Here is a 125,964-nt window from a genome sequence, read left to right on the forward strand (position 1 = left end):
ATTTGATTATTTGAAGAGAGTCTTGAAAGCTTAACTAGTTCCAGAGACTTAGCTTCTCTTACACTGTCAGTGGAAAGCAAACACAGTAAATATCATATTAACATGATGTCCAAGTTAATTAAGCAGATGCCTTAGCTATCAGATTCCTGTTTGCAGATCCAACAAACACCAAGCAGCATTAGCATTTGTTCTGGTCTGGATCTTGGTCTGTCCTAGCTTCTGAGTAAACGATCTGTCTCTTTAGCTGCTGATTTCTCTACTTAAAGCTTTGCTTGTTTGAGAGTAGTGGAAGGGACCCAACACTGAAAACCGTAGTAATATTAGTAAAAATACTATGTAGAACTGAGAGCAGATGCAGAGATGGTGATAATTCTGTGTGGTTTGGATATATTTCACTGTTATGCACTTATTTACTCCTATAATTTGGTGAAGTTGATAACATAATAGAGGATTTCACTCACCGTAACATCAGAAGTTGTGGATATCAGGGTTGTACTATTCTGCTCCACTCTGTGTTTTCCATACTGCTGCCCTGCATGGACTGATGTCAACAACATATGAATATTTCAGCTCTATATTAGGACACATTGGTATTTTTATCATTAAATCAGAAAGGTATGAGTTTTCAAGTTCTATTCAAAGTGAAGCAATGTGCACCTGATAAAACACAGCAAAGGCACTTAGCATGTGTTCTCCTAGTTAAGATTCCCTCTCAGCAGTAATACAATGTTTCTGAGTGTCTGCTGGAAAACAAGTGGAAGGTCAAGAACACGAACAATAGATGTTGATTCCAATTATGTGTAAAGCATTGAACAAGATGCACTAATGATGGCGTTGTCGGGAGAAAAAAGGTGTTTATGTGCTACTCTCCCAAAGCCTGTGAAACAGTTTATTAAGCAAAGGCTTTATTTCCATAAAGGCTGATAAGACTTCAAATGATTCAGTGAAAAACAGTCCTGGCATCAGCACAGCAAAGCGGCGTGTGTATTTATCTCTCCCGACGCTGGGAGACAATCAAGACAAAGATGATAGCACATTTTGAAATGCAGCACGGAGACATAATGAGATTGCAGCTACTTCAGGAACAAAACCAGACAAAATGCTTTTTTTCATAAATGGCTCCTTGTTTTATTCACACGCACTAAAAAAGGCCATCGTTTTCAATTAATGAAGCAGGGAATTGAGTCTGAGGTCCTGCGGGATATGGATTAACCATGATGGCTTGAGGGCCCAATCTCACACTGAGTCTGTGCCACGGTCTTCATGGAGGAATTTCTCATTCAAGGCCTCCTCTACCCTCCCTCCCTCCCCACTACCTCCTACCTCCAACTCATCCACCCATTCCTCATCCTAAGGTGAGTTGCTTCAGTGCAGACCGCTATTAGTGGTGAGGGGAGATAAAACTGTAAGTGTTGCTCCCAATTAGTGCATCAGTGACCGCTCTGTGCCTCCACCATGGCGAGGCCTGCGAGGAGGGGAAGGGAAGGGAGGAGGGGGCGACAGAAGGATGGGAGGAAGGATGACAGGAAGAGAGAGAGAACGGTGTGAAGATGACGGGTCTGAAAAAGGAATAAAAGACAGGAGAGGTAGAAAGATAAAGAGAGGACAAGAGATGAAACAGAAGGGGGGTAGAGGGGAGAGTGAGTGGTGGCGTAGGGGGGAGGAGGAGACAGAAAAGTGACTAAAAAATGGCTTAAGCATTCATTTTGAGTGGCGAGACAGGTCCTATTAACATTTAACAGCGTTTGCGCAACTTGGTGTGGAGGTTAGGATGCAAATGAGGAGGAATTAAAACTGGCCAGAGGTTTGTCATTGATGGATTGCAGTCTGGCGGTACTCACCACTTCCTAGTGTCCATCACAGACGATTACTGTATAATTAAACCTTATTTCTGGACTCTCCGACGCATAATTACTTGTGTGGGAATGTAACCATCATCTAAAAGCTCCAGCAAAATGCTTTAGCATTTAGTCTGGCAGGCTGCAGTCATTTCACAGAGCAGCTCGACAGATAGAGGCATCTGATGATCGGCAAAAGAACAGTCACTTTTAATAAGAGGTGGGAAAAAAATATTAGGCGACAGTGTGCTGATTATAGGAAAATTAGGCTTTCAAGTGGTAAAGTCCTTTGTGTTATTTGCATAATTTATTCCAGCTTTACCCCCATGTTCTACCACCTCTGTATTTTTTTTTTCTGTGAGCTGTGGGCAATTTCCTCTCATATTTGAATAGATTGCACATTTAAGGCTACTTAAGGAAAACGATCACTTAGCATATTTTAATTGTAGTGTAAAAGAGTGAACAGAGGTGTGAGGCGAGGCTTATGGAGAGGAGACCCTTCAGAGTGTGGTGTTGTGGCAGATAACCTCGGGGTGCACACACATGCAGACCCGAACCCAGCCAGGGAGAATGTAAACCTTTCAGTTGTGAATAAAGCTAAAGACTTAACACAAAAGTCTGTCTGCCCAACCCCCAATTTGGATAAAAACTCGCGGGTCTTTCCGTCAATATAATTTCCTTTATCACTCCCCCTGCTGAACCGAGCCGAGACCAACTGCAGCAGTTATATACAGACCAAAATCATCTTCTTGCTGCTTGTCACACGGCTCAAAACCTGCTCCAAAAATTGATGTACAACTCCAACAAGAAAAAAAAAAAAAGCTTGCATCATAAATTATTTCTGATCATGGCTATGGCGTGTATTAAAGTGGAAAATACAGAAAACAGCAGCCCTCGGTGCTCTCTAACCTCTGGCGAAGTGTTTGAGTTTTCACAGATAATTATAGAGGCTATACAGCAGCTTCCCACACCTCAGCAGCACATATATAATGATAGCTCGCAAACACAGCCGACAAATGCACATCATTTTCATTAAGAGCGCGCACGTAATCCAAATTCTTTGTGATGGAGAAATATAATTAATGTTTTAATGTTTTGGTCTTGCCACTCTTAGCACAGCAAGAGAAATGAATTGTTACATTTTAATGAGAGAAGCGACAGCTCTGGCTTCCTGCGCAACACGGATGATATTATAATTGCACACAAGGGTGACTAACTCAAGGCTCATTAAGGCAATTTTTCAGCTGGGCTATTTTTTGGCAGGACAATACATTTATTTTCCATTCTACTGATAAATAAATTCTGTTATTAGTCAATTTTTTCCCCCCATTTTATCCCTTAGAGCCTTAATGCAACCAGTGCCAATGAACAAACAAAATTTAAAAAAACGACATGTACAAGATATAATCTTTCAAGAAAATGTCTTTAATGAATCGTTTGTTGCTGCTTGTACCTCAGATTACATGAAAATACATTGACTGCAAGTATGGCAACATATTCACACATATAAACAAGTGGTGCATTTGTATTGTATGTATAGGTATGTACAACAGAAACACGTTACACTCTGGTTTAAAGTTGTGCAAGTGTGTTATATATACTAACAATTTATAAAATTCAACACACTAAATAAAAAAAAGAAGAGTGTGCCCACGTATATACACATTCACACGCGCACAACCACAGTAGTTCACAAAAGATTAAAGCAAATGTATTGGATTATACATTTCCAGGTCACCTTTAGGTCGACCTCAGCTGTTCCCTCCTCACAAAGCGCTTGTGAGCGTGTTTTTGACGTGTTATCTCCTGTGTGTGTGTGTGTTTTTGCCAATAGCTCGGATCTGACACATGGTGACAGACACACACACACACACACACACACACAAACACACACTAGGCTATGCTGCAGCCTGCGGTTGCACCATCAGCTAAATGTTTTAAGTACAGTCATCTGAGGTAGACTGCGCAAAACTTCACGGTGTCGTTCTCTCCTCTTCTTCTTTCACAAAAAAAATCTGATATTTTTTATTTTATTTCCACAAATGTCTGACATTTGGAAAGATGAAAATCAAATACCACGTGTGTTTTGTAGCCATGAGGTAGAAATGCTTTAAAGAAGAACTCCGTTTAAAGAAAGGGTTTCAATTTTTTTCCTTAAAAAAAAAAACAAAACAAAACAAAAAATAGCTAGATTTGCACACCATGTAGAAAAAAAGACACAAAAAAGAGGACCACAAAACAGAGGGAACAAACAAAGCGCAGCATTGAGCGGTGTATTTCTAGCTGGACGGCTGTGGAGAAGGAGAGGAGGAATAAAGAGAGAACGCCTGTGCTGCTGTTGTGTGCTCTGAAGTGCATTAGGAGCTTTTTCTGTCCAAAGGGACTCTCTCTCCAGAGGATTTGCTGACAGAAGGAATTCTGGTACAGATTGTTTTGAGGGTGGTTTTCTGACGGACCACTCTGCTTTCCCCCTTGTGCTGCCGCCACGCTGCCTGCCTGCCTGCCTGCCTGCCTGCCTGCCTGCCTGTCTCTCCTTTCCGTCAGTTTTGCTGATGCTCAGCAGAACTTTTTCCCCCCACATCAGGTGCTGCACTGATGGGGCCTCAGAGATAGCGACACACAGCTCCTGCTTTCACAGCCATGTTTCTTGTTTTGAAAAAGCAGGGAAGCACAACGAAAGAGTAAAACAGATCATCCATTTAGACAAATCTCCTTCAGGTAAAAACACTAAAATAAACAAGTGCCGCCAATGGCATTGAGACACTTTAACAAAACAATGTTACACACAAAAATGCTTCAGTGCACGTGCAATAAAGGATCGTAAGCGCTCCCATGCCACGACAGCAGAGCTAAAGGACTGCTTCACCACGGCGACAAGGAGGAGACAAAAATACATTCTAATAGAATACAATGGGCAACAGATAACCTTCAGCCATGAAGGACTTCAAGACTAGTGCTGAAATTCCCCACTCAGGTTACAAAGTCCAAACCCAGATGCAGTCAGAGGATGTGCTTCACGCCGTCTGTGTAAACACAATCAAAAAACAAGACTGGCATGGGTTTGATTCTGGATTCTGGGTTCTGTTGTGGTCATAATGGATGAAACATCTTTGACTAGAATCACTTTTCTGATTGCGTCCGCCATGATGTGCCCTCTTTGCTAACTCTGTGCTGTGTGCATCCACTGGTTGGACCACACCACAGCCATAAAAATAATAACACTAATTGCATTACCGAGTCGGTCAATCAGAGCTGCTATTCTAAGATGACCCGCGACCTCCGCTTGATTTTCTACTTTTCACACAGATGAGATTTCCAGGACCAACGAGAACGTCTAATTTAAATAAACAGGAGTGGATTCTACAGCCGATCCACTTCAGAGGTAATCACCAGGAGGACCAGGAAAATCTGCATTAACGTTTTCTATAATGTCCTACCTGTTCATTTAAAGTTCAACTGAAATCACTGCTTTGTTCTTTACATGTAAATCTAACATTTGATTTAGTCCATTTTTTACATTACATTCTTGTCTGTCTAGTTTTAATCTGTTAAATTTAGTTAAATTTATGATTGACAGGCAAAATATTTTACCTTTTTTATACCTTTTTTTAAAAATTACGTCCATCACTGTTGTGTGCAGCTATCGGGGTTAGCTTGTGGATGAATCTAAACCTTTAGCCTTAAGGTGAGACACTACTTTGGGATATTTTGCTTCCAAGTTTCCTTTCAGACAAATGGAAAGAAAACACCCCAAACACACATTTACGTGTATATTTTAATATCCTTTGTCTATTTGTGCCTGTAGATTTCAATTATTGTGCCACATTTCCTTTTCCAAAGGCTATTTTTTCTTTTAAAAATTTATGCACAACTATTAACAGTACATTTAACTGCAGAAAAAGGATCCCGACATGTGATTTCAGTTGGACTTGTGACTAGGCAGATATCCAACGTTAGCCTCTGTGATGCTAACTGATGAACAGATTTCAGTAAAGTTGATCAAATAACATCAAACCAAACATTAATTCAAGACCCACAGAAAAAAACACAGTAAACTGCCCTGTGATTTTAAAGGAATACTTTGACATTTTGACAAACGTAGCTATTTGTTTTCTTCCTGACAGTTAGATGAAAAGATTCCACTCTCATGTCTGTCTGTTTAATGCAATGCGACAACCGTTAGCTTAGCAGCGCATAATAGCTTATAACGTCACACGTTGTCATTTTTAAGCTTCTGTTTTCTTATGGATTAAAAATTTTTGTACAGGTTTTGCTACTGTCACAGAGCCACAGTTGTTATGCTACGCTAAGCTAACTTTTTTACTCACTAGCTCAATCTTGTCACGTATCTCTAAGTAAGAAAACCCTTAAGTGTATTCCCAAATATGCAGAACATTCCCTTAAGTTCAGTTAAGTTCATCCACTTCAGAGAATACCTCGCTAACAGTAAGACAAAGCTGATATTTTGCGCAGAAGTTAGCTGATAACTGATGGAGCGTCCATGCAGCCTGAACATATAGCCTAGATTGTGTAATATAAACAATGTTGATTATGGTTGTTTTAATAAATGTACAACTCCCACCTCTCTGAAACCCCCCAAACAACAAAGCTGGGCAACGTGGTTTTACAGTTTTGAAGAGCAAATGGAAATAAGTTTCAGAATTGGTCAAGTAGAAACAGGCAGCTAAAGCACCTGCTGTGAGGGAAAAAAAAGAAAGAAAAAAGACATTATGGTTTTACTCTCACTGTAGATTATGTTCCATCAATCCAGAACACATCTAGTACATTCATTGTCACCTCTTTGCTATTAATCTTAGCCACTTGAGGTACACCTAACACTGCCAGATTCTCCTATCAGATCTTAGTGCTTTTCATCAAGATATCTTGAGGTACTGTACAATTCACAAACGCTTTCCTGAGTGTTGTTTGTTTGTTTGTTACGTTTGTTTGTTTTGCAGACACAAGATCAGAAGAGATGAGTGAGTCAGGGCCCAGACTACTGCCACCCCACAGATTACTGCTCCTAGCAAGACAATAAAGGACAACCGACCGCCACCAACGGCGACCATCAATCAGTGTTTTTCAGTCTCACCGCTGAAGTTTTAAAGCTCTTCATAATCGTCAGCTCATGCCATGAATGTAGATTGTGAGGCAAATCAACAACGAAAATCAGAAAGCACCACTTCAGGCACTTGGATAGCCAACTAAATCTCAAGAACAACAACGTAACAATATATACACAGACACTGGGGCGTCTCTTCTGAAGTCAACTTGCTTGCAATGTGTAAACAATGCCTGGCGTTTCTGGAGCGTCAAGCATTCAAATTAAAACTCTTGCTCATTAACTGCAAAATTGACCGTTGTCTCATCAAATCAGGTCTCTTGGTGCATCTAAACCCTGCTTGTGAGAACTCAGTGGGCTTGTGTTGGCCTTCTCTGTGCCTTTCCCTCCAGCACAATGCTTCTGCCCTGAGGGGAGGAATTGTGGAAGCCTCTTTTTCTCAAGGGCGGAATCTATCTTTTCACTGACTGCAGCCGAACATTTTGTTCCACTCGGTGTACGTGTCAATCTCTTTCTGCGATATACTGGCTTGGAATTTACAAAAGACACTCTCAATGTCCTGGTAGGTGAGGGGCCTGATCTGTCCCCTAGGCATCATACCCGTCATGTCCATGCCCTGTGCAGAGACGTGTAACAGACCTACGAGGGCCTCCTGGCACAGTCTGGCCAGATCCAGTCCAGAGAAACCCTCCGTACGCTGGACCAGCAGCGCCAGCTCTTCCTCACTCAAGCAGTATTTGTGCTGAGACTGGACCAGGAGCTGGTTCATGATCTGGTGTCGGGCTGCGCTGTCCGGTAGGGGCACCAGGACCCTCCGAGCAAAGTACCTGCGCAGCCCTTCGTCCATGTCCTGGGGTCTGCTTGTCGAGCAAACCACCAACACTTGGTTGCCTCCATCCTCCCCTGAGCCCATAAGAAGCGAGTCCAGCTGAGCCAGTAGCTCCCCCTTTAGCCGGTTGATGGGGCTCTCCTCACTGAGGTGGGCCGACAGGAGCATGTCCACCTCACTAATAAACAGTACTGAGGGCTGCCGGCAGCGCGCCACCAGGAATGATGCTCGGATGATTTTTTCTCCATCTGCCACCCACTTGGTGGCCAAAGTGGAACCACTGAGCTGCAGGAACGGTGCACCAAGCTGACTGGCCAGGCAGCGGCCCAGCAACGTCCTGCCACTGCCCCTGGGGCCAAACAGCAACACGCAACGTGAGGCAGGTCCTAAACTGCTAAACATATCTGGACGCAGAATGGGCCACAGGACCTCCTCCTTCAAGGTAGCCTTGGCTAGTTCTAGACCTGCAATGTCACTCCAATCCACCGGTGGGCCCTGCTGAACGATTTCAGAGGTAACCATGTCCAGGAGGTGAGGGTCACTGGTTTTTAGCTGCTCTTCAGCAGGCCGGGAGGAGGAAGTGGATGAGGAGGAGGTAGGCCCTGGTGCTGAGTGGGACAGGTGGAGACGGTGATCATCAGCACCTTGCTCACTGAGGGAAGGGGAGGTGAAGCTGGCCAGAGAGTCCGCTGAGCGGGAACCCACCAGAGTGGAGGAGACGTAGCCGGGTGGAGTCAGCGGCCCACCTGTTGCCTGGCTGCTGTACTTCCTCTGCTGCTGCTGCTCTGATGGCATCGTGGACTGTTTCTGAGGATTAAAAGGTAAAGAGGACTTCTCAGTGCTCCTGTCAAATCCAGCAGTGCTGTTGGAGCCTCCGTTTGCGCTGCTGCTGTCTGCTACCCTGTACATGGGGCTCTCAGCGGAGCTCCGGGCCTGGCTGTAGCCAAAGTTACCATAAGAGGAGTCTATCTCTCCTTGGCCTGTCATGTAGAAAGCTTTCCTCTTCAGAGAGTTGGAGGAGCTACTGTTGAGAGGGGTGGGGGCAATTGGGGTGAGGTTGTGGCTCTGGTACGGGTATCCAGGTAAAGCAGAAGAGGGAGGAAGGGGTGTAGGTGCAGCAATGCCTGAGGGCAGGTATGAGGAGGGAGGGGGTGCTCCCCCAGGGCTGTAGCCTGGCCCGACTGAGCTCTGAGCGGGGTAGCCTGCTGGGGGGTAATTATAACTAGACAAGTTCGGGGAGCCTCCGTTGTAAGCGGGAACTAAAGTGGGGTGGGAGGGCGGAGGAGGGGGCGGCTGCAGAAGCCCAGAGCTGTGCAGTGGGGATGGAAGTGCCGGGGTGGGGGCAGACTGGGAGCTGTAACTGCTGTGCAGGTAGGAGCTGCTGTACGCCGGGCCGTATTCCTGAGAGGCCATGGAGGAGGAGTGGAGCGCCGTGGCCGTGTGGCTCCCACAGCTGCTGCTGGAGTAGCTGGGCTCGCTCAGGGTGCTGGAGGCCAGGCCTGGGGAGCTGCACATGCCAGACACCACCTCTGAAGCCGCCGCCACGCCTCCCTTTCTGATGGAAACCCCCTCTGGGATGCAGCTCATGGGGTAGACGCCATCCTGCCAGGGCTCTGATTCGCCTTTCCGTCCGTTCATCACGCCAGGCGCTTCAGAATAAGAGCCCGGCATCTCCAGGATACCAGAGTACTTCTCAGCGTACTTTTTAAGCAGGTTGGAGGCGGTGAGGGCGGAGATGTCGTCATTGGCCCAGGCGTATTGGTACGTGGCTGAGCGCTGCAGGTGGCCAGGTACCGCCCGGTAGGCCTCAGCCTTGTGGGCCGGCGACCGCGTGGTGGAGGAGATGTCGAAATGCTGTTCGGCCCACTGGCTGTGCTCTGGGGTCCACTGCATCTTTAAGCCTGAGAGGGAAAGAGACAAAGACGCGTTAGCTCATTGACATGCTAAAATCATTTTAACAATAATTAAAATGACAACACCTTCAAATTGCCTGAATCCAAGGGTGGTCAATTAAAAAGGTGACATTTATCTGGAGGCTTGTTTGGTGTGTCGTGAAGGTTTTGTGTGCAACTACACACATCATATTTCTAATTTCTACAGCTCCTAAGGACTCTGAAGGAGCGTCAGCAGGTATAGCGGTACAGAGGGACAGTAGGATGGCTGGTTACGGCAGCCTAATGCACCCTGGGCAGACCAATAAGACAGAGGCATTGAGGGTCACTCTATAATCCCTGGCTCATCTGAGGTGGCTGGAGATGGGTTTGAAAATGCGCCTCGCCGAGTGCCACAAAGCAGCGCACACACATCCACCCCCCTCTGCTCGCAGTGCTTTCATTCAGCACATACACACAGCTCAGACTCACAGGCGTTTAAAAAAACTATCTATGCCGGCACTCATGCGTGCTGACGTGCACACGCTCACACACGAGCTTACATCCACTGACCCAGACGGACAAACACAGGCACGCACACAGGAGCTGTAGCGAGCTATGAATTACAACACATTGTGTCTCAAGCTTAGTTCCTGTCTGCACAGCTCCACCTTGACCTCCTCTCTCTCTACCATTCTCTTTACCTTTCTGTCTGCCTCTCTTTTTCATGCCTCCCTGCCGCCTTGTCTCCCCTCTCAGCCTCTCCCTTCTGCTTTTTTTTTTTTTGGTCGTCCATTTTCCAACTCCCCTCCTGCTAGATCTGTCTTTATTTCTCTTCACCTCCTTTTATTCTGACTCCATCTATTTCGATACATATCTCTTTCTTTCATTCCCTTTCTTCACAGCCACCCCTCCTCTTATTTACTCCCTCTGTGTTCGCTTCGCCTCCTCCCCTTCCCTCTTCCTTGCTCCATCTCATCTCAGACACACTCACCTGGCTTTCCCCTTTATTGCCTCAGGAGGCTGGAGAGCCACTGTTTCCTTTAATCCCAGCCAATGCCATCTGCAAATACTGACAGTCACACAGCGACTCCATCGTTGTCTCACTATCAAAGCCGAGGCGCTATCAAAGGCTGGACAGGGCGTAATCACAGCAGCCGCACGGCAGATTGAACCCCGTTTGATTTGACTTAGTGCACACAAATAAAGGATAATATCGGTGTCATTTAGGCTGCTTCCTCCGACTTATTGACTGGCAGCGGCTGCATGTGGAGACCCACAGCTGGGGGTCTGGTGAGCAATCCCTGCTCCAGAATTGGTTTATGTGTGTGTTTTTGTGCTAGTGTGAGTAAAGCAGGCATGCACAATAAAACCCATTCATGGAGGAGCAAATCTTCCCTTCCATTTATGCGACTACAAACACATACATGTGAAAAAAAACGCACGCCGGCACCAACACACGTTCACACTCCCGTGCTCTCTTCTCCGAGGCCTGTGTTTGTTTGGTAACAACACAGGCAGGGAGGGGGGAATCCCCAGACTCCTATTTCCTCTCTGATTCTCCTCTCTAGCCATCTCTCGGCAGACGCCAGTGGCTAATTAGCAGAATGGCGATCTGCTAATTGTGTTAATTTACAACATTTTAGCCAAGGGGAGTCTTGCAGGGGCTGGCAAGCCCGTCATCCTCCTATTGTACAAGCAGGGAACACCTCAGACAAAAAGCTAAGCCGGAGAAAGTTTTGTATTAGCTGGGAGGCTCTTTTAATATTAAGAATATATTATGTAGAGAAGTGCTATAAAAGGGCAGCATTTCAAGGAGAAAATTAAAGAAATACAGATTACTTTAGGCCAAATACAGATTTCACAGCAGCATAATTTCTGTTGTAAAAGGGTTCAATTGTCTCTCTTAATTTTAATAGAAAATAAAAAATGACTGCATATTTACCAAACTCAAGCATGACTCACATGACTGAATCAAATATCTATAATCTGCACAGACCTAATGCGGCGAAGTCTCTGTACACCTCAGTGATGACTACTTGTGTAATTTCAATCTCAGTAACCTCAGAGCTCATGGAGAAAATTCAATCTGTCTGCAGGGTTCCAAAACAGGATGTAGGTCGTTATTTTGTCAATGAAGCATTACTACCTATCAATACTTCATATCACAGGATCATCAAAAACATCAAGCAATTTAAGACTGCTCTCAGAATCGTGCTCTTGTATGACGCGTAGCCAGAAGCAAAATGTTCTTTTGGTAGTGCACATGCAATCTCTACTGTTTCAACATCAGCTTTTCAGGATTACTAAGTAATACATGGCTGAAGAGGGTGAGGTCAACGTGCTAAAAAAAGACGCTCTAAGCCAGATTCATGCACGTCTTCAACCATCAGTATACACACACACACCTTCTCATGCTACTCCAAAGCCTGCATTCATTACTGCACGTCTTTCCACAGCGACTCTCCTTTCTGCAGCCCAACAGCCTCACTGATCCAAGATTCTGCTGCAGAAATATCCACCTTCACGTCATTTAAAGGGGCATTCAGCAATCTTTCATTGGATAATGTAATTATTGACCTCCTCTGGCGTACCTAGTACAACGTCATCATATAGAAGTTGACCTCGGCCTTAAAGCACACATGATAATTAAATCCACATTTATAGCTCAGGCCACAGTATATTTGGTTAATACTTAGCTAAATCTGAGTTTCTGACGTCTGTATTAGCATATAGAAAACACACAGAACATATCATTTCCATGAACAAGGCATCTTAAATCGGCATCAACTACAAAACAGAACTAATATCCAACTTTGGATCTGCTCTGTATTGCTGCCCAAACTATTTTTTGAACTCTACATCCACTCCAAAACAGCATTTGTTGCAAAACTGACATTTTGGTAATTTGGTGAGCTGTCCCACATAATGAAGATAGTCTACATGAAGAAAAAAAACAATATCTAGTACAAGGTAGCTAACTTAGTTTAAAAAAGTCCCATTTAGATTACATTTATTTGTTGTGGCTACACCTAAATTATGTATTTAATAAGACAGACAAACACCATCTAAACAGAAATACATTTAATTACAGTAAATTATGGACCTAAAATATTAAAAATTAAGTTTATTTTCTTAAATATCTGCACTGTAATGCACTCTTTATACTAGTCAGCTAATGTATAGCTATAGCAGGACACAGCTGGCTGAGATGATAGCCACAGCTAGCCTAAGGTAAAGCTAAAACAACAATTTTCTCCAGCTGTTTTATATAAAACTATGACATTTTGGTAATTTAGGCAGTTATTGCTTTCAACTGAGGTAGTCAAGGAGGAAAAAACTTAAATATATACACTCAACTACACTATTTAAACATTAATTTTATGTCAAGCTGGAGCTAGCTAAGACTAGCATCTCTAAAGCTAAAGGTCAACGTTTTCCTTGCTGTTAGGTGAAATTTTAAAATGTGCCCATTTCCACAGAATTATGTCAATGTTAGTATGTTAATAATAATAAAGTAGTGGCTAAAAATATTTTTTATGAACACATCCAGTAAAGGGTAATTAGCCTAGCTTAGCAAGGTCACGGTGGCATCATTTTGTTGTGCGGCTCTACTTATGAATCAGGTATTTAAATGGAATTTCAGCATAAATATCAGTATTTTTTTCCACAATGAAATACAAAAACATGACATGTTAAGAAGTATGTTGAATATGAAAGAATACGTCAAGATGGGGGGAGGGATGATGATATAGAAGGAGGAAGATGATGGGGGTAAATATCAAAGGAGGAAAGATACCCAGAAAAAACACACACACGCACAAAAACAGCGTTGTAAGTCATCCCTCCACTCCATCAAATCCTGCTATGTGCTCTGTTTAAAGCAACACCAATCTTTCTAATTCCATCATTACTAAAGATAACATATATATAAAAGCGTGTGTCAGGCTCCATCAGGGCTTTCATCTCTTCTATAATGAGGTTAATGCAGAGACGCAGTGATTACCCCAGCAATGCAAATGAAGGCCAAATGAAAACTTGCACTATTTAAATAAGGTAATAGCGATTACTCTACGTTATTCAAATGAGGACAGACGCTTTGAACTGAGCGCTTTGAACTCGCTGCTCCTTCTCCAAAACATATGGAAGAGATGGAGGAGGATCGACTTTGGTAGCATTCAGGGTGTATCCTCTAATTCAATGTGATGTAAACCAGGGGCAATGAGCAAAGCAAAATCGCTTAACGTTGTGGAAAGGGTGGGGCCTCGCTACACCCCTTTACTCACACTTAACAACCTTGAAAGTCATTGAAAAAAGTCAGTGAAATCATTGTCAAAGGATTCAAAGATGTGGATCAAAATCAATACAAATATCTGTCATGGTGTTTTTTCTTTGGGCGTTTTAAAAAAAACATCGCCCTTTCATTTTCAGAAACTGTCAAGGCCCTTTCCTTATTTAAAATATGAAAAGAATTCAGCTACTTGCGGAGCCCAATTTACACGAGCTTTAATTTTGCAATAAGTGTGTTTTGGGCGCAGTGGCCTTCATCAGGGTTACGGGAGGCTTCATCCAAATTTTAGCAGAGGAGCTGAATTCTTTCCATTCATTTTTTTTTGTCTTATTACCGCACTTCGATAGAGCCGCAAGGCTGCAGCATATTTGATTTCCTCTATGTCCAGCATCTTTCAGGGGTTGTAAGGCCTGGGGGGAAACTTGCAAAGCATTTGGTTGGACACATGCAGTAAAGTGTGTGAGCTGAAAAAAAAAAACACTAAGAGATGCGTGCGTGGTGCAGAGAAGGGAGAAAGGGAGGGAGAGAGATCGTGCACTCAGCTGAAACAACATCCAACAGAAATCTTCTCCACCTTCTGAAGCATCAAGTCTGCCAGTTTTTTTCTTTCTCCTCCAGCCTCCACATAGAGAAGCCTAATCATTCTCATTACACTCAGCGTCCATCTGCATCAACAGAGCTGCCTATTACTGTGCGTGTGTGTGTGTGTGCAGTAAACAGCTCTTTAGAGAGAGCTAATGAGCTCTTTTAAGTCTGTCCGCTGTGTGATTCTGCAAGCAGGGTGTCAGAGCAAACTGCCCATTTTGGTAACGTCATAATTAAGCTGTATGTGTGCGGAACAGAGATGCCAGCACACATGTTGCCACCGACATGCCAACACACACACACACACACACACACACACACACACACACACACACACACACACACACACACACAATCTGAGACAAGACGTACAAATGTGTGCATCCTTCTTTGTCCTTCTAACACAAACAGACACTGGAGACCCTCAAAAACAAACGATCGCGTCGTAATTCTGCTTTTAAAAACGTGTTCCGGTGTCTCGGTGCAAAGCGTCTGGAAGAGGAGAAGGAGCTGCATGACAGGCGATAACTTCATCAGGAGAGACCTGTTTCCACACACCACCGGGGAAATCTAAGCAGCAAGTTATTCAAATCCTTATCAAATACACCAGAGGGCATCTTTTAACCTCTAAATCACTGCACGGGAAAAACCTCAATATGTGGCGTACAGTATGTAGGCTTTGTTTAACAATGTGTGTGTGGCACACAGGCCTCGTGTGTGTGTGTGTGTGTGTGTGTGTGTGTGTGTGTGTGTGTGTGACAACCTGTGGACCACCTTGTTAATGAGTCCGGCACACTGTGACTAAGCCACGGGCTACGCTGTATTGGCACACAACCTACAGTAGAGAGTCAAATAATGTGATTAGGTCCTCCAAAAGGCAATTAATTATGAAATTAGTCATGAGCGGTTGTCTCTCTCTCTCTCTCTCTCTCTCTTTTTCTCACACACACTACAATCAAAGCTGAATTCATCTGTCCTCTCAGGAGCAACAGTGTGAGCCAAAACCGTCATTATTAACGACCTTTATTTGTTTAAAACTGAATCAGAACCGCATGCGTTAACTGATAAACTAAATCTCATTTCCATCCTCCGTGACAGGCAGCCAAACTGTCCTCCATGCCAGACTTTTCCTCTGAAAATAGCCCCGAATTCACACACTTTGAAGCCTTTCGATTCAAGCTCAGCCACGACTTACCATTACAACGACTAGTCTGTCGGAAAGCGACGACAATAACAACAACAACAACAACAACCAACAACAGATAAGGGAGTAAACAGAGCGAGTTCAAAGTCTAGACAGCGAGCAGTGACCGGCAGAGATGAGCTGTCACTAACTCAAAGACAGCAAAGGGGGGAAGAGAGATTGCTGTAAAGATGACAGCTGGGAGCGGCGATATAAGGACATTTGACAAATGACGGCACCTTAAAAAAAAATCGGATGTTCATTGTAATCAGTGATCTCTGACCTTGTGATTAGTTTGTGCTGCTTTGACCGTCGCACTTTGAAATGTTTGCGGTGCAGGAATCAAGCTTATGGAAATGTTGAGGCTTTAAAAAATATTAGGGGATGTTTAATGATGACTCTAAATTTAGCTCGACTAAACTGCGATAAATCTCTAACTAAATTCCAGAGGCGTATCGTCGTCGCCCCTGCCTGCCAGTATCAGATCTTCCTTAGAGCTGTATAAATTGACACTGTCTAAATTTCCTTTTACTAGACAGACTATTGAATGGGTGGGTTAAATGGGTAGGGCGCAGTTAAACAAATGCTCCGGATCAAGGAAATTGTGCGTGGCTTCTTTTGTCATTCAGGGAGGAAATTGAGAGATATTCGGCGGGGGCTCGGAGCCGCTAACGCATGGCATTCATCTATAATGCACTCGGCCTGTCCGTCAGATACTCCATTTCCTGTGACTAGCGCAGCGTGCCTAATCACCCGGCTCCATGCAGGGTTCCTTCCTCAAAGACAGCCCTGCACACACACACACACACACACACACACACACACACACACACACCCCAACACACACACACACACACTGCATGAAGACAGACACATGCAGGACACACGTAGAAACATAAGGCTCGCCGAGGCAAACAGATTATTCTTATCTGGCGAACAAAACATCTGTAAAGACTCTCACCACCACTGTGCTCTAACAGTGTCACGACCCCGGTAGCGTCTTCCACAGCTCCTCTTTCATCACTCAGAAAAGCAAACCTTTCACAAGCCGGCAAAAAAATAAATAAATAGAAAAGAAAACACCACAGACAGATCATCAATAGGGGAAAACACCTATGTAGCTGTCATGTTGTTGCTTTACCGCTATGGTTCGCTTTCTTTTGTCAAATCAAAAAAGGACAAAATGAGATGAGCTTGGAGTAAAGTAGGTGTATTTTGTGTTCAAATATTTAGATTTGTGACCATTTAAAAACCTATAAAACTTCCTTATGCGTTTGAAAGTTTTTACTGATGGCATATTAAGTTAATACATTTATAAGAACGCCATTGCAAAGGCAGAATTTATTAAAACAGGCTGTTACTATTGGCTTTTCTGCATTATTATTATTATATTCTTTATTTATATCATTGATCTTTACCACTCTCATCATTCATAAACCTTAATAAAGTTTTTAAATGTTTTTAATTATCTATTAATGACTTTTTGACCCTTTAACACGCAGGGGTCATACAGGCCACCTGGATTTTTCTGTTACTTGGGCTGTAAAAGAGTCAGAAATCATACTATGACAACCTAAGCTTTTAACTATGACCTAAACTATGTGTTTAGACAATCTAACAACAGCTAATTTAACTCACTAGTGACAATTTAAAAATCTTTAAAACTTCCTAATGAATTTAAAAGGTTTTGCTAATGGCATAATAAGTTAATGCATTTATAAGAACTAGCTAAAAATTTTTTGGGCTTTTCTGCATTATTATTATTATATTATTTATTTATATCATTCATCTACATCGTTCTCATCATTAATAAACCCTTAATAAAGTTTTTAAATGTTTTTTATTACCTACTAATGCCTTTTTAACCCTTTAACACGCAGGGGTCATACAGGCTGCCTGGATTTTTTTTGTTATTTGGGCTGTAAAAGAGTCAGAAATCATACTATGAGCTTTTGGCCTTTTTTGTTATCAGAACAACCTAAGCTTTCAATATGTGGCAATATCTGACAAACTATGTGTTTAGACAACGTAACAACAGTTTAAAGTGGAAAAAAACAAAAAAAACGGACTTGGGTTTTTCCGTATTTTACTGCAATAGGAACTGGAATTGAACATGAACAAAACATTAGACAACAAACATTTTAAATATGAACTATAATAAGTATGTACAACATTTTACATTTTATAATTTGGTGATTTTGTGAGGGGTGTCGTTGCACGTGGTTCCTTTGACGTAGTGAATTTTCTCTCTAGTGCAAATGGCTGAGGCCGCTTTCTTATTACTTACTTTTTTATTAAAGGCATTAGAAAACATTTAGAAGTAGTTACTAATGCCATTGTTAATAAATCACTTACCAGTTATACGTTGATTAGTTTAAAGCATTAATAGAAACTTTTACACTTGTAGTATTAGATTATATATTATAAAAAGTACTTGGTTCTTTCCTATTACCCATGAATAATAAAATGCATTAGTAAAAACTGAAAAATAAGTAGGATTTATTAGTGGTTAGTAATGTGTTTTACATTCATTCCACATCAATAAATAGATTGTGGACTTAACACAGGCATTAGCAAGTGTTTTAAGTACTTAATAAAGTCAGAATTATCTTAATAAAGTCTTAATGTTGTCGGTTTATTGATTTACATGTAATAAATCCATTATTCAGTCACACTACTGATGGATTATAGTTCATAAACACGTCATTACGGCCGGCTTTAAGGGCTTATTCATGATAATAAATGACTTAAATTAATACTGTGACTACTAACAAATTGAAAACACTTTTAAACCACGATTTCATTTCAAACATAGACATTTTGTCACCATCGCTACCTGTTGTTTTCAGATTATCAAGTAAACTCCATCGACTGATTCTGCACTTATTTTCTGAGGTAAGCGAGCAAGAACAACTTGTGAAACTAACACTCTCTCCTCTCAGTCAGACCTACACCCTCCTCGGTGTGCTGCAGTCTTTGTCAGGCGTACGTCTACATCGGCATTCCCTCCAAACAGCCTCCTGGCCGCTGCTCCACCTGAGCTGCAGCCGGCAGGATCTTTGAGAGTGGCCCCGAGGTTAACATGGGGCCACGTACTATCAATACTCCTCTGACGCCTGGATCCATACCTATGAACCAGCACCACTTTGTTTACCTGTGTGTTCAGTAATTAAAATAGATTTCTGAGAGGAGGCCTAATCCTTTCAGAAATGACATCGATCCAACTAGTGTTGTAATTTTGTCGTCCTTTTTTTTTTTTTCCTTTTCCACACAGGCAGCGGGGAGGACGCACTACCCCCTTCCTCCTCGATGCAAACTTTGGAAAGTCCTCGACATGAAGGACGTCATTTAGGGGCAGGCGGGGGGGAGGTGAGGGAGGGGAGGGCTGCAGTAGAGGGGTGGCAGGTGGAGATAATAGAGAGGAAGCCTCTAACCCCGTCTAAAGCTGTCTGTCTTCGTAAATAAAATGAGATAATTATTGAGTGAACAACATTATACGCCGACGACGCACTCTTTCTTCTACCCCCCTCCTGCCGGCGCAGTTGTAAATCTCAACAAACACGGTGCTTTTGGACATTAAGTGCTCACTAAGCACAGTGGATGCATCATATTTCAAGAGCAGGCGTTGTGTGGGTGAGGAGCTGGGGAAAATGGAGTGTAATGGTTATCCATTATCTTATACGGCAACGGCGGCAATGATCATTTTCAAGTGACTCATTTCTGGAAGTACCTATCTATTGGCCACTTGGAGAGAAGACTTTGATGGCTAATCCAAAACAACTATTCAGAGGTCATTTACTGCGGCAGCGCGGAGACACTCTGCACAAGAGAACGCTCCAGCCTCCCTCATTATTCAAATACAATCCTCAGGAAGATCCACATCACATACAGCGGCGCAGCAGCAGCCCCGGAGTGGGCGATTACCTACACAGCACACTCCGAACCAGAGTGGAGACATTAACAATGCATCAACAAATGAATATATCACAATCCAAGTAAGAGTTTGAAAGCACACACGAGATATTTGTCATGGGAATTAAATAGTCATACCGGAGCCGGATTAACATATCAATGATCACTCGTGGAGAAGCTTGGTAGCCGGTGATACGAACACAAGTCCCGCCTGTGAAAGAACTTTCATATTATTCAATCGTATGATATTATTGTGGGGAGCTAAATGTATTTTTAGAAGTGTAGGTGCGCTGTTTGTTTGTGTGTGGTCTCAGCTCCACATGAATGGTTACTTAACACCACACTGATTTCTCCTCAGCAGTTAGAGAGAAACCAGCCGATGCTCAGTGATGCATCGCCGTGTTTGTTGCCGCCAGGCTGTGTGTGTGTGTGTGCGTGTGCGTGTGCATATGTCTGTGTGTGTCTGTGTGTGTGGCACGTAGACAGACAGCCGAGGAGTGACTGCTGGAGTGTCACCATCTGTGGATGCATATATGTCTGTCTGCACTGGGCTGTGTGTGTGTGTGTGTGTGTGTGTGTGTGTGTGTGTGTGTGTGTGTGTGAGTGGGTGATTTTGAAGGGGAGGGGGGTGAGATGTTGGGTGGGTGGGAGGGGTGCATTCAGTCAGACAGTGAACTGGACCACAGCTCCATAGTTTGCTTCTTCTAACAACAGTGGGTTAGCTCGGTGCCAAACAACAACTGCACTGCAAAACCCGTCTGTTTAAACCAGGGGTGTCAAACATGCGGCCCACAGGCCAAAACCGGCCCTCCAGAGGGTACAGTCTGGCCCGCGGGACGACTTTGTAAAAAGTAAAAATTACAGGAACGACATTAACTGCAGATTTGTTAAACTACAGATGTAAAATAATTTCTAGACCATGACAAGTTGTTTTGATCATAAAGTAAAATACTAGATTATTCATTGTTCTTTTGTCATTTTGTGTCTCATTTTTGCAACATTTTGTCTTGTTTTTGGTTTTTTGTGTGTGACTTTTGTCGTTTATTTGTCGTTTTGTTTCCTTTTTGTCTCGCTTGTGTTTCTTTGTCAATTTTTTTGTCATTTTTTGTCTCATTTTTGTCATTTTGTAACTTTTTGTCAAGAGTTTTTGTCTCTTTTTTGTGTTGTTTCGTGTTGTTTGCCTTGTTTTTGTTGTGTTTTGTCTTTTTTGTCTGACTTTTGTCGTTTTTCTCATGTTTTTGTCATTTTGTTCCTTTTTTGTCATTTTTTGTCTCATTTTTGTCACTTTGTAACTTTTTGTCTAATTTTTTTGTCTCTTGTTTTGTTTCGTGTCATTTGTCTTGTTTTTGTTGTGTTTGGTCTTTTTGTGTTGTTTTGTGTAATTTTTTGTCTTGTTTTTGTCATTTGTCAATTTTTTTGTCTCTTTCATGTCGTTTGTCTAATTTTTTGCCGTTTTGTTTCTTGCTTTAGCCATTTTGTGCCTCATTTTTGTAATATATTGTCTTGTTTTTTGTCTTTGTCTGATTTTTGTCATTTTGATCATAAAGTAAAATATTTTATCATTTAGTTCCAGATAACTGTGACTAAATGTTGTGTTCCTTTGTAGACACTCTGTGATCTGGAAGTTGTAATGTGGAAATAATAAACTGAGGCTGAATGTTGTTGAAATTGACCCACTTGAAATCAAATTGGCCCCTGAGCTAAGATGAGTTTGACACCCCTGATTTAAACTAAGCTGTCCAAGATCGATTTTTTTTCCTCGTCTTTCCAATAAGCTGATAAAATTCATAGAGAAAAACACTCACCTATACCAAAAACATTCCATCAGGTGAGCTAATATATAAGAACGGGGTTTTAAAGCCTTCACAACTCGTTAAGATGGATTTTGCAGTGTATCAAACACTTGGCAAGCGAGCGAGATTAGAGTTAAACAGCAGTTGGTGGAGATTAACACCCGCCCTGAGTGGTGCACGTGCGAGGCTGCATGTGTGTGTGTGTGTGTGTGTGTGTGTGTGTGTGTGTGTGTGTGTGTGTGTGCGTGCCTGTGGGGTGTGTGTGAATTACTGAAGAGGCCCTGGCTGGGATAACCTCTACCCCCAGCCTGTGAACTTGCAGGATCCTTCACGGTGCATGTTTGAAGTGTCAAATCCTGCACACTTCACATAGATTCTGGCAAGATCTGCCAACTTACGCCTTCTCTCGCTGCGACTGAAGCAGATCTGCCGGACTCACAGTCCACCTGTTTTCATGCACAGTTTCAACTCGTGCATAAAAACACACCCCGAAAAAAGTTGAAAGCGGTGTGTGTCAATAAAAAGAAAATGAAGGATGAATAAATCACGACGAGCACGAAGCACGTTGAAGGTAAACCTCCAGAGCAGAGATGACAATACTGTTCCTCAAATTTATACATGAACACACCCTTTTGGATCATATTAAGTTTGACCAGAGCTTATAATTACATCATCTTGTCATATCTGCTTCCACTGCAATGGATTAACAGCAACCAGCTTGAGAAGCGGTGTCAAAAACTGCACATTTTCTGTCAATTTTCTGAAAATTTGGTCAAAAAATGAAGCTTAACTTTACTAGAAATTTGACTACAGACTGTTATTGTACCACATAAGATGCATATTAGGATGGTGACCTCAGCCCAGGTCATTTTAAAGCTCAGCGGGTGGCTCCAGCTGTGCCATCTGACTCCTTCTGACTCCCCGTTAATCCAAAAATGTAATAAGAGGTGGAGCTGAGGCGAAGCATGCATGCACCTGTCACTCAAACGTAACAAGAAAAGCACTCAGAGAGCACAGTAAAAGGCTGATCGGTCGTTGTATCATCTCCAACGGATGAAATCGTTAAAAGATTTGTGGCAGAAATCACGGCACTAGAACATGGCTATTTAATATAGATGTACCCACAAACAAAATGACCTTGTGCTGAATACAGGTGTGTGTTCTGCATGTGTACGTTATGTATGGATACCGAATCACGTGACCTAAATATGTAGCAGGCGGCGGGGACTGATGGGATTCAGCAACACCCCCACAATTTAATCAGTTGTTCCTTGGATCATTTCAAGTCCCGATAAGTCCTGATAAGTCCTCAGCGGTGGATCTGTAGTAGGATCGCAATCATGTGATCGTCAGCAGGCAGCTGATGTAGTGTTCACTTGTTGTCATGGTTACAGTGATGCCATGCTGCTGTCTCACAAGTTTAACAAATCTGTGGATCCAGACTATAAGCCGCATCACTGCCAAAATCTAATCACTTGGTCCTTGTGTCATTTCTGACCTTCCCTGAATATTTTATCCAAATCCGATAGTCCATTTTTGAGTAATGTTGCTAACAGACAGACAGACAGACAAACCAACGCTGATCGTCACATAACTCCGCTGCATTCCTTGGTGAAGTAATTATGCAAAAGTTTAAGCATTAATGCAACGCAACGGGTGACTTCTATAAAAAAAATACAATCTTACAATCTCATCTGTGAAAAGAATAATGCTAATGCTAGGCTAACAGGATGTACAGAAACAGCACCAATGCATTCACACAAATAAGGCTAGCAAAAAGGACACTAAAAACCCTCAACTAGTCTTCATCAAAAGATTAAATCAACATCAGGCATCACGATGATTCCCGGTCATGACTTTCCTGTATGCTAAAAACACTGAACTAAACCAGGGGTGTCAAACTCATCTTAGTTCAGGTTCCACATTCATCCCAATTTGATCTCAAGTGACCAGTAAAATCACAGCATAATAACCTAGAAATAACCACAAATCCAATTTTTTTCTTTGTTTTAGTGCAATAAATTATATTCTGAAAATGTTCACATTTAAGGAATTATCTTTTTTTTACAAAAATATTTGAACAACCTGAAATTTCTTAAGAAAAAATAAATTCAATTTCATCAACATTCAGCCTCAGTTTATCATTTCTACATTACAACTTCCAGATCATAGAATGTCTACAAAGGAACACAACATTTAGTCACAGATATCTGGAACTGAACGATGTAGTATTTTACTTTATGATCAAAACAACAAAAGTCAGACAAAAAAAGACAAAAATCAACAAAAACAAGACAAAATATTACAAAAATTAGACACAAAACGACAAAAAATGAGACAAACAACATAAAACAAAACAGAGACAAAAAATTGACACCCGCATGTTTGACACCCGTGATCTATATAAGCATTTCTCCACTTTAATAGATGGTTATAATTAACCCTCATGTTGTCCTGCGCGTCAAAATTGACCCGATTTAAGTTTGAAAGTGTGGAAAAAAAAATCTATTTTCACAGTGAAACTTCTGATGTCCACATTTTCAACATTTTTGGGAAATCTTTCAACATTTTTTGGTGGAAAAATAAAACTGTTAAAAATGTTTCTTAAGAACATTCACAAAAAATCAACCAAAATCCAGAGGATTTTGCTGAATTTTGGTTGATTTTTATGTGAATGTTCTTAAAGAAAATATTAGAAGTTTTACTGATATATATGGAATCACTTTAGATATTTTCAGGATTATTTTTAGAAGATTTTTACTCATTTTTTGAAAATATTTACAAGAATTTTCTTGCCAAATTTGGGGGACTTTTTAAAAATAAAACTTTTAAGGGAAACTTTGAAGGAATTATTGGAATTTCCAGACAAGGAAACACTATTTTTTGGTGCCTGTAAATGAGGACAACAGGAGGGTTAATAAACTTTGGAGTCATTTATCTTAACGTCACCTGCATGACAGCGGAGCATACTGGTGACTGACAGGACAGGTGAGAGGGCTCAGTTCCACGGATAGCTGCTATGTTCTCCATCTGAACTCACATGTGGAGCTCCAGGCATCAGGAGGAACGAGTGCTCCGGCATGGCAGCGTTTCAGGAAGTGAGCAGACACGAGTCGGTGCAGCCCGTGTGCACATCTTTAAATCCACTGTGCTTCACATTATGCTGGAATTCACACAGGTTGTCTAAACAGTCAAACAGCGGATCAATACGCTCATCGATCGGTGGCATTGAGACTGAACTGGTCGTGTCGAGGGGGCAGCAGATTCTCACTAGAGCTCTCTGCACACACACATATACATGCTGGGATGTATTTACCGCTCAGCTGAGGACGGTAAATATTTGTGAACGCATGTATACAGATTCATGAACATACATTTCTGCCTCTCTGCCCACTCGAGCAGAAATCCGGGCTTCCTTGGGACACAACTCCACCTCGGCACCAGCGCAGCGGTGTTCATCTCATATGAGCACATTCAGGTCCTGTCTGTTCGAGTCGGAGCAGTCTGCCAGCAGTTTGTCTCAAAGTGAGGGCATCCAGTCAGCTTCGGCAGCTGAATATCAAGCTGGCTGCTGCCGCGTCTCCTCGCGCTCAACTGACACAGTCGATAGCTCTGCATTATTCATGGGGACGGCGGGGCCGATGAGATGGCCTCTCACTGAGGGCTGGATTTCAACAGTGCCAAACTTTACAGGGGCTGGCGGACGCGTGACACCTTCAACAACTGTTTATCGTCAGCGAAAATGACAACCTGAGGCACGGGAAAGGGCACCAAACTTTAAAGGGGGAGGGATTTGTCAGCAAAGGCGAATTTGTAAGTTTCAAATGAGGCTCTGAGTTTGACATGATCGTCTTAATAAAAACCCTCTCGCAATCAGGTGCCTTTTAAAGAAAACGCAGCGGAGCAAAAATAGCCCCAGTCGGAAAAATAAAGCACATATTATGACTTTCTTGTCAGCTCCTCTTGTTTGCTATCAAGTCAATAAACATGGATCACAAAGTTAACATGAAGCCTCTCTTTGCACTAATAAAAAGAAAACAAATCATAATTTCAAATCATCCCTGTTTGCTGATTTCCATTACACAGACTAAAGACATCAATTAGCTAAACTGCGTCCGTTCAGGAAAGAAAGAAAAAAAAGACAGTTATTTGGAGTAAATCAAACAAGACGCAACAAGAACTAGAGGCAATAGGGAATGTCAGGCTGCTTGATATCAGATCTCGGAGGAGAAATTTGATGGGCACCGATGAGCAGAAGGCATCTCAGGAGAATTGGACGAGGGAGAGATTTAATGTGATCATAGGGGACGCTCATCTTTCAGGGAACGGGGTAATAATGAGCAATCAATAACGTCCTTAACAGAGTTAGAGCGAGTGGCTGACAGCAGATGTAAGGCTCCGGCTAACAGGCTACGTCTGATCTCACATTACCACACTGGATCTGGGTTTAACACGCACCCACACTTAAACACACACAGCACGCAAACACGCACACACACACACCAGCATATGGACCAACACGCACCAGCATATGGACACGCACACACTCCCACTCGCTCTCCTTTCTGTGTTCCTGGATTTCACACTCTCTCCTTAGGTGACATCCAGCAGCATCGTGTCATTGTCTATCGATCAATAGCTGTAATCACATTCACGGGCGATGAACACGGCGGCGAGGCTCCGTGCTGCGAACACGGGCCTCTGTTTATCCGCCGACTGCTGATTTCACGGCCTGAAATGACAACCACTGCCGCCTGTACTCGCAAGGATATCAAAAAAAAGAGGACAGTATTTAGTTGTAAAGTGAATAAAGCTCTGAGTCCTGCCTGCTGCTGTCGCCTGGTTTCACTGTAGGGAGATGATTACTGGAAACAGAGCATCCAGCCTAACGTTCATGTTTATGCCTTGCACATATTTTCTACAGCAGGCTATACTATCATCACCGCTTCTATTAAAAATCTACACATCCTGATTGATGAATATTAGTCACAGGATCACCAACTTTTGTGTTTAAATTCAAAATTCTGTGTTCTCAACTTCTCTGTCGCTGAAACGCAAACTTTTTTCCAACTAAAGATGAAGAAAATAGCTACATGACACCATTTCAATTTAAATTAGCTTGTCCAATTGTTTTGGATTTGCATTAGAAAAATGTAAGGTTAACTGCATTAAAGAATGGAGCAGTGTCCATTTTACAGTCTGAAATCAACAAAGACAGCACAATAATACGCAAAAATAATGAAAAAACTTTGAAATTACATTTCGAAATTGAAAAACTAAACAAACTGATGAGCTACACCATCACTGTCTTTAAATTGGGGCTTTTATGTGTTATTCTGAGTCATTAGAACATGGGGGAAATGAAATTATTATACAAATATGTGCATTACACAGCAACCCATCCACGCTTAATACTCTCCTAGCTAACGTAAGATGGACAAAAATTGAACTTGGAACTTGGATTTGGACTGGAAAGAGTGAAAGACTGAAGTTTGTAAAACTAAACTACCCTATACCTCGACACAAGTGAAGCAGTGTGACACCATGAACAAATGGAACAATTTATTGGAGTTTCAGTGACACTAACTCTCCTGTAAAAATTCTTTTTAATCAATACCATTCACAATATTTGATTTATTGAAGAAACGGATGGATAAGTAGCAACTATAGCATCTTTGCCTTTGAATTAGGGGTATTATTTTTTATTTGAAGTCATCAGAGCATCCAAGAAAATGAAATGTAGTGTGTTACAGTACTACCCTGGTGGGCTAATTGTTCCCTTCGTTAACTAATATGAGGAAGAATAACAACAGTTTAGGCTAAACAAGCAATCATGGCACCATTTGAATTAAATGGACAACAATGCATAAAAGTGTTGCATTAAAATGTTATTAATTAGCTGAGTATTGTTGCTCTAAATTGCCCTTTTGATTGGTTTTACATTCTGACTATGACCAGGCAGGAAGTCACTGTAAGTATTTTAGCTAAATTAATTTCTGACGCTAACCACATTAAGCAGCTCATTCAGCTACTCACAGTACAGCCGAGGAAAAAAAACTCACTATATGCCAAATAAATGTTACACATTACACTCGTGAATGTCCTAAAGTGACAACAAAATGTTGTAGCTTGGAGCTTTATGTCCACATTAACTTCCACTGCATGTGCCAACAGAAGCGCTCCTCGGTAAACATACAGATTTTTGCAGGTTAAAGTGTAGCGCTGCAGTCAGACCTATTGCAGATTTCATCAGCAACTATCACAGCCTTCCAGGAGAGCATTATGTAGCGAGCCTGCTCAATGCCACCAAAGCTGCGAATCAAACACAGGATGAGATATTTAATACTATTCTGCATCTTCCCTTGGGTTCTGCGTGATCTGGAGTGGGAAAGACCAGGACCTTGATAGCAGCGTGGACGTGCATGTTTACGTGCAACTTTATGGACTTTTCACAGATTTCTCACAGCAGAAGTTTATCTGCCCAAGATGAACAACAATCTAGATTTAGATGTACGTTTTTGTGCCAAATCTGGACCGCGGCGTTTTACGAGGACGTAAAGAAAACGGGGATGTGACCAGGTATTGAGGCAGAGGAAGTCGTGGTTCACTTTTTGCAGCCTCACTGTATCATGGTGTATATGCTTTGTCATATATTTATTATTGTGTTGCATTGAAGAACGACAGTAGAAAAGATATCGGCCTTTTATGAATGCCAGAACTCCCAGATGCTTTTATTTTGACACTCACAGAGAGCAACCAGAGTAAATGTGGCAGGAAGTCATCAAACACACTTCACACTCACGGTCCTAACAACATAACACTTAACAAAACTAACTAGGCTGACTAAAGCACAAACACTAATGACACTGGAACACTAACCTAAACCACAAAAATTACATTTAAACCCCCAACACCCCAAACTCCCATGGATTTTTGCTGTAAAGTAAGCAGTTTCTATTCTAAAAAATGAAAACAATATAAAAGATATATAAAAAAAGCATCTGGTTTTGTCCGATTCACACAGACGTCTAATCGTTGCGTATAGTGTTGCTCTGTGGTGTGTGGAGAGGGTTTATAAAGCTTTAAAATATACATAAATAATAAAATAAATATGGCTGCCGCTATTGCGGGGCAGTCTGGAACGTAACCTCCTCGATAGACAAGGGACCGGTGTATTTATTAGAGCGATGGGTTGTGACAACACGAGGGGCGACTCTGCTGGAGGAATGTCATTCCACCGCCGAGGCCCCACGAGGGAGATGAGTCAAGGCTGGGGAACCAAACTCAGGCCCTGATATTTCTATTTTGGAAACTTGTGGTATTTGTTCCCACTGCATAAAACCCTTAGATAGAGCCTCTTGCTTCCCCTCAACACCATCAGAATTGGATTTTTACACCAATGCAGGAAGGTTTCTGCAGTTGTAAACAGCATCACACTGCTGCAGATGCTCCTGCTCTTGTCAACAACTTGCACTAACAGCTGACCAGATGTGTCCGAGGGTTGCAGCGTCTCCTAGCAACAGTAAAATGTTCTGGCGCTACGGGCACATCTGAAACCACGCTACAGACGCGCTCTGTCATTTCCAACGTCTCGCTGGCCACCAGAACTTCAAACAACGCCGCTGCCGCAGCCGTCGTACACGCAACTTTAATCTGCGCTCGGTGAGTAATCTGGGATTCTTTGCCGGGCCCAGATTTCCCCTCCCTCCTTCCCCTCCACGCGGCTTAATCGCAGCTTTAACGCAAGCCGGTCATCAGGTTGTTAGTTTGTGCCAAAGCTCTCAGACGTCGCTACGGGCCACTTATCTTATCAGTCAATCGGCAACAGGAAATGAGACGTGCAACAGTGGTGCTGCCAACAACACTCATCTGTCAAGACACACTGGCTCAATTACCACACAAAGACTTACACAAAACAGGACGCGAGTGGCTAAATTGAACTGCTGACGTTACACAAGCTAAGTCATTAGTCCCCCCCATATAGGGAAACCAAAAGCCTCACGGAACGAGAGCATGGAGGTTTATTTGGTGTAGCTGCGCGACAGAGGAAGTGGTAAACTTCCAGCCGCCCCGGACACAAATCTGCATTTTTCTAATCATGAGAGTGTGTGTTTGTTTTTGATGCAGCCCCCTCACATTACTGTACTTGTTCGCTGCTTCTGTCTGCAGACGGAGAGGGAAAAAAAAAAAAGCAGGGGGGAGGAAATATATAAAGACAGATCGAGACAGAAACAGAATGGCAAGCAGATACACGGAGAGAGAAACAAAGACAAATCCATAGATAGAGAGAGAGGAAGGGGGAGAGACAGACACATGCAGGGAGACAGGGAGGGATGCTGGATGTGTGGACTGCATCCCAAGGGATCACTTACTCAGTATAGACACAGTACTGGAGGACAGAGCACAACAAGGGTTCATTGGCCAAAATCTCTCCTCTTTACACACACACACACACACACACACACACACAATCCCTCCAAGCGATATTCCTGTAAGCACTCGTCCGCTGAGAATAACCGCATTGACTGAAGTGGAGAGGAGGAAGGAATGTGAGAGGACGATAGAACGAGAAAATAAAAAAAACGGATGGATGGGGAGGAAACGGGAGGAGGAGTGTCCACCTGGCCGGTGTCCAGGGGAATTAAAAAGTCTGTTTACGGCTCTCAGCGCCTCGGCAGCGCCATGTTAGCCTAATGGCACGGACATGAAGCCAATTGATTTGTGGACCAATAGACCTGTCCCACAGCACAGGCAGATTACCTAGATCACTGGCTCCGCATCGAGTAGACATCGCTTCTCATTCGCGCCCCACAGGCAGCGGAATGTGAACGGGGTTTAATGTGTGTGTTAGTGTGTATGCTTGCATATATGTGCACGTTACTGGGATTAGAATGGCTTAATTCTCTGCTTGCATACTGCTACAGCTGGTCGACTTTTTGTGCCTTGTTTACTACATTTTCTCAACAACATACATCAGCTGGGGTTTAATATCTATACACTATCGTTCAAAAGTTTGGAGACACTTAGAAATGTCATTATTTTTGAAAGAAAAGCAGTTTTTTTCAATGAAGATAATATTAAATTAACAAGTCAAGACATTGTTAATGTGGTAAATGACTATTGTAGCTGGAAATGTTTCATGGAATATCTCCATAGAGGTACAGAGGAACATTTCCAGCAACCATCACTCCTGTGTTCTAATGCTACATTGTGTTAGCTAATGCTGTTGAAAGGCTCATTGATGATTAGAAAACCCTTGTGCAGTTATGTTAGCACATGGATAAAAGTGGGAGTTTTTGTGGAAAACATGAAATTGTCTAAGTGACCCCAAACTTTTGAACTGTAGTGTACAAATATAGTATATTTGGATTATGGAATTTGCACATAATATTACAATAGCATATGGTTTTACTGTTTTACATCAGTCTACTATCCAAATAAATGATTCAAAGACAATTCAGTAAAACATTCTGATTCCACGCATGTCTAGAAAACAAGGAAAATTGTTATTTTTGCCAAAGAAAACTGCATTTACATTGTAAATATGTTCTAAACTCCTACTAAGGATGTATTTGTGGCCTAAACTAAAGCAGATTTTTCTATTACTTTGTGAAAAAATACAGTCGACAGTGCTGCACTTCAGCTGCTGATTTAGTTTAAAGTGTAAAATAAGATTCCAACAATTCCTTTAACCGGTCGTCTGTCAGTTTAAACAGAAACTGTCAAGTTAGCTCGGTCTGAAAGTTGTTTTTTAGTACAAAACCATATTCAGTTAAGCAGACACTTGTTTGCAAGCTTCACATAAAGATAATTAGTTAATTTTTAAACCTAAAATTAAAGTCATGGGTGTGAATATTATTTTATTTGAACTAATGATTCAGTATAGAAACAATTCAGCCCTGACTTCTAGGCATTTAAAAACTAAATTTGCTGTTGTGATATATTACCAAGTGGTTTAAAAAAATAAAAAAGTAGTGCATCTAAAAGCTTTAATATGTTTTCGTGCTCTAAACAGGTGACATTCAGGAGAAACGAGGTTACCCAGTAATAACATATACACTCTATACCCGATGTTTTAATGCAGAAGTGTTTCCAGAGTAATATTCGCCCAGCTGGCTGCAGATTGGTGGCATTAACAGCGCTCTAAATTGAATGTAGCACCCAAATAAAAAAACCTCGCTGCAGGACAATGAAAGACCACACACGCTTGAAACTACAGTTATCCCTGTGTACGGCTGAGGAGTGAAAATAATTCCACATTCTCCACAGTTTTCACTCATGTCACTGTAGCGGTTGATAAGCATGAAAATCCATTTATCTACAAAGGAACTGTATGCTCTGTATTGGACAATGTCTCTTTCATGGTCCCTTGCAGGCCCTTTTTTTTTTTTTTTTCTTTGGTCCACAAAGCCACCCAACTGACTCGAGCACGTCTGTAATAGGCCGTGTTCATTTGATATAGGCACATCAAGGGAGATATTGCAGCGGTTTCGCCGTGCATCAAGAGAAGTGGAGCTGGTTCACAGAAGCAGCAATATGCTCTCAACATAAAAGAACAATGGAAGCAAGGCAGATGCAGCTAGGCAATAAAAAAGAGAAAGACAGAGTGAACACCACGAGGGCTACAAGAATGCATGGACAGAAAACCATATGGAGGATCACTGTCACTCTTCTTCCTCCTTCCTCCTCCAGGCCACAGGGTGAGACGGAGGACGGAGATCCAGATTTAGGCCTCGGAGGAAGACGAGGGAGGAGGAGGATGAGGAGGAGGAGGAGCCGTCAGATTACAGATTACAGGGTGGGGAAGTGGTGGGATTAAACATGCGGGGAAGACGGCAGCCCGACTAATGCAGCTCTCAGCTCAGCGAAGGGCGTCGTCAAATTTAGTCCTGAGGATTACACCGTAGTTAGACGGAAATGTTCCAGAGAGAAACGACTCTCCTGGAGGCTCTTATTCAGACACCTTCCGCGGCGTTATTCATTGCCCATCTAATCCATATTTGTGTAAATGAGCTGCGCGGAGCTTTACAACACAAGGCAGACAGAAAAACCTCTGAGACTCCGGTATTAACGGCGATGCTACGCCTTAACCACCCTCTGGCTAATGCAGCTAATGAATGAGAAAATGCTAGCAGGCTAACGGCTCTAATTCTCCTTCACAGGCTATCATGTTGCAGCCTGGAGACAGATCAATACCATTTGCTCAACACACAGGAGGCCCGGGAATCTATAAAAGGGCTTTTATTGAGTAATTAAACACCCATTACTGTCCCGTGCAGCCAAACAATAAATTTGATCAGCCTCTCAGGTGCAGATCCAGCCGTGATTAATACTCGGTGCATGCATGACATAAAAGAGCACAATGACATTTTGCTAAGTCCTGTTTTAGACCCTTAGAGCGGCGCAGGGATGGGGCAAGAGTTCGGCTGCTTACAGTGGAGGTTTCAAGGTTGTTTAGTGCGGCCGGACCTTCAGGGAGCTCTGACGGGGGATTTTGTGGACATCAGCAGCCGCATACTGTCCAGGCCTGCTGGCCTGGGGTCCGATCCCACCACTATCTCCTGTCCAGAGGAGGGGACACGCCCTGCTTTTAAAACTCACAGAGAAATTTTAAACCTTCCAGTATTTGTAACCATGTGAAGGCTGCATTCAGATCACTACATATACAAATACTGCAAGATGCTATCATATTTTAGACTATTAATACTGCAATTTAGCAATTAGCACAGGCTTTGTAACACTATACAAACATTTAATAAGTCTCTAACATTAGTTCTAGCTTCCATATGTGTAAAGAGAAGTGATTAAAAAAGCTGCAAGCTGCAAATGTCATAACACTCTGCACATAACAGTACATGGTCCTATGTTTGAAGTAAAAAAAGACACACTAGGATGACCAATTTGACATCTAATGTAAATCTATTTCTTCTAATATTATATATTTCATTTCTATCCTTCCATCTCTGCTTCATTATGAGTGACTCAAGACTCTTCTTCCCCCCTCAATTTCCCCCCAATGTCCTTTTCTACACTTACACAATTCAAAAACCTGTTACAATCCCACCCTTGTTGGAGAATATTTAGCGTTGTTGAGCCAACAATATGGCATCTGGGTGATTCTCCTAAATATGAATGGCCCATTCACGGGGCTCAATGGAGTCGCTTGGCAATGGCCCTTCTTCCCCTCCCTCCTCCATGCTCAAAACAATATTCAGCGCAGCAGTCTTGGCACTTTTCCCCGAAATCAACAAAAGAGGAACTCGAAGCTGTCCCTGAAACCCTCAAAGCATTAAGCCTCTGTGAGATGCAAGTACTTGGCACAAGCAGAGCGATTTAATGACAATGGGCAAATCATACAGTGCTTTGTGAGATTTAGGGGATACAATAGCACTCCGTTTCCAAAGCACACATTAGTAAGCATGTCATTGGGACCCCCTGGGGGATTTGAGCAGCCTAGAGGATTGTGTAGTGAAGAGGATAAATATATGTTACTGGGCAAGAAGATGGACCGCTGCCAGCGCCTCCCTCCTTCACACAACATACTGTGGATTACAGTGAGAGGAATACATTAATAGAATAATCCTCTGACCACACAAACTAACCCACAAACTGAACCCATTTGGCTTGTTAAGCGTATACATTGCAGCGCATCCAAAATCAATTTACAACCATTTAGCAGAGCTCACGAGGTGCAGATGAGGAGACAATCTCGTCTTACAAAAAAAAAGTAATAAAAAAAAAAAAAAAGAAGAGCTCCTGCCATGAAAATAAAACAAAAAAAACTTGTTATAAATGTGCGGCGCTTGCAGCCATGCTGACCTCTGAGTGCTAAACAAAACCAACAACGGACAAGCAGACACCCACTCAAAAGTCAATACCATGCGTGCCTCCTCTTCCTCTTGTATGGTTAATGCATGATGCCAGGTAGGGGAGACAGACGGAGAGTAGGATCTCATTATACGCTGCGTGCTATCATTAGCCATCTACCACATGTGTCCATCCTGCCAGCGGAGTCATACAAGCAACATCCTAATGCTCTCGCCTGCTTCCAGTGGGGAAACTTGGCCAGCGTCTACACACACACACACACACACACACACACACACACACACACACACACACACACACACACACACAGTGCAAGCGTGCAACAACATAATCACAGGTAAGCGTACAAACACATCCCTTCCCCAGCAGGTCCAGCTACGTGGACACACACAGATTTTAAGCAAAAAATGCAGCTTTTTCTGCTATTCTCTGTTTTAATTACCTGTAAAGTAAATACTTGCAGGTTGCTTAGACATCTAAAAACGTCATCTTGGACATTTTGAAGAATAATATAAAGTCACAGCCCTAATTTAAGGTGGAATCTTGGTGGAAAAATATGGCAACAGCAGAGAGAATCTGAAACTTTTATTACTTTATTCTGTGCATTTTCATTTTGACATGAAAACACAGCGATGAGACTGCGTGACTTTAGGTTTTATTCCATTCTGTTTATAGGCAAATAGCATACAAATATAATAAATATATTGGTGAATGATTAAGGACTATAGTTTTGGAGAAAGTATAGTTTACTGACAAAGTGGTCTCTGTGTTTTTTTTTCCCAAATCTGCACTAAAACAGCACATATGATGGTGTAAATATTTAAAAATTTACCAATTCAAATTACATCCAAACCTCATTTATTCCCAGATATACACGTCCTATGTTCATACTATCTGGATATATAGTGGAATTATAAGCTTCTGTTAACATGCTTTAGGAGGGAAAGATTTCGCAATTCAGACGACAGACTACAATTAAAATGGAAAAAATAATTGTCAACTATTCTGGTAATCAATAGTTTCAATAATTAAGCAAAACTAACCCTTCACTTCCCTCTTTTTCTACTTTTTCTGCCTCTTTTAAACAGACAAAACAGGACGTCTGTAGTCGTCACCTCGTCCTCCTGAAGACGTGACTGGCATTTTCTTTTACCGTTTCCTGACATTTCACAGACAAAACCACGAGGCAAAAACAATAATTGATGCTGAAAATAATTGTCAGTTGCGACCCTGCAATGGATGCTGCAAAAAAAATTAAAAAATACTAAAATTTGGAGCTCTTCGATGACAGCAGTTGTTTTTTTTTTTTTTTTTGCTCTTTCTCCCAGTTTGTGTCCATCTCCCAGAGGCCACAGGCAGCTCAGTGATGCTGTGCCACACGCCCAGCCACTCAACATCTTTTGTGTCCATCCCCTGGCAGCCTTCCAAGCTCTCTCTCTCACACACACACACACACACACACACACACACACACACACACACACACACACACACACACACACACACACACACACACACACACACACACACACACACAGATTCACTCTCGTACCCAATGAGCCATTGTTCATTAACGCGCATGCACACCTTTGCCGCCTCGCAGACAAGAAAAAAAAAGTGTCGGCGACTTACTTGCCGCTCGCTAATCAAGACGTTCAAACTGAGCCGCAGACGGGAAGGTGGAGGTGGAGGTGGGAGGGGGCGGCGATGGGGGGGAGGTGGGGTGGGGGTAGCAGACGGCCACTATCTCGCCAAGGCTCACTGTTAACAAAATCAGATCATCCAGCCAGAGCCGGAAAGAGAGAAGAGCAGCAGCAGCAGCGGCAGCGAGAGATTACAGTCAGCTTCTCCCTAGCTGTCATTTTCTTTGGCCCGTGTGTTCAACAAAAAAATTAAAAAAGAGCTTCTCATCGGCCACCGTCCACCAAATGAGTGGCAAGCTCCTCCGCATATCAATGCACAATTTAACTTAAGACTTCCATGGCAATAACCTAATTAGAAGCGACGCTTTCTCATTTGAAGGCACAATGTAAAGGATAAGCTGCATGCTGCCATGTCTATTGAGGTCTAATGGTGCAGAATATTCCAAAGTGGAAGTTAGATTTTTTTTTCCCTTTTTTAATAAGTCCTTAGCATATTTAACGCTTCCACGCGCTGAACGCTTTAATATCTGCCAGAGAATCCGGGCCATGGGTGGTGGAGATTGCTGGTGAAGAGTAAAGGGAGGTGAGCAGGGGTCTGTTTAAAATTCAGAAAAAGAGGGCAGCGGATTGCAAAAGGAAAGGTAGGAGGAAAGAAAAATATATAATATCCGCCGCTTTGATTTGATTAAAACCGACAAAAACGACGCATTACATAAAACGAGAAACTTCAAACATTTTGGTGGTGGGGGGGGGATCGGAGTTCAAAGAAAGGGAGATAATGCTTTTAATGCCGGAATTAACATGGAAATGAATTTGGCGGAATGGATGAGGACGGAGAACGAGAGAAAGGAAAAATCTGGAAATTTGGTGACGCTAATCTTCGGCCAGTTTCGGCTGGAAAGGTTCTCAGCTGTTAGAGAGACCTGAGCTGACCCTGCAGCTGCCCGAGTTGCTCTCATACACTTGTTTTTAACATTATTCCTGTACGTTTTCCAACTACTAGATCACTACAAACTTATTATTTGTATTTTTATGATATTTTCTGACACATTTCCACTCAAATCTGCTCAAACAGGCTGCATCTTTCAAGTGTGAAGTCTTCAGGCTGCAGCTGTAAGTGTTATTCCACCCCGGAGTCAATCTGGTGTGGATACCCCTCGTCTTAAGTACCCCCATCAGAGTTTGACTGGATAATAACCAGTCAGCGCTGAGAGAGAGAGAGAGAGAGAGAGAGAGAGAGAGAGAGAGAGAGGGACGTGAAGGCAGAATGAACAGGAATCAGAGGAGTGTGTGAGAAAGGTTCAGTTGCAACATGGAAAGAAAAAAAAAAACTCATCAACCGGCAACTGTCAGTCACCAAAACACAAAACCCCAGAAACAAAATGCAACCGGAGTAGCAGGGAAAGAGGGGAGGAGGAGGAGGGCTGAGTGGCTCACGGTGTCAAGGATTTTAAGGAATCGCCGTCCGCTCATCTATGGAGAAACGGCGGCAGTGCTACCGACAGCTGCCTGCCGTCTCTGGGAAGAGGAACTTAGACGATGGAGGCGATGGAGGGGGCTGTCAGGGAAAACACACAAAGACTACACAGCCTCTACAGTTAGCCGACACACAGCCCAGCTCTGTCTGCTGGGACGGAGAGAGGGAGCGAGGCAGCGAGGAGAGGAGGGGAAATAAGTGGACAAAGAGTGAAATAGATGAGAGAGCAAGGAGACAAGACAGGCTGACGCACCGTCGAGCAAACGTGGAGGGAAGACGAGGAGGGAGGAGGAGGAGGGAGATGGAGGAGAGTGAAACAGACAGACAGGTCCGAGAGGGATTTGTTCTATTTGCATGAGCCGGGCCTCCCATGGGGTCCAGCTCCGCTCAGCGAGCCCACAGCACAAAAGATAACACTTAACATATTTGCTAAAAGATGACAACCCTGCCTGGATCTCGTTTGAAGAGGCCCTTTGTCAGGATGCTCAGACAGGAGAAATCCACTGATATGGAAGCGGCGGAGAGACTAACAAATCTTTTTCTTTCCTCCTCTCTCTCTCTCTCTCTGTGTGTCTAAAAAGCACAAGGTTTCCCCTCATCGCCTCACATCTGGCAGAAGTCCCACGGGGGGGCAGGCGAATCGCACGCCGGTGGCTCTGGGACAGTAAAACAGCTTTTAATGGTAAACATTACAGACTGATAGAAAGTGTCAGGATAATTTATTTATACGGCCCCGCTGGGAGCAGCTCAGCCACCCTCACTGCTCACCGGCTCTCCCGTTCATTTGAGGGAAATATTTAGATAAATAAAGGCAGAGTAAAGGGCCGCCTGTTTGTAAAGCTCTGCTTCTACTTCTACTCCTATTATCTCCCCTCTCTCCGTCCCTATTAGCTGTATCGGGGGACTGCCGGAGATGTGAGGCGATACGTTATGTGTATAATGAGGGGGATTATTGCTGCTGTCACCGCAACGCATGCAGACAGCCGACGCAGATCTTAAGCCGAGGACTGTAGCAAACAAATAGAGGAATAAACAAACTGCTGAGTATCTACATTATTTATTGCACACACAAAACCAACACGCCTGCCTTGAATCCACTCGCACACACACTCCAATTCATGCATCCTGCCGGGCCACGGTGTGAACATGTGGGAGCCGAAAAAAAGTAGCAATAAAACAAGCTGATTCTACGTCCAGATAAAATCACAAACAAATCTGAGTCTTTTTGGAAGTATTTTAAATGTTTAAAGCTGCAGAAAAAGGTGAAATTTGATGCCGTAAATCTGCAATCTGTCATTCTGAAAACAAACTAGTGTCATTAAAGTAAAATGGAAACACAAAAATGCACGTGCTGCATGTGTACAACAAGAAGCGTGTGTGTGTGTGTGTGTGTGTGTGTGAGCGGACAACAAGGGGATCAAAGGTGAAAGGTTGAGTCCTCGCTAATAGCGGCTACAAAAACCAAGAATGTGCAATTGTGGATCTCTGCGGTTATTCATTCTTGAACTCTGTCACTCTGTGTTTTCCGTCCACCTCGTCCTTCTGTTGCAACCGTCTTGCACAAATGATCATTTCTACAACGCCTGAAATTCAACATTTTTGCAGCAAAATTGTGCTCGGAGCCGTTAAAGCTGTCTATCGGTGCTGTAAATCCATATTTCCCAACATTTAGAATTAACACAACAAGCAGAATATATGTAATAAAAGCGTAATTAGAGGGGGAAAAGTCCTCGTCATAAATCTGTATTTTCACTTTGCAGGGGGCCGAGGCCTCAATCTTATCCACTTGTTCCATTAAGCAAATTTCTGCACAGATTTTTCTCTAAATCTCACAAATTTGTCACAAAATGAGTCATTTCTGTGTTCTTAAAAAAACAGTTTTGAGGATTAAAAAAGTTCAAGAACAATAATCCACAATTAATTAATATCTATGAAAAAAGAGAGAAGAAATCTAATTAGGGCTATGTGTAATTTAAATGTAACACACTTAGTCACCAAATATTAATTACCATGTTGTGTGTGCGTGATGTGATTAAATAATGAACCCAAACATGACAATTTAGGGACAATTCTCCTGTAAATAAACTGATGAATTCACAATTAAAAGGTGTGAATGTAAACACAGCAGCTGCTCAGTTTTTTACACCTCCTAACGCACAATAATGATGGTGGAAAAAGTGCATGAAAAAGTGCAGAAAGTTGATGTAAAATTGCACCTACCATAGACGCTGCTGCTGCTGATCATGTCGTGCTGGAACAGGGAGAGGAAGAGAGAGAGGAAGAGGAGATGAGAGCATTGGAATTAATTTGTGGAGAGAGAAAAAAGCGGAAGGAAGGATTCCCTCTCTGAGCAAAAAAACTGGAAAAAAAAAGCTTTGCAATGCAAGACACTTTTTTGGTTGGCTTTCTTTTCGAGGGTGCAGCTCTGCTCGGGTTTCTCGGCGTGTGAAAGGTGGGCCCTGGAAGGAGCAACTCAATAGGAGGCATCTAACCTACATGCATCTCATTAGAAAGTGGAGCTCGGGATGACAGGCAGCGGCGGATCAGGAGGAGGAGGAGGAAGAATATGGAGGAGAAATCAACTGGTGCGCCTCGGGATGTTGTGTGGATTTAAATCTGCTCCAAATGTGTCCAAATGTGCATGAAAAAAAAAACGCACCGGATCCGCCGGCGCCGTGTGCGCAGGACAACTTGTTGTAACGCCGCAATGCAAGCCGGACGAGGAGCCTCCGCGTGTGTGTGTGTGTGTGTGTGCGTGCAAGTTGTGTATTTTCCCTGCACAGCCACGGACACACAAACACGGACCTATAGAGCAGCTACGTGTCCGAGCCTCTGCGATCGAACCGCGGCGCAGGTGCGCTCCGGGGGAAAAAAAAAATCGCACCGTTTTTTTTTTTTTTCTTTTTACGCAGCGATCCGCGCTCCGTTTGCTCGCCTGCAAAAACGCGCAAACTTGTCAAATCGCAAAGTGCACATGCATTATTCCGAGATAAGGCTGCTCGGCTCGGCTCCTCCGCTGTCTGCTCTAATTGCGGACTATCCTTCCTTCCCTCCTTACCTGCTGTGTGCTCTTTTCTCTTCTTCTTCTTCTTCTTAGCGACAGGTCGACCTCTCACGTCGGGGGGGGGGGGGTTTAGGGTCGCATCGGTCCCGGGGAGGGGTGCTGCTGAGGAAACGCGGCTGCTGGGGTTAAGCCGGGGTGCCTGCGAGCTGAAACCATCCCAAGTTAACGCAGGAAACACTGACCACGGCCACTGCCATGTTGGAATTTCACCAGCCCTGAACAGCTGCTTCTCAGACTGACCAGTACGCTCCCTACTGCGCATGCGTCCCAAAGTGGAGGGTGGGGGGGAGCAGCAGTAGTGCTGGTGGGGGAGAGGAAAAATTCCAATTATTGCCTGTAAGGTTATTATGGGCGTCTGGTTTGCATGGTGATGGTGAGGACAGACACACTGATGGAGATGGAGATTTTTTAAAGCAGAGGAGTCAAACTCATCTTAGTTCAGGTTCCGCATTCAGACCAATTTGATCTCCATTGGACCAGAAAAGTAAAATCACAGCATAATAACCTATAAATAACCACAACTCCTAATATTTCCTTTGTTTTAGTGCAAAAAAGTTCACATTTAAGGAATTATCTTTATACAAAACATCATGAACAACCTGAAATTTCAGCATGAGTTCAATTTCAACAATATTCAGCCTCAGTTTATCATTTCCACATTACAACTTCTAGATCACAGAGTGTCTACAAAGGAACACAACATTTAGTCACAGCTATCTGGAACCGAACCATATAGTATTTTTCTTTATGATCAAAATGACAAAAGTCAGACAAAAAACAAGAAAAATATTACAAAAATGAGACACAAAATGACAAAAAATGACACAAATGACATGAAGCAAAACAAAAAAGAGACAATTAGACAAAAAGGTTACAAAGGAACAAAAAAGTGGACAAACGACGAAAATGAGACAAAAATTACACAAGATCAAAAGTGACAGCGAGAAACAATATGACAAAAAAGTGAACAACACAAGCGAGACAAAATAAACACAAAATGACACAAACGATACACAAAACAACAAGTAAAACGAAACACAAAATGGCAAAAGTAAGAAAAAAGACACGAGCGAGACAAAAAGGAAACAAAACAACAAAAACAAGAAACAAAATGACAAAAACATGAAACAAGTCAGACAAAAAAAGACAAAAACAACAAAGACAGACCAAATATTACAAAAATGAGACACAAAATGACAAAAAAGAGACATACGACACGAAACAAAACAAAAAAGAGACAAAGAATTAGACAAAAAGGTTACAAAGCGACAAAAAAATGGACAAACGACAAAAACGAGACAAAAAATTATACAAATGAGATAAAAAATGACAAAAGCGAGAAACAAAATGACAAAAAAAGTGGACAAACAACACAAGGGAGACAAAAAAAAACACAAAACGGCACAAACGATACACAAAACGACGAATAAACAAAATGGCAAAAATAAGACAAAAACCACTAATGAGACAAAACGGAAACACAAAATGACAAAAATGAGAAACAAAATGATAAAAGCATGAGACAAACAACAAGTCAGACAAAAAATGACAAAAATAAGACAAAATACAACAAAAATGAGACAAAATGACAAAAGCAAGACAAACAACACAAAGCAAAACAAAAGAGACAAAAATTGGACAAAAAAGTTACAAAGCAACAAAAAAATTGACAAATGACAAAAATGAGACAAAAAATGACAAAAGCGAGAAACAAAGTGACAAAAAATTAGATAAACACACAAGCGAGACAAAAGGGAAATACAAAACGACAAAAACAAGACAAAATACAACAAAAATGAGACACAAAATGACAAAAGAACAGTGAGCAATATAGCATTTTACCGTGGGCCGGATTGGACCCTTTGGTGGGTCGGTTTTGGCCCGCGGGCCGCATGTTTGCCACCCCTGTTTTAAACAAAAATCCCTTTTGCTCAACAATTTAACTCATTAAAGGTGGCTTCTCTGCTTCGGTCTCACTGAAGATGGATCAGTTAAAAGTTCCAACGTCACCCCGCATACATCTCCAAGTGATAATTATAGCAGCGATATGGAATTAGCAATTGCAGCCCTAATTAGAGTGAAAATGTCCCAGTTAGAGGCGAATCAAAGCATCAGCGGGGAGAGCAGGTTTAAACAAGACATCAAAGACGGAGACGCTGTCATTTCATTGTCCCTAATATCACCCCCGCCAAGCTCCCAGTGTGTGTCTGTGTGACAAAATTCAACATGAGGTTAATAAATGGGAGTGATTTTAAAAACAGAAATGCATTTAGGGTGAGATCCCTCCTACACCTGCCTCGGCTCCACATCTCCACCTTTCACTCTTGATAATTAGAAATATTAGGGCCGGGGCTTTAACGCGTCAAGTTCCATTAATTAATGACAGAAAAAATAACGCAACTAATCGCGCAGTTCTCTAATTTCTAACACTGATGAACACTCCAGTCCAGTAGGTGGCGGTAATGAACCTAAAGTCTGTTTTCCAGCTGCGAAGAAGATACACAGGAGTTTGTTGGGAGCAAAGTTTTCTTCTAAAAATCTTGCTCGGATAAAAGCGTGGTTGTGTGCAAATTGTGTGACAAAGAGTTTTCTGATCACCTCAATGCAAAACATGTTGCTGTTAGCGCCAGAGCTAACGTTAGCTACGGCTAACAGTATCCCAAAATAGACTACTTTCAAAGACATTTAAAGTGCTTGACTTCACAAAAAGTCTTAAAATGTTGAATATTATTGCTGTAATAGCACTTTGAGTTTGCAGTAATCTGTGAATGTAGTAGACAGATAAAAAAAATGCAGATAAATAGAAATGATTCAAGTTATTTCACGGCGCCTCGGTGGAGTTACATAACGATCTGTGCCTTGTCCGCCTGTCTTTTAATAACTTAATTATAAATGTTTACTTTATAAAAAACATGTTTTTTAAAAATAAATTTTATTCCTAAAAAAAGAACCATCAAATTACACCATTTATCAGACCCAGAAACTATGAAAACAGAATAGTGTTCATATAGCGATAGTGTTTTACTTTATGATCAAAACGGCAAAAAAGACAAAAACAAGACAAAATATTAGAAAAATGAGACACAGAACGACAAAAGCGAAAACCAAAATGACAAAACATGAGACAAACAACAAAAATCAGACAACAAAACAAAAAGAAGACAAAATATTATAAAAATGAGATGCAAAATCACAAAAGAACCATGGGTAATAGTATTCTATGATAAAAACAACTTGTCATGGTCTAGAAATGATTATAAATTTATAGTTTTACTAATTTACAATCTACAGTTAATGTCTTCTCTGGAATTTTTACACTTTGAGGGCCGGATTGGACCCTCTGGAGGACCCCTTTTGGCCCTCGGGCCGCATGTTGGACACCACTGCTTTAAATCATCAAAAATACTTTTTCTATATGTCCCATTTTTAAAATTTATCAGTTTTAAACTACAAACACATATAGTCATTGATTCCGTCATCAATCAAAACTTATTTGAATTGAAACACTCTGCTTATTGTGTCAAATATGCGATTAATCATCATTAATACATTACAAAGCCTCTAATTAATCAGATTAATATTTTTAATCGTGTCCACCACTAATAAATACATATATTTCTACAATTCATTAAAACTGTCACAGCCTGCAATGCAATCAGGAATTTGTTAATTAAAACTGATTAAAAACTCAAGCTAATCGCTGCATAATGTCTTCGTGAAGGAGCGTTCTTTATGTTACTGAGTGCTAATTATTAGTTCATGTTTTTTTTTAAAAAGCTTCAGGTGTGCAGTGTGTGATGTGTGAGCGAGGGAAAGCGTGTTACATTACAGCGGCGTGCTCTTTCTCCTCTCTGATTTCCATACTGAAGGCAAAAAAAGGTAGAATTCAAGTGTGTTCAATATGCAGTGTTGCTATAAAAGGCTCCCACACCGGTATGGAAAACCTTGTGTAAGGATACTTTCTGATTGGTGACGTGTGTGTGAGTGTGTGTGTGTGGGAAGATTTAACGGCAACATAAATCTAAATAGATTTTAACTCATTAGCCATTGGAGAGGTAATGATGTAAGTCTGCCACTAATGAGCTTAAGCTCTTAATTGAATAGGAGGAGGGTGGATGAGCACACACACACACACACACACACACACACACACACACACACACACACACACACACACACACACACACACACACACACACACACACACACACACACACAGCTTGGATGGGCTCAAAGTGCACAAAAAAGGATGCACACATACCTACATATACAACCCCGCCTCCTGTGTTGGCTGTTTTTCCTCCCTCTCCCTCTCCTCTCTCTCTGGGGTCATACAAAGAGAGGAGTCACATGACCAGCTAAATTTCAACCCCAGCGCCTGCAGACTTCAGTGTCGGCCCTCATCACTTCAACACTTTTTTTGTGTGTGTGTGTGTGTTTGTATTTTTCCCCCCTTCCTCGATGCGAAAACAACCCAAATCTCATGCGTTATTTATGAAATCACTGCTCTAAATGAAACGCAAGGCCTGTTTCTTTAATACCAGGCGAAAAAACAAAGCGCCTAATCAAAGGACTCCCCGGACGTCACGCTAATCAAACCTCTGCTGCAAATGTAGCATAGTCGCACTTATAAGAGGGAAACATGCCGCTTTGATGTCCCCCTTCTTCCATATTTTTATTCATCTTTTCCAAATAATTATCAGCACTTAACCCGCCGTGTCTGCCAAGACGTAGAAACGTCACAATCCATTTGGGTTGAAAAAGGGAAGCTTATAGGATAAAATGTCTTATTCTTTACAATACATCGGGAACAGGGTGCGTTCCCTTGGCGATACAAGCTCTGAAAATGATGATATCCAATTTCATAGTGTCTTCTATCAAATATACCCCGATGTAAACAAAGCCCCAGCGAATGGGGGACAATGGCGGGGGACGTCAAAGCCAGGAAATCCAGAGGGAGAAAAAGGGAAGAGATTAGAAAAAGCCCAGACAGTGTTTCCAGTCGCTCAGATAAAAGAAGACGGGAGGGGAATAATGTAGGGAAAATAGAGGAGGGGATGAGTCGTCTTTGCTCAGAGGCTACAGAGTGGCCAATCCTCTTTTATGAGCCCAGACTAGTGCCCTGATGGGACGCGGCGTAGATTTGAGCAGAGCCTATTGAGCATAAGCTGCTAAATTTGGCAATAAAGGCAATGTGATTTACTGTAAGCTCCAGTGGGCCGAGAGCAACGCAGCCGCCAGCACACACACACACACACACACACACACACACACACCTGAGAGCATAAAAACACACACTAACAATAACTCACTCACTGCGTTACCGTCTCCCGCTCTCTCCCTCATTCTCCCCGACACTCCGGCCCGCCGCACACACTCATGCAGCCACTCATGCGGCTCAGTGCCACTGACTTTGACAAATAACCAGGAAGTCCTGGTGTTGGCTTAAAAACTCCAACTTGTTCAGTTGCAATTCTGCATTTGTCCTGCTTTAATGGCTGTGGAAGTGGCTTTGGAGGTAATCTGTCAGTGATTGATTAGAGGCCGGCCAAATCCCCCCTCGCCCAACGCATTGGTAGGCTGCAGGCCTGCTGCTGCTGCTGCTGCTGCTGGTGGAGGCAGAGAGACATAGAGAGAAAACAGAACAGAACATCAAACAGTGCAAACGGTGCAGGAGGACGTATGGGAAAGTTCAATAGCGGAAATTTCTCCTGTTTTGACGTCCAAAACTCAGCTCATGAAGGTGGCCCAGTCAATGCAAATATATGTTATTTTAACCCTCCTCTTGTCTTCATTTACGGGCACCAAAAAATATAGTTTCCTTGTCTGAAAAAAATCCAAAAATTCAGCAAAAAAATTCCCCAAATTTCTGAAAATTTGCAAAACCTTCAGGAAGAAAACTCCAATAATTCCTTAGAAGTGTTATTTTTAAAAAATCCCCCAAATTTGGCAAGAAAATTCTTGCAAATATTTTTTAAAAATGAGTAAAAACCTTCCAAAAAAATCCTAAAAATATCTAAAGTGATTACATAAACTTCTAATATTTTCTTAAAGAACATTCACAATGTTCTTAAAGAAATTTTTTTTCCACCAAAAAATGTTCAAAAATTTCCCAAAAATGTTGAAAATGTGGACATCAGAAGTTTCACTGTAAAAATATTTTTTTCCCCACATTTTCAAACTTTAAAACGGGTCAATTTTGACCTGCAGGACGACACGAGGGTTAATATCCAGTTTTAGCCAAAAAGTTAAGGAATTTAACAATTCGTATTGACATTAGTGTTGCTGTAGCTTTAATCTCCCTAATAAAGAATATTAGACTTAACCTTTAGATGCATAAATGGATCAAAAATGACCAATTGAGGTCGTAATTTTCTACCTAAAAATGTGGATAAAATGATACACAAGACATCAATAGAGTTTCTACGATATGAGACTATTGTATAGCCTGATCAGATATTAATATTCATCTCACTGTCAACAAACCCCATAAATCCAGCTTAAAGTATATATTTTACTCCTCTGAACTCCAGAAAATAGTCTCTAACTGATATTCTCCTGTTTTCTGTTTAGATTTTCAAAAACTAGGTTACACATTTTTCAGTCAAAGAGGACTGAAGGTTCTGTCGACACCTGATGAACTGCAGAACCACCAGACTGAGACATTAACGAGGACTGATGCTCACATTATACATGATATAATTGTTCCTTACTGGGTTCTTCTGTCAGATTTAATCAGTATTCTGTAAATGGACTGATAATCTCACATTCAGTGATATAATTATACAACTTTTCTTAACTAATTCAACCAATGCTGAATATTCTGCAGAACTATTGTTGCTCAAAAAGCAATCAAACTAAAACAATAATGCAGCGGCTTTAAATCTTAGTGTGATATTCAGCTTTTCAAATAGTTTGTAATGTTACCGTCCAGTCTCTAATCAGTCGCAGCTCACTCCTGCCTTTTCTTCTTTTTCTTTTATTATCAAAGACGAGCGAGTCCTTTTGCCAAACAAGCACACGCTCTGACCATGAAAATGTTCAGCATGAATCTTAATGTCACTTAAGTGATAATTATTCTGCTCGCCACAAACCTGACTACCAAAATGGAATTCAATCAGAGCCCGCGCATAATGACAGTCATTATGAAAATAATGAATAAAAAAGTAATAATGACATCCCTATCTGCATTCATACCTCTTTTTCTCACACATCTCCATGGTGATGTGAAGTCTTTTTTTTCCTCCAACTCTACATTCTGGCTGGCCCATGGCCGCTTTAATCACATTGTTTATGGTAAACCAAGCGTAGTGTGCTAGCTCTGTGCGTGGACTCATTTAATTAACCACTTGAGAGGTGTAGCCGAGCCTCCAGCAGTTTGGCGTTGTCTCCTGCAGCGGTGAGTGCAGGGTTATTGTTGCTGACCAGTCCATCTCTCAGCAGCTCTCTCTGCTGGCTCTTTCAAACGAGACGCGTCTCCCTCCGAGCGGGAATTTGCCTTTCCGCCAGCTAATGCGAATCAACATCTGACAATCAGGAACAATATAATTATGATAAAAACATCTCACCAGGGTTGTGGAGGAACAGATTACACATGCTGGGATTAAATGATAAATCACCGGCTGCTCTCCTCCATTGCAGCCTCAAAGTCAAAACGCAATAATTTGAGACAATAAAATGTCAATTTAACTTCATCCTCAACAGATTCATAATTCAGATCATTTAATTGCCTCGATTGTGAATTTGATTTTTAAACAGATGCTTATTGGTGACAGTGTGTGTGTACATGCACCTGCACAAAATACAGTTTTTTTCTGTCATTTGTACGCGTGAGGATTTTTCCGAGCGTCTCGCTGGCGGTGGATGTGTGTGTGTGTTGGACCATGTCCTTGAGGTTTACTCTTTTGATTCAATAGCGCTCCACATGGATGGACTCAATCAGATACCTCAAACCCAGTGAAGGGTGATGCTCAATGGAGCTGAAGTTACACTACAGCAGCTCCTCGGAGAAAAGACGGCCTGGTTCTCAGACGATGTTTACACGTATAGACGTCGCACAAACCGGAATTTTAAGCACACAAACAAAGCCATTTCCACTTGTTGACATGAAACGGCGCCACTAATTTGCTTAATTGTTGTCACTGGCACGGAAAAGTGTTTTATGCCTGAGAACAAACAACATATTGATTTGCAGTTTCGGCTTTTTATAGCTTGCTGATTGTCGGGGAGTGTGGAGGATTTCTTGCATGGCTGGAGCATGTGAGAATCAAGGCCGCATTTAAAATAAATCCTCATTTTATGTTTCTATCGTTGAAGCAAAAGATTCAAATGTGTATTTAAACCATGAAAGATTTTAGCACAGAGATTTCTTCTTTTATTCTCCTAGAATCACATCCAGCTTCAAAAAGGATGTGAGGGTGTCAGCAGTTGAGTGTTCGGTGTCTCCAAACACTCGTACGCGACTGAAGAACGACCACTACGAAGGTCTGGCTGGAGAACTGGAAATGACCAGCAGGTTTGTGGCCCTAGAAGCCATTACTCTTTGAATACCTTGAGGATAATGAAAGTGGGCCAGGGGAGAGAGGAGATGGAAAACTGTGCTGTTGGAGTGCACTGAGCCGTCGCAAATTTCTGTTTGAACCCATAACACTACAGCCATGTGACAAATGATAGCAACACCGAGCCTGAACTGCTCAGAGAAGATTACAGTCAGCTGGATTTAAACCGAAACACCCCCATAAAGGTATGCAGTTACTATTTAACCCAGTTCAGTTGACAAAAACTCATTTGTATTTCTGCAACCACCTGTCAAGTCCAGGAACACTTGAAACCACGTCTACTGATTTGATGCTTGGCAATAAATCCGAGGTCTTGTCTGCAAAAATATGAGTATTTTGCTAAAATGAACATTTTCTTTTCTGTTTGGGCCTCTCATCCACATCCAAAAAGACGTTTAAGGTCACATTTTAAACAGCAGATTTCTAAAAACTAAGATGAAGAAAATGAAGAAAAGCTCAGTTTACCATTGTAGCTATGTGTAAAGTGCAAATAAATATACCAGTTTCTTCACGTGAGGCTAGCGCTAGCAGTTACAAGTTTAGTTGGCTGGACATAATCTTCCAGCAGCAACTAAAAGTCTGCAGAAACGATGACATTTTATTGACTATTTATCTATTTGACAGGGACAGTGCACATAATTGAACGTCTAATTAGGCAGCAATAGACGTAAATATGCCGGATTATAGAAACAATGCTAATTTACATCCACAGTCCCAGGTAAAAAGTCGCAGGTAAAAAAATATAACAGTGAAACATAAGACAATAGGTCACAATACAAGGACATTACAAAAAGTATACAAAGATCTGTCATATTTGATGTATTATTGACAAAGACTGGCTTGAATCCTGGTGGCGGCAAATACAAAGTTAGCACAATCCACAACCCACTTACAAAAAATAATGTCTTTCATTTTGAAAACTCCTGTTGATAAATCTGATTTAACCCTCCTGTTGTCCTCATTTACGGGCACCAAAAAATACTGTTCTCTTGTCTGAAAAAAATCCCAAAATTCAGCAAAAAAAATTCCCAAATTTCTGAAAATTTGCAAAACCTTCAGGAAGAAAATTCCAATAATTCCTTAAAAGTTTCCCTTAAAAGTTTTATTTTAAAAAAATCTGACAAATTTGGGAAGAAAATTCTTGTAAATATTTTCAAAAAATGAGTAAAAATCTTCCCAAAAAAATCCTAAAAATATCTAAAGTCATTCCATATATATCAGTAAAACTAATGATTTCTTTAAGAACATTTACATAAAAATCTTTTTTTATTTATTTTTTTATTTGTGAATGTTCTTAAGAAACATTTTTTTTTTAACATTTCTTTTTTTCCCACCAAAAAAAAATGTTTAAAAAAATATATTTTTTCTCACATTTTCAAACTTTAAATCGTGTCACTCCGACCCGCAGGACGACACGAGGGTTAAAGTAGACGTGACATTAGAAGCAAAGGCTGCTGATCGTCCAAATGTAAGAACTTGTGATTGCGCTATTGACTTGTGATGCATTTAGCTGTTTTAGCTTCTATAAAAAAAGGTGTAAACAGAGTGAATATGGTGCAAGTGGGCGAACAATAACCACATTTAATGGAAATCCACCAAGTTTAAGGCCGAATGATCCTTTCATACTTAAATCATTTGGAAAATGTGCGTTTTTACTTTTTATTGTGGACAAATACTTGAGAAGACTGACACCAACTCCAGCCAATGACCTTTTAGCTTGCTACTTAACATATAATTCCCCTACTAGCGGCTATAAAGCTCACTAATTAGCATCTTTTTTTTGTTTATATAAAATAAATGTGAAGCTGTTATCCTCTGCCTCCACTGTTTACACTAAAGGTCTCCTATTTAGCAGACAGCTTCGTCAGACGAGCTAATCTTCCTCTGAGTGTGATTTTTTAAACTTACTGTCATAATAAAATTCTAATATCGATTTCCCGAGAATAGAGAATAAATTTTGTTGCGCTTGCAGCACGAAGGACTGCCCAGACTATTTCTGCTGTGAGTCACATGTCAATTTGTGCCAGTTCTGTGTGAAAAATGAACATTGGCTGGGAGCACACTTCCTGATTGGTCATTTTGAAGAAGCAGAGAAGTACGTCTGCATTTCCTGACCTCTTGCCTGTTGTTCCTTCATGCTCTGCTGTATAACAAGACCATCACACAGCATCGACAGGAGACAGGCCTCAGCTGCTCGCACTCTTATCAGAGCAGGCTGAGACGCCTCGAGGAAGTATCAGTAAACAACGCTATAGGGTTCCAGTTGCTATATGCTCAGGCGCTCATGCAAAATTCAGCACTTTTGTATGTAGACTGAGACGGAGCCGAGGAAGAAGGCAGGGGTTATGTTTTAACCGGTGAACCTTCAGAACTCAACGATTCCCCCCTCTAATTCGAACGGAAATGTTTGTGAGGTCGACCCGAGAGCGTGAAACAGAAATATTAATTGCTGCACTTACACATGAAGAGATTCAAATGGCAGCTGCTACCGCTGAGCTGGAATCAGTTATCTCTCTCTGCCTTCCTCCCAAGTCCTTTAATGGTGTGATCGCCCTTAACTCCACTGTAAATCTCTCCCCAATGGCTTATGGTTCAAATTAATGGCCCTGCCATAAGTGTTTGAATTTCATGAATTGTAATAATACTTACATCACAAGACACATGAAGTCATGTCTCCCTCTCTACAGTGGAGATATGATACATTTTAGAGGGATGCACAAAGTGGTCCCCTGGTAGGGTAGTGATGTGTTCTAATAGACTGTGGTGACCAACCCCCGGGTGCAGATATTCATGATTCATATTTGAAGGCAGCAGAACATTTAAATGGGACATTAAGTGGCGAAGAAGATTAAAACACTGTTGGCTTTGTGGAATAACTGGGACGTTCACTGGTGAGGTTATGTCTCTTTCATTTTCCTTTTTTTTCCTGCTTGTACTGAGCCGTTAAAACATATTAAAGTCAAGCTGGAATTGTCTTCACTTTTCATGTAAGGAAATATAAATTAGAATAATAATAGCTATTGTGATTTTTTCTTTTTTTTTTAGTCTCTAAGCTTCAAGGCATTGGGGGATGGTTTTCTAAGGATCAGCAGAGAGACGTGCTGTCAGCTCAAACATGCTGAAATCATGGAGATAGAGCATTTAGTCTACAAACAATAAGTTGTTTTACACCTCAGGGAGCGTGCCAACATTCATATACATACCGCCCATAAAAAGCACCCATGTACACCCTCTTTAAGGTGTTTTTTTGGTGGGAAGCAACTACTCTTGTGCACACTAACTGGTTAAACTTGAAGAGGGCAGTTGGTGTAATTTTCTCTGGAGCATCTTCAACATAAAACTCTCCATATAAACTCTCCATAGATCTGGAGTTATGTCCAGTTAGCACCATTTCTCGTTATTTTGGTGCCTTCAGACTAAACATAACAGTTAAAGCTGTCAGATTCTACACAGAAAGGTTGAAAGAGCTGTAAATGTTCACACTGCCTCACATCCAAGTTCCTACATTGGAATGGTTTAAGTCTCTTCAACGCATTCAATATTTTGGAGGAGCTGTTTGACTCCTAAGTTTGGGTTTTGTTGCTTGTGATTGCTGCCACTTACAGAGTCAAACCTTCAGAGTCACAGAGATGAGAATAACAGCTGATGACATGGGATTATAACTGGAAAACAGCAAAGTATTGTCTTCATGGATGCATCAAGAACTAGACATTCACAAGAAAGTTGCTTGGTATTGCTAAAAATGTCTATGCTTACTCTACTGTCATAGTTTTGGCCACAAAGATGTTTTTACACCCAGCAAGGTTTATCAAATTCTGCTGCTCAAAAGCATTCTGTGTTATGCAGGGGTGTCAAACATGTGGCCCGCAGGCTAAACCGGCCCTCCAGAGGGTCCAATCCGGCCCTCAAAGTGTAAATGACAGAGAAGACATTAATGCAAATTGTAAATTTATAAAAATATAAATGTAAAATAATTTCTAGACCATGACAAGTTGTTTTAATCATAAAGTAAAATACTAGATTGTTCATTGTTCTTTTGTCGTTTTGTGCCTCATTTTGTAATATTTTGTCTTGTTTTTCGTCTGATTTTTGTCGTTTTTCTCCTGTTTTTGTCGTTTTGTGTTTCCTTTTTGTCTCGCTTATGTTTTTTGTCATATTTTTGTAATTTTGTCTTTTGCTTCATTCATTGTTTTGAACATCATTTTTGTCAAGTGGTTTTTTGTCTCACTTGTGTTGTCTATTTTTTTGGCATTTTGTTTCTCGCTTTTGTCATTTTTGGTCTCATTTTTCTCATTTGTCATTTTTTTGTCGCTTTGTAACTTTTTGTCAAATCTTTCGTTTTGTGTCGTTTGTCTCATTTTTTGTCATCTTGTTTCTGATTTTTGGAATATTTTGTCTTGTTTTTGTCATTTTTTTTTGTCTGACTTCTGTCGTTTTGATCATAAACACCACATTGTTCAGTTCCAGATGTGACTAAATGTTTTGTTCCTTTGTAGATAAACTGTGATCTGTAGGTTGAAATGTGTAAATGATAAACTGAGGCATAACGCTGCTGAAATTGTATTTATTTTCTTCAGAAATTTCAGGTTGTTCTTAATTGTTTGTAGGAAGATAGTTTCTTAAATGCGGACATTTTCGCACTAAAACAAAGGAAAAATGTGGCGTTGTGGTTATTTATAGGTTATTATGCTGTGATTTTACTGGCCACTGGAGATCAAATTGGGCTGAAATGAGTTTGAAACCTCTGCAGTAAAGAGTCTTTGTGATACTTACTATTCACCATGTCACAGCCTGTCTGGTGAAAAACGCTGTATTTTCTTTGTATTAATTGAAATATATCAATTTCTTCACCATTTTTATTTCAACTTCAGTTTCTTTCAGTTTCATTGTCAGAAAAGAGCCACGGCAATTTGTAAACCTGAAATAAGGTTAGAAAACACACAGATGTGCTTGTCTGTCATAATAAGGGTACAACTTTATCTAGCTGCTGCTGCTATTCTAGGTGCATGTTGTGTGTCTGTGACAGCCAGCGTGTGGTTGTGTGCAGACAGATGTGTATGTGGTGGAGCGGGAGGACAGACTTGATGATCCCCTGTCTCCTGGTGACTGTGTGGAGCCATCCAGCCGTGGCGAGGCTGCCATAACTACCAGTTGAGCTCTGTCAGGGAGATGACCCACTCTCTATTCAACAAGACCTGCCACCCTGACAGACAGACGGACAGTGAGACAGGCGGGCAGGAAGACAAAACACACGGCATGCGAATATTTAAACTCCAAGAACTCGCCGTCTCGCTCGGAACAGCTGAAAACAGGAAAATGCCGTAGGTGTAATTGGACCGCTGCAGCACAGGTCAAGAGTCAATGGTCTTATTTGAGGGCTAACACCATTTAAGACTAATTTGAGACTATGTGTTATTGTGCCTTTAACTAAGTTTCTAACCTGATCTGTACAGAGGTTCATTGTGCTTTTAAAAGAGACCTGCTGCCCCGCAAAAGGCCATCTAATGGTTTTTCAAACCCACAGTATTACTTTAATGTACTGTGGATCAAAGGATAAAACATCCACTTCTGCAGATGAGGGGGAAAAAAAACTGTGGCGGAGAGAAGATTTTAGATTTTCTTTATGAGAAGTCCATTTGGGTTCTCACTGTTACGAATGATTACAGTCTCGCAAACGACTAAAAGGCACTTAAGCAAAAATCAAAGCACATTTATTATGTATCCAAGCTCATGCATTTCCACAAGTAAAAAATACTGCATATTTAGCATGCAGTGAATGTGGAGTTATTGAATCAGAAGTGTTTGGTCTTGAAAGATTATATATATATTATTTATATATACTGCACTTTCTGAAACAAACAACTTGGAGGTTTATAGGATTTTGCAGCATGTTCAGAGGTACATTTATAGGGTTAAAATGCATGGACGGGGGGTGTCAAACTCATCTTAGTTCAGGTTCCACTTTCTGCCCAATTTGATCTCCAGTGAACCGGACCAGTAAAATCACAGCATAATAACCTATAAATAACCACAACTCCTAATTTTCCCTTTGTTTTAGTGCAAAAATGTTCGCTTTTAATAAACTATCTTTTTACAAAACATTATGAACAACCTGAAATTTCTTAAGAAAAATAAGTTAAATTTCAACACCATTATGCCTCAGTTTATCATTTCCACATTACAACTTCCAGATCACAGAGTGTCTACGAAGGAACACAACATTTAGTCACAGGTACCTGGAACTGAATAATATAGTATTTTACTTTATGATCAAAACAACAAAAGTCAGACAAAAAAAAGACAAAAACAAGACAAAATATTCCAAAAATCAGAAACAAGATGACAAAAAATGAGACAAACGACACAAAATGAAAGATTTGACAAAAAGTTACAAAGCGACAAAAAAATGACAAATGAGAAAAACGAGACCAAAAATGACAAAAGCAAGAAACAAAATGCCGAAAAAATAGACAACACAAGCGAGACAAAAAAACACTTAACGACAAAAATGATGTTCAAAACAATGAATGAAGCAAAAGACAAAATTACAAAAATATGACAAAAAACATAAGCGAGACAAAAAGGAAACACAAAACGACAAAAGAACAATGAGCAATCTAGTATTTTACTTTATGATCAAAACAACTTGTCATGATCTAGAAAACATTTTAAATTCATAGTTTTACTAATTTACAATTTGCAGTTAATGTCTTCTCTGTCATTTTTACACTCTGCGAGACTGATTGGACCCTCTGGAGGACCGGTTTTTGGCCTGCGGGCCGCATGTTTGACACCTCTGCTATAGGGGGATTCTTAGCATTGGCCAAAATGCTAATTGAGCTTTTCCTTGTAAAATGAGGAGCACCCACGTAAACGCTTCTATGTGTGTGTATTTGGGCACTGTTGCTTCAGCGTACGTGTGCGAGCCTGTGTGCATTAGTGTGTTCACGTCGTTGGTGTTTGTGTGCGAGCAGCGAGGTCAGGACCCGGGCTGGAGGCCAGTCCCCGGAGAGCTCGCCTCCAGCGTGGCCAACTAACACTACAAACAATTAAAAACCGCTGCTGCCTCCCCCCAGGGCGTTCGGCTTTATCCAACTCGGGTCGGAGAAATCGCTGCTCTGCGCTGCACAAGATTCCAAACTAAACCCTCGGTATCTGGTCTATAACGATGCCGGGCAGCGCTGAAGATGGAGAGGCAGAATCGATACGGCTACAGCCTGTGGACCAGTGTGGAGACAGGGGGCTATTATTAGGACGTCCTTTCTTTACCACCTGAGCCACTTACACACTTAGGATAGTCACACACACACACACACATTCACACACACATCTCTTCCTCGGTCCAAGCGTTGTAAGAGCAAATCATAATTCTGTGAGAATAATTACAACAGACGGGCTTCGTTTTGTAGCAGCAGCTCCAAATATTCACATTAGCGAATCACCAACATCTCACTGTCTGCTGCTTTCAGTTCACTTGAATAGAAGCGAGACTGCTGCAAAATTAATCAGAACTTTGAGAGCAAACAAATAATTCAGTCTCATGGCCGTGCCTGATGCAATACAGACGTATGAGCCGCACAGAGCGGGCCCACAGCGGAGTCTGTTCGAATTAAAGGATTTGGATTTATTAGTGAAGTGGACACAGTTAGCCAGTAAGATAACCAGTCAGCCAACCAGTTATCTCCCTGGGCATATGCTGTGTCCACTGCTCCAGAGCCCTGCTGTCAAAGCCATTGTGAATCCTAATGATCACAGTGCATCCCAGCCGCTCAACGTACACACACACACACACACACACACACACACACACACACACACACACACACACACACACACACACACACACACACACACTCCCCAGTCTTCGCTCCAGGGGTCCTGACAAAACAGGAGACGGCGGGGACTCGTCAGAAGACAGCGCTGCCGGTGCGCTCCACCTGCTCACTGATTCTTACGCCTGGAGGAGCCTGAAGGCACTGCCATCACACACCCTCCCTGTCGCGCGCGCGCACACACGCACACACACACAAATACACAAATCGATAGACACACAGAGGCCCACACACTTCCACATAGATCCACGATGCACATATACACCCGGCTCCCTACATCTCCTACTTACCTCCCACCTCATTTCTTCCTAGCATCCTTTCCCTCACGCCCCCTCCAATTCGACCCTATCTATATCCTATTGTTTGTCCTCCCCCCCTCCTCATCCCTCCTCTCCTCTCCCTTGCCCCCCCAACTGCAGAATGCATGAAACGTATAAACACACACACACCTACACACATACCCTAACCTGTCAGGTAACATCAGAGGAAGGGAGAGTTGAAGAGACGTGACAGCGTGCTGAAGGAATCGTGTGCCAGGAACACAGACCTCTCTCCGTTCACCTCTGCTGTGCTGGAACACAACGAGCTGCAGCCCCTCACCTTTGCTGAGGATCAGACCTGTTTGGAAGAGCGCTGGAGAACCTCCAACAGCTGGAGCAGCGAAGACACGCTGAGGAGAGGAGATATTAGAGGGGAAGTTGTTGAGAGGAAGTTCTGATAATCAATAGGCGCAGAGAGTAAGTCGGAGAGGAAGAAACAAAGGCAGAAAGAAGGAAAGAAAGCATGAGGTAGGGAGGGCCAACACACGCTGCCCGAAGGCCTTTTCACTATCCATCAAATTCAACAAGTTGGCCCGAAAGCTTGCAGCTGCCATATGTAGTGAACCATCTACACAGTGAAGTCGAACAAGTCAGCAACAGCCCCTGCAGATAATCTGTTAGACGAAAAAAAAAATAAATCCACAACTTCAACACTGTTAGAAAGACTAAAAGCTAATGGAGCTGCACTTTACATTTCTGTGTCGAGGTTATGTCACGTCGTTGTGTTTGCAAGGAGCCGAGATTGGAACTGACAATTTCTTTTGAAAAAGATATCGTACGGGGAGAATAAAAGAATCACGAAAGTCTGGAAAGCTCCAATCACACAAGAATTTGGCACATTTTTCTGTATAATTTAGTATTTTGAGACGACTCTGGGCAGCTTAAAACTGAAAACATGATCCCTACTGTGCTGCTATTTCATAATCGAATGCTATATTACCGGTGAAGGCCTTTCAGGAGTCCAAGGATGTAGAATACAAAATAATGACACATAAGGTGCACGGATTGACCATTTGCACGCAAAGTCAAGCATCTTTGGCCATCTATGTTGAAAGCATTAACGCTTCTTTTCCCAACGTGCACAGCTTTGGGCTTCAGTCTCGTCCATTTTTATTGATCAGCTTAATGCACCACCAACAAGTGGTGTTGCAGAAAATTTTTAGAATGCTCTCTGCTGGTCCACCGTGCCCCTGACCTTCACCCTAATTCGTTTGTGTGTCTGTTAAAAAGGAGTATTTCAGTATATTTCAACCGTGGTGTGTTTCCCAGTGATTTTGTGGCTCTAGCTGTCATGCCAACTGTGTCCTTTTTGCATGTTTTCAGGCAGAACGGAGTTAAACATTAAAATTAGCCCCTTCCAAGTGACATTTAGCTATCTGTACTGCTGCTTTCTGCCTTAAGTGAGACCTGTTGATGCCAGACTAATAAAATGGCCATGGATAGGAGGGATCCTAGCTTTGGAACTACAAGGAATAAATCTGCAGATCTGATGAACACTGACGTTGTGGAGATGGATTTTTCCCTTCCCAAAATCAAATGCAAGAAAAGATCAAGAGCGGCTACATCAAACATTTGGCACTGCATATGGAAACTGAAAGCTAATATTTAGCTAACTATCTGTGCAAGGCGGCTGTTTTCTCAGTTTGCTTTTAGTCAGACTTGAAAATAAAGGTTTAAAATGATTTTTTATTGAAATGCTACAGGAAGTTGGACAGAAACAAGACTGAAAAGTTAGAATTACACATAAAGCAACAACAGTCTTATTAAAGGGAAATATGCAGGTTTAAATTTACTAAAATTCCCCATGAATTCTTTAAAATGACACACAAAAAGCTTAATGACATGCCATCTATATGCATGTTGATGCTACTTAAACTGATCTGATGTGCTCGTAGACTGTTGGTTTTGAATTCAAACTGATCCATTATAATTTGAATACTTGCTTTTTCCCACATTCCAAAAACTATTTCAATTAAAAAGTGACAGCTGTATAATATGGCATACTAACTGAAACAGGAAAAGTAGTGAAAACGTTACATTAGCTTCCCTTTTAACAACTGTTAGGATGTCCATGTTTTGTTGCAGCATATTTTTCATTTACAGTTGGACTGTAAATGAAACAATTCCATAAATATTTATTATTTTTCTATTTTGCATTTGCATACTTTACAAGCACACGTTACTGAAATGCATGTTGTGTTACGATGCAGGACAGTGTCATGTACTTAATGGTACTGCTGAGAATTTTTCATATAATTATTACTTTTTTATTGCCAATGTGTGAACGGATTGTAACAATACTTAAAATATGAAACCTTGTGTGACTGAATGCTGGTGAAAGCCTGTAGACTGATTTTTATGTGAAGGGCTGGGGGAATTTTACAGGAAAATACAAAGGATGTGATGTTTATCCTCCCTCCCTTACCTCAGAGACTTTCTTCTGATGCTAGATTAGAAAAGAAGGAGGCTCAAACAAGCTCCAACACAAACTCGAACGAAGCGCAAAAAAAGTCTGATCTAATGAAACCCATTTTACCAAACAGAACTCTGACTGATTTCAGGGCAAACTAGGTCTAACAGGGCGTAAAAATAACTTTAGTCTTGCATCGCCAGATAACTGCAGTTCACTTAATGTCCACCAGAGTCATTACTATAACAACAGTTATTGTGAGAGCAGAAAAATGTCACTATCCTCACCAAATCCAACCAATCAGCATCGAGGTATTCAGAATTGCTAACTCTGGAGTTGTTATTTTTTTCTCCCCTGAAAGAGGTTCTATAGCGCTGGTTCTTGAGGTAAAAACATGCACAGAGGTTCCAACTTCCTGTAGTTTAAAACAGCCAAATGAGAAAATGACCCAACTTCTCTCTTGGCGTTACGTTGTGTCGTAGGAACGGAATTCCAACGTAAGTCGAGGACCTCCTGTATATGTATTCTGTGAGAAGCTTTGACATTATGTATATTTATTTATGATAGATAGATAGATAGATAGATAGATAGATAGATAGATAGATAGATAGATAGATAGATAGATAGATAGATAGATAGATAGATAGATAGATAGATAGATAGATAGATAGATAGATAGATAGATAGATTCTTTTTTGATCCCGCAGTGGGGAAATTTTATGTTGTACTTTCCATTAGTTGACAAACATGTTATTACATTATATTTGTTATGTCAGCAACAAATATTTTCCGTCATATTCTTTGTGGTTGAAATTGACATTAAATAAAACCCACAGTTGACTTAAGATTCAAAAACGAATAAATAACCTGCAAAGTAATCACGCAGACTGACTTGTCTAATAGTAATAGTGTAATATGCACATTGTCCATAGGAAACATACATACCTGTATACAGCAACAGTGTTGGTTGCTTACTTTCAGCATCTTTAGGTCTATTTGCAATAGATCAATAGAATAAATAGACTAGCCATTGACCCTGTGATAGACTGCTGACCTGAGTATACTAGAGAACCTCAACCTTTCCTGACCCGAAGAGAAGAGATGATTATGAAGAGAGATTTTTTTTTTTGTTGGGAAATAATCAATGGTTTCTAAAGGTGATCACCTTTTACCTTTATGAAAACCATATACACAAAGTGCCTGGTCATCAGTCCAAAAGACATGCGGCTGCGTGGAAACCACACTGCATGCACAACTCAATGTATTCATGGCAGGAGAATGAATTAGTAATATGTCTGCATGCGCCGGCCTTGGGAAAACATCCTCTCTTTATAATTAAGTCAGTGGCAGTATGAAGCAAACCTTAGCGCAAACCTCTGGGTCTCCTCTTGGTTTGAGGAGAATGTTAAAAGCCACCGCAACTAATTGGTTCCCCTGCCTCCTGTTTGTCATGGGAACGACACAACAATCGACGGCCTCCATCAACTCCTCCAGAGTTGGGGAGTGAAACAACAGAGTGGTTGTGTCATGTCACACCAGACTGAGTGTCAGCTGGGCATTAGTGAAGACTGATGTAGTGCATTAGTCACTCACAAACAGACGAGGGGCGTCCACTTCTACCTCTTCTTCTTTCTTTGAGCATCATAACTTTATCTGCTGTTTCTGCTTCCTGCAAGTGTTGGATTAACTTTTCACACTCTGCAAATGCTTCTGTTGTCTAATGCTGCTTTTAATTTCTTTCCTTCATTTATTTTGAGGGACCACTTCAGTTGTTATATTCAAGAAAAAGCCCTCCACGCAGATTTGAGGGGCTCTTTCCAAGTTAGAGAACGCCACTTGAACAATAACTACCTATCTCTAGTGTTAGTTATCCTCTGTATCCACAAGAGCTATTTGCGCCAAGGGGGGGAGAATGATTTTGCTTCATCAGGAAGAAGTGGATCTTCTAAAAACAGCCATTCTCTTCCCCACGTCTTCCATCCTTCTGTCCTTACATCTCGAGAGAAGGTGCAGGGCGATTCTCTCCGTGAAGTGGCTCTCAACTCTCTCAAAACTTACATCATGCATTGTTCCGCCAACTGGCATGTTTTATGGGCTCTTGGCCCATTCGGGTGCCAGATTGAGTGCGAGTAGGTTAGCGGGTGGGCAGCAGGAGTGGGTTCTCTTTGAGGGGCGGTAAATGCTGGAATTCCTAATAGAAGGTAATTGAAAATGAGCACTTAGAAGCTGTTGGCTGGTGTTTTCCTCGTGCGTGATGAACGGCCACGGTAATCATGTGCTAGAGTCCGTTGTACTCAGCAGGCTTATAAGTGGACGCTATACATTAAATACTGTACGGAAAGAAACACAAATAAGTTTCTCAGGATCTCTTTTGCAGATTCTTGTCGCAGGAAGCAGCAGCCTTGAAAAGTTTTACTGAAATGTGACAAAATCTGACGAGTGCGCCGCTCGAGCACGTTAAGTGGGTGGTTCACAGAAAGAGCCTCCACTTCAGTGTTCGTACTCTTTCTGTCTGTCTTCCCTTGCTGTTTCTGTCCTTGGCTCTCAGGATGAATGGTACCTTTCCCCTTAGCTACTTTTGCCACCTCTAGAAAGGTTTGAGCTGTTGCTACAAGCTTTCTGTGGATGTTTCACGCAAGACAAAGCCTTGTTCCATTTGTGCACGTTGAACGGTGGAAGCATAAACAATTCTAAGAAAATGTTGAAGTATGGTCACTACCTGAAGGACACGTTATCAGCAGAAGATGGTCAGAAAATTGTGCTCAGTGGAAAAGTAATGCTTCCGATGTGTTGTACGAGGGCGTGTGCATACAGGGGTAACCTTGGGATGAGAAAAACAAGATTTAAAGAATAGGAAGAAGAGAAAAAAAACAAAAGAAGAAGAGACATATAGAGGAGCTGCCTGGAAAGTGGAGCGTACAGACAGAGGTCATGTGATCCAGTTCTGATAATCCACACATTTAAGCGGTTCGACAGCGACGGAGCTGAAATTCTATGGCCGCGTGCTTCACTCAATCAGCGACAATATCTTGCTCCAGCAAACAGAAGCTGCGGTACTGCCGCTTAGCACCAGGATAATGATCAGATTAAAAGCTTTGACTGGTGAGAGTTGGACTAATGCCAGGTGATGGGAGCAATTTGCGACCCAATCAACGGCGAATGAAGGAGGGAGAAGTGCACCATTGGCTACTGACGGCAGCAGGGAGGGGTAAAGAGGCGCCAGCAGAGTGTTGGAAGCATCCCAACCCCAAAAAGCAGCTGGTGATTCAACAGTTCCTATTGTCAAATTCCATTACATCCCCCCACCCATCTTTTCCTTTCCTGCCTCTGCCTCTGCTTCTCCGTCCCTCTGTCCTCCTCTCCCTCTAATCAAGTGCTCTCCCCGTCTTCAGGCTGGTCAGCAGAAGGCCCTCTGGCTGAAGAATATTTCTGCTTGGGTTCAGTCAAGCACAAACGGAAGCCAGTAAACAGACGGAGGTGAGGATTAAAAAACACACACAAGCAGAGACTGAGGAGATGTCTTTGTCAGCGAGAGAAAGACATGAGTGGGCCGGCGCGCTAATCATCGATCGGATGATTAAGGCAGATGAGGAGGGCTTTTTCCCCCCGTGAAGGATCTGATTGTCGGTCTCCTCCCGCCTGGTGTCCAGGGAGCACGCCGGCGGCAGCGGCTCAGGATCAATACACTCAATCACTGCTGAGAGGGGCAGCGTCAGTCACGCTGTGCCAGACTATTAGAACCAAGTAGGCAGACAGTGAATAACTCCATGCTTCCCTGGTTCTACCTCACACCACAGGGGGAAGCGATGAACTAGCAGGCCGGCTGGAATGTGTGTTTGTGTGGACATCTGGGTGCAGGACGGATCTATCTCTTGGCTAAATATGGGGCTACATAGAGTTAAATTAGCTTAGCACAAACACTGGAAGTTGCTAGTCTGGCTAAAACAAAACAAAAAGTGTCTATAAAAGTGAAGCAGTTATGTTAGCACATGAATAAAAGTGTGAGTTTTCAAGGAAAACATGAAATTGTCCCCAACTTGACCCCAAACTTTTGAACAACAGTGTACATAACACCAGGTGACCTACATGCATCTTTTATACAGGTGTGTTTATACATCTATTGTCTCGATTTGAGTCTTCTTTCTAGCATTGGCACGATCAGTACTCCACCTTTAAGCATTTATGCAGACTTCTGACTAGTTTTATCTCACTGGTTTTCGTTCACACTGCATAACTACCAACCCACACACTCCTCCAATCACCCGAAGTATTGATATTGGTATTGATATTGGTGATCCTGGCATGATCATACTTGAAATGTCACGGCCCTTTCCACCCTTTTGCCAATTTTGCATGCAGTCTCTGCTGCAGAGATTTGCAAAATTACAGAAAAACAACACCCTCACACACGTCCACATTACTAACCCCGTCTTACATACATTCACTTCCACAAAGGTAAAATTTTAATGACTTTGTTGTTTTTCTTAGAAGCATTGACCATTTGGCCAAACCACAAACACAGTTTCAACAATCTCCTATATTTGGCAGTGGATCAATTTAGATTGATAGTAACAGAGATTGGTTTTGTCTAAATCACGATGTCAAAGTAATGCAGTTTAACCATCAATCAGGGCTTAATTTATGGTGGTTGAGATCACTGACATCTGTGGAGATTTTCCAGGTCTGTCAAACTATAAGTTTCCTGAGTAGCATTGCTTTGCAGACGTTTTTCTGCTGCCTCTATCATCTTTCCTCATCCCTTAGGTTCTAGATTGTCTGCTGTGGTTCTAATAAATATAATCCAGAAACAACTTTAAAATATCCTTCTTAATGCAATCGAATTTCCCCTTAATTGCTGTGTCCTTAGTAGCTTGAAAAAATGCAGGTTTAACAGGAGCCACCAGCCTCCTAAATGCAAACAAACCAACACACAGCTGAACTGAGTTGCAAAAGAGTCCAAGCGATGTAAATTTCATCATTTCATGATGGTTGCAGACCATGTACACCCTTACATGGAAACGGTATTCCCTAATGGCCTCTTTAAGCAGGATAATGCTCCGTGCCACAAAGCAAAACTGGTTCAGGTTTGAGGAGCACAACACCCAGTTTGAGGTGTTGATTTGACCTCCAAATTCCCCAGATCTCAATCCAATCAAGTGTCTGTGGGATGTGCTGGACAAATAAGTCCGATCTGTGGATGCCCCACCTCACCCTACCGCATCTTGATGCCAGATACCACAGCACGCCTTCAGGGGTCCAGTGGAGGCCATGCCTTGATGGGTCAGGGCTGTTTTGGCAGCAAAAGGGGGACCAACACAATATTAGGTGGTTATAATGTTATGCCTGATTGGTGTATATGTAGAAACAACGCAAAATAGAAACAACTATGTGTCCTTGGGTTTCTGCAGCTGTGTGGTGTATAATTAAGGCATACCCTGTAAATAGTACACATGCTACAACTGTGAGGCACATGGTGTCTTGAAACAAACCCGTACATTTATTCATATGTGGAGTGGTGAATACAAACACAGCTCCACAGTTTGAGTCATTTTGTGAAGCAAGGGACGTTGTACAAATCAATCACTGATACTTAGCTGTACCTCATGCTTGTATGATGAAGGTAAACATTTCAGCAGTTACAACCACTTCTTTTACCGTCACCTTCACCTTTTTACAACGCTCCCTTTGCATAGTCAAGTCCCACACTTAAAGAAAACAATGTGACACTGGAAATCATGTTCCCTCTTTTCAGACAAAAGGAAACGGATTCGCTGCTCTGGCGTGATGTCAGAAAACCAAAGAGGCAGCGTGACAGGCATCTTCATCTCGGAAACCTTGTGCACTGACAGGAAAAGCATCCTACATCTACGGACGGCATCGTCCCATGTGGTGAGAATATACTGTACCAGAAACTCGTTAGCGGCGCAAGAAAGGAGAAGAAGGGAGGACAACACTTCTCAGACAGCTGTGTCCCTGACAGACAATGGATGGCCCGGGTCCATCTGGATGCTGCAGCCCTGGACCAACATGATGTATACATCTTCACTAGCCAATGGGTGCCATCAATCCCCCCCTCACCATGGTGACCAGTGGTGACAGCTACCCGAGGACCGCAGCCTCTATCCATATATTAAGGACTGGAAAGTTACAAATGCATTATTCTGGATGTGAACAGCTCTAAACGGATAGAATTTTTTTTACAGAAATGTTTGGTTTTTTTCCTTCCCATCGATCATTTCTCCTCCTTCCACTGTCACATGTCAAAGATAAACATAAAAACACACACTCAGATGGAAACCGCTGATAATAAATGTCCATAAACAGACTGAGAAATCATTAAAAAGGTGCTCATGATTAAATGTAACGTGTGGAGAATGAACTGATGAGGTGAAAGTTAGGGACTGTCCTAAAAGGGCATGCAAAGTGAGTTTTTAGATAGAGAATATTTTTAATAAACATACTTTAAATCAACTTCACAATCATACGACTACTGCAATTATAGGCAAAATCAAAAGTATCTTAGCATCTTCAGAAAAATCCCACAAATTAGTACAATTCAGTCTTAATTTTGATTTAAATATATCATATAACTGCTGGTTTAAATAGTAGTTGTTTTAAGATCGGTCATTTTGTAATAGGTATCAAGAGTGTAAATTGAGGAGCAAAAGAAATTTAACAAAAAATGATGCAAACTTGATGATTTTAAACAGCTCTGTGTATAAGTCTGAATAAAAATAGGAAATTTCATGTGTGTTTATTTATGCATCTATCTATCTAAAAAGAAGAAATACAGTATACTGCATAGAAACAGATGCTGTGCTCTGGAGGGTTTGCATTGCATTGCATCATTTTACAGTAGAAGTGAGCTGAGTTTAGGGATTGTCTCAAAATTTCAAATTTTGTTATTAAGCTTGCCTTTTTGCATATATGTTCAACTGTTGTTTTTTTTTTTTAAAAAATCAGACAAAGAATGTCACAAGATCCAATACTTAAGTACAAATAGAGCTGACAAGATCAAGTTGTTTTTTTGTTGCTATGGTATGGAAACTGGTCTTAAGATGTTGATTTTCAGTACCGACTACCAAATATCTAGTATTGTGAAACCCCTGACTGATACTTCAGATCAAATTTACACTCACATGACTGATAATACAAGAAAATTATGCAATCTACACATATAAAGCCAAATTAAAATGCAAAATTTTACACCTATTTAGCTATCTGTGCAGCTATCGTGGAATTCTTCCTACAAAAGTTGAATAATATAGTCCGGGAGCCCAGATGGCCGACAGTTCTTGGTGCCAAATCATACATTTTGACTATGCAGAATCCGAATTTGGAACTATGGACCTACTCACTGGCTTCCTTGTATAATTATATCAGTCCCAGAATCATAATTAGGGTAAAAGTTCTCATATCATAGGCACCATCAGTCAGATTATTATTATTGGATGTACATGTAGGCAGCAGGCCTGATAGATATATCAGGCCTACCGTTCACTAGATGTGAACAGTATAATAGGTTCTAAACCAGGGGTGTCAAACATGCGGCTCGTGGACCAAAAGCAGTCCTCCACAGGGTCCAATTCGGACGACTTTGTAAAGTCTAAAAATTGCAGACAAGACAGTAACTGCAAATTGTAAAACTATAAATTTAAAATAATTTCTAGACCATGACGAGTTGTTGATCATAAAATACTAGACTGCTCATTGTTCTTTTGTCATTTTGTGTCTCATTTTTGTAACACCTTGCCTTGTTTTTTGTCGGACTTTTGTCGTTTGTCTCGCGTTTGTGTCATTTTGTTTCTCGTTTTTGTCATTTTGTGTTTCCTTTTTGTCTCGCTTGTTTTTTTTGTCTTATTTTGTCATTTTGCGTTTTGCTTGATTCGTTGTTTTGTGCATTGTTTTTGTCATTTTGTTTTTCGCTTTTGTCATTTTTGCCTCGTTTGTGTCATCTGTATAATTTGTCTTGTTTTTATCATTTGTTCATTTTATTTGTCGTTTTGTAACATTTTTGTCTAATTTTTAGTCTCTTTTTGGTTTGGTTTTGCATCATTTGTCTCATTTTTTGTCATTTTGTTTCTCACGTTTGTCATTTTGTGTCTCATTTTTGTAATATTTTGTCTTGTTTTTGTTGTTTTTTTGTAAAAATACTTCATCATTCGGTTCCAGATAGCTGTGACTTAATGTTTAGTGCCTTTTTGTAGATAAACTGTGATCTGGAAGTTGTAATGTGTAAATGATAAACTGAGGCTGAATGCTGTTGAAATTGAATTTATTTTTCTTGAGAAATTTCAGGTTGTTCATGATGTTTTGTAGAAAGATATTTCCTTAAATGTGAACATTTTCAGAATGTACTTTTTTTCACTAAAACAAAGGAAAAATGTGAAGTTGTGGTTATTTGTAGGTTACTATGCTCAGATTTTACTGGTCACTGGAGATCAAATTGGGATGGAACCTGAACTAAGATGAGTTTGACACCGCTGCTATAAGCAGATGCATGGTGTTGCATTATTTGACGGTAGATGTCGTGGACCATCTGAAAAGTGTTGTATTTCAAATTTTTGTCATTAATTTTTTCTCTTTTTCTCACATCACTGCCTGGTTGTGGTCAGCAGATTTCCTGTTTTATGACATGTGAATCTTCTAGTTAAAGACAAAACTTCCAGAAAATTTGAATTAAAACTTCATCCTTCCATTCGCTTGTTTCAGATATACTATTATCCTTTCAGCGGGCCGCGCTTTTGAGTTGAGTGTTTACAGCATTCCTCTCTAATCTTCTCCTTTTAAAAAATATCACAGGCAACCTTGTCAGCCCAGCAGTGGAGATGCAAAGAGGAACTGGAGGAACGGCCTTGCTACAGCACCATTCTGAATATGTTAACAGCGCCGCTTCCCTTGAACTGTCACAACTTGAAAATCCACCGTGTTAAGAGCTTCACATGCAGGCAGCCATGAATATCTGCCGTTTCCATAGACTTGGCCGCGGAGGCTCTTAAAAAGCACTTGTTGTAATACATGACCAATTTCCCGGCAGCGAGTGCAGGGGAGTATTAACATCTCCTCAGCCTGGTTGGGCTTTAATGTGATGGAGATGTTATTAGAGCCATCACAGGCCCAAATGAATGGCCGGTGGAAGCACCACAGCAGGAGAGAGAGGGGGAACACATCGACCTTCGCCTCGCCAAGGACAAGGACACTTGTGCTCGTAAAAAGGGGTGGTCCAATTGTTCACACCAGCCATGGCTGCTGAACCAAGCCTTGGAGTCAGGCTTTCATGTCCACATTAGACCCAGTTAGTCGGGTCGTATTTCACTAATTTATTTATCTTTTCTTTTTTTTAAATCGCATGTTTAAGATGCCACTGAATACATTTGGAGTCCGGCATTTTATAATCACGAGCCTATTAAGTGACATCTTTCTCACACAAATACATCAATACACACTGGTAAAACTCAAGGATGGAATCTTTTGAAATCCAGAAGTGATTAATCATCAGAGAGGAAGCGGCCGTACTGAATCATTTTCCAATCATTGGAAGAATGTAAATTATGAATAACTTTGCGGTACGACAGTGAAATCAGGTCATTTAGTTGTGATGTACAGGTGTTCCAAAATGTTAATTAATATGTGGCGGCTGTATGTTTCTTTGTGGCGTCACACTTTTGATCGTGGCTTAATATCTCTGGCAAGCCATGTGATTAACTTTGCTGTCCTGCACTGTTGTGGCGAGCAATTCTCCTCGTGTCTTTGAACAGAAGAAAAATAAATTACATAAATGACACAAACGGACAAAAAATGACAAAAATGAGAAACAAAACGACAAAAACATGAGACAAACGACAAGTCAGGCAAAAAAAACAACAAAAACAAGAGAAAAATTCCAAAAACAAGACACAAAATGACAAAAGTGAGAGACAAAATGACAAAATAAGGGGACAAACAACACAAAGCAAAACAAAAATGAGATAAAATTTGACAAAAACGGTACAAAGTGACAAAAAAATAAACAACAAGCGAGACAAAAAGGAAAGACAAAACGACAAAAACATGAGACAAACAACAAAAGTCAGACAAAAATAGACAAAAAACAACAAAAACAAGACAAAATATTACAAAAATGAGACACAAAATGACAGAAGCTAGAAACAAAATGACAAAAAATGAGATAAACGACACAAAGCAAAACAAAAAAAGAGACAAAAAATTTGCCAATAAAGTTAGAAAGCGACAAAAACTTCATTGTCATACTTTGCAGTACGACAGTGAAATGAGGTCATTTAGTTGTGATGTACAGGTGTTCCAAAACGTTAATTAATACGTGGCGGCTGTATATTTCTTTGTGGCGTCGCACTTTCACTCGGGTAATAAACAGGCTTAATATCTCTGGCAAGCCATGTGATTAATTTTGCTGTCCTGCATTGTTGTGGCGAGCAATTCTCCCCGTGACAAGAGGTGCTCTTGTCTTTGAACAGTTACGCTGCCTCCCTGCTCCTTTGAAGTATAATTATTTCACTTTAATTAGAAGCGAATCATGCTTAGTAAACACAAAAACACGGTCTCTTCAGATTAATAAGCCGGGGTAATGCGTTAGGCACGGGGAGTTGCTTTGAATGGGCTTTGGCTCCGCTCCAATTCGGGCATGATTCTCATTGTGCAGCGGCTCCCAGCCTTGACGAAACTGACCAGTGAGGGGAGAGAGTGAAGACGCAGCAGAGAAGCAGCCCAGGCCTGTGTCCAACACCGAATTCTGCTATTGTTTCAACACAAAACATGTTGTTCTTTGTTGTCTGCTATTAATAATACATCGGACAAAATCTGTAAGTCAAATACGGCAGAATTAAGCATGAGGTTCCTCATTCTGAACACAAACTGAGGAACTTAGAAGCATCCAGGAAGACTTTACTCCTATACAAATGGGACATCTTTAATCAAAATGCTGATTTGAAACCTTTTACTTCCACATAATAAACCAGTTATCCATGCTACTTCTACCTTGTAGTTCAAACTCCTTCTACTGAAACGAAACACTGGATTATTTCCTATCAAACAATCTTTAGATGAATTTAGATTACAAGAAGTCGGACAACCTTTCCTTAACACATTCAATTATACTATCAAACTGAAAAGATAAAATGCTCTAATATTTACTTGCCGGTTTCAGCTGCTATGCGGAGGGAGGGAGGGAGGGAGTGGGAGACGGGGGAGGAGGGGATGAGGGGGGGTTTGCTCTCCCAGCAACTAATTACTTAAGCAGTTGTCAAAGGTTTGAAGCTCGCTCTTGAATTCCAATGAACACTGTCCATGGACAGCGGTGGTTTTGCATATATTATGAATATTTCAGCTTCTCCCAGTAACCTTGGTGTCGTTTGGCAGATAGGGGCTGGCAGAGAGCCATTTAAAAGCTTCTCTGTTGCAGAAGGGAGGAGACAGGGTATTAAGCTTTATCTATACTTGACATTTCCAAGCATTTGTAATTAATTCATATGGAAAATCTTCCCCAGCTTTCTCTAAATGACTGGTCGTGAGCAAAAGGTAACTGTTTGTTCCCTATTGTTTCAGGGAAAGGACAGCAGCCACAAACCCGACTGTCAAAACGACACAAAATGAAATCAAATCATGCAAGACGATGTACGTCGTGGTGCCGCTCATACAGACGTCCCTGTTTACACGTGCTGCTCAGGATTCAAGGTAAGAGCTCAGTCAGGCCATGAATACAATCACGGAGGTTTGAGATTGTGAATAAAGATGCACATGTCAACATTAGGAAAAGACAGAACGACAGTGTTTTATACTGTTCCTGGTGTGTGTCAGACGTCATCCATTCTGATAGAGAAAAAACACTCCCATTCAAATCTTTATCATACATGTTCTCTGCACAATCCGAAACCAAAAGCATTCATAATGTGTGCTTCTGTCCTCTCATTGTCTGTTAACCACACAAAGACAGTAAAGTGCTTCCATCTTTTCTGCAGCGCACTTCTTTCTGTTTGGGCTGAAACACTGAAACAGCAGTCAGACCTTCAGATAGTTTCAACAATCCAGCCTTGCATATGCTGTTTCTGCTGCTCTCATCCTGCAGAAATGGCCACCAGCCACCACTTGCATCAACCTTGAGAACATAATAGCCCTCAACTCAGCTGAGCACATTGCTGGTACATGATAACTTGTTTAAAACATATTGTTGCCTCGTCCAACACGGTGTGAAAGTGCTTTTTATTACCACATTCTGAATAGCCTCCACAGCTAGCAGATTTAGGTGTGTTCATACGCTGCACATAAAAGAAGGTCCTAGCAACTGTGTGTTGCTTTAATATCTATTTAACTCTAAATGGGATAAAAAAAAAAAAATGTATATATATATATATATATATATATATATATATATATATATATATATATATATATATATATATATATAAAAATACAAATCTGCATTGAAGAAGACTTGAAACTAGCTATTAAGACCATTAACACATTAAGAAATGGTTTGCAGAAGTAAATAAATCAAGTGAGAATTAGACTCTTTTTGTCAAAGTCTGACTTCTTTTTGTAGCCAGAGCAGTCGCCCCCTGGTGGTTGTTAATTGCGATTTTCACAATTTTATAAGTTCCCAGCTTGCTCCACTGTAGGACATGAATCTAATAATCTTTGGGCACGACGTGAAGTTTTCTCTGTGCAGATTGCACGATGAAAATGCAGCTGAACCACAGCCTACGATGTACGTGAGTCGCCGTGAATGTGCAATAAATGTGCGTCGTCCATCCATGAAAAATAAACAACCGAAGCATAAACGGAGCTCCTACAATCACAGGGAACTTAGTCATCTGTAAAGCTACACTTTGATTTGAATTTACTGTTGGAAAAGACTGAAATCTTCTTAAACCCGCTCTTGAGTCATTGATTTAACCTTGAAAAACTCACCTCCCTGTATCAGTTATGTATTTAGAAGTGTTTTCTATTAAAAAAAAAATTCTTCCTGCTTTTAAAAAGATGTATTTCTTGACTGTTGCTTCCTTTGGAAAGTGCAGTTCTATGAATTCTCCACCCACACGTCCTCCAGTCGTCCTCGCCCTACTGATATTTATGTGTTTGGAGAGAAATCCCAAAAAAATGAGGAGAAGGAAGATATGAACGCAGTGGTGCCTTGGAAATAAAGGCCAATTTGGGATGCCAATTTTGCAAAGGGAGCTTGAAGTAAATACTTGTTAGCATCTACTAGCATTTTACATTAGCATTTACTGTTATGGTCTGTCATTTTCCAACAAAACACACTTCTTCTTTGTTTAAATCCCACATACTAGTTTTGACGCGTTTTTCCAATCATCTATCTGGGTTTAGCTCCAGTGTGGCGCTGATCAGTCCGTCATTTCATCCTGCATTTCTATTGGTTAGTTAGTTGTCGTAGGTCGCAGCAGCATCACACTGTGAGACGATCACCCCAAATTTCTGACTGTCAGAATTTTATGGCAGCTTGTCTTTAGTCGCCATGACAACGGCCGTCTTTGAACCTGTCTCACAGTGCGACGTAGGACCACAGATTTAGAGGCAAGACCAAACACATCACCACAATTCTCTCATAATTGTTTTCTTTCATGTAGGACGGCCGAGAATTGCACAGTGTGTAGAGACCTTTAGAAACAATGCAGGTTTGAGGACTCTTTAACCCTCATGTCGTCCTGCGGGTCAAAATTGACCCGGTTTAAAGTTTGAAAATGTGGGGAAAAAAGTATTTTCACAGTGAAACTTCTGATGTCCACATTTTCAACATTTTTGGGAAATTTTTGAACATTTTTTGGTGGAAAAAAGAAATGTTAAAAATGTTTCTTAAGAACATTCACAAAAAATCATTGATTTTTATGTGAATGTTCTTAAAGAAAATATTAGATATTTTACTGATATATATAGAATCACTTTAGATATTTTTAGGATTTTTTTGGAAGATTTTACTCATGTTTTGAAAACATTTACAAGAATTTTCTTGCCAAAATTTTACTATTTTTTTTTAAATAAAACTTTTAAGGGAAACTTTTAAGGAATTATTGGAATTTTCTTCCTGAAGGTTTTGCAAATTTTCAGAAATTTGGGGAATTTTTTTGTTGAATTTGTGGATTTTTTTTCAGACAAGGAAACAGTATTTTTTGGTGCCCGTAAATGAGGACAATTGGAGAGTTAAAGTACAGATTATGGTCGTCTTATGCTAGTGGTGGCTAATTACCACCACATGCCTTTACCTCTGCTAGCAAAGGGCAAACAAACAGTTATAAAACAGTCATGGTAATCATAAGAGCGTCAGTAAAAATTAACTAGACCTCTGTTTTAGTTTTTTCTCATCCCCACTCTCACCCAACTGGTCGAGGCAGATGGCCGCCTTCCCTGAGCCTGGTTCTGTCAGAGGGTTTTTCCTCTCCCTGTTAAAGGTTGTTTTGGTTCCCTATAAAACCCTATAAAAATGAGTTCAAATGAATAGTAACTCTTCTTTTGATGTAGGCCTACTGGATAAATAATAAAGTGCTTTAACGATGGATTTCTGAGGATTCGGTGAGGGCGATGCATGGGCAGAAGGCAACCCAAAATGACCGAGAGCTCAACGTGACAATTTGTTTTTGTGCCTACACAAAAAGAAAAAAAAAGTAATGAGCAAAAAGTGTGCATTATCTCAAAGAAAGAAAGCTGCCTGTTGGCTCGGAGTGCAGAATTGGCTGCTGGCTCCTGTGATCTCATCAGAGTTGTAGATTTTTGGAGGCTGTGGATGCTTTTGCACTGACACTGCAGGAATAAATGGCTGTTTCTGTGTGTTCACGGCAGTTTAATGAATATTGCAAACATCTGACATGATTAGACTTTCAGTTTGGGAGTTGGTGACAGCTGATAGAGAAGCAGGCTGCTCACATTATTACGCTTAGAAAAATAATAAATGAACAGCCAGTGTCTTTCATGATCCTGTGTGAATGATCAATAAGTGATTAAATTCTGAATTAACACAGTTTGTCAGAAGAAAGGGTTGCCTGTTTGCACTGCAGTCATCTCTGATATGAGTTTTTGCATTGATGTCGTACATGCGGCATATATACAGTACAGGTATATTTACCTGCTGATGTACAGTAAACACTGAGTCGATGCTTTTAGCTTGTGCAGGAAGCAAACAGCATGCTAACATTACTTGTTTTATGTTAACTCTTGCTGTCAATGGATGTTTTGGAGCAAATTTTTCATTTTTAATGTGAAACTAACTATATGTGGTCTGTGCTGCTATTTGCAATGCTACTAGAAGCCGTTTTTATATATGACGATGATATAATATGACGACAGCTTACAGATATTTATGTTCATATCAATGCAAGAATGTACACTACTTCAAAAATTTGGGGTCACTTAGAAATGTCCTTATTTTTGAAAGAAAAGCAGTTTTTTTTCAATGGAGACAACATTAAATTAACCAGAAATTCAGTCTGGACATTGTCAATGTGGTAAATGACTATTCTAGCTGGAAATGTTTAATGGAATATCGTCATAGGGGTACAGAGGAACATTTTTTTACTATATTTTTACTGTATTTTTCCTTTACTTTCATGAGATTTTTTCCTGTATTTTTCCTATATTTTTTATATATTTTTGCTATATTTTTATTGTCTTTTAATATATTTTTCCTATATTTTTCTGTATTTTTAGCATATTTTTACTATATTTTACAGTATTTTTTCTAGATTTTTACTGTATTTTTTTAACTGTATTTTTACTGTATTTTTGCTATTTTTTTCATTTCCAGCAATCATCACTCCTGTGTTCTAATGCTACATTGTGTTAGCTAATGGTGCTGAAAGGCTCATTGATGATTAGAACGGTAGTGTATGTATGTATGAGGAAGAAATATTTCTATTTAGGGATGACTACATCATTTAACCCTCCTCTAATCTTCATTTACAGGCACCAAAAAATATTGTTTCCTTGTCTGAAAAAAATTCAAAAATTCAGCAAAAAAAATCCCCAAATTTCTGCAAATTTGCAAAACCTTCAGGAAGAAAATTCCAATAATTCCTTAAAAGTATCTCTTAAAAGTTTTATTTAAAAAAAAATCCGCCAAATTTGGCAAGAACATTCTTGTAAATATTTTCCAAAAATGAGTAAAAATCTTCCAAAAAAGTCCTAAAAATATCTAAACTGATTACATATATATCAATTAAACTTCTAATATTAAGAACACACATAAAAATCAACCAAAATCCAGCCAAATTCACTGGATTTTGGTTGATTTTTTGTGAATGTTCTTCAGAAGCATTTTTAACATTTTTTTTCCACCAAAAAATGTTCAAAAATTTCCCAAAAATGTTGAAAACGTGGACATAAAATGTTTCACTGTGAAAATTTTTTTTTTTTTCCACATTTTCAAACTTCAAAATGGGTCAATTTCACCCGCAGGATGACACGAGGGTTAAGAAACTAAAATAAATGTAAAGCACATTGTTCTACTGAATGAACTTTCCAATTACAACACAGTGCAAGATCTATTACTACAGGCTAAGATGTCATAGAGCTAAAAACGGATCCCTTAATGAATATTGCATTTTTCAAAACACTCAAACTACTTGCTTTGGCAATTGGATAAACAGCGTGTCCTCCTTGGTGGAGGTTTAGTGGATATTCGGAGGAGCTCAGCCTCTTTCCTGGAGGTGATGTCAATCTGCTGAGATGACTACACTGGTGCAAAGACTGCCTCATCTAAAGACCAACCCATCCACGCCATTGTGTCCGTTTTCTAAAAGAGTGAGCGAGCTGGAGCAACATGGGGGTGGTGTGTGTGTCTATGTGTGTGTGTGTGTGTGTGTGTGTGTGTGTGTGCAGCGAGCGTGCCTGTCCAAGAGGTTGCCAACTGGGATTAGGGGAATGTGAATCAGTGAGGGACCACCGCGGTGGTATCCAGTGGTGTTGAGAGTGTGTCCCTCCACCACAACCACCACCTCCTCCACCACCACCCTGTGTTCTCTTTCACAACCCACCCTTTCCCCTCTTCACCCCCCACCTCCACCCGTCCTCTCCCTTGTTTCTGCCTCCAGCTTTAGCACTTCCTACTTTAGTTCTGCCTCAGCGCAGAGCAGCTCTCTCTCTCCAATTTAGTGAGTGGCAGGGAAGATGCAGACTGACACTACACTGATTCTGTGTGTGTGTGTGTGTGTGTGTGTGTGTGTGTGTGTGTGTGTGTGTGTGTGTGTGTGTGTGTGTGTGGTGGAAGGGGTGTGGGGCAACTGAAAAGGGCACAAACTCCTTCCCCAAAAAGGAGGAAAATGAAGAATGAAGTAGAGTTAAATGTGCATAAGTGTGAGAAAGAGGAAAGATGGAACCATTAGGACAGGGGTGTGAAACATGCGGCCTGCGGGCCAAAACCGGCCCTCCAGAGGGTCCAATCAGGCCCGTGGGACGACTTTGTCAAGTGTAAACATTCCAGAGAAAACATTAACTGAAAATTGTGAAACTGTAAATCTAAAATAATTTCTAGACCATGACAAGTTGTTTTGATCATAAAGTAAAACACCAGAGCTTTTCTTTTGTCATTTTGTGTCTTGTTTTTGTAATGTTTTGTGTTGTTTTTTTGTCTTTTTTCGGTCTGACCTTTGTCATTTGTCTCATTTTGTTTCTCATTTTTGCCATTTTGCATCTTGTTTTTGTCATTCTGAGTCTCATTTTTGTAATATTTTGTCTTGTTTTTGTTTTTTTTGTCTTTTTTGTCTGACTTTTGTCGTTTGCCTCATGTTTTGTGTTTCCTTTTTGTCTCGCTTGTGTTTTTCTTTTATTTTTGTCATCTTGATCATAAACTAAAATACTATATCATTCAGTTCCAGATAGCTGTGACTAAACGTTGTGTTCCTTTGTAGACACTCTGTGATCTGGAAGTTGTGATGTGGAAATGATAAACTGAAGCATAATGTTGCTGAAATTGAACTTATTTTTCTGAAGAAATTTCAGGTTGTTCATGATGTTTTGTAAAAGGGTAATTCCTTAAATGTGAATATTTTCAAAGCATACTTTTTGCACTATAACAAAGGAAAATTTAGGAGTTGTTGTTATTTATCAGTTATTATAAAGTGATTTTACTGGTCCGGTCTACTTGAGATCAAATTGTGCTGAATGTGGAACCTGAACTAAGAAGAGTTTGACACCCCTGCATTAGCAGCTGAACAGAATGCTGATTTCACCCCAACCATCTTTCTAAAATAATCAGCAACTGTTGCCACATGACCTGTGCGTGTCTTTCCTAATTAATAACCCATGCATGTGAGGGAATAAGAAGACAACGCCATGGTTTTCTTATCTTCCATCAGCTGCGATGCCACATCTCTAAATCCTGCCTTTTCATGGAGGGGACTGGTGTTTGTACAAGGGCTGCTTCCATGTGAAGCCTGCATGTGTAGAAAGCTATAGCTCTCTATGAGAAGGCCAGCGCTCAGTCTTCAGGGTGCCATCCTGTGGCAACATCAGAAGAAATGTCAAAGATTTTGAAGGCTTGGTTAAATACGACTGGATTTCTTTGCCTTAAACCTTCAATGACATTTTTGGCTGTTGGAAAGGTCAGCATGCAGCTCCTGTGAAATGCTAGCTCTTTTGGGGTGAACTTCAATACAGGATAATAAATCCCTCTCTCTATTTTCCCGTCCATACTTCCACCACAATAGCCCTTCAACAAGTAGGAAAACACACAAGATTCGATGGATATTTCTGCGCATTTGTGCTGATAAATCTACTAGTCCTGAAGCAATTATGATATATTTCCGCTGAATTCCACCACCTCGCTGTGCAGCTGTGATATTAATATGTGTACCATTAAAATATTTTTCAAAATTAATTTAATTTACTTGCTGAATGATGAATGTCTCCTTTCTGTGAAGATACTTGATGAGTGTGAAATTAGCTTGAACTGTGTTGACCTAAAGAAGAAAGCAGAAAGAAGAATAAACTTCTATAATCTGCCCCTTTATAACAAACAATCAGTTTACAATGAGCCCTAAAAACAAACAAAATGACTCTAATTTCTGAGAAGCCTGCAGCCTCTCACTCAGATCACGGTTTTCTCTCATAACAACACTATGAAACTCTTAATTCATTTCTTTGTATTTTTTGGTCCTTTTGTCATTTCTGACCTTCCCTGATTATTTCATCCAAATCCATTGGTCAGTTTTTGAGTAATGTTGCTAACAGACAGACAGACAGACGGGCAAACGTACGCCGATCATCACATAACTCCACTGCGTTCCTTGGAGAATATTCACTCGTAGTTTTCTTCTCTAACGGTAGTGAGGCAGTCAAATATTATTAAGCAGGTTTGAAAAGCTTGCTTTGTGTCGGATTTTTGTCATTTTGTGTCTCATTTTTTTGTTTTTTCTCATTTTTGTGGTGTTTGTCAATTTGTGCTTCATTTTGTGCCTTGTTTTTGTTGCTTTTGTGTTATTTTTGTTGCTTTGTGTCTCATTTGTGTCTCGTTTTTGCCATTTTGTGTCTCGTTTTGCGTCATTTTGTGTCTTGTTTTTGTTGCTTTGTCTTGTCATTTTGTCAAATTTTTGTTGTTTTGTGTCTAATTTTGTCATTTTGTGCCTTGTTTTTGTTGCTTTGTCTTGTGTCATTTTGTCTAATTTTTGTCGTTTTGTGTCTCGTTTTTGTCATTTTGTGCCTTGTTTTTGTTGCTTTGTCTTGTTTGTGTCATTTTGTCTAATTTTTGTTGTTTTGTCTCGTTTTTGTCATTTTGTGCCTTGTTTTTGTTGCTTTTGTGTCATTTTCGTTGCTTTGTCTCATTTATGTCGTTTTACGTCATTTTTTGTCTTATTTTTGTTTTTGTGTCTTGTTTGTGTCATTTTGTCTAATTTTTGTCGTTTTGTGTCTCGTTTTTGCCATTTTGTGTCTTGTTTATTTCATTTTGTGTCTCATTTTTGTTGCACTGTGTCTCGTTTTTGTCATTTTGTGCCTCATTTTTGTCATTTTGCATCTCGTTTTTGTCATTTTGTGTCTCTATTTCATTTTGTGTCTCATTTTTGTTGTACTGTGTCTCGTTTTTGTTGTATTGTCTCGTTTTTGTCGTTTTGTGTCTTGTTTTTGTCGTTTTGCGTCTTTTTTTGCTATTTCGTGTCTCGTTTTGCATCATTTTGTGTCTTGTTTTTGTCGTCACATAACTCCGCCGCGATCCTTAGTGGAGGAAATATTCACTTGTAGTTTTTGTTTCTAACAGTAGCCAGGCAATCAGATATTATAAAGCAGGTTTGAAAAGGCCTAAAAGTTAAGTTATGCATAAAAGAAATAAAAAAATGACTTTTCCTAATAGATAGGTAAAGTACCACTGGATTTAACTCCTTAAGTAACTTCCTCCACATGATGTAAATGCTAATCTAGTATTCTAAAAAACAACTAATCCACCTCCATGCCTCATCCACTGTAAAAGGCCATGTGTACTTATGTACCTTCCGCTTCTGCGTGAATAAACATGCTATTGGAGAAAGAGCAGCACTGCAGTGCATTCGACAAAGATGTAATTAAAATATTGATCGTATTTCCAGGTATTGGTTTACAGTCACATTTTATTAGCTGCAGATGTTTACACCCGCTGTGGCTGCGGTTGCTGAGTCACTTTGGCTGTGAACGAGGGCTGCAGGACTTCTCAGTGACACAAAATAATCAGGAACAGCACAGCAACTTTCCTGTATAATATTTTTTTTGTTCAACTGTCCGGCTGTAATTTTACCCCCGGCTTTACCAGAGGATGTTGCACTCCACCGTCCACAGCGATGCACAATTACCCCTTCAATATGATGCCACACAAAGATGATTTGGAGAGATGGAGAATCTGATGAAAAGCACTGAACAGGAATTAAATCATGTTTTCCACACCATAGGTTTAGAAAATGGTGCTTGAGACACTGGAGAGCCCAGCGGCAGATTCCAATCTGCAGGCTGAAATTGGAAATGAACAGCGGTGCCGTCTCCATTCTGACAGTCTGGTGTCAATAAAAGTCAGTTTCCCTCCGTTGCCTCCCATCGCTGACCACAAAGGGACTGTCAGCTTACAGTCAGAGCGGCTAGGACTGTGCTAACGTGCTAAAAATAATGATTACGTTTACTTTAACCATTAATCTGAAGGTAAGTGACAGAAAGGGGAAAACAAAGTCTTTAAATCCTCCACCTGTGCCCGTTGTGCCAGATTATACAGCAGAGAATTGTTCATTTTCTGCATTCTGAGGGAAGCTTCCCTGAGCAGAGGAGATCATATAATGTGATTTATGGGTCTGGAGTGAATTATGGAAACACTGACCTTCCCTTTACATCCCATCAAACAGATAACTGGCCAGTAAGTTGCTGTTATGATAGAAGAGGGGAGGGGGGGACGCTGTCATGCCTGTTTACATGTTCTAATGTAGTCGAATGGCAAATAGGAGTAGATTCATATCGCACACTGCCTTTGATATATGAACAGGAGTCAGAAATTTGACTGTGGCTTTCCAGTGGATGCTGTTTTCTATCGTGCCCACACGCTACCAGCTCCGGCCTTGGTCCTGCAAAATGCCATTAGCGGTGGTATCTCACATTTTTCCTTTTCTAGCAGAATGTCATGACAATACCATCTCAGAGTGTTTTTTTTTTTTTTTTTTTTTTTAACAAAAAAGAAGAAAAAAAAACCTTCATCTCCCCCACCTTTGTTTGCACTTTCAATTTGCATATCAAAGAAATCCCATTGGGACCTGCTTTGCATATTTACATCTGATTAGTAACTTTAAATGAACATGTCAAAAATGGTCGAGTTTTCTTTTTTGAATGTGCGAGGACTACCTAGCTTGTATAATTAGTGCCAGCACATGTAACATAGCCAAAAAACAAAACAAGCTGATTTCAAACAACACAAGAGGCACCTTTTATATTGCCTTTCATTAGGCGTACTCAAATACTCCTGTCTCACCTTGGACCTCAAAGCTTGCTAAATGATAACTCCCTTCGAATGATAAAGACAAAAATATGTACTGTATGTTTGTGGTAATATTTCTTTGCAATGACATTAGGTCTTGTAAATCCTATCAGTTTGCTTCTGATGGGAATATTTTTAGATGTACGGAGGAAGAGTTTGAAAAGAGAACAGTCGGGTTCAAGGTCAGTTAGTTCTGTGACAAAAACAATCTGTCTGCTTACCGTCATATAGTTCAAAGTCACAATAGGGTAAAGTGATATTCTGTCTTCTTACCTGACAGCAGAGTATGTCTCGATGCTGACATGTTATTCCTCTCATTCTGGAGACCACAAGTGAGATCTGAAACCAAATTTAAACATTTTATTGTGCCTGTGTTTTGTCACATGTGGGAGGGACGGGAGGGACAGACTCCAGGGCCTGTGCCTTCTTATTTGCACCAAGTTGAAACTTGACATGTTTGACGCCTTGTGTGTGTGTCTGTGTGTGTGTGTGTGTGTGTGTGTGTGTGTGTGTGTGTGTGTGTGTGTGTGTGTGTGTGTGTGTGTGTGAGACATATCAAACTTTCCCCCGCTGAAACTTCTGGAAGGATCGCTACTGTTTTTGTCGTTTTCTGTCTTGTTTTTGTCATTTTGTGTCTTGTTTTTTGTCGTTTTGTGTATCAGTTTTTTCGTTTCGTGTATCTGTTTTGTCGTTTTCATTCTCGCTTTTGTTGTTTTGAGTCTCGGTTTTGTCGTTTTGTGTATCTGTTGTGTTGTTTTCATTCTCGCTTTTGTTGTTTTGTGTCTCGGTTTTGTCATTTTGTGTATCTGTTGTGTTGTTTTCATTCTCGCTTTTGTTGTTTTGTGTCTTGGTTTTGTCATTTTCTGTCTCGTTTTTGGGTGTGTGTGTGTGTGTGTGCGTGCGTGCGTGCGTGCGTGTGTGTGAGACATCAAACTTTCCCTGCTGAAACTTCTGGAGGGATGAGCTCTTCTGCACACACACACACACACATGCCGGGCGCCTAAAACTGAACTAACTATGTGATTATTAATTGGGGTCTATTTTGATTCAGTATTCCACGCTGCATATCGTCACGGGTCCTCAGTGGGATTGTGTCTGCGTGGCGGTGTGTTGGACGGGGAGGGGGGGCGGCAGCAGTCTGGAAGGCTGTGCCGTTCGGAGCACGGCTCGCTACCCGCACATCGGCATACCAATGAGTGGGGTTAAGAAGGCACGGCTCCTCGCGGAGACACCGTTCCTTCAGCAGACCCAATCCGCCAAGTCTCCACGGACCTATTTCCAAAAGCTGCTCCTAATGTGGGCCTGTGTCAATCACCCCCACAGACAGCTCTCCCCTCACCCCCTCTCCTGTCCATATGAAATAGTCATACATTAGGAACCAGGGGAGAGCACCTCGCTGTCTAGGAGTCCTCATGTATTCTAATGCAATTCAAAAGCTATGGCTAGTTAAGACAGTAGCCGCTTGTTACTGGAAGCGCTTCCTTCACTTTTTTGGCTTTCAAAGAGTCGCATCTCCACATGTAAGAATTGGGCTGTCTTTTGTCTCTGTTTGTTTGTTTATGAAGAGTCACACTGTGCAGGCAAGGAGAGGATTTAACAGAGGAGGCGTTGTTCTGTCAGCGGCTGGACGGGGGCTAGATATTGGATCTCGCCGTGACATGTTTATGTGACAACATCGTTTGACAGCTCTGACACTCCGTAGACAAACACCTTCAAAAGAGTCGGCAGTATACCCGCTCAAAAAGTATAGGGACACCTTTTAGCTGCCAAATGTACAGTAGCTTTATTTATTCTTTAAACAGAGTAGAGAGTCTTTCAAAAAGCTGAAGATGCTGACAAAAAAGGGTCCAGTTACTCTTCCTACAAGGATTTAACTTTGGAATTGTTGATTTGGGAAATTAAAAGGATAGAACTTTTATTTCATCGCTACTTGTCAAGCAATCCTCTTAAAAACCAACAACAGCTCAGCCTTTTGTAAGCGAGGGACTGTATGAACAATATAATGGGATAACAGACTTTATCAGGGTTCTTTTAGAAGAAGAAGGGCTTTTACTTTTTGCCCCTAGACTTACATTTTATTTTAGCCTTCTCTACTTGCTCAAAATGGTAGAAACAGTTCAGTTAGCAGCAGCTAGCTTTAAAATAGAGAGACTGTATATTATATATGATATGTACACGACTGTTCAAAAGTGCTAACATAACTGCACAAGGGTTTTCTAATCATCAATGAGCCTTTCAACACCATTAGCTAACACAATGTAGCATTAGAACACAGGAGTGATGGTTGCTGGAAATGTTCCTCTGTACCTCTATGGAGATATTCCATGAAACATTTCCAGCTACAATAGTCATTTACCACATTAACAATGTCTACACTGGATTTATCATTCATTTTATGTTATCTTCATTGAAAAAATTGCTTTTCTTTCAAAAATAAGGACATTTCTAAGTGACCCTAAACTTTTGAACTGTAGTGTTCTTTGTAGTTTGTTAGTAACAGAAATAAAAGGTGCATCTGACGGGGACTATATGCAGCCACAAGCAGTGCATTTGTGAGTATTTAGGACAGAATATACTCATACCGTGTATAGGTTTTGTCGTTTTCTGTCTCTTTGTCATTTTGTGTCTCGTTTTGTCGTTTTGTGTCTTGTTTTTGTCACTTTGTGTCTCATTTTTGTCATTTTGTGTCTCATTTTGCATCTCGGTTTTGTCATTTTCTATCTCCTTTTTGTGATTTTGTGTCATTTTTGTCGTTTTGTGTCTCGTTTTGTCCCTTTGTGTCTCAATTTTGTCATTTTCTGTTTCAGTTTTGTCATTTTGCGTTTTGTTTTCTGTCTCGGTGTTGTCATTTTGTGCCTCGTTTTGTCATTCTGTGTCTTGTTTTGTCACTTTATGTCTCAATTTTGTCGTTATGTCTTGTTTTTGTCGTTTTGTGTCTCGTCATTTTGTGTCTCATTTTGTCGTTTTCTGTCTCGTTTATGTCATTTTGTGTCTCAGTGTGGTCATTTTGTGTCTCGGTTCTGTCATTTTGTGTCTCGTTTTGTCGTTTTGTGTTTTGCTTTCTGTCTCATTTTTGTTGTTTTGTGTATCAGTTTTGTCATTTTCTGTCTCATTTTGTCATTTTCTGTCTCGGTTTTGTGATTTTGTGTCTCGGTTTTGTCATTTTGTGTCTCATTTTTTCATTTTGTGTCTCGGTTTTGTGATTTTGTGTCTCAGTTTTGTGATTTTGTGTCTGGGTTTTGTCGTTTTGTGTCTCGTTTTGTCATTTTGTGTTTTCCTTTCTGTCTCATTTTTGCTGTTTTGTGTATCAGTTTCGTCGTTTTCTGTCTTAGTTTGTCATTTTGTGTCTCGGTTTTATGAGTTTGTGTCTCTGTTCTGTCATTTTGTGTCTCGTTTCTGTCATTTTGTGTCTCGATTTTGTCGCTTTCTGTCTCATTTTTGGTGTTTTGTGTCTCGGTTTTGTCGTTTTCTGTCTTGTTTTTGTGATTTTGTGTCACACAAAAGCTGCATTTGCTGGGCACTATTTGGAGCCACAAGTAATGCATTTGTGAGCATTTAGGGCAGAAAGGCAGGAAGTGAAAATAAACTGCAGTGATATGAAGACACATGTCAGCCAGGGTGGATCATTTGTGTGTTTTTGAACACTGGAGTTCAGGAGTCAGGCTACTTCTACTAGGATATATTCAATGTTGGTTTTAGCCTTTTCACTTTACTTGTTCACAAATAATCATCCTATAGAGTTATTCTTTTCACTTAATGGGGGCAGTTCAAGAACACGGCTGTGAAGTCTTCTACATTAAAAAGTAAAATAAATTAAAGAGGATGATCCTTTTCATCCTGTATGGAGTCCTGATTTATCCCGGAGTCTTGCGCCTCTACAACTAACTCATTATTCCACTGTATGGACTCGTACCGGGGTGCCACGGAGGCAGCCACCGCTCAGTTCCTCCGCTACCGAGGATCCAATCTCCTCCAGGGTCAGAGTCCAGAGGGCTTCCATGGCCGGTCCAATAGCACCATGCCTGGCTGAGTGTGGCCCACGCTGGGCCGGAGGCATAGCGGCAAGTCCAACGGACACGAGGAGGGATGATAAACCACAGGGATCTGAGTGGATTTACTCTCCCGCCAGCATCCTTTTTGGTCAACAGTGGACCTATTGTAGGGGCTCGATGTGTTCGAAGCAACGGTGCGGCAAAGAGGGACTCAAATAAAGGCAGTGGTAGGGTGCAACAAACACTTTTATGTTTTATGTGTATTACGTTAACATAATCATGACAGATATTTCTTTTTTGACAATATATTAAATTTCATATGGAAAACAACAAATTAAATCACTTTCCACTAAGTTACAAAAACACCTCTCAAGGAAGTGTGTTAATTCCAGATCACATGACCCGCTCCACGTTTTGTGTATCGGTTTTGGGGGGTTTTTTTTGTCTCGTTTTTGCCGTTTTGTGTCTCATTTTTGCCAGTTTTGTGTCTCGTTTCGTCACTTTGTTGTCTCGTGTTGTCATGTCGTGTCTCGGTTTTGTCGTTTTCTGTCTCGTTTTTCTTATTTCATGTATAGATTTTGTCACTTTGTGTCTCGGTTTTGTCATTTTCTGTCTAGTTTTTGTTGTTTTGTGTATCGGTTTTGTCAGTTTGTGTCTTGGTTTTGGCATTTTGAGCCCCGGTTTTGTCGCTTTTTGTCTCGTTTTTGTCATTTTGTGTCTGGCTTTTGTCATTTTGTGTCACATTTTTGTGATTTTGTGTCTTGGCTTTGTCGTTTCGTGTCTAGATTTTGTCACTTTGTGTCTCGGTTTTGTCATTTTCTGTCTCACTTTTGTCATTTTGTGTATCGGTTTTGTCATTTCGCGTCTCGTTTTTGTCATTTTGTGTCTCGGTTTTGTCGCTTTCTGTCTCATTTTTGTCATTTTGTGTCTGTTTTTTTGTCTCATTTTTGTCATTTTGTGTCACATTTTTGTGATTCTGTGTCTTGGTTTTGTCGTTTCGTGTCTCATTTTGTCATTTTGTGTCTCTTTTTTGTTGTTTTCTCTCGTTTTTTCATTTTCTGTCTTGTTTTTGTCGTCTTCTGTCTCGTTATTCTCATTTTTTCTCTGTTCTCTCATTTTCTGTCTCGTTTTTGTCGTCTTCTGTCTCGTTTTTCTCATTTTGTCTGTTCTCATTTTCTGTCTCGTTTTTGTCGTCTTCTGTCTCGTTTTTCTCATTTTGTGTCTCAGTTTTGTTGTTTTCTGTCTTGTTCTTGTCGTTTCGTGTCTCATTTTGTCACTTTGTGTCTCATTTTTGCCGTTTTGTCAAATAAAGACAGGCAACGTATGGTGCCTGTGGTAGGGAGCGACAAACACTTTTATTTTATGTGCCAATTCAAATAGCAAAAGGGAATTTAATGCTGGAAATTAACACTTGAAGTATAGTTTTTTCGTTTCATGTTTCTGAACATACGTGAAAAGAAGCTAAGAAAGTGGGTTTCTTTTTCAATAGATTTGTTTAAAATGTTGAAGGCTGTTCCTTGACGAATATCATTCTTCTCTGAAAATTACCTCTGGAACATGCACACGAAAAAATTAATTGGTTTGTTCATATTTATTGTTCTGACATGAAATTAAGTTTCGGTGCGTCGACAATGAAGTAAAGCGCTCCGCAGTGTGACAAACCTGACCTCTTCACGAATCACAAAGAGCCTTTTGGAATATTTGTTAGAGTAAAAAGGAAGGGTCACGGGAACATTTTAAAGTGTTCCCATTGAAACGTCGTTGCTTTATGACGCTCAGACCTGAAATCTGAAAACACAAAGTGAGAAGAAACGGTGCTGCGGCTCAATTTAACAACAATTCACAAAGTTTTGTGCCTCCTTTTTTCTGAAAGGACTCACTGAGCAGTGACTTTGGCCACCTTTTGTCTTCATTCAGAGTAATGTAATTCATTTTCACTCTGCTGTGGTTTGGTTAGATTTGCTATAAATGTTGGAGCTTCAGGAGATTTCCTTCAAGAAAGAGAATCGACCTTCAGAAAGACTTCAGTTCACATCAATGATCAAAGTACTGAAAAAATTTAAAAAGGATTAATGAAGATGTAAATAAGAGATTGGACAAAAATTATTAGGGGCCGAAAATGGTGATTTCATTGAAATTTAAATCTACACTTTTTAGAATTAGTCCACTTAAATGTTTAACAGAACCACCAAACTGCCACAAATAATTTCCCTATGGTCCCTAATATTACTTAATGCTAAATTCTGTGTTTAAAGTGGACGTATTTCTGCTAATTGGACCTTGAATTTTAAAAAAAACTAAATAAAAAAACCTGTATTTGGGACAGTTACCGTATAGTATGAAGTCCACCAGAGGAATTTATCATTACTGTGTGAAGCCTGACAGCATGTGTGCTTTTAAAATTAATGACAGAAGCACTCTGACTTTTAGTCCATCTAAAATTTTCATTAAATTTCATTATTCAGCTGTCTCTGTGGCCCTGAATTAATAAACTCCAGGTATCATACCATGAATTCATATTACATTTGAGGTGGATAGAGACAGGTATGCCGACTCCTTCTTTTTTCTTTCCTCCTTTACAATACAAAACATAAAATTAAAAATAACTTCAAAGCACTTCTTTTCAATGCAGAACTTTGGTTATTGCCTTGAAAACAGAACAGACTGTGAGGACAAAGTGAAGACGGAGCTGCAGCTGCCTCTCAGACACACAGACGGAGGCTATTTTTGTAGAAGCTGAAATCAATGGCTCCAACATATATCACTCAACTGGCTGGGAAAACATCTCTTTATACTGACACTGACAAATGAACGGACCATTACAAAGACTTTCCCTTAGCGGCTGAAAATCGGGAATTTCTCAATGAGTCAATATAATTCAGGGACTTTTGAAGTAACTGGGATATATCACTAAAACGTCAACTAAATAACCATCCGAATTTAATAACCACCTTCTAATTAGCTAAACAATAATAAAATGAGCTTATTCCAAAAAATTTTGTTGAATTGTGTTCTTTTTATTAAGTTTAGATGACTTAAAAAAACTTGTCTACAATGACTCAAAATTTGTCCAAAATTGTTCAGAATAACTTGAAAATGATCCGTAATTACGGAAAATTTGTCCAGAATGACATGACGTTTTACCTAAAAGACTCAAAAATTATACCAAAGACACAAAAATGATCCAAAATGATGAGAAACGATCCAAGCTGATATTAAAACTTACTGAAAATGACAAGAAAATGGTCCAAAATGACTTGAAAATTGTCCAAAATGACTCAAAACTAGTCCAGAAAGACTTGGAAATTATCCATAATTACGGAAAATTAGTTCACAATGAGATGAAATTTGTCCTAAACATCTTGAAAATTACCCCAAAGATGCAAAAATGATCCAAAATGACAAGATCCAAGCTGATATTAAAACTTGTTGAAAATGACAAGACAGTTGTCCAAAATGACTTGAAAATGATCCATAATTAAAAAAAATTTGTCCAGAATGACATGAAATTTATCCTAAAAGACTTGATAATTATCCCAAAAACACAAAAATGATCCAAAATGACGAGAAACTACTCGAAGCTGACATAAAACTTGTTGAAAATGACAAGAAAATTGTTCAAAATGACTCAACAACTGTTTTGGTCAATGTATAATTGAGTGACTTTTGAAGTCCATGGGATATATCTTGCATACATTTTTTTTAAAAGTAAAAAAAAAACTAACGTGTCTTGTTTTTGTCATTTGTGTATCTGTTTTTTTACTTTGTGTCTCATTTTTGTCGTTTTCTGTCTCATTTTGTCATTTTGTGTCTCGTTTTTGTCATTTTGTCTATTGGTTTTGTCATTTTGTGTAGCAGTGTTGTCATTTTGTGTCTCGGTTTTATCGTTTAGTTGCATTTTTGTCATTTTGTGTCTCAGTTTTGCCATTTTGTGGCTCGTTTTTGTCATTTTGTGTATTGGTTTTGTCATTTTGTGTAGCAGTGTTGTCATTTTGTGTCTCGGTTTTATCGTTTAGTTGCATTTTTGTCATTTTGTGTCTCAGTTTTGCCATTTTGTGCCTCGTTTTTGTCATTTTGTGTCTCAGTTTTATCGTTTTGTTTCGTTTTTGTCATTTTGTGTATCAGTTTTGTCATTTTGTGCCTCCTTTTTGTCATTTTGTGTATCGGTTTTGTCATTTTGTGTATCAGTTTTATCGTTTTCTGTCTCATTTTGTAATTTGTGTCTTGGTTTTATTGTTTTACAAAAACACCTCTCCAGGAAGTGTGTTAATTCCAGATCACATGACCTGCTCCACATGATGTCATTTCCTGCTGAAGAAAAGACTGGCCAGACTCCAAGGCTTTCTGACTTATTTCATATAAAGTAGTGTGTGAGTCAAGTGTGGATTTATGGCATGTCAACAGGTTTACTAGAATATCTTTACAAATAACTTTCAATTTCAATTTACTGAATTGTATATATAATATTTAGAAGAATCTTTCTGTAAAAATGCCATGCGGTGTTTGGTTTTAGACCTGAACAAAGCAAAAATGTCAACTATGATACAAAAAGTCCTGCTATGCTATATTGACGATGATGGTTTTATTTTCTTCCAGATGGCCTGATTTTACTGTAGTGAACAGCTGTTTTAATTTGTTCACCTCAGTACTGCACAGATGCCAATAAAGCAGCAATTAACTGAATTTAAGATGAGATAAGCAATGCAGCAGCGGTGGAATATTTCTGTACGGGAACATTTAGGTTCAGCAAACTCTCTCTAGATAAAACTAAAAAGCTATGTAACTGGCAGGACTCATGAAGACACATTTAACTATTTTTGACAGACGTTCGGGGCCGCTGACTGTTTATTTTGTCGCTTTTTTCCCCTCCATAAAACATCTGTATTGTTAAAAGCTTTTTATTTACTGCACGTCTGCCAGAATTCTAAAAGCATCCTCAGATGATGCGGACAATTTGCATTGAAGTCCATTTGACTCTGAATAGCGGATTCCTGCTGTGTGTAGGGTTCATGTTTGTTTACCCTAAGTGTGGTGCCACCGAGGTTAAAGCTCCCTTTAGGCTCTACAAAGAGCCGGAGCTGGAACACCTGTTAATAGCACTGCCCTCCACGGTCTTTCCTCAACAAACTCTTTAAGAGAGTTTTTACATCGCAACGTATCTGAAAAGAAGAAAGCAGCAGTGCGTTCCAGGCCACCTCTCTCGGGCTCTGAACCTTCCACCTTAAACTCACAGCAGAGATGGATGTAAAGTTTGAGCACGGCGGCAGAACAACGCACGAGATAAGAGAGGAGCAGATGTGGAAAATAAAGGAGTTTCTGTGAGGACGACGGAGGGAAAACTAGGCTCAAGTTGTCGTTTTGTGTCTCATTTTATCATTTTGTGTCTCGTTTTATCATTTTGTGTCTCGTTTTTGTCACTTTGTATCTCAATTTTGTCATTTTGGTTTTCATTTTTGTGATTTTTGGCGTTTCGTGTCTCATTTTTGTCATTTTGTGTCTCGGTTTTGTTGTTTTGTGTCTCGGTGTTGTCATTTTGTGTCTCATTTTTGTTTTGTATATCGGATTTGTCGTTTTCGTCATTTTGTGTCTCGATTTTATCATTTTGTGTCTCGATTTTGTCATTTTCTGTCTCGTTTTTGCTGTTTTCTGTCTCATTTTTGTTACTTTGTGTCCTGGTTTTGTCGTTTTCTGTTTCTCTTTGTCATTTTGTGTCTCATTTTTGTCATTTTGTGTCTCGTTTTGTCATTTTGTGTCTCAGTTTTGTTGCTTTCTGTCTCGTTTTTGTCATTTTGTGTCTCGTTTTTGTGGTTTTGTGTATCATTTGTGTCTCATTTGAGCAGATGTGTAATACGCCTGGAAAAAAAATAAGGAGTTTCTGTGAGGAGGACGGAGGGAAAACGAGGCTCAGTCAGTCAGGGTTCCAGCCTGGTGAGAGGTAAACTCAGGGAACAGTTGTCAACACAGACTTCGGGTGAGGAAAGTCATTAACTGCATTCAAAGATAGACTTTTATCTCCTCCCGTGGGAAGTAAACGGCTTCGGTGCCCCTGCTGGCCTAACAAAGATTCCTGCCAGATCTTTCTCTTTCCTATCTCTCTGATTTTAATCAAGGAAAAATATATATTACTGGTAGTACTACAAAAAAACAACAACTTGCTGATTGTTAAATGGTGAGATAAGGCACATTAGGGGTAAAAAAAGAGGTTTTGCTTGTTATAAAATCGATTTGATCTGTTTTAGATGGGAGAATTCTCATGTGTAGCTTGGTTGGGTTTTCTTCTCTGTCTGATTCTTAGATAATCCAATAGTTTTTTAATGCATTATTCACCTTAGAAGTAGTCATAATATTTTATAGTTCATTGCATATTTAGAGAACACACATCAAAAATGATATGAAAAGGTATCATGAGGCGTTACACAATATATTTACATAGTTCGACTGCATCTACACACAAAAAAAGATCTTCAAAACAAGCACTATGTTGAAAAGTTTGGGGTCACCCAGACAATTTCATGTTTTCCATGAAAACTCCCACTCTTCTCCATCTGCTAACATAACTGCACAAGGGTTTTCTAATCATCAATGAGCCTTTCAACACCATCAGCTAACACAATGTAGCATTAGAACACAGGAGTGATGGTTGCTGGAAATGTTCCTCTGTACCCCTATGGAGATATTCCATTAAACATTTCCAGCTACAATAGTCATTTACCACATTAACAATGTCTACACTGGATTTATCATTCATTTAATGTTATCTTCATTGAAAAAAACTGCTTTTCTTTCAAAAATAAGGACATTTCTAAGTGACCCTAAGTCCCAAATCTTCATCCAAATTTTGCCATTTTCAGCGTGTAGGTTCACGCTCAGGCTGTTTGGATTTTAAAAATGGTGCAGATACAAAAAGGGATGGAGAAAACTGGTTTAAATGTACAACAGAAATGGAAGGCTTGTACCCTATGTCAACATCTAATGAGTCAAACTGCTCTTCTTCCCTCTCTTGTTGGTGAGTTCCCGCAAAAGCGCCCCCTGCTGGTTAGCGGAATAGTCCACCACTAGCAGGAATCATGTATCATGTCACCTACGCACTTGCAAAGAAAACAGGAAGCCACTAGCAGAGACATTTCTGTGCTATTAGCAGTCAAAAACTGAACACAGTATTTTTTAATTATTCTAGCAAACAAACAACAGTGTCCATTTCAGAAGGTGGTTAGCAAGGACTGCGAGGACTACAAGGACTACGAGGACTACAAGGACTATGAGGAATGAAAATATACATCTCACATTATTCCAATAAAGACAACAATTCTACTTTTGCTCAGAGCATATACTGGTGTGTTTATAGACACAATTCTAAAGTAACGCCCACCATTCCTGCACAGTGAGGTTGGAGAAACTGTCTTTAGGCAAACCCTTTTTCGAAAGTCTTACTTGGGTTTCAACATTTCAAACTGTTGAAATTTTGCAATCATTCAAAAGTGCAACATACCGCAAGCTCCTTTGTCCACTTTCTGATAGAAGGTACAGTATGTTAGGAGGAAATGATTGCTGCAAAGTCTCTCAGAAAGGCAATGCAGTCGCATTCAACAACTTCCTTCCAGAGTCACTGTCTGTTTATGCTGCAGCAGTTCAGATAAAAAAGATATTTTTCTAATAATATAATGATATAATTGTTCCCTGTGATATTTTTCAATAAAAAAAAAACTCAAATGTGGAACACAGGGGATTAGAAGTGCCATAATTAGTGTTAAATCTGCTAATTCCTCTATGAGAATTAAAGATAGAAATATCAAAATGGCGTTGAAGAGGCATTAAGCGTGTCGCAGAGAACGGGACAAGCACGAAGACGGGCGAGACAAATGTAACTAACTGTCATATAACCTCAAATTGGGGGCATGGAAGTGTCTAAATAATGGCAGCTAATTTGCCTCGTATTGTGCTTTCTTGATGGGTTTAAATTGAATGAGTCAGGATCCATTCTGGCGTAATGTGAAAGCCGGGGCACTGGTTCACACCGGAGACATTCAAGGTCGAGCCGCTCCAAATGAAGGGGTGACGGGGGAGTGAAGAGATTTAAAGTAAGGCAGCTGAGTCAATGGACGGCCGCGGTGCAGATTTGGCAGCGCATACATGTAACCTTGAATTATTGTTTTGTTTTTTTCCCTCCTTCTTCTGTCCGGCATTGAAAGCTTTTCTTCTTGAAAATATATCCTTTTTTTGTCAACCACATTAATGGCACAATCAGCCTGAAAAAATTGCAGTCACAAATTATTCATTGTAATCCTCCATTTGAGGACCCTAATGCCTCTAATTGGGCTTTTATGACTTACAAACTGTATCTTCCTCTCTATCTCTTTTTTAGTTTTTTTTTTCCTTCCCCTTCTGGCGTTTGTTTTTCTTCCTTCCCGCCACGCTGCGGAGTGACATTGAGCCTCTCCCTGTCGGGGTGCTCTCTTGTCTCACTCCAGTGCACATTTTCGCTGTCCCCTCTCCTCCTCCCCCAGACAATGAGCTTTTGACTGAATACATTATCCGAGCTGTTGTTCTGTTTGTTGTTGTTTTAGCATCCAAGAAAAGAGATGAATTATTAATGATGACAGACAAAAAAGAAAGAAGGAAGAGAATATAACAAAAAAAAAAAAAAAGAGACGAAGATGTTGTATTTTTAGGAATGCTGCGGCTCCATCAAGAGGCCTGCAGATAAAGCTTTGGAACGCAGCTCGCAATTAACTGAGGGGCTTTACATTTAGAGGAAACGAGTATTAAATTATAGGGAGAGTAAGTTTAGAAAGCAGCCTTGTTCTTTGTGTGTTACTGGAGATTTAAAAAGGTTAAAACAGTAACAGCTTAAGGTATTGTGTTGTCGATTTCTGGAGTGAAAATGGAGGTCATTCGTGTCTATTTTTATTCAGAATTAGAAGTTTTTGTTTGTAGATGTAGTTTAGTTGCTCTTTTTTAGGAACCAGCAGATTAAGACTAAAAAAACACACTGATCACAAAGAAGAAATCCTCAGTAGATGGAAACCACTTGGGCAACTGCTCCAAATGTATGTGCGTATGCGATGTTTCCTACTTTCAATTATTCTTGAGCTTCAAAGATCCATTTCTGACCGTTTTCCAAATCATACAGTGAAGTAGAGGACATACTAATAAATCCCTCGACTGTGGGTGTAGCTTCCCCTCCTCAAGGCCCGACTGTAAAAATGTATTTCCTCATATATTGCAAAATATTTTAATGCTGCATCTCTAGCAGAGTTTTTGAGAGGATGGCACAACTGTCATGTCATTTTTATTATACGTACAAGAAGAAATCAGCATGTTCTGAGCCCAAAAAGTGTTTAAAAGTTCATCTAATTTTAATTTAATCTAATTTCTATAACTGTTAAATATGTGATCTTGAGCTGGAACAATTATTTGATTAGTTGTGAACTATTTTTCAATTGATCTGTTTAAATTCTCTCACTGCAGTTACTTAAAAGAGAATTTTTCAGTTTTTTTCCTCCTCTGTGACGGTAAACTGGTGTCTGTTGTGGACAAAACAAGACAATTGGCTTTGGGGAACAAAAAAAAATCAACATTTTACATAATTTTTCTGGCATTTTATAGACCAAATAAATAACTAAAGCAGCCCTATGTTGTAGATTACACTGAAATTTGTTTAGCTTCAGGCAGTGGTGGAAAAAGTTTACTTAAAAAAAAAAAAAAAAAAAAAAAATACCACAATTTAAAGTCCTATATTTTCAACCTTACTTAAGCTCTTATCAGCAAAATATACAGTGAGTGAATTTACTGTGTATCAATTCATTCTATTTTATATCATTTTTTTATATTATAGTAAGTTTTTAAAGCTCTTATCTGCTATGTCAGATCCATGTAGCGGAGTAAAAAGTGCCATATTTCCCTCAGAAATGCAGCAGAATTGAAGTAGAAAGCCGTAAAAAATACAAACATTGTACTTAAGTGCAGTACTTGAGTACTTTACAGTGCCCACAGGTACGCCGCATTTATAAAAATACCTTTTTTTCACCTTTTTCCTGATATTCCCAGTTGTTCCTCCCTCCCTGAAGTCTTGTTTTCTTCCAGTGCAGCTACATTTAAAGCATTTTACTGCTAACTGATACATAGAGTGGAATAAGGGAGTTAAAATAAATTTCAACAAGAGAGAAGTAGAAAAATGTGCACTCCAACATAGCTTTCAGTTCCATTAGAGGACAGTAGAATAACACTTTATACAAACATGCAACAACTTTACCAATCCTGCTCCACTGTCCTGGGCTTATATCTTGATATTATCGTCTAAGTCGGTGTGTTTCTGAGGCCCATCGTTATGTGGAAGTTCTGAAGCAGGGATTATTGTGCCCCCTTTTGGTTGCAAATCAGCACTGCGATGCGATTCCCAGCTTCATTACAGGCTTCACAGCAACTTCTGGGGCCAACTGGTGTGATCATTAGAAAGATCGGAGTTACACTGTCCTGTTTTGTGTCAAATCGCTCATTGTGTAAAATAAAGAGGGCTTCTGTTTTGATCAAAAGGAACAACCGCTGGTGACAAATGAACTGCTGTGATGGTGTCAGTTTGTCAGAGACGTGAACCATTCATCACGGAGGAAAGCTGCGTTTTCACCCCCACCCCCCTCACGATCCAGTGATAAGGGATGAATGAAGAAAAATGACATAGAGATAGCACTCGTCCACTATCTATCACGGAGCAAACGAGGGCCGGCCGCCGTATGTTCGTCCGTCAGACGCTGCTCCTGTTGGCTTGTTTTCTATACAGTGAAGCCGAGCATCGTGAATCAAACAGGTTTGGGTCAAAAATTGTACGAGCAAACAGCGGATTTTGATTCAAAGGCTTCAGAATTTCAGAAGGTGGTTGTTTTTAAATTCGGACAGTTATTTAGTTGACATATTAGTGATATTCAGTCATTTTTTATTAAAAACCGGGGAACAAAATTACAAAACCGAGACACAAAATGACAAAATCGAGACAGAAAATGACAAAATCGAGACACAAAATGACAAAACCAAAACACAAAATGACAAAGCCAGACACAAAATGACAAAAAAGAGACAGAAAATGAGAAAACGATACAGAAAATGACAAAAAGAGACAAAATGAAAAAACGAGACACAAAATGACAAAAAGAGACACAAATTGACAAAACTGAGACACAAAATTACAAAATGAGACACAAAATGTCAAAAACAAGATTAAATTCAGGCAGTCGTTTAGTTGGCATTTTGGTGATATCCAGTCATTTTTTATTAATAAGTGGTTGTTTTCATAATAAATAATTATGGAATTTGTGAAGACATGATCATACTGAACATAAAAAAATGACAGAGAGGCAGCGCTCGTCCACTATCTATCATGGTGTTGGCTGCCGTACGTTCAGCCGTCAGATGCTGCTCCTGTTCGCTTGTTTTCGAACATCATGAATCAAACCGGCTTGAGTCAAAAACTGTATGAGCAAACAGGGGATGGTGATTTAAAAAGGCTTCAGAATTTCACTTATTTGATTGATTTTAACACCGTGCAGCTCGGATGTCTATTTTTTCCCGCTGTTTGTATTTATAGCAGCTCTTTAAGTCCTTCTTCCCTCAACCCGAGGAGGGGGGAAGAAACCAAAAAAAAAAAGGCCTGCCTGTTTGGAGTTTACAGGATCAAAGAGGAGGTAAATATCATTTCCATAACATTTGAACCAGTTAACCAGCAGCACAATACAGAGAAACACTACTGTAAGCGCCTGACAATGCCAATGAGGCAGGAACTCTGTGATTTGCCGCTCTGCCAAAGAGGAGGGAAGCGAGCGAAAACATGGAGGAGGTGAGGGGTCAACTGCGCTCTCCCTGCATCACTTTCCAAGCAGCCCCTCCAGCGCTGGTGATGTTTTAGGCAACCCGTACCTCACTTTGGGGGGAGGACTGATGGATGCCGCTCCCAAGGTGAATGGAAAGAATAGCATTAAGCTGCACCACACTGCCTGGGGAGAGCTCCACTGCTTTGGGTGATTCATCTATTGATTATTTCTACCCAAGCATGGACGTGCCATGTAAACACACATATATTAGCAGTCTACAACACACATGTGCACCCCCCACCCCCCCGAACACGCATGTAGACACAGTGGATGCACGCCTCGGGCCCTACTCGATGTTTTATAATCAGATTCCGACTTCTACCAGCTCGTGGGCATCTTCAAACCACCAGGCAGATACATCAGATGGAGAACTAAATAGAGATGAATGAAGAGATGAAGGAATAAATAAATGATAAATGTGCATTAGCGCTATTTGTGTGGGCCAGCTATTATGTTATTGATTCAAGCTGGAGTTTTTTTGGGTGCGTACACAGTGTACAGTATGTGGGTCAAGGCAGATTATGATGCGTATTCTCCGCTATACAAAATGTTTAGAATTTTAATTTCTCTCAGTGGAGCACAAAAGGCATCCATGAAACGCATCTTCAACTACGACTGTTAAGTTTCAAGGAAATAAAACAAGTTAAGATAGTCTCATAAATGTGAAGCTGTGCTACCTCCAGGCTAACTCCAGTCATGTCTTTGTGGTAGTTAGCAGCTAAATCAAGTGGAAAACACGTCTCGTAATTTGTGGCTAGCGTGAGTTTGGGAGACCACGGGAACACCAATGAGTGGAGGCCGGTTTCTGCAGACAGTTGTGCACGACGTGCACACACTCCCAGACAAACTACAAGCAGTGGAGGAAGTTTCAAGATCCAGTTAAAGCAGTGTGTAAAAAGACTCGGGTCAGTATCTTTGGGATATATCTTGCATACATTTTTATCAAAAGTAAAAAAACATCATGTTTTTATGTTCATTATGATCATGTCTTTACAGATTCCATAATTACTTATTATGGAAACAACCACTTATTAATAAAAAATGACTGGACATCACTAAAATGTCAACTAAATAACCATCTGAATTTAATAACAACCACCTTCTAATTAGCTAAACAATCATAAAATGAGCTTATTCAAAAATTACTTTGATTGCATTTCTTTTTATTAAGATGAGATGACTCAAAACTTGTCCAAAATGACTTGAAAATTGTCCAAAATGACTAGAAAATTATCCATAATTACGGAAAATTAGTCCAGAATGTCATGAAATTTGTCCTAAGTGACTTGAAAATGATCCCAAAGACATAAAAAGACAAGAAAAGATCCAAGCAACTTAAAAGTTTTGAAAATGACAAGAAAAATAATAAAAATAGAGAAGAAGAAAATAATTTTGATTGTGTTCTTTTTATTAAGTTGAGATAATCATGACAGATGTTTCTTTTTTGGCAATAAATCTAATTTTATATGGAAAATAACTAATTGTATCTGTGTCCCAGAAATCACTTTCCACTAAGTTCCCCATTACAAAAACACCTCTCCAGGAAGTGTGTTAATTCCAGATCACATGACCTGCTCCACATGATGTCATTTCCTCCTGAAGAAACGACTGATCAGACTCCAAGGCTTTCTGACTTATTTAATATAAAGTAGTCAGCAGGTTTACTGCAATATCTTTAGGAATAACTTTCAATTTCACTCAACTGCATATATGATATATTAGAAGAATCTTTCTGTAAAAATGCCATGTGGTGTTTGGTTATAGGTGTTCATTTTAGGCCTGAAAACAGCCAAAATGACGACTATGACACAGAAAGTCACACAATTATATATTGACCCGTGTTTTCTGGAGTGCATCTGTATATTGATAAAGGATGAATTTACTGACAGCATATGTGGATAAGATGCTAATAATCTACCACTTAGTAACTGTTTAGGTTGCTGAAAGACAGCAAATTGATCCTCACTTCCATCTAATCATTGTTTGACTCTCTCTGAAGGATTCAAGCTTTCTGTGAATGATCTAGTTCAGGGCGTTACAAGGCCCTTTTCTGTCCAGTTATTTAAGTCCAGCCCTCCCACATAACAGAGGCAGTATTAACTCATCTGTCCATTACACCAGCCTCTACAGCTCCAGTAATCCTCATCAGAGGTCCCTTATGCAGGTCATAAAACTCAGAGTTTAGACATTTGTTCTTACCTTCTGGCTGACATCGTGCCCAGAAGCCGTTGATCACATGGATGGACTGCATCAGAAAGGCATGGAGAAAATGAAGCCAGGATTTTGCTATTTCCTGGTTGACATCTTGGATTTTTGAAGCCTGCTCCAGCTCTGGAAGTCTTCACACCAACCTCCCCTCCTCATGTCTCCTCCAGGAGTCCACCGGTCTTTCCTCTAAACACCAGAAACTCTAATTAAAGCCCCGAAATCAGATTTTCTCCTCCACCAGGGGCAGATCTAGAGAAAAATTAATAGGGTGGCAAAGGGGTAGCAGATACATTTTAGGGGGTGGCATATATATATACATATATATATGCCAACAAAATGACTCAAAACTGTTCAGGATGACTTGAAAATGATCCATAATTATGGAAAATTAGTCCAGAATGACATGAAATTTGTCCTAAATGATTTGAAAATTATCTGAAAGACACAAACATATATATTAAAAAAAAAAAAAAAAATATATATATATAATATATATATATATATATATATATATATATATATATATATATATATATATAAAACCAACCAGCAGGCGTTATCAAATTGACACAAAATCCTGCTGAAATAAGTATGTTAAATAAGTAAATATCATTTGTATTTGTCAGCCAATCCTAAACATGATTTGTTCTTATTAGCTGTCAATCACAACATGTGATCTGATATGTCCAGTAAAAGGGGAAAAGATTTAATCTGAAATAAAGTCAACCTCATACGCTCTGAAGAAACCAAATTCTAGATATGTTAAAATGTGTCTTAAATTTAGCAATAAATTGGATTTAGACTAGACAATGTCTCTCTCATGCACCGTTTTGGGAAATCTGCATTTGTGTGATCTCTGCTTATGTTCAGCCTGAAACAATGATTACATTATCAGCTCATCTAGAACAGAGTCCAGATGATTTTATTTATTGTCTTAGATTTGTGGTTTTATTGTTTGATGCTCTTTATTTGGGACATTGCTTACAATAATTTTGTAATTCCAATATTTAGATATTCTTAAGAATGAAGGATCTACTTATCATCTTAAAATTAAAAGATGAACTACATCAGATAATATTTTATCCAAACAGGTGATTCTTGTGACAGGTGTACCTCTTACTCAGATATATTCATAGCATGTGGACCAGCTGGACCAGACATAGTCTCTGATTTACCTTTCTCTGTCTGAGCTCTGCATGCCTTCATATCTTTCTCTGAACTCTTCCTCCTCCATCTCCTCTCTGGGATGTTCTTCCTCCTCTCTTCTTTTAGGCTGGGAAAAGCTGCTGGTGGTTCCCTTCCTCTTCATTCTTTACTGTCTCCTACAAGAATCACACTGACTTCACTGTGTTTTCCCTTTGATAGTCTTCATTATTAACTATGATACAATCTGTTGTGTACAGTTTAAACCTTTAAAGAGATACTTAACATGTAAACGTTTTTTGAGCTGAAAACTAAACGATATGACTGTACTATGATGAAACACACCAATGACACCAAACTTAAAAAATTCAGCATTAACCCTCATGTTTTCCTGCAGGTCAAAATTGACCCGGTTTAAAGTTTGAAAATGTAGGGAAAAAAAAATTCACAGTGAAACTTCTGATGTCCACATTTTCAACATTTTTGGGAAATCTTTGAACATTTTTTGGTGGAAAAAAAGAAATGTTAAAAATGTTTCTTAAGAACATTCACATAAAAATCAACCAAAATCCAGCGAATTTTGCTGGATTTTGGTTGATTTTTATGTGAATGTTCTTAAAGAAAATATTAGAAGTTTCACTGATATATATGTAATCACTTTAGATATTTTCAGGATTTTTTTGGAAGATTTTTACTCATTTTTTGAAAATATTTACAAGAATTTTCTTGCCAAATTCGGGATTTAAAAAAAAAAAAAACCTTAAGTGAAATTTTTTAAGGAATTATTGGAATTTTGTTCCTGAAGGTTTTGCAAATTTTCAGATATTTGTGGGATTTTTTTTGCTGAATTTTTAAATTTTTTTCAGACAAGGAAACAATATTTTTTCGTGCCCATAAATGAAGACAACAGGAAGGTTAAATAAGCAGGATGTAGTTTTCAAACAGTGCATGAAAACCTGCTGTGTGTGGGGGTTAGTTACACTTTAATGTAAAGTCTTTATGAAGGTGTGATTTATTTTGACTTACAGTCTGTTGTCAGAACCACAGGTTGTACTTACCACAAAAACAAAAAGAAAAAAAAACTTTCACGAACGACCGGAAAAAGACCTCTAAAGGCTGGAATATACTTTCCGCACGAACGAGCCGCGCGGAAATCAGCCGCACGGAAATCCGTGAGAGAGAACGTATGTGCATTTACTCCGTGGGGCGGCTGCTCCAAAACTGCAGGGGGCAGTGTATCGCAAACACACGTCTACCTGGTCTACTCTAGTAATCAACTAGAGAAGAAGAAGTCTGCTTCCAAACTGCAGGCGGCAGTGTAGCTCACACACACGTCTACCTGGTCTACTCTGGTACTAAACTAGAGAAGAAGAAGTTTGCCATTGTTTACACCACTTACAGCACGGCATTTTACCGAATAAAAGCATTTCAGCAGTTACTTTTAATTTTACACCATGAATAGTTCATAACCCGGTTACCACGGTGATCTCTGTGTGATGAATCGTATAAGTTCACGGAGCGGACATTTTCCGGATGGAAAGGCCGCTCGAGGGGGCGTGGGTGCGAAAATGACATATTTTTTTCCGCAGGGAGCCGCACGGACCTCGCGGACGCGGCAAGCATAAAACAAACTTAACGGTAGCTAGCTAGCTACGTAAGTGAAAATTAGCAAGGCCCAGACTCACCGGAAACCGTGGCCCTTTACGCAACCAACCGCTTTATGTGAATTTAAAAATATTAGCGTTTAATACACTGTGTACAGGTATATTACCGTGTGGTCTAACCCAGTCTGTCACGTTTTGCCGGCCACGTCGAAGTTTAACGGTCGTCCACCTGACTGAGGTCAAATAGCAGCCCCTATCTGTAGCAGCGTAGACTGTACGGCAGAACCGTGACGTCTTCATGGTGCATTCGAAAGCACTGGGACATCGGAGTTTCACTCGTTATTTCTGGGCTTCCGCTCTTTACGGCCGGCCACAAACTTTCATATACATGTTTTTGAATTAGATCGTTTAGAACTGGCCCCTGTGCTGAGCATAGAATCCAGACGGGTCAAGGCATTGGATCTTAACGTATCTGAGACCAGTTTACCAGATAGTTCTAGGATTTTGAACGTCAGGAAACCAAACGACTTTTGTTCCATGTGACCGATTTCAAATGTTCCTGATGTTCCACATTTCAACACCGGCCCTGTTAACTTCATTGTTTCAGCTGATGCATTTTTTGTAAAAAATTAAAATAAATAAATAAATAAAACATTTGTTTGATTTTAACCCTCATCAGTACAACTGGAGTCCATGCGAACCCTAGGAGAAAATAACTTATTTTTTTTATTTGTAAGTTCGATTTTTCAGTCCCTTTAGGTAGTTGTCACCCACATAGTTGCCATCATATAGACCAAAGCTTATTTGATTCCAACCAGGTTTGTGGTATATATATATATATATATATATATATATATATATATATATATATATATATATATATATATATATATATATATATAAAAATCATTTGGGGTCCATGCGTACCCCAGCCAGACCCCAGAAGGACTGTGCATCTTTTTTTTATATGTTTGTGTTTTGTTGCTCTTGTGACAACTGTTTCAATTGCATTGTTTCATTTCAATTCAGGAGTTTTTACACTAATATTGTCAGCAATACACGTCAGTAATCATCAACAGTGATTTCATTGTTTCGTTCATATTTGTATCTATAGACGACACACGTTTTAGGAAAACATACATTGAGAGGATATGGACAGGTACAGCATGTGAAACAGATGAAATACTACCGGGATCCCGCTGGACCCCAAATGTACAGATGAGGGTTAATATAAAGTAAAATAAAAGCTTTCAGCGCTTAAATATCATTGTTGTTGTTTTAATGTGTCCCTGTGATTAAACAGCGGTCCCACCTTGGCCCCCCCAGTAAAATTTGTCTAGAACCACCACTGCAAGGCATCTTCTAGGGGTGGAAGTTGCCACCCTATGCCACCCAAGTAGATCCACCCCTGCCTGACGGGCAGCTTCCGGGTTCAAGTCCACAGTCTCCACCCACCAGTGACATCACAGCCGATCCACCTTGACTCCTGCAGCGCCCCCTGCTGTTGTGACCTCTGTAGCCTCATACTGGCAGTTAATGCTATCAATCTGATTAAATTCTCTAGTTCATCTGAATCAGGCTGTGGAGGAAAAGTCTTGGTGGTTGTGATGAAATATCTCTTATTCTCAAGATCACGATTCAAGGCTGTCAGAGGATAGGATTACAATGACTCAACCTCCCCGTAAATGAAGACAACAGGAGGGTTAAAGTTGTAGTGGACAGAAATCTGGAAAACACACAGACCTCCTCCTGCAGTTGTTCCTCTCACACAAGTGCTTCATTTGCACACAACGGTCAAAAAGCTAAAAATCAACATTCAAGTGTGGCTTCATGTAGAATCCAAACCCCAATGCTTGTCTACGCTGCACTCAAACTGCAGACTTGGTAGCTCTTAAAACCATCTAACCTGCCCTTTAATTGGCTAAAACCTCCTGTTACAGGTTAGATTTTCCAAAGCCTGAAAATAATCAGGTGGAGGTGCAGAAGTCCAGCTTCCTCTTGAATTACAATATGCTGAAACTTTAGTGTGGAATTTTTCCCCCGGTGATCCAAAAGGATACCTCCTACCCAGCTTTATCTTCAGGCCTTTTACTCTCCTGATGATAGCTTGGAATGACATTTCTTTCAAAGTTTTGATCACAAATTCATACATTTGGGACAATTTTTGTTCAACCGCTCACACTAGGAGTCTCCTGGTATTTTCCTTGTATGGTTTTGTGGACAGTTATCTTACTAAATACGATACTACATATTTTCTGTGATATTTTTCAGTTCATTTCAGGAGTTACAGTATGGTGGTTTATCATGTGGATGGGTGTAAAAGGATATAAAGGATGTGAACGGCAGATTTCATTGTTGTCCATCAACACGCGGTTTCACTTTTCCGTGTTTGTTCAGGTGTGTATGTTTAAACAGGACTGAGTGATCTGGTATTCATCCCACAGCCTCCTCATTAATGTGTTTGAACCAGCATGTGCTCATGTGACTGAAGTGTCCTCCAGGATTTAGAACGCCATGTTTGTTCATGTCTCTCCTCACCCCGTCTCCCGAGACAATCATCAACAAAACCTCTTTGTGTCTGTGTTTTTTACGTTCAAAGGTTCATCGGTGCTGAAACTGGATCATAAATGTACATGACAGAGTAGCATTTACTGTTCTACTGCATTATAAATCCAGCTTTCTTTTGTCTGCATAATCATGAACATTGGTGCTCAGGTTGAAATTCAACCTTTTGCTGCTAAAAAATGGATAATGCCAGAGTTGTCACTTCCATCGGATATCATTGCTTTGGGCAGGAAAAGAGCTTCTCTCCAACATGTGTGTGTGTTTCTTTCCCTGCAGACTTTATATATATATATATATATATATTATATATATATATATATATATATATATATATATATATATATATATATATATAAAAACGTTAGACGTGGCTCTCTCCCTTAGGGGCGGTAATGGCATTCTCCATGACAACGGCAGTGTGACACGGCTGTGCCCTTGAGGGCCAGGCGCCTCCTCTTGGGGGAGCACCGTGGAAACACGACAGGGTCAACGGTCGCCTCCCATCATCCACCAGCAACCCGTCCTCACTCTCTCCCCTCTTTCTTCAGGTAGAGCGAGGAATGTTAGAGAGAGGGAGAAAGAAAGTCTTGAAGCGAGCCCACTCAGTCCAGGCCTGGCAAACAAGGAGCTTTAGCCACAGGCGGTTCTGGCTAGGTCTCTACCTCGCATAGCTCCTTGCTGTTCCTCCAAGGCCAGGGCTGGATCAATACGTATAGTAGTGTGGATTCTTTTGGCACCCAAGTATAGCTATGCAGTATTGCCCCGAGGTATGGGTCCGTTAAAGACATAACAGTGTGTGCATGTGAGCAAAGTGGACTGAGTTTATTCAGGAAGGTGATGAAATGCTTGGCATAAAACTGATGCTTCCAACAAGGATGTTTTTTTTTTTCATTTTGTTGCTGGAAAAGCAGGAAATTCTCATGTTCCTATTAAAAATTAGGTTTTTTTATTCTGGGAATGTCACTGAAGAGGAGGAAAATTTCCTTCGACACTCAGATAATTTAATATTAGAAAAATGCTTCATTGAACTTAATTGATGGAGAAAATAGAAAACATTTTAACTAATATTTCTTTAACATACAAAATGAGTCACTTGTGATCCACCCATCAGAACAGATTCCATGAAAAAGATTCACAAATGGATATTCATTTTAGGAGCAATGCTCTTCTGCCACCTGGTGACGTAAAACCAAACCGCAGTCCAGGAGTTTTACTGTGAAAGCATAAAAATGTACATCCTGGAGGAGAAAATAAATAAGTCTGTAATTGCAATTGCATCATTTCTTTTGTTTTACGCACAGAAAAGCTCTCACGTCAGCGTTACGTCTGTCTTGGCACACGTTGAATGAAAATGTAAAAGGAAGTAAAGAAAAAACAGGACGTCGTCAGTTCAACAACCCATGTCCTGTGCATTTGGCATTCTTCACAACAGAAAATGTTTAACTTGTGAACATAAACTGACACAACGAGGTGTCCCGCACAAAGAGACCGGAAAGAAAGACTTCATAAAAGTGATGCAGTTCTTAGAAATGACCTTTGTTTAAGTTATTTAAAGGTCACCTGTGGAATCCAGCTCTGAATCTTCCCCCTAAACAAGGACTTCCATTCAAAGACGGGAGGAGGCAGGTCAGGCACCTGTGGCAGAAAAACAGAAAGGTTTCAAAATTACATCTTTCCTGTACAGACAAGAAGACCTCAAGCTAACAGTGGCAAACATCCAGAAATATACTCATCATCATACATTCAGTGTCTCCGTGTCAATGTGTTTTTATGTCTTTATGCAGAGAAAGATGAAAAAATATTTTCCCTTAAACCAGGGGTGTCCAACATGCGGCCCGTGGGCCAAAACCGGCCCTCCAGATGGTCCAATCCAGCCCTCAAAGTGTAAAAATTACAGAGAAGACATTAACTGCAGATTGTAAATTAGTAAAACTATAAATTTAAAATAATTTCTAGACCATGACAAGTTGTTTTATGTTGTTCATGATGTTTTGTAAAAAGATGAGAAGATTTATTAAATGTGAACATTTTGCACTAAAACAAAGGATAAATTTGGAGTTGTTGTGGTTGTTTATACGTTATTGTGGTCTGATTTTACTGGTCCGGTCCACTGGAGATCAAACTGGGCTGAATGTGGACCCTGAACTAGGATGAGTTTGACACTCCTGCCTTACATGCTGCACATGAAAGCTCCAGTATTTAACTGTGGAGTTACCAGGAGAGCACAGAACTCACCGTACTGATACGTGGACCTGGGCGGTGATGGAAGAGTACTGTGTGGACCGTTGGAGACCTGAGGGCCGAAACTTTTGCCACGACTCTGGAGCCGAGATCTTTGCACGGCCATTGCCACCGCCTGAGCAAATCTGGACGGAGCTGCACTCGTCTTGTCCACAGGCGTCACTGAGGTAGACTCTTCACTGGATGCAGTAGTTTGACCATTTGAGGTAGGACTTGGGGACAAACAGGAAGCTGCAGGATCTTCTTTCTCCTCCTCCATGACTTCAATGTCTTCATTAAAAAAGACAGGAGGAGGAGGAGGAGGGAAAGCCACCTCCTCCTCCTCATCTTCTGGTTCTTCCTCAACTTTCTTCTCAACACCACATGAGCTACACTGGTCTATGTCTGTGCTGGGGCTTTCGATGAATTTGTTCTGATCTTCTGGGTTGATGTGAGCCTCGCTAGTCGAGTCACCATCACTGCAGTCTGACAGTCCAGCCGGTATCACCTCAGACGTGACCTCAGGTTCTTCCTCGTCCTCCTGCCCTTCAGTGACGTCCCCGGCCTCATGCAGAGATGTATGTGGACTGTCCTGTCTGCTCAAATCAGCGTCCTGAGAGCAGAGTTCTGGACTGGCCAACGGTGCTTCACTCTCGGATCTGTCGGGGGAATGAAGATCCTCCTCAGCCTCCATTTGACTGTTCTCAATGTCAAGAGGTTCCCCACTCTCTGGATGGTTGTCTGCTGATGTCTGGGACTGGTCTGGAGCGTTCAGGGACACTTCTGAATCACTGAAGTTCAGTTTCTTGGAGGGAACCACTTTAAACGTGGTCAGCCCCCTCCTCTGTGCCGGATCCTCCCATTCATTCTCAGTAGGTAGCTCAGACGTGAGAACGGCTTCAAGCTCAGCGCAGAGAGCCCCGTTATCCGAGCACTTTGGTGTTGACGACATGAAGGAGGAGCTGTTGTGAAATTTGGGGAAGGTGGCGGAGTTTTTTAAACGTTTGACCAGAGTTCCTTTAGAGACGGAAGACGTCAGGACTCTGGCGAGAGCACAGCGGGCGTCGGATAGGTCTTTCCCTCGGAACAAAGGCAGAAGATAGGGATCGGTCACTTCATGGAGATGAGCCAGTGATGGGCATGAGGATGATGAGGATGACTGAGGCTGTGAATTAGGCGGTGATGAGGAGAGCGACTGGTTCACAGATTCTGACTCATCACTTTCTCTTTGCTCCTCCAGAGTGTTCAAAGAGTCTACAGCCCCTAGAGAAACAGGAGAAACTTAAAAAAATGAATTATTCAGTTTCAAAGGCCACAGAATTTAGATACCACTGGGTAAACAATTAAAAACTGCTGCATTTTCAAACAGAAAGTATGCACAGGAAACACAAAACCTATTTGTATGTACAAGCTCTTCAGAGTACTTCACACCCCTTCACTCTCTGCACATTTTGTGATGTAGATTTTTATTTTTCAATATATTTACAATCAATGTAAATGTATTTACCCTGCCAAAAATGAAAGGATATATTCTTTTATAAATCTCTGCATTGCAAATACTGAAATCTCATTGATTCTGAATCTTTCCAGTATCTTTGAGGATGCATTCTTTGCTTTCCAATGGCAGTTGAATGTGTCGCACTGCCCAGTTCGATAAAAGTTGCAACAGGAATTTTACGAGGTCAGACCTTGTAATATATTTACTACCTGTGACACGTCTGAACTGCTTGACACACTGAGATGGCCTAATTGTGCACATATTGTGTGTAATGTAATACATTTAACACATAAAAGAAAGAATATGTCACTTTGACAGACTGATGATGCAGCGGCGTTATGTAGTCCATGTCTGAAGTGGGATTATGCCTATTCAGAGCTGTGGCTAAACTATATCCCACGCTGTATAAAGGATCCCACAATTTACAAGAATGGTCATGCAGTCGAAGCAGAAAAGGAGTTGTTTGTTCAAAACTGAGCAGCTGACCAAGAAAAGCTTTGCTCGGGGATATGACCAAAAACTAAACTCAAAATCGCTATTTCAGACAGTGCAATTAGCCAACCACAAAGGCTGAATTTTAGGATGCATGTCATGTCAAATGTATACTGTCCCTCTGGCATGATGCTTTTGATGGTGTCTCATGTGGTAATACTCCATCGTGTTTTCAAACTATCACACAATGAATGCGGAAGAGAGGCTAAAAATTAATTAGATATTTTACCTAAATCATTCCCAGCTAGTCGTTAACACAGTTAGAAGGGTCTCGGCTCCAAAAATCTAACTTTAACAAACATTCAAGCGTGACGTCTGCAGTACATACCACCCAGCTAATACCAACCCCACAGTGAAGCACGGTGGTGGCAGCATTATGCCATGTGTAACCAGGTTGAAATAACGGATATATTTTCACATATGAAATTCCACCAACTTCCAAAAATTCATGTAAATAATTGTTTTATGTTTCCTATTCTGTGTTTAAAATGTATTTCACTTTTCATTGTTATTGGAATTAGTACTGTCTCTTTAAGAGGTCGCATTTTGATGATGTCACATATGCGCCGGAAGTAAACAGTATACGTGGGAACGACGCGAGAGAAGACGGACAGGCCGAATGGATTCTTCATGTGAAGATGGACATGAGCTGGATGGACATTGTACGTCGGAGATAGACGGGAAAGGAACGGACATCGTCTCCACGTAAAGGAAAGACGGAGCAGCGGTATGGACGCTTGATTAATGGACGTTATCTTCATGCTAAAGAGAGACAGAGCGGTAATATGGACGCATGATTGACATACATCATTTTCACGTTCAAGAGAGACGGGAATAAATGTTTGTTAAGCAACATTCTACAGGCCAGTCTGTTTATTTATGCCACGACCAAGAAACAAAAGAACACAACGCAGGACAATAACAACGGGTGTGAAGGCAGATTGTCAGAGGCGCACACACACACACACCCGTTACACATGGGAGTGCCTCGAAGCAACAGAGACTGGTGGCGTTGAAGGAATCAATGAAATATCCAGAAGTCCTTTAGGAAAACGTGCAGAGAGTGCAGACGATTGAGACTCGGGCAACAGTTCACCTTTCATGGCACTGAACCAAAGCAAAGACAAGAGAGAACCTGGAGCTGCTTCAGGACAAGTTTCTGACTGTCTGTCAGTGGTGCAGCCAAAGAACAGACTTTAACACTAGGGAATATCTGTGGAGAGACCTGAAGACGACAGATCACAGATGCTTCCCTCCCAATTTGAAGGAGCTGAACAGAAGTTGGCAGAAAAAAAACGGTATAAACTCCCGAGGTGTGCAAAGACTCAACCGAGAAGACTGGAAGCTGCAGTCGAGTGTTCATCAGAGTTACCGGTGCGACAAAGATGAGGGAACTGAGAAAGGTGCGATTAAATGCGTTATCTTTTATGTAATTAATTAATTAAAGTCCCAGCCCTAATTCAGATACAAACATGTTTTAAAAATGAATTTGAAATTACATAAGTATCCAGTTTTATTGTAGTAACAGAAATACTTTGTAATAATGTAGAAAGTCTGCACATAAAATTGTGTAATTTCACATAAAAACATATCGTCTAAATGAATAAGCAGAAGAGTTACAAAGGATCTAACATAAATATATTAAAAACATCCACATACAACAGGAAGGATTATATAGTAAAGAAAGCAAGAAGTGTACAACATTAACCCTCCTGTTGTCCTCATTTACAGGCACCCAAAAATATTGTTTCCTTGTCTGAAAAAAATTCAAATAATTCCTGAAAAGTTTCCCTTAGAAGTTTAATTTTTTTTAAAAACCCCCTTAATCTGGCAAGAAAGTTCTTGTAAATATTTTTCAAAAAATGAGTAAAAATCTTACAAAAAATGCTAAAAATATCTAAAGTGATTCCATATATATCAGTAAAACTTATAATGTTTTCTTGAAGAATATTCACATAAAAATCAACCAAAATCCAGCGAATTTGGCTGGATTTTGTTTTTTTCTGTGAATATTCTTAAAGAAACATTTTGTTATGTATTTCTTTTTTTCCACCAAAATGTGACAAAATTTTGAAAATGTGGACATCAGAAATTTCACAGTGAAGATATATTTTTTCCCCCCACATTTTCAAACTTTAAATTTGCAAAACTTTAAGTAGAAAATTTCCAAAAATTCCTTGAAAAGTGAGCAAAAATCTTCCAAAAAAAATCCTAAAAATATCTAAAGCGAATACATATATATCAGTAAAACTTCTAATATTTTCTTTAAGAACATTCACAAAAAAAATCATCACTCATTTTTTGAAAATATTTACAAGAATTTTCTTGTCAAATTTGGGAGATTTTTTCAAAATAAAACTTTTAAAGGAAACTTTTTAGGAATTACTGGAATTTTCTTCCTGAAATTTTTGCAAAGTTTCAGAAATTTGGGGAATTTTTTGCTGAATTTTGGATTTATTTTCAGACAAGGAAACAATATTTTTTGGTGCCTGTAGATGAGGACAACAGGAGGGTTAAGAACATTCACAAAAAAAAATCCAGTGAAAGCCACTGGATTTTGGTTGATTTTTATGTGAATGCTCTTAAGAAACATTTTTAACATTTCTTTTTTTCCACCAAAAAATGTTCAAAGATTTCCCACAAATGTTGAAAATGTGGACATCAGAAGTTTCACTGTGAAAATATTTTTTTCCCCCACATTTTCAAACTTTAAAACGGGTCAGTTTTGGCCTGCAGGACGACACAAGGGTTAAAGGACATCAATCATTTACAAATATTTCACTCAATATTCCTCTTGGTCTGGCTTTGTTTTGAATAAAAGGCACCAATAAAGCTAAGCCCTTAATAGGAAAAGAAACAAAAAAAGAAAGGTACAAAACTTTCAGCAAACAAAAAAAAGTAAGCAAAAGACAACTTAGAAACGGTCCAAACGTAAGTGCAGCAGTGACACACATCCATGAAAGCCACTAAGATGGAGGAGGAAGGAGGAAGAAGAGGCCAACGCAGGAGGACGAAGAGGAGGAAGAGGGATGGAAGGAGGAGAGGAAAAGGAGACGACAGCAGCAGCCCTCAATCACCCCCTTCAGGTGACACAGAGTCTGGAAGCAGGGAGGAGAAAAAGCTCGGCTTCAGTTTACAGGTTTACAGACCATCCCGAAGCACCGAAACTTTAAGTCAGGGGTGTCAAACATGCGGCCCGCGGGCCAAAACCGGCCCTCCAGAGGGTCCGATTTGGCCCGTAAAGGGTAAAAACTACAGAGAAGACATTAACTGCACTTTGTAAATTAGTAAAACTATGAATTTAAAGTAATTTCTAGACCATGACAAGTTGTTTTGATCATAAAGTAAAATACTAGATTGCTCATTGTTCTTTTGTCATTTTGTGTCTCACTTTTGTAATATTTTGTCTTGTTTTTGTTGTTTTTCATATTTTTTTTGTCAGACTTGTCATTTGTCTCATGTTTTAGTCGTTTTGTTTCTCATTTTTGTTGTTTCGTGTTTCCTGTTTGTCTCGCTTGTATTTTTTGTCTTATTTTTGTCATTTTGTGTTTCGCTTTATTCGTTTTTTGTGTCGTTTGTCTCATTTTTTGTCATTCTGTTTCTCTTTATTGTTTTGTGTTTCCTTTTTGTCTCGCTTGTATTTTTTGTCTTATTTTTGTCATTTTGCATTTGCTTTATTCATTTTGTGTCATTTTTGTTGTTTTGTCTGCTTTGTATGTTTGCCGTTTTGTTTCTTGCTTTTGTAATTTTTTGTCTCATTTGTGTCATTTGTCCAGTTTTTTGTCCCCTTGTAACTTTTTGTCCAATTTCTTCTCTTTTGTTTTTTGTTGTTTTGTGTCTCATTTTTGTCATATTTTTTGTAGTTTTTTGTCTTTGTTTGTCTGACTTTTGTTGCTTTAATCATAAAGTAAAATACTATCTCGTTCAGTTCCAGATGACTAAATGTTGTGTGCCTTTGTAGACACTCTGTGATCTGGAAGTTGTAATGTAGAAATGATAAACTGAGGCTGAATGTTGCTGAAATTGAAGTAATTTTTCTTCAGAAATTTCAGGTTGTTGATAATGTTTTGTAAAAAGATAATTCATTAAACGTTAACTCTTTTGCACTAAAACAAAGGAACGATTAGGAGTTGTGGTTATTTATAGGTTATTATGCTGTGATTTTACTGGTCACTGGAGATCAAACTGGGCTGAATGTGGAACCTGAACTAAGATGAGTTTGACACCCCCGATCTAAGTGATGCTACATGAACTTTCACAGAGCATGATTATGTAAATGTGGGCGATTAGGAGTGTGTTTATTGACCGTTGATGGGGGTGTTATTCCAGCGTCACGAGGACACCAGCTCAGCAGTGACAACAATGAGGGAGTGAACTAAGACACCGACACTGCTGATGGCAATTTATTTCTTAATTACAACGCTGACAGGAAGCTTTTTTTCTTTTTTAAAATGTGCCCAATCAAGTGTTTGTCACATAGTTACAGATCCCTGATAACCTACGTCTAATAACAAAATGCCCATTGTCCATTCAAGGCTGTGAAAAGACAGAACCTGAACCCTGATGAGGAAAGCATATCAGACAGACTAACACGGAGGAATGAAAGCTTGGACAATAGAGGGATTTATCTGGCAACACACTGAAGCCAATATGCTCTATGAACAAGGCTTTGGGTCACTTTAATTGCCCCAAACGGGGTTAAACTGTTCGCACCGATAAAAAGCTACATTTTGTGCTGGATTTAACTGCTAAATCTTCCATTTGATGGCATTCACTTTGACATTTTAATCTTGATTTAACTTCAATCTCTCTCGACCTCGCGTGACACCGACTGAGGCTGGAAGGATTTGGCAGAGACAAGAATTCACCCCACTCTAAACCCATTTGATTTCCACAGAAAAACTGTAAAAGGTCAATTGGGATTATTGTAATAGCGGATTTCCTCGGCTCGGCTGTTTCAGACAGTCGCCACCAGATGGCCAAATAAACAGAGAGGAAGCTTCATTTAGAGCTTATAACTGGCATTACCAACAACCTCCAACATTAAGTAAACAAGACCTTACCTGTGACATTAGTTTCTGTCTGCAGCTCCTGGAGTGTGTTTGCACAGGGAGGAGGTGGGGCTCTCCTCTTGGTGCTCCTTAAGGTCCATTCTCCAGACCTCTACAGAGAGACAGTGGGAGACAATGACACTAAAATTAGTCCACAATCAGCCCAGTTTGTTCTCAAGTGGATTGGACCAGTAAAATCACGACATAATAACCCATGAATAATGACAACTTTTGTTGTTGTTTTGTGTCTCATTTTTGTTGTTTTGTGTCTCATTTTGCATCATTATGTGTCTTGTTTTTGTCTTTTTGGGTATAGTTTTTTCTGACCTTCCCTGAGAATTTCATTCAAATCCATTAGTCTGTTTTTGAGTAATGCTGCTAACAGACAAACAGACCAGTTATTAATATCAAACTCAACTACAATTCCTCTCATTTTCCATCAGACTTGTCCTGTAACAGGTCAGCAAACACTCAACCCTCCTAACTGGGTGGAAAGAGAAAAATGAAACCTGGAACCCACCTGAGCTCCTCTGGAATGGCAGCTGTCCAGGTTGTTGGGGATGCTCTGTGATGCACCCATGGGTGGCTGGGGGGCTCGTCTCTTCTTTGGCATATCTGCAGGCAGGGTGTTAGAAGAGGAAACACCCTCCAGATTCATAGCGTCTCCCGCTAGCTGGCTGTGACCAGGAGAAGCCGGAGCACTCACTGCCGCTTTCTACCAAAAAAAACTTACCGTTAGCAGAGAAAATCTGCAGGAAACATAATTATTCCCGCAGCTTGACAACCTACCTTTTCATGTTTCTTCTTCCTTCTTCTGAATAAGCTGAAGAACCCTGAGTTCTCCTTCAGTTTTTTCTCCTTCTTTGGTGGGTCTGTGCAAAGTCAACAGCTTTCATCAGTAAACTATACACAGCATAATCACTGAATGAGCCTCTGCATGCACTCGTTTCCTCGTGTTACCTTGTAGTGGAGGTGGTGAAATGACCTCTGTTGGTGTGACAGCTGCTGCAGACAGAAAACACATTTACCCACACAGATGAATCAGGTCAGATTGTACAATAAGAGCAGATATTTATACAGGAGTGGGCGTACTGTGGGAATAAAACGTCTTCAAAACATTATTTTAGCTGAGCTATGTTGGCTGCAAGGGTTCTGTGAGAGCAACACGACTACAAATACTAATTTTGGGTAGACAAAGTGTAAACAGATGAGATCCCAGAGGTTTTACTGAGGCACACATGGTTAAACTGAGTATATTTACTTACTATAGTGTATTTACTTGTATATCCCAGAATTTATTGAAACAAATGACATACTAGGCTGTATTTTTTCACTACCGTTCAAAAGTTTGGGGTCATCCAGACAATTCCATGTTTTCTAGTAAAACCCCCACTTTTATCCATGTGCTAACATAACTGCACAAGGGTTTTCTAATCATCAGTGAGCCTTTCAACAGCATTAGCTAACACAATGTAGCATTAGAACACAGGAGTGATGGTTGCTGGAAATGTTCCTCTGTACCCCTATGGAGATATTCCATGAAACATTTCCAGCTACAACAGTCATTTACCACATTAACAGTATCTACACCAGGGATGTCAAACACGCGGCCCACGGGGCAAAACCGGCCCTCCAGAGGGTCTAATCTGGTCTGTGAGACGACTTTGTAAAGTGTCATAGAGAAGACATTAACTGCAGATTGTAAATATGTAAAACTATAAATGAAAAAGAATTTCTAGACAAGTTGTTTTGATCTTAAAGTAAAATACTAGATTGCGCATTGTTCTTTTGTGGTTTTGTTTCTCATTTCTGTAATATTTGTCTTGTTTTTATAGTTTTTTTTTTTCATTTTTTTGTCAGATTTTTGTCACTTGTCTCATGCTTTTGCCATTTTGTGTTTCCTTTTTGTCTCGCTCGTCTCTGCAAGGATTTATGCATTACACTGGTGCTACATGATTACCTGATAGGGTTCTAGCACCATTAACCAGGTGTTCAGGTGCTCTTAACCCTTTGATGCACAACATGGGTCAAAAGTGACCCATATTCAGTGGAATATGGGTATCTCTGGAGCCATGCTGTGCATCAGAGTTTTACTAAAGTGCTCAGTCGCTACGCCTACATGTGTCGATGTGGCATTAGCATCGTTACAGGTTTCCTCTGTTTCTACCTGCTTCAGTTGTCTTCAGTGAGTGGTGCTCAGCGGGGTCTTGAGCTGAGTCTTTGGCAAAAACCTCCCTCAACCCGTGGTCGTTTAACGTCTTGCTCAGGTCCAGCGGCTCTTTGGACTGAGAGTCTCTCAGTAAGGAGGTCGTTGCTACTTGAAGCTCACACTTTTCACACACCATGGGCAGCAGCATCTCCAGGGGCAGTCTTGGATTCACTCGCACCACCGTCTTGTGGGACTTACTGTAGTTGATCAGTAGACGAACGGTTGCCTGCAAAGAAAAACGACACTGGACTCATTTTATGTTCCTTATTATGAAGTTTGCAGTAACTTTTAATGCTTTGTTTTTCTTTAACCTCGGGCATGTACGGCCTCCTGATCTTCTCCTTTTCCTCCACCGCTCTGGGCTTCAGCACAATCTTCTCAGCTTCCAGCAAGCCGACAGGAGAGTTGGGTTTGAAGCTGATGTTGTTCTTGTTGGGTGAGAGAACTTCAACGGTGTAGTCGGAGGGATTCAGGTGGTGACTGGCACAGAGAGTCACCAGTAAGTCCATCACCGGTTTACTGTACAGATGAGAGAATTAAATCAAACAACCACATTCATCCTGGTCTTGCTCTGGTTTGCAGTTCTCCGAGGTTTTTCTAGGTCATGGGTGTTAAACATGCGGCCCGCGGGCCAAAACCGGCCCTCCAGAGGATCCAGTCCGGCCCCTGGGACGACTCTGTAAAGTGTAAAAACTACAGAGAGGACAGAAACTGCAGATTGTAAATTAGTAAAACTATAAATGTAAAATAATTCCTAGATCATGACAAGTTGTTTTGATCATAAAGTAAAATACTAGATTGCTCATTGTTTTTCTGTCATTTTGTGTCTCATTTTTGTAATATTTTGTCTTGTTTTTGTTATGTCTTTTTTTGACATTTGTTGTTTCTCTTGCTTTTTGTGTTTTTGTTTCTCGTTTTTGTCATTTTGTGTTTCCTTTTTGTCTCGCTTGTGTTTTTTTGTCATTTTTACTCATTTTGTTCCTTTTTTGTCATTTTTTTGTCTCATTTTTGTCGTTTGTCCATTTTTTGTCATTTTGGAACTTTTTGGTTGATTTTTTTTGTCTTTTTTGTTTCGTTTCATGTCGTTTGTCTTGTTTTTGTTGTTTTTTGTCTTTTTTTGTCTGACTTTTGTCGCTTGTCTCATGTCTTTGTTGCTTTGTTTTTCGTTTTTGTTGTTTTGTGTTTCCTTTTTGTCTTGCTTGTGTTGTTTGTCAATTTTATCATTTTGTTCTTTTTTGTCATTTTGCGTCTCATTTTTGTAATGTTTTGTCTTGTTTTTGGTCTGACTTTTGTTGTTTATCTCATGTTTTTGTTATTTTCTGTTTCCTTTTTTTCGCTTGTGTTGCTTGTGAATTTTTTTTTGTGGCTTTGTGTCTCGCTTTTTTCATTTTGTGTCTTGTTTGGATGATTTACGCAATTTTTTCATCTCGTTTTTGTCATTTGTCAATTTTTTTGTCGCTTTGGAACTTTTTTGTCATATTTTTTGTCTCTTTTATGTTTTGTTTCGTCATTTGTCTCATTTGTTGTCATTTTGTTTCTCTCTTTTGTCGTTTTGCATCTCATATTTGTAATATTTTGTCTTGTTTTTTGTCTTTTTTTGTCATTTGTCTTATGTTTTGTCATTTTGTTTTTCCTTTCTGTCTCACTTATGTTTTCTGTCTTAGTTTTGTAATTTTGTGTTTCACTTTATTCGTTGTTTTTGTCATTTGGTGTTTTGTCTTGTGTTGCTTGTCTATTTTTTGTGGTTTTGTTTCTTGCTTTTGTCATTTTGTGTCTCATTTGGGTCATTTATGTAATTTTTTGTCTTGTTTTTGTCACATTGTTCATGATGTTTTGTAAAAAGATAATTCCTTAAATGTGAACATTTTTGCACTAAAACAAAGGAAACGTGGAGTTGTGGTTATTTATAGGTTCTTATGCTGTGATTTTACTGGTCACTGGAGATCAAATTGGGCTGAATGTGAACTAAAATGACTTTGACACCCCTGTTCTAGGTTGTATTATGAAAAGCTTGTCATGTGGTCTACCTTCCATGCACCGTGGCGTTCTTCTCCAGCCCTCCTGGCAGAACCACACACAGCGAGTGGTTTCTCTCCAGCGGATTCTCCTGCTCATCCATCTCCAGAAAACTCAGAGGGTCACCCAAGATCTGGTGCTGTTCCCACCGTCAGGTAAACCTTCTGAGAAACAGCAAACATTCCAGCTATTTGTGCTTAATAATGCCAGGAAAAACAGATCAAACTTAACCAACATGATCCCCAAGAGAGTTCAAGCCATTTTTGACGAGCCGGTCGAGTGTCTTAACACTTAAATCTCTCTGAAAGTCATTGATGTAACCCTTTAAAACTCACAGATGTTGATCAAAGTGGCATATCTACCATTTGTTTCCATGAAAATACACAATTCTGCACTATTGCTTCTTCTATCAATAGCCCAAAAGTCTGTAGCAAACCTCCACCATGGTGCTTTTTGCCTGTTTTTGCTTAAAGCGTGTCTTTTAGCACATCCAACATGATATGAGCAGGATTTAAAAAGCTTGATTGATGACTATACAGCAGGAACACCTTAAAAAAAATCTATTTTTCACTGTAGGGTTACATTTTAATTACTTGTTCATCTATAAATTAATTAAAAACAAACAAAAAAATGAAGAAATTCAGAAGAATTTCAATTTGTCTGACACAAAATTCCAAATATTTATATTTAATTAAAAAATATATTTTTCTGTCTGAGGCTGCATGTTAATCATTTGTTCACCTGTAAATTAACAAAAATTTAAAAAAAAATAACAAAAGTTGCCCAATTTCAATGTATCTGACACAAAAGTCCAAAAATGTATATTTATTATTTATTTTAAACATTTATTTTTCATTCTAGGGCTGCATTTTAATCATTTGTTCATCTGAAAATTAACAAAAAAAAGTAAAAATGAAGAAAATTTGATCAAATTCAACATATCTGACACAACATTCTAAATATTTATATTAAATATTTATTTTCAAAAAATATTTTTCATTCTAGGGCTACATTTTAATCATTTGTCCATCTGCAAATTAATGAAACAAAAATTAAAAACTAAAGAAAATCTGTCCAATTTCAATGCGTCTTACACAAAAGTCCAAAACAAAAATATTTAGTTGAATTGAAGAGAAAATAAATCTGTAAAAATTCACATTTAAGTACTTAAACAATTATCAGAATTATTGTTGATAAAGGACTATTAATCTGCTCAGTGCTTTACATTAATTTAAATGCAGACGTGCTATTCCTTTAAGTGTTGACATTTACAGAGAAGTTAGTTTACCTATTTATCCTCCCTCTTCCAGTAAAATACCAAACCCCTGAAGCCAAACAGTGTTAAATGTTATCTGAAAACGTTCCTATGAGATGACAGTCCAAAAAAATCCAACAACCGAATCGCCTCCACACAAAAACTACAACAATAATATCCCAAAAGTCCCTGAAAAGTGAGCTGCAACCATAAATGCTAACTTTGAAGCGTTTTCCTGAAAAGTCCGCAGCACCTTCCGACTCTATTTAGATACATTTAGATAAATATCAGGACTTTGCTCACCTCCTTCCTGGGATTTAATCGCTTTCTGTCTTCACCTCTGACCGCTCTGTCTTTATTATTTATCATTTATTTATTTAAATAGGAGCTTCTTTCAACGCTTCGTTTCAAGTCGACGCCCCTCCGCTCTGTTCTCAGATCGCAGTGCAGCGGCGCGTGCCACCTGTCTGGTCGCGCTCATCAACGCGCGCGCGGCCGCTGACGCACGCGCACACAAAAGACAGGGTGACCGAGTCCAAAGTAAACAAACTGTGACGTCATTTGCTGTTCGACTTGTATTTATACAAATGTATGTAAACAAAACCAACATTTAAAAATAAATATAATTGATTTCAAACGTTTGTTTTATCTATCTAATAATGACAATGAACGTAAATAATAAACATTATTAGTAAACATTTCCTTGTTTATATTAGAACAATAGCCTGTTTTTCAACTATTCCTGGAAGTTCGGTTAAAAAAAAGTTTGCTTTAAAAGCTAAAGAAATGTCTAATGTTCTTCTTAAAATACATTATGTGAAGAAATAACTTTAAGAAATTGAACCCAATAACATTTATTAGATCAATAGTACAACAAATAGGCTGGTATTCAACCATTCCTGATGGTTCTGTTCAATAAAAGTTTACTTTAAAAGCTAAAAAAAAGTTACTTTCAGTTCTTTACAAAATACATTATTGTTAAGAAATAATCTGAAGAAATTGATCAATAGTACAATAAATCAGCTATTTTTCAACCATTCCTGGTAGTTCTGATGAATAAAAATGTACTTTTAAAGCTAAAGAAATGTCAAACATTCCTTTGAAAGTGCATTATATTACCTAATAATCTGAAGAAATTGACTCAACGTATAGCTGACATTTATTAGATCAATACTACAATAAACAGGCTATTATTTGACCATTACTGCTGGTTCTGTTACTTAGATGTAAAAAAATAAACAAAATAGCAGTTCAGTCACTCACTTCCTTGTTTATATTAAAACGGCCAATTAAACCGAATGTACAGCTGACATCTATTAGATCAACAAATAGGCTGTTATTCAACCATTTCCTGGTAGTTCTGTTAAATAAAAGTTTACTTTAAAAGCTAAAAAAAATGTAAATTTAGTTTTTCAAAAGTACATTATGTTAACAAGTAATCTGAAGAAAATAAACCCAATGTATAGTTGACATCTGTTAGATCAATAGTACAATAAATAGGCTGTTATTCAACCATTACTGCTGGTTCTGTGAACCCTCGTGTCGTCCTGCGGGTTAAATTGACCAGTTTTAAAGTTTGAAAATGTGGAAAATAAATAGATTTTCACAGTGAAACTTCTGATGTCCACATTTTCAACATTTTTGGGAAATCTTTGAACATTTTTTGGTGGGAAAAAAAAGAAATGTTAAAAATGTTTCTTAAGCTCATTTACCAAAAAAAAAAAATCAACCAAAATCCAGTGAAATTTGCTGGATTTTGGTTGATTTTTTTTGTGATTGTTCTTAAAGAAAATATTAGAAGTTTTACTGATATATATGGAATCACTTTAGATATTTTTAGGATTTTTTTGGAAGATTTATACAAATTTTTTGAAAATATTTACAAGAATTTTCTTGCCAAATTCGGGAGATTTTTTTAAAATGAAACTTTTAAGGAAAACTTTTAAGGAATTATTGGAATTTTCTTCCTGAAGGTTTTGCAAATTTTCAGAAATTTGGGGATTTTTTTTCCTGAATTTTTTCAGACAAAGAAACAATATTTTTTTGGTGCCCATAAGTGAAGACAGCAGGCGGGTTAAATAAAAGTTGACTTTAAAAGCTCAAATAATCAACATTATGTTCACAAATAATCTGAAGAAATTAAACCTGCTGTATTAGATCAATAGCACAACAAACAGACCATTCCTGTTTGTTCTGTTCACTTTAAAAGCTAAAATATGTCAAAAATTCTTTCAAAAGTACATTATTTTTCCAAATAATCTGAAGGAAGTGAACCTGCTCTGTAGCTGACATCTATTCCACTCAGCCTGTCTGTCAGCCATGTTGTTCAGGCAGTAAATAAGCTTACTCTGTTTCTGGAGGAAGAGGGATTACGCTTTAAAAGGCTGCGTCTCTTCATGCCACCACACTCAGAGCTTCACATTTGAATGAATTACTAATCGTAGCTTGTTGCACTTACCTGCGTCCACACATTGTTCTCTTTTCTGTGTTCTGAGGTGGCAGGATGAGGGAGGTAGAGAGAGAGAGAAGTTCTGTTCTCCTGTAATCCCTGTTTAGTAGAGAATCCTGCCACACCTACAGGCCCTGCCCCGTCATGTGACAGCTCTAGTGTGGGTGGTGGTGGTGAAAAAGGGAGGTGGTGGAGGGGACATCATGCACGGGCATGCACCTGGTAACCTGGTGAACCAGTCTGCAGTGGGAAAGCTCTTCCCTAACCACATTAATGTGAACAGATATACTACTCAATTTGTAAAAAGGCCTCTAATCCACATAATCCTCTCTATAATTGCTGATCAGCATTCAGACACGCTGGGTTTCACCTTTAAGAGATGCTGCTTTGTACTAACTAAAATAAAGTAAACACATGAAGGGTTTGGAAGCAGAGTGGTCGCAAACACTGTCTTAGTTTTGGAGAAAAATGGGTTCAAAGTTTTGTGTTTTCAAGGATTCGAAGCGCCACTGTAATGTTATATTTGCCATAAACTGTACAGGTCATTCCAGAATTGGTACACATTTGGGCTTCAAAGTGGATTTTTTTTTTTTTTTTTAATAAGACTTTTAAGGGAAACTTTTAAGGAATTATTGGAATTTTCTTCCTGAAGGTTTTCAAATTTTCTGAAATTTGGTGAAATTTTTGGCTGATTTTTGGGATTTTTTCCAGACAAGGAAACAATATTTTTTGGTGCCCATAAATGAAGACAACAGGAGGGTTAATACATCTCAAATTAGGAGGTTACATGAAAGCAAAAATCTATTTTTGAGTGAAAAATTGCTATTTTTTTTTAGCATGTCTGGCTTATTTTAAGACACCTAAGCTTGACAATCCTGCTAAAATAGAGCTTAAAATAATTTTCCCAGCTAATTTTAAGATCTCAATATTCTAAATATCATATCTGATTTCAAGAAATCTTACCAAGACATTTTTCACTTGTTCTATTGGCAGATTTTTTTCACTTATTTCAAGGTAAAAGTTCCTTGAAATAAGTTTTTTTGTTGTTTCTTTTGAAAGGGGCATTTTTCTTTTTATATCTCACCTGATGGTATTCCAGGACTCAGTGACCTTTCACTTTTGCACAGGACTGCTTTTGCTCCACTGGAAAGTCACACTCTTGCTGCTGCTTCAGTTTGTGCCTCCACCTCACTGAGGGGAGTTCATGTCAGTCCACTCAGACTTGCTGATGCCTTGTGGGAAATGTAGTGAATGATTGGACGAACTTGAGGGAAATCGAAGGCGGCGCTGACGGCTGAGACTCAGGGCTCCTGATTCATCTGCATGCAGTAGGTGTGCAGCTACAGGCTCTTAAGTGGGGGGTTTAATCAAATGAAGCACGTGGAACACATGTCCACAGCGAGTGTAATCTGGTAATCTTATTGTGGAGTCTGCTGCTGCAGTAAACAGATCACAGTGAGGCCGTCTAGGTTAATGAACTGATGAGGAACAGATAAGCAGAAAGCCTGTTTCATCACGCTGTCCACCTCATCATGTTTTGAAATGGACATGAACACGTGCATACCAACTACACTGTGATAAACAGGTAGATCAGGGGTGTCCAACATGAGGCCCGTGGGCCAAAGGTGGCCCTCCAGAGGGTCCAATCCGGCCCACAGAGTGTAAAAATTACAAGACATTAACTGCAGATTGTAAATTAGTAAAACTATACATTTAAAATAATTTCTAGACCATGACAAGTTGTTTGGATCATAAAGGAAAATAGCAGATTCTTCTTCTGTTGTTTTGTGTCTCATTTTTGTAATATTTTGTCTTGTTTTTGTTATTTGTCTTTTTTTGACATTTGTTGTTTCTCTTGCTTTTTGTTTTGTTTTTTGCTTTTGTCATTTTTGGTCTTGTTTGTGTCAGTTGTGTAATTTTTTCGTCTTGTTTTTGTCATTTGTCCATGTTTTTTTGTCAACGTAACTTTTTTGTCAAATTTTTCATCTCGTTTTGTTCGTGTTGTCTTGTTTTTTGTCATTTGGTGTCTCGTTTTTGTCACTTTGCATCTGATTTTTGTAATATTTTGTCTTGTTTTTGCTGGGGTTTTTGTCTTTTTTTTGTCTGACTTTTGTCATTTTTGATCATCAAGTAAAATACTGTATCATTCAGTTCCAGATACCTGTGACACCCATGAGGTAGAAGGTGATCAAATGTGTGATAAAATGAATGGCGTGATGTGAAGCACTTCGTTTTTCCGGTTAAAGGAACTCAAAATGACAACAGAATGAGCTCATTTCCCCGTGTTATCCTCATGTAAACTCCCTTTCTGAATAGATTCATGTAAACTCAGGAAGTTTTTATCCAGTCTATGTTCTGTATTTCAGTCTGAGCATTTACAGAAAGCATGAAATGTACATATGAGAGCACAAATTCATGTGAGCTGACTTTGTTTTTACAGCTTTTCTGTAACAGGGCCACAGACAGAGACAGAAGGTTATTTCGTAGCACAAACAAAGCCAAATGGAAGCCTCTCCTTGGAGCTAAATGACGCGCTACAACCTAATTCTGACATCCCACAGTCTGAACAAGGCTCCCAAATTCATCACCCTGCCTCTAATGAAACACAAAGTCACAGAGAGCTGCCAAGGAGGACATCAAGCACTCGGCTTTACTGTTCAGAGCTCCTCATGTGGTCCTTACAGAGCTTTATATTTGAAAACATGTAGCAATTAAGCAATTCCCTTAACCATCGTGTCGTCCTGTGGGTCAAATTGACCCCTTTTAAAGTTTGAAAATGTGGGAAAAAAATATATTTCACAGTGAAACTTCTGATGACCACATTTGCAACATTTTTAGGAAATTTTTGAACATTTTTTGTTGGAAAAAAAGAAATGCTAAAAAAAAAAAGGTTTCTTCAGAACATTCACAAAAAATCAACCAAAATCCAGCGAAAATTTGCTGGATTTTGGTTGATTTTTTTGTGAATACTCTTAAAGAAAATATTAGAAGTTTTACTGATATATATGCAATCACTTTAGATATTTTTAGGATTTTTTTTAGAAGATTTTTACTCATGTTTTGAAAATATTTACAAGAATGTTCTTGCCAAATTTGGGGGATTTTTTTTTTTTTTTAAATAAAACTTTTAAGGGAAACTTTTAAGGAATTATTGGAATTTTCTTCTTGAAGGTTTTGCAAATTTTCTGAAATTTGGGGAATTTTTTTGCTGAATTTTTGTATTGTTTCCAGACAAGGAAACAATATTTTTTGGTGCCTGTAAATGACAACAACAGGAGAGTTAAATCTGCCTGCCTTGATTGGGAGAATTAATTTGCACTGAATACATAACTGGTAATTGATGAAACTCTGAAAGCTTCCTTTGCCATTTTTAGCAGTTTTTATTTAGTATTATATACACACACATTAAAACCACCTGCCAAATATTGCATAGTTCAACTTCAGGCCACCAAATACCTCCATCAGGCCGAGAACATGGGACCTGTGGTGGAATCCGGTTGGTTTCAGGGTGGGACTCTTGAGTGCTTGATCAGATTGGGATCTGAGGAGTTTGAAACTTGTCTCAGTACATCCACATGAATCCCAGGACCCAAGGTTTCCCAGCAGAACTTTGCACTGTAACTAGATGACTAATGTCAGTTATTTTAACTGTCTTACGGTGCTCCTCTGTGTTTGATTCCTTCTCATTTGTGAGTGTTAGATTGAGGTTATGACAGCTGCATATGGACCCATTTAATTTCCAAGACACTGGACTTTCATTTTAAAGGCTCTAAGGATTTTTCAACCCTCCCTGTTTGGACTATTTAGTGTCTTCCTGCAGGAGATCAGGCACTCGTAGAACTCGTAGAGCAGATCAACAACTCCCTGTGGAATTCCTGCAGAATAGTTGGCAGCTGTGGTGTAAACTCGTACTTGAGGAGTAATGTTTTGATGCCATGAAACCAGTGTGGCTTTAAAACATTTGTTAA

At 40.0% G+C, this 125,964-nt stretch overlaps 2 protein-coding genes across 7 annotated transcripts; both read right to left on the reverse strand.

Annotated features, from left to right (window-relative positions):
• Positions 1 to 3,242: 3,242 nt before the first annotated feature.
• LOC111577534 (fidgetin-like) lies at positions 3,243 to 106,442 on the reverse strand. 5 transcript variants are annotated; one of them, XM_055008170.1, is made up of 7 exons: positions 102,409 to 102,599; positions 100,670 to 100,816; positions 99,486 to 99,680; positions 81,707 to 81,772; positions 78,345 to 78,416; positions 40,371 to 40,677; positions 3,243 to 9,630 (listed from the first exon to the last, which is right to left on the reverse strand). In XM_055008170.1, the coding sequence occupies exons 4-7, from the start codon at positions 81,749 to 81,751 to the stop codon at positions 7,361 to 7,363; spliced, it is 2,694 nt and encodes an 897-aa protein (XP_054864145.1). In that variant the 5' UTR covers positions 81,752 to 81,772; positions 99,486 to 99,680; positions 100,670 to 100,816; positions 102,409 to 102,599; the 3' UTR covers positions 3,243 to 7,360. The 5 variants fall into 5 exon arrangements, with proteins under 5 accessions (XP_054864145.1, XP_054864147.1, XP_035810369.1 ...); XM_055008172.1 differs by lacking the exons at positions 78,345 to 78,416; positions 81,707 to 81,772; positions 102,409 to 102,599 and adding an exon at positions 106,367 to 106,442; XM_035954476.2 differs by lacking the exons at positions 40,371 to 40,677; positions 78,345 to 78,416; positions 81,707 to 81,772; positions 102,409 to 102,599 and adding an exon at positions 106,367 to 106,442.
• On the reverse strand, positions 105,606 to 118,440 carry cobll1a (cordon-bleu WH2 repeat protein-like 1a). Of its 2 annotated transcripts, none has more exons than XM_055008175.1 (9): positions 118,304 to 118,440; positions 116,588 to 116,795; positions 116,235 to 116,502; positions 115,028 to 115,069; positions 114,857 to 114,939; positions 114,588 to 114,782; positions 114,080 to 114,179; positions 107,042 to 108,289; positions 105,606 to 106,441 (listed from the first exon to the last, which is right to left on the reverse strand). In XM_055008175.1, the coding sequence occupies exons 1-9, from the start codon at positions 118,393 to 118,395 to the stop codon at positions 106,434 to 106,436; spliced, it is 2,244 nt and encodes a 747-aa protein (XP_054864150.1). In that variant the 5' UTR covers positions 118,396 to 118,440; the 3' UTR covers positions 105,606 to 106,433. The 2 variants fall into 2 exon arrangements, with proteins under 2 accessions (XP_054864150.1, XP_054864149.1); XM_055008174.1 differs by having other exon boundaries at positions 115,028 to 115,072.
• Positions 118,441 to 125,964: the final 7,524 nt, after the last annotated feature.

This window comes from Amphiprion ocellaris, chromosome 24, assembly GCF_022539595.1.
Source record: "Amphiprion ocellaris isolate individual 3 ecotype Okinawa chromosome 24, ASM2253959v1, whole genome shotgun sequence".
In the NCBI taxonomy this organism is placed as follows: Eukaryota; Metazoa; Chordata; class Actinopteri; family Pomacentridae; genus Amphiprion; species Amphiprion ocellaris.

Coding starts and splice junctions, on each gene's coding strand:
- LOC111577534 (XM_055008170.1), bottom strand. CDS start 81,751: ATGAGAGGAATAACATGTCAGCATCGAGACATACTCTGCTGTCAG. Junction 40,678..78,344: donor AGACATTCATCATTCAGCAA/GTAAATTAAATT, acceptor CTCCCCCACCAG/CACTACTGCTGCTCCCCCCC. Junction 9,631..40,370: donor GAGAAAAGAGCACACAGCAG/GTAAGGAGGGAA, acceptor TTTCCCTCTCAG/GCTTAAAGATGCAGTGGACC.
- cobll1a (XM_055008174.1), bottom strand. CDS start 118,395: ATGGATGAGCAGGAGAATCCGCTGGAGAGAAACCACTCGCTGTGTGTG. Junction 115,073..116,234: donor ACTGAAGACAACTGAAGCAG/GTAGAAACAGAG, acceptor TTCTGTCTGCAG/CAGCTGTCACACCAACAGAG. Junction 108,290..114,079: donor GACAGAAACTAATGTCACAG/GTAAGGTCTTGT, acceptor CTGTTTCTCTAG/GGGCTGTAGACTCTTTGAAC.